Raw genomic sequence first — 106,901 nt, 5'->3', positions numbered from 1 at the left:
CATTTTCCGACTAATGATCCGTAGAAAGGGATTTGCTGGTGGAAACCCCCATTAAGAAGAGCTAGTCCACAGTGCTGAGAAAGCAGGACCACTGTCCACTCTCCATGGTCCTGAACACCACTCTTGGCTACAGGAGGGTGGTTTCTTTCATCCCTGGGACCTTGGTGGATGCCTGTTAACCTCTTCAGCACTTACAGATTTTTAAAATGAAATATTGTCACATCACATAATGGTTATGGGATTTTTTTCTTAAATAACATAAAACTTCAACTCAACTTGCTTAAACAATCAGGAATTTGTAATCTCATATACCAAGAAGCCCGAGGGGAAGATAGATAAGGAGTTGGCTAATTCAGGAAATCACACTAATGTTATTGATCATTCAGATCCTTTCCATCTTTCAGCCTTGCTGTCCTCAGCATTTCAGCCTCATCCTCAAGTTTGATCATCTCAGGTCACACGGTGGCTACCGCAGTTATGGATATTAAATCCTTTGAGCAATGTCCAGAGGAAGAAAAGGGACAGCATTTCCATGTATCTTTCTTATCACTGAGGAAAACTTTTCCTAGGAGCCCCTAGCAGACTTTCCTTCAATCCCACATTAACATTCCATTAAAAATTGCAAACCCGGGCTTCCCTGGTGGTGCAGTGGTTGAGAGTCCGCCTGCCGATGCAGGGGACGCAGGTTCGCGCCCCGGTCCGGGAGGATCCCACATGCCGCGGAGCGGCTGGGCCCGTGAGCCATGGCCACTGAGCCTGCGCGTCTGGAGCCTGTGCTCCGCAACGGGAGAGGCCACAACAGTGAGAGGCCTGCGTACTGCAAAAAAAAAAAAAAAAAAAAAATGCAAACCCCCTAGTGCTCCTGATATCCTAGTGCTCTACTCCCCCCCCGCCATAGCACATATCTCCTTCTAACACACCATAAATGTGCTTACTTTAAAAAAAAATGTATTTATTTGGCTGAGCCAGGTCTTAGTCGCGGCACACGGGGCCTTTGTTGCTGCGTGTGGGATTTAGTTACTTCCCTGACCAGGGATCGACCCCAGGTCCCCTGTATTGGGAGTGTGGAGTCTTAAGCACTGGACCAGCAGGGAAGTCCCAAGAACGTACTTACTTATTGGGACTTCCCTGGCGGTCCAGTGGTTAAGACTTCGCGCTTGCACTGCAGGGGGTGCGGGTTCGATCCTTTGTCTGGGAACTAAGATCCCGCAAGCGGCTCCGCCAAAAAAAAAACACAAAAAAAGAAATGTGGTTACTTATTATGTTGTTGTTTATGACCTGTCGCTCTCTACTAGAATATAAGCTCCACCAGCTCAGAGGTTATTGTCTGTTTTGTTCACCTCTGTCCCCAGCACCCAAAAGAGGCACAGAGTAGGTGCTCAGTAAATACTTATTGAAAGAATGGATGACTGTCACATTGTGTCACATGCCTCAGCCCGAATGATTTGCTGGAAAGGGACATGAGACAACTATAACTGGCTCAGACCAGAGATGGTCTGCTTTGTAGAGTGGGGTTGGGGCCCACTTCTCCTGAAAGCTCAGGTCACAGCAAAGACGGTAGATTTCTGATCAAAATGGGGGTTATTTCAGGCCTCCATAATCTATTACAAGCCTCCAATACTTATTTCATATTTTCTCCCCTCTCCTTAAAACTCCATCTCCTCTCCCCCATCCTCACTCTCACAGATGGCTTTGCTTCTTCCACTGAAAACACGGAAGCAATAGAAGAGACATCCCATATGCTCCCACAACCACATCCACATACCTACCAGCATCAGGGCCTGGATGCTCTGCTATCCTCCTTTCTAAACCCAGCTTCTCCATTTGGACCCTGGATCCTACCTGTTTCTTACTCATAATTCTCCCCTCACCGCTTATCCTGCATCATCAGTTTTCCCCTGTCTATTCCTATCATTTCTATTATTTATTCTATCTTGGGAACTCCCTGGTGGTCCAGTGGTTAGGACTCCACGGACCAGGGGCACAGGTTTGATCCCTGGTCAGGGAACTAAGATCCCACATGCCGCGGTGTGGCCAAAAAAAATACATAAAAATAAAAACATAAAGAAATTCTATCTCAATCCCACACCCCCTCCAGTTACCACCCCATTTCTCTGCCTCCTTGTACTAGTCAGGCTTCTCCAGAGAAACAGAACCAACAGAATACAGATATATATATATATATATATATATATATATATATACACACACATATATATTTATTACGAGGAGTTGGCTCATGCATTATGGAGGCCAAGTCCCAAGATCTTCCGTTGGCAATCTGGAGACCCAGGAGAGGCGATGTGTAGTTCCAGTGTAATTCCAAAGCCCTGAGAACCAGGAAAGCCTATGGTGTAAGTTCCGGTCCAAAATCCAGGATGCTTGAGACCCAGGAAGGGCCAATGTCTCAGCTCGAATCTGAAAGCCAGAAAAGAACACCATCTCAACTCAAAGCAGTCAGGCAGGTGGCACTCTCTCTTACTCAGCCTCTTCCTTCTATTCAGGTCTGTCGTTGATTAGATGAGGTCCACCCACAGTAGGGAAGGCAGTATATTTACTCAGTCTACCAGTTCAAATGTAATCTAATCCAGAAACACCCTCGCAGACACACCCTGAACAATGTTTGACCAAATGTCTGGGCACCCAATGGCCCAATCAAGTTGACACATAAAGTTGGCCATCACACTCCCTTTTCAGCAACTTTTGTCAAAAGAGTTGTCTATGTCATTGTCTCCTCTTCCCCTGTGTCTCCTCTGAGTAAGGCTTTTGCCCCAACCACTCCACATTCAGCTCTTGTTCAGACCACCAATGACCTCCATGTACCAGGGGCTCATCCTGGCCCTTATCTCTCATCTGTCTGTGATGCATGTATCTATTCTCATGGCTTAGAACCCAACCCCACCTCTACAGTCATGGCTCTTGTGGCAGATAGAATTCTTGGTGCAAATTTTCCCCCTCCCTGCATCTATACCCTTCCCATGGCCTCATTGAAGGCAGAGTTTACTTCCCTGCCCCTTGATTTTGGACCTAGCCATGTGACTTTTTTTTTTTTTTTTTGCAGTACACGGGCCTCTCACTGTTGTGGCCTCTCCCGTTGCGGAGCACGGGCTCCGGACGCGCAGGCTCAGCGGTCAAGGCTCACGGGCCCAGCCGCTCCGCGGCATGTGGGATCTTCCCGGACCGGGGCACGAACCCGTGTCCCCTGCATCGGCAGGCGGACTCTCAACCACTGCGCCACCAGGGAAGCCCGCCATGTGACATTTTTTTAGCCAATGGTATGTATGTGCAATGATATACAATAATGTGCCTGTTCTCATTCTAGTCCTCAAGAGGCCTCATGGGTTTCCTGTGTCCTCCTGGGATTTTGTCATGACAATGAGAAGAGCTCCCCTGGCTTGCTGCTTTCCTTCAGCCTGGCCTCAGACCTGAGCCAGCCAGACCCTCAGCTTGAATCAGAACCACCCAGCTGAACCCGACCTGCATCACCCAGCCCCAGAGATCAGCAGAGCCATCCCCAGCTCCTCTGTGGATGGCTGAGCTAAGTAAGTGGTTACTGTGGTTTTGAAATTTTTGTGGTTGTTTGTCAGTCACAGCACACACTGACTGATACACCTCCCAAATTTAGCTCTTCAGACCTCACTCCTGAACTCCAGGCTTATACATCAAACTGACTACTGAACAACTTCATTTGGATGTCTAATGGGCTTCTCAAACTTATCATGCCGGAAAGGCAACTTCTTCCCTTCTCCACCCTAAACCTCTCCTTCTATTATTTTTCTCATCTTAGTAAAGGGCAGCTCCATCTTTCAAGACCCACAGGCCAAAGACTTTGGAATCATCCTCGGCCCCTCTCTTTTTATCATCTCCCACATCCAGTTAGTAAGTCCAGTCGATGCTACTTGAAAGAATATGCTGCATTGGACCATCGCTCACTCCCTCTCTGGCTCCACCCTCTCCCAGCGGGACCATGGCAGCAGCCTCTTGCCTGTGTTCCCCAGTCCTGCTCTGAGCCCACCGTCTGTTCCCCACATGCAGCCAGAGGGACTCTGAACACCTGAGTCAGGTCAGGCCCCTCCCCTGCCCAGAGTGCTCTCCTGGCTCCATCTCACTCACAGTAAGTGTCCGTTGACCAATGAATGAATAAACAAAATAATGATATGTATGTCAAAGAAAAATTGACCAGTCGATCTAAGAAAGAAATGGAATGGATTTGCATGTCCTTAATGATCAGTGAACATATTTTCATATGCTTATTGGTCATTTGCATCAAAATGAGTCTTAGAGGGCTAAAATCAAGGTGTCAGCAGGGCTGATTCCTTAGGGAGGATCCTGGGAAGAATACGATTCCTTGCCTTTTTCAACTTCCAGTGGCCACCTGGATTCCTGGGCTTGTGGCCCCTTCCTCTAGCTTCATAGAACATCACCCCAGTCTCTGCTCCCATCATCACCTCTCCCTCTCATCTGTAGTCACATCTCCCTCTCATAAGGACATCTGTGTCTCCATTTACGGTTCATCCAGATAACCCGGCACAATCTCCCCATCTCAAGAGCCTTAATTCAATTACATCTGCAAAGTTTCTTCTGCCAAAATAAAGGCCACATTCATAGGTTCCAGGATCAGGACCTGGATGTCTTAGGAGGCCATTATCAATCAGCTTACCACAGTCAGCCTTCCCTCTACTGTACCCAGGTTGTGGAAAGACTGAATTCCCTTTATTTTCCCCTGGAGATCTGTGTCCTATCTGACTCTCTGATCATCCCTCAACCTGCCTCTTACGCAAGCTTTGTGATAATACCTTAATATCTATTCTTCCTTTATTAATAGGAAACTTGATCTTTTACCAGGCATATGGCTAACCTGAGTCATGACTCAGCTTCTTATGGCATCATATGCTCACCTGTAGCTAAGTGCTGACAGAAAGAGCTCTTAAAGGGTGCGGCATTCTCTTCTTCTTCCCTCCCTCCTATTCTCCACCTGTTGTCTGGGATACGGATGCAAAGGATGGAGTTCAAGCAATCACCTTGGGCCACGAAGAGGAAGCCACATATTGACGATGGAGCAACAATATAGAGGGAGCTTGGGTTCTCGCACTGTGGAACCCCAGACAGTCTGACACTGGAGCCCCAGACAGCTTGGGTGGCACCTCTCTTCATGAAGGAGAGAAGAATACTCCTAATTTGCAGTAAAAATCAAATACAAATTAGTGATAGGCAGAATAATGCCCCCCCCCAAAGATGCCCCTGTCCTAATCCCCAGTTATGACAAGGAGGAGATAAGGTGGCAGATGGAATAAAAGCTGTTAATCAGCTGACCTCAAAATAAGGAAATTATCCTGCATTATCCGGGTGAGTCCAATGTGACCACAAAGATCCTTTAATATGGAAGAGGGGCAGAAGAGGAGGTCAGAGTCAGAGAGAGATTTGAGGATGTTGTGTTGCTGGCTTTGAAGAAGGAGGGGGCCACAAGCTAAGGAGTGTACGCAGCCTCTAGAAACTAGAAAATGCAAGGAAATGGATTGTCCCCTCGAGCCTCCAGAAGGAAAGCAGCCCTGCCAACACCTTGGTTTTAGCCCAGTGAGATCCACTTTAGACTTCTGACCTCCAGACCTGTCAGATAATGTCTGTGTTGTTTTAAACTACTACGTTTGTAACCATTCGTTATGGCAGCAATAGAAAACTAATATGTAATTGATCCAGGCTTCTTCCCCTGAATCTTTCTGTCTTTAAGGTCCATCACTAATAATAATAATCAAGGGACTTCCCTGGTGGTCCAGTGGTTAAGAATCCACCTTCCAGTGCAGGGGGCGCCAGCTCGATCCCTGGTCGGGGAACTAAGATCCCAAATGCCACGGGGCAACTATGCCTGCCCGTCGCAACTACTGAGCCCGTGTGCCACAACTAGAGAGAAGCCCGTGTGCCACAACGAAGAGCCCGCACGCCTTAATGAACGATCCTGCACGCTGCAGTGAAGATCCTGAGTGTCGCAACTAAGACCTGATGCAGCCAAATAAATCAAAATAAATTTAAAGAAATAATAATCAAAACCAACACCAACATTAATAGTTAACATACTGAGCATTTTCCTGTGCCTGACACAGTCTCAGCACATGACACTTATTATCTCACGTAAGCCTCACAACAATCCTACAAAGGAAGTAGAAAGCCTTAAATACAAATGTGGGAAAAGAAAAATAAGGCTGAAAATTAGCAAGCTAAACATCAATCTCAAATGTTAGGATAAGAACAACACAATAAACTCAAAGAATGAATGAAAACCAAATGCACAATAGAAACTAATGCTGTTTATTATTATTAATGAAATAAGATCAAATGAAAGAAAAAAACCCAAATATGCAATAGAGAGGATCTACAAAGCTAAATGTTGGTTATCACTAGTAATTTGAAAAGACTAATAAAACCCTTGCAATTATATCTCAAAATAGATGAGAAAAAAGATTCAGCCATTAAAAAAAAGAAGGAAATCTTGCAATTTGCGACAGCATGGAGGGCATTATGCTAAGTGAGATAAGTCAGACAGAGAAACAAATACTGTGTCATCTCGCTTATATGTGGAATCTAAAAAAACAAAACCAAAAACAAATGAAAAACTGAACTCACAGAAACAGAGAACAGATTGGTGGATGAATGAAGGTGGTCAAAACGTACACATTTCCAGTTATAAGATAGATAAGTCCTGGGGATGTAATGCACAGCATGGTGACTATAGTTAACAATACTGTATTGTATATTTGAAAGCTGCTAAGAGAGGACATCTTAAAGGTTCTCACCACAGGGGAAAAAATGCAATTATTCGAGGGGATGGATGTTAACTAAACTTACTGTGGTCATCATTTTGCAATATACGCATATATCATTATGTTGTACACCTTAAACATATACAATACTATATGTCAATTATATCTCAATAAAACTGGAAAAGAGAAGGAAAAAGAAAAAAGAGAGATAGAGAATATATCAATGACCAATATAAGCAACAGAAAGGGAAACCTTCCGAAATTTTGCCACTTGCAGCAACATGGGTGGACCTAGGGGGTATTATGCTCAGTGAGGTAAGTCAGACAGAGAAAGACATATACTGTATGGTATCACTTACATGTGGAATCTAAAAAGTACAACAAACTAGTGAGTATAATAAGTAAGAAGCAGGGAATTCCCTGGCGGTCCAGTGGTTAGGATTCAGTGCTTTCCCTGCCGTGGCCCGAGATCGAGTTCAATCCCTGGTCGGGGAGCTAAGATCCCACATGCCTGGGAGCCAAAAAATAAAAAATAAAAATAAAGTAGACATAGATACAGAGAACAAACTAGTGGTTACCAGTGGGGAGGGGCAATATAGAGGTGGGAGAGTGGGAGGTGTAAAGTAAGCTATAAGGATGTATCGTACAACACGGGGAATATTGCCAATATTTTATAGTAACTGTAAAAGGAGTGTAACTTTAAAAAATCGTATAAAAAGTAAAATAAAAGGAAAGGAAACGTTCCTTACAAGTCTCAAAACTAGAAGAGGTAACTAGCTTTTGTGTGTATTGTCTCCACTTCACACACGAGGAAACTGAAGTTCACAGAGGTTGAGTATCTTCCCGAGTTCACGCAGCAGGTAAGTGGCAGCGTCGGGATTTGAACCTGAGGCTCCAGCACTCACCTGCCCGCTACACGAATCTCTGGCTTTGGCGCCACCTCGCGAGAGTGCCCAGCCTCCCCTTCCCGGCCGGCAGCCCGCGAAACTCCGCCCCCTCCCCGGATTGAGTTTAGGGTTTCTACCGCCCACCTGCCGGGAATCTCAGGTCAAAGTTGTTGCAGCCCTTAGGAGGTTCAGACTCCGCTTACTCCACAGGCTTCCTCCTGAAATTTCATTTGATTTTCTCTTTCAGTTTCAATCGCTCCCCTGCAGTGGCCCCCACCCTGCAGCCTTGATCACCTCTGAACTCCTGCCATGCCCTCCTGGTGGCAGGTTGCCTATTTGGAGCTCAATTATTGCTATATCTGTCTCAGCTGGGAGTGTCCGCCTTGCTCAAAGGCCCCCAGCAGCCTGACATCACCTGGGAGCTGGTAGGAAATGCAGAAACGAAATCCTACCCCAGACCTGCTGAATCGGGATCAGTATCTTGACCCCCCCCCCCCACCCCACCTCGACCCCCAAGTAATCTGCGGCACAGTGAAGGCTGAGTAGCTCTGGCCTAGACCACAAGGGGACCGTGGGACCCAGGGAGCCTTCCAGGTAGGCCCCTCACCTGGAGCAGGTGTAGCTGAGAAAATGGTCTTCAGCCACGTCCTGAAGTTAGATGATTTTGTGTCTGAGCTGGAGAAGATTCAAGTGCATTCCAGGCACCTGGGTTCCAGGCACTGTCTTACGAGGCTCCGTCGTGGACCCTAAGAGATGTTCCTTTTTCTATTGCTAATGGAATTTTAATTTGTTTGGAAAATTATATGAAATAAACTTTATAGGAGCTGAGCAAATTGAGGTATCAATACAGAAAATTCTAGATGTGATAAACAGTCAGTGACATATGAAGTCTTAGAAGACCAAAGCCCTAACCCAGTGGTTCTCAAACTCTAGCATCAAGTCACCAGGAGGGCGTTTAAAACTCAGACTCCTGGGCCCCACCCCTAGTTTCTGATTCATAGAACTGGGGTGGGGCTGAGAATCTGCATTTCTCACAAGTTCCCAGGGGATACTGATGATGTTAGTCCAGAGACCATGCTTTGAGAACCACTGTTTCCAAACTACAGAGTCAGGGCTGCTTTGGAGGGTGGTATTAGCCCTTGAGAATTATATAGAAATGATCCCAGTCAGTGACCCGTCATTACAGAAGAGTCATTCATTCCAATGATCCAGTGTAAATTTAAGTACTGATCTGAATATTTTCCTGTATTTATGCACAGATTTAGCATTTTCATTTAAATTATGTGTCACCTATAATGGGATTTATGTTCAGGTTCTACCCTGATTGAGACAGAAACTTTCTTTTTTCTTCTAGTGGCACTTTCAAGTGTATACCCACCTCCTTTTTTTATGGTCTGATGAGAAATGTCAAATCAAGATGTGAGATCTAAAAAGGGGATTTTTTTCCCCACATGGTACGAATCAAAATACATCGGTGGATGGTTTTTTAAAAACCTGCTGTTCTTCCCACTGCATTCCCAGAGTCCTTTGCAACGCACCTGTAATAGCTCTTTTCACATTGTGTTCGAATTATTGATTTACCATCTAACTTTCTGAAGGGCTCATGGGTTTCTCAAGGGCAGGACATTCTTCCATTTGAAGAAAAAAAAATGTGCAATAAGGAGATGTTTATTTTTCTACTATTTGTCCACTCTGTGTTATCAATAGCGAGGAAACTGTTTCTGGGGGAAGATGCCTGATGGGTGCTCACATGGGCATGTTTGATGTGTGCATGGAGTTCTGTGATTTTGAGATTTCATGGGGCGTAGGGTGGGAGCAGTTGAGAACTGGGGTTCTGTTGATGATGGTGGGCGTGTGATTCTGTTGGAAGGATATTGTCTGGGACCGTGTTTCTCTGGCACTGTGGTATCAAGCATGTGTCTACACTTGATGCCTGTAATCCTCTAGGATCCACCAGTGAGAATCAGTGACCATCAGTGGCTGACTGTGTGAAGGGGTACCCCTATCCCCCCGAACCCATGTGTGTGTCTCTGGACTGGGGATGCTGTGCCCATGCACCAGATCTCTGTGGGTTCTCTCTGACGCTGGCTGTGTGCTGTGACTCAGTGGGTCCTGCGTTCCTGTGCCTGGTCTGCCTCCGTGTCAGGGTCACTATTCCATGTTGCTCTCTGTGTCTGAAGCCCATGGCCCTCCTGGGTGGCTGGGGCTCTGGGGGATTGTGTCCATCCCCAAGTCCGGTGGCCCTTGCAGAGCTGGGAGGGTGGGGACTCTGTGTCCCTGAGGTTAAGGAGGCCCGCTGGGAAGTTAGCAGCTGGAGATAAGATTTCACAGTCATGAGCGGAAAGGAGGGAGAAGGATCCAGATTTGGTCTGAGGCAGGGCCAGGCCAGAGTCCAGGGTCTCAGAATCATTATAAGAATAGTTCTAGGGACTTCCCTGGCAGTCAGTCCAGTGGTTAATACTCTGAGCTTCCACTGCAGGGGGTGTGGGTTCGATCCCTGGTTCAAGGAACTAAGATCCCGCATGCCATGCGGTGCGGCCAAAAAAAAAAAAAATGTATAGTTCTAATAGCTCCTGTTAATTGTGCATATACCATGTGCCAGGCACTGTACTTCATGTTTTATAGTTATACTGTTTTTATATTTATACTGTCATTTACAAATATAACTATATTTATATTTATACTGTTGTATTTATTCAATATCACAATTAAGTATTTATACATAATTATATGAATTGTTCCTCATGTTTTTGAATAATAATCTATTATTTATAAATTACATAGTTTTTTTTTTTTTTTTTTTTTCCCGGTACGCGGGCCTCTCACCGTTGTGGCCTCTCCCGTTGTGGAGCACAGGCTCCGGACACGCAGGCTCAGCGGTCATGGCTCACGGGCCCAGCCGCTCCGCGGCATGTGGGATCTTCCCGGACCAGGGCACGAACCCACGTCCCCTGCATCGGCAGGCGGATTCTCAACCACTGTGCCACCAGGGAAGCCCCATAGTAATTTTTAATTATCATTTTCTATTATCCCATTGAAGGTAGGAAGAAAAGTTCAGAGAGGTGAGTTCACTTGCCCGAGGTCATTCAGCAAGGTGACAGAGTCAAAATTTGAACCTAGTTCCAAGTGTTTCCGGCCTTTGGCTCGTGACCATTGCATTACCCTGGTCAAGGCGGAAGACAGCATCTGGGGGACCAGGAGGGAGCAGTGTTAGCTGGGTGACCATGCATAATAGCAGATTGTTGTCGGTGTCGCGTTGTGCTGGTGTGTGTTTATTGAGCCTTTAATGTGTGCCAGGCACCGTGCTAAAGGCTTTCACAATAAGAATATGGCAAGTGCTCATGTGGCATTTAGCAAGGGCCCTACTCTAAGTACTGTTATGTGGATTAATTCATTTACTCCTTATACCAGCGTCCTGAGGTGGATACCGTCCTTGTCTCCATGAGGCCCTGAGGTGGACTCATGTGTGAAAGCTCGTGGAGGAGCTGGGAACTGGCTCCAGGCAGCCTGGCTCCATAAGCTGTTCCTTTAGCCCCCATACTTTCTATTATCCCTTGTAATCTTCACAACAATCCTATAGTGTAGGAAGAAATATCACCCATTTTACAGATGAGGAAACTGAGGCCCAGTCTTGGACTCACCCACAGAGCCACAGACTTGAACCACTGTCTGTCTGATCAGCTCATCCACACACCTGACCCTGTTCCTGTCTGGTGGGAGGCCAGGAACTCCAAAGAGCCTCTGAAGGGCCTTGGCCAGACTCACAGATGCCAGGGGCCCTGTCTCTCCCTGAGGTCCCAGCCTCCCTAACCTTCTTGTGCAGCTCCTTAACTTTGCCTTTGGCTTGTGCCATTTCAGCTTGCTGATTAGTAAGCAGTCATGTTAACAAAAATTGTCTATTTTCCCCCAGATTAGGTTTTTATTTGTTTGTTTGTTGCTCTACAAAAGGTTTAAGTTTTGTACTGTTCAAAAGGTCCTTTGTTTATATTATAGATGCAAGATTTCCAATCTTGGTTAAGAGAATCTCCTAGCTCCTTGGGAGTGGGAATGCCGGGCAGTGGAGTGGGGGGGAGGCAGCCTCTTCTTCCTTCTCTCTCCCCCTCCTTGGCTTGTCCTTCTTCGAGTGGGGACTGGGGGCGGGGTTGTTTGATATCTTCTTGTCAATTTATAAGCCCTCTTTATATATTATAGCTACTAATTCTACGCTGTCCCAAGTGTTGCAGAATTTTCCCCAAGCCTTTTGTACATTGCCTTGCAATGGTTTTTGTTATGCAAATATGTCTAATATCTTAAGATTGGTTAGGAAGATCTCCTGCTCCTGGGGAGGTGGGGGGGGTCCCCCTCCCCATCTCCCCTCTCCCCCCTCTTCCTTCCCCTCCAGGGTCTCTCTCTCCTTATCTCCAGCTGTTCTATTCCCAAGGGCCTGCCTCCCGGGAAGGGGACCTGCCCAGCGTGGAGGCCCAGCTCCCCTCCCCCTCTTTGGGTCTCTTGGTATTTGGAAGGGGGTTGTCCATTCCTTGTCAATTTTTAAGAGCTTCTCCTCCTTATAACTTTTTTTTTTTTTTTTTTTTTTTTTTTTTGCGGTACGCGGACCTCTCACTGCTGTGGCCTCTCCCGTTGCGGAGCACGGCCTCCGGGCGTGCAGGCTTAGCGGCCATGGCTCACGGGCCCAACCGCTCCGCGGCATGTGGGATCTTTCCGGACTGGGGCACGAACCCGTGTCCCCTGCATCGGCAGGCGGACCCTCAACCACTGAGCCACCAGGGAAGCCCCTCCCTATAACTATTAACTCTATGCTACCTTCTGTATTACAAGCCACTGGTCCTGTCATTTGCCACATTAAATCTTAAGCTGCTGAGTTTTATACAAATAAGTCCGTCTTGTATTCATCTGTTGTGGGTTTCCGACCTAGGTTGGGAAGACTCCCCGCTCCTAAGCGCCCTCCTCTTCCCTCCCTAAGTCCTTATCTCGCAGCTTTTCCCTTCCCACGGGTCAGGAGCATAAAAGCGCGGGAGGGCGCTGCCCTGCAGTGTCAACATGTCCCCTCTGTGCTCACTGCTGCTGGCTGTGGCCCTGGCGGCCGTCCCCGGCGTCCGAGGCAACTGCCCGGAGCCCGCCAGCCTCAAGAAACCCGACGGGACGCGCACGTGCGCCAAGCTCTACGAAAAGAGCGACCCCTACTACGAAAACTGCTGCGGCGGCGCCGAGCTGTCGGTGGAGCCGGGCACCGACCTGCCCTACCTGCCCTCTGGCTGGAACAACGCCATCTCGTCCGCCGTGGTGGCCCCGCGCTGCGAGCTCGTCGTGTGGTCCTCTCGCGGCAAGGGCGGCAAGACGCGCAAATTCTCCTCCGGCACCTACCCGCGCCTGGAAGAGTACCGCCTCGGCATCTTCGGGGACTGGTCCAACTCCATCTCCGCGCTCTACTGCAGGTGCCTGCCCGCTGGCCCGCGCGCCTAGGGACTCGGCCCTCCAGTCCGCACATCCACCTGCCTAGCTCCCAACAGAGCACCCGGGCTCCAGCCCCATCATCCAGACCACTGAGCCTCTGACCCAAATTGGGCATCCTTAGAACCAGTCCAGGAGGTCCCCCTTCTCACCCACGCCCCCTCCCCCAAGCCCATGCCCCTTGGATCTCCCTGACCCAACTCTGGGATTCCCAGGCTCAGAAGCTGACCCAGTAATCCAGCCTCCGTTCTGGGAGCACCCTCTCCAACCTCAGATCCCAGAGCTCTCAGACCCAACTCTGGGACTCCCAGATTCTAAACCTGACCCAGACCTCAAGACCCCAGACCTCATTCTAGGATTTACCCTATCTAGCCCTCATGCTCCACCCCCCTAGACCCTCTAGATCAGCCTTGGCCCCAGAAACCAGTTCCAGAGCCCCTGTTAAGGTTCTGAAGCCCCCAGACCCAACTTGGAGGCCCTTGAGCCCACCCTGGACTCACATATCCAAGCTCACAGACCCGGGGGCCCTAAATGTAGCCAGGGCACCCTCTAAAACCACGCCACCTGTCCCTCTACCCCCAAGAACTCCAAGAGCCTCCAGCCCCAAACTTCCAGGCCAGGATGTCTAGCTCCTGAACTTGGAGTCTAGCCCGGGACCCCCACCCCATTTCAGGCTTCTAGAATCCCTCCCACCTGGCACCCCCTGGTAATAATCTTTGATTCTGTGGCAGGTGCTACTGATACCTTAGCAATCCCTCATCTCCATCCCCCGCAAAGTGCTGAGCCCCTCACCTGGCCTTGTCCGTGGGGTCTGCTGAAGTCCGCAAGACCCAGAAGAGAGCTCACCGCCTGCCTCCACCACCCTTCCTTCCCTGTAATACAACTGTTATGAACTTGTCCCTGTCTGCCATCTATTGGTGCCTGGGACCCAAGCCCATGCAGATGCGGGTCAGGATGGAGGAGAGAGCAGGGTGGTCAGGCCTGGGTCAGCCCATACTTGGGACAATGCCGTGGATGGGGACACACCCATAGATTCCGACATGGGTTTAGGTGTGGACACCCCCCACACACACAGGACATCTGGGTGACATGCCATGGTACTGCCGGTTGATTGTTAAACATTGAAATGCTTCCCACACTTTTTTTTTTTTTTTTTTTTTTTTTGCGGTATGCAGGCCTCTCACTGCTGTGGCCTCTCCCATTGCGGAGCACAGGCCCCGGACGTGCAGGCTCAGTGGCCATGGCTCACGGGCCCAGTCACTCCGTGGCATATGGGATCATCCCAGACCGGGGCACGAACCCGTGTCCCCCACATCGGCAGGCGGACTCTCAACCACTGCGCCACCAGGGAAGCCCTTCCCACACTTTTTGATGGCTAGCCCTTCTCTGAATGCCCCCCAGCTGTTCAGGCCTGCCGGGACCTCCAGACTCCCTCAGGATTTATGAATAGGACAGTAGGAGGCCTTCAAGGACTCTGCTCCAGGCTAGGGCCAGGGTCCGTTTTGCAATCTGGTCACAGCCCAGGACTTATGGGTTGTGAAGTGCTTTCAGTGCCCCTCTACCTAACACATGGAGAATACTTTAGTTCTAATTTGTGTATTTTTGAAAATTCGAATTTGCAATTTACTACTCCCAAGGAGCAGGGCCCTTGATGGGTACCTGGGTTTGGGCGCTCTGGAGGAGTGAGGGAAGAGAAATGAGGGGTCTTGGGGGGAGAAGAAGTAGGGGGACAGCTCTGGGGGATGATAACTTGGGATTGGAGGAGGAAGGGAATCTGGGGGGATTCTGAGTTAAGAGACATGGGAGAAGAGGTAAGTGGAGAGGCTACGAGGCCATAAATTGGGGATATGTGAAGAGATCAGAGGTCAACGGAGGTACTGGAGGATCAAGGATTAGAGGATGTGCAAGTTGGAAAGTGGGAAATGAACACAGTGAAGTTTTTTTCTTTTTCTGGCCACCACGCACGGGTATGTGGTATCTTAGTTCCCCTACCAGGGCTCGAACCTGCGCCCCCTGCAGTGGAAGCGCAGAGTCTTAAACACTGGACCGCCAGGGAAGTCCCTTGGTGAAGTTCTAAGGATCAAACACCACGGAAATAATCAGCATCCTTGGGCACATGTATTTATTCATTCAGTCAGCAAAGATTTATTGAGCCCCTACTATCTGTCAAGCACTGACTCAGGAAGAAGTGGCCACTGCCCTCATGGAAAATGCCAGAGAGTCAGACATTCAAAGATGTGTGAAGATGTCAAATGAGAAACCAAGGGTCAGGCAGGATTACGGGGGCATAGGAGGTGGTACGTGATCCAAGAGCAGCTGAGGGGTCGTGAAGGTCTAGAGGGAGCAGGGAGGTGCTCAGGGAACACGGTAAGCTTAAGGGTCAAGGAGGTGCCAAGGGTTAGGGACTTCTAAGGGTCAGGGAGCTGCTACGGGGTCAGAGAGACGCTAAGACGTCAGAAGTGATAAAGGAGCAAGAAGATGCTAAGGGCTCAGGGAGGTGTCAAGGGGTGGATGGATATGACAAGGGGTCAGAATGGGCCCGGAGCCAGCCAATCACTCCCTGAACTGCACAGACACAGAGGAGTCGGTCACCCTCGTCCGCAGCAGCCCACCGCGCTCCATCCGGTTCTTGGTCTTGTGCAGGAAGTGGACAAAGCGGACGCCAGGGCCGTACTGGCGGAATACGTGGGACACCTGGGCAGCACCAGGGTCAGGAAGAAGTTCTTATGAGGGACCCATAAACCCTGCTCTCCTCCCTCTGTGAGGTCTTGGGATGCGAAAGCACGTGTGCGGGTGGCAGACGGGGTAGGGAGTCTCACCTGGACCCAGTGGCCAGGGGGGCCTCTCCCAGAGGTCCGGGGGGCCACGTGGTGCTGGGCGATGACTGTGCGGCGGTCAGCTGCCAGCAGCCAGACGTGCAGCTCATACACACACACGTCCAATCGGCTGTCCTCATACCTGGGGGTGGGGGCCAGGCCTTCAGCTGCCTCCACTGCCCCTACCTCCCAGCCCCAAACCCTGGCTCAGCCGCCTGTCAACACACACTCCCTGGCACCCACTTTGTGCACCGGGGCTGGGTGGTGCTAGCACCACAGCAGTGACCAAGACAACCCCATACCCCACCCTCATGGGATTCATGGTCCGGTGGGGGAGGCGGACATGTCACCAGGCAGTGACAAACAGGAATGGTCAGGCCCGAGATGGGGGAAATCCGGGGCGCTGGAGGATAATGCATCGGACACAACCTGGGGGCGGCCAGGGGAAGGCTTCCTGGTGGAGCCACATGTCCCGACTCCTGAAGGAGACAGGGGACTTCGCCTCCAGAAAAGAGGGTGGCCACATCCAAGGAAGAAGGAACAGCCTCTGGGCTGGCACACTGCAAGAACGGACTCAGAGAGAAGGGGCCACAGAGGTGGGCAGGGCTGGGTCCTGCGGCGGCAGGAGGGTCTCTGGGAGGATGGCGTGAGGCTGGCGCTTCGGGGAGCGCCTGTGTGCGACCTGGCTGGGCAGGCCGGTGGTGCAGAGGCACATACCAGTCCATGACCGTGATGTTTGGCTGCTCAACGTCGAGCAGCTCCTCCCACAAGCCCTCCGCCAGAAGGTCCACACTCTGCTGCTTCACGGTCCAGCTGTGAGAGACAGCACGGGGGAGGCGGGGTCTGCCATCTGCCGGGATTCTCCCAGGCCAGCCTGGCCCCAGCAAGCAGGGCACCCTGATCATTGCACCCTGGAAGTGATGTCAAGGGTACCGGCATAAGGGCACTGAGAGCTCACTCAGCCTACCTCACGGCCTCAGTTCCCATGAACTCCTCTGAAGGTAATGCATCCTGAGCCCCGTGTTGCAGATGGGGAAACCGAGGCTCACAAAGGGAAGTGACGTGTCAAGATCGAGCAGCAAAGAAGTGGCAGAGCTGGGATCCCAACCCAGGTGCCTGTGACTCTGAGCTTCTGAGGTGCACCATCCCACCCACCGTTCAGAAGCAGGGCCTGGTTTAATGGCAGATAGCTGGTGGCCTGGGTGACCCTCCCCCTCCTACGGAAAGAGGCTGAGCATAGGAACAATATTAACTGCTGTTTATTTAACACCTACTATGTGCAGGCTACTCCCAGCGAGCCAGGCGTGTGTTTTATGGGCATGCTCTTATGACTAATCCTGTTTACAGAGCAGAAGACTAGGGCCCAGAAAGGCAGACTGTTTCTCCAGGTCCCACAGCGAGGAAGGCCGGAACAAGGAATCACAGGCAGGCCACCGTGGGTCCCGGCCACTCACCTGAGGCCCTGCTGGAGCTTCTCCGTCTTAATGTGCCAGCCTCGGAAATTGCCTGGCGGGTGGACGAGCAAAGGATTAGAATGTGCCCATTCTCCAGGGCCAGCCCCTCAGCACTGGGCTAGCCACAAAGCGCTTACCCAGAGTCTCCAGGGGTTGCTGTGTGGGACCAGTAGGGGGTGCTGGCTCATAAATGTTGATGCCTGAAATGCGCAGGGAAGCAGAGCCTCAGGCGCGCTGAAGCTGCCCCGCTTCCGAATGCTCCCCACTTTCTAACCCCAGGGCAGGTTGGAAGAGCAGGAATCAGTGCCCTGCCTGCCAGACCAGACCAGCCAGGCAGGGGTGAGTGGTGAGTCATGGCCCTGGGAGAGCCCTGAGAATGTCCTGGGGGCAGAGGGACAATGCTTGGAGAGGGAGGGCGTTGTGGTGAGACAGAGACAGAGGGACAGAGAGAGAGGCACCAAGAAAAAGAGATAAAATATGGGCGGAGGGAGGGAGGGAGAGATACGGGGTGAGACCAAGAGACACAGGGAGAGATAGATGGAGACACATGACGTAGAAAGAAACAGAGACGCAGGTGGGACAAAGAGACACAAGGAGACAGAGAGAGGCACAATGACAAAAAGGGACAGAGAGGGATGTAGAGGAATAAAAAGACAGAGGCACACTAACAGACAACGACGGAGAAACAGAGTAGAGAGACAAGCAAACAGACGGAAAGAAGAGACAGACGGTCTGGGTGAGTGAGCCTGGGGAAAGAAGGCGGAGACGTCTACAGCTCCGCGCGGACTTCTGTCCCGCACCTTCGGGGTTGGGAGAGCGGAGCAGGTTGCGGTAGAGCGGCCGCTGCAGGAAGAGAAGCTTCCAGGTGAGGCGCGGGGGCAGCTCCAGGCTCCCTCCCGGCGGCGCCCATTCCTGTAGCAGCAGCTGCTGTGCATAGCCCTCGGTCGGCTGCTCAGGCACCGGGAGCCCGGGGGTCTCGGGGGCCGCGGGCGACGGCGGCGACGGGGGCGGGGGCGGCGACGGCAGCTCCTGGGTGCTCGAGGGTTCTTCCATCCCGCCACCGAGCGCTGGTCCTTCCCGCACCTCCTCCATCCGTCGGGTCTGGGCGACTGTCCCGGCTCCTCTGCAGGGCTCGGTGTTAACCCAGGGCGGGAGAGGGCGGAGCGCCTCGGCTGGCATTTAAGCGAAGGGTGTGTTGGGGGAAGGCTCTGGGGCCCCAGGCCCGACTCCCTCAGATCCAGCAGTCCAGGTCACAGCGCCTCCTTTTCCCAGACTGTAGAAGTCCGGGTCCCGGCCCTGCTCCGTTTCCCAAGCCTCCTGCCCCAGTTTCCCCAGGGCCAGTTGAGGACCCAGACACCAGCCCTGGGAGAGGGGTGGGACCAAGGCGCTAATGCCAGGGATCCGGGGCACATCCACCTCTTTAAGATCCCACATGGCAGGATTAGAGGTTAATTAATGAAGCCCCCCTCTTCCCACCCCCGTCAGCTAGGCAGTAAGGGGTGGGGGCTGGGAGGGTAGGTCCTCTGCCAGTTCCTCCTCTGCCCTGACATGGGACACAACCTTGGGACCTGACATTTCCTGTTCTGGAAACATAGTGGGGGTGCAGTGGAGGTCAGAGAGAGACCTGGAGCCTGAGATGGGGAGTCACAGAGATGGGGAACATCAGGGAGACACTGAGATAGCACCAGAGAGGGAAGCAGCAACGCCTTCTGGGTATCAGGGTGCCTTGCATCCCTTCCTGGGGCTGGGGCAGGTGGCACAGCTGCCAAAGCTTCCTCCCTCGGAGGTCACAGGGAGTTTGGAGTGAGGGCTGGAGTGATGGTAGGGGTAGGAGGTCGGGGTGCAGAGGAAGTGGGGTGGCAGAGGAACCTGTAGGGCCAGACACCCACAGCCACTTTCTGCCCGTGCCACGTCCCACACCCGGCCCCGGTAAGCACAGGCTCAGAGTCCTACACAGGTTACCAGTAACAAGTGCCACAGTGAGAGATTTCTGCTTGCTAGGTGCTGTCCTAAGCGCTTACAAGTTCATTTCATTCTCTAACGACGTAGGTGCTACTATTTGTGGGCATTTTATAGGTAAAAGAAAGAATAGAGAACGTGTGTGGAGCTGCATGTCGGCCCAAGCGCTCCAGCATCCGCCTGCACACCAACCCTGAGTGGGGAACTGTTGTTATCCCCATTTCACGGATGAGGAAACAGAGTCCCACCTCACAGGCCTGGTCCCATACTGCCCCAGATAACCCCATATGCTTCCATGGGTGCCTCCTGCCTTAGATTCCCACAAGACCCTGAGAGACACATAGTGCAGACATACAGAATTGAGCTCACACCGGAATGATGATGCTTGAGGAAACTGAGACTCAGAGAGGTCTAGTAACTCACCCAAGGTTGCACAGCTGGTGTGTGGCGAGCTGGACACAGAATCTCAGTGAGATACACAGGGATTCAGATTCAAACTGCCCCTAGAGAGAAACACTGGCTCAACACAGAAACAGGAGAAAATGGTTACATTTATTGTCTGTCTTTAACTCATTAAATCTTACAACCCTGGGAGGTGGGAACTGGTAATAGTACCTCCATTGACAGATTGGGGAACTGAGGCAAGAGAGGTGAAGAGGGAAACTTGGGAATTAGCCAGGGCCCTGGGAGGAGGGAGGACCCATGGAAGCGGGCAAACCAACGAATGTGCAATAGCCCCGCTGCACCTGGAAGTCTCCAGGAGATTCCCAGACAAACACTCGCAGAGCCCGCAACACACGCACAACCGGAAATACTCCCTTGGCCCACTACAAGCGCACAAACCCACAGCCTTGTCTGGCTGGCTGCCCACCTGTCTTCATTGGAGGAGGGGGAGGGGGAGGGGAAAAGAGGGGGAGGGGGAGGAGGGGGAGGGGGAGGAGGGGGAGGGGGAGGGGAAAAGGGGGAGGAGGAGGGGGGGGAGGGAGGGGGAAAAGAGGGGAGGGGGAGGAGGAAAGGACAGAGCGAGAAGGAGGAGTGTCTGTCTAGTGGACTCAGAGCTGTCCCCTGGTCAGAATCCAGGGCAGGGAGTGGCTCGGAGCCAGAAACCTAAAAAAAAGCGCAGCAAGTCTATAGAATGGGGATCAACACCCCTCCTCTGTCTGCCCCCCTCCTGCCATGGTGTCCACATTATCTCCCTCCTGGGGTCCTCACCCCCTTCTCTTACACACACACACACACACACACACACACACACACACGCCACAGCCAGAGGGGTCTTATGAAAGCTTAAACCCAAGCAGTCGCTCCCCCACTTAAACCTGCCATGGCTCCCCAGTGCCGGAGAAAAACCCCAGCTCTTTGCCAGCATTAGAGACCCTGGATTTCTGCTCCCTGTTCTCTCCCGTCTTAGGGACTTCGCTCAGAAAGTTCTTTCCTCCCAGAATGCCCTTCCCTCTCACCCATATCCCATACTCAGTGGTTCCCAAGCTTTAGGGCTCATTAGTTTCACCCAGGGAGCTTATTTTATATGTGTATTTTCAAACCCCACTCCCAGGAGTCTAATTCAGTCCCTCTGGACCCCAGAATCTAAAATTTTAGAAGCACCCACCCCATCATTCCATACTGTGAGAAACATTTTTACTTAAATCTGAGGGATCCAGGGACACAACCAGGGCCATACAAAGCCAAGTGTCTTCAACATTAGATCTCAAACGTCTCCTTTCTCCACCTTCTGAGCGGTAAAGGTTCCAGTGTGGGGACTCAAGCTCCGAAAGGCTGTTTTTCAAAAGGGCCAAGGCCTGGATGACCAACACAGCAGGCCTCCCCACAGCCGCCTCTCATGTGTCACGAAACATTAAAAAGTACGAGCGATGGTGTGACCACTTTGGAAAACAAATTGGCAATCTCTCATAAAACCAGATATGCTCCCACCCTACAACCCAGCCATCCCACTCCTGGGGATTTAGCCGTGGCCACCAAAAGACCCACACCCAATGCAGCTTTCCCATGATGACTCCAGGGCAAGCCCACCCAAGTGCCTGTCGACAGGCGAGTGGATAAACCAGCCGTGCTATGTCCACACTGTGGGCTGCTCTCTGTAAGAAAACGGAATGACTAGTCAAACGTGCAGCCACACGGATGAACCTAAAAATCCTCACACAGACTGACAAAAGCCCTGCAGAAATGAGCACGTACTGTGTGATTCCGTTTCTAGAAAATTCTGGACAAGGCAACAGTCATCTAGAATCAGAGAAACAGGTTGGTGGTTTCCTGGGCTGCGGGGCAGGGGCGTGGACTTTCTGGAGTGAGAAAAAAAGCTCTGTCTTTCTTTTGTGTGTATTTATTTTTTTTATTTTTAATTTTTTTTGGTGTCACCTCAGGTCATGAGGGATCTTGGTTCCCCAACCAGGGATCGAACCCATGCCCCCTGCAGTGGAGGCGCAGAGTCGTAACCACTGGACCACCAGGGAAGTTCCCAAAAGTTCTATCTTGATTGTGGTGGTAGTTATATGGGTGTATACATTTGCCAAAACTCATCAAACTGTACCTTTAAAATGGGTGTATTTTCTTGTGTGTAAATTATACCTCAATAAGAAACAAAGCAGAAAGGATATGGTAACTCTCTCCATGTACAAACAAGGAAATAGCAACAAGCCTATTGAGTGAAAAAGGCCAGATCTAGAATAGTGGGCCTCATAGGCTACTATTTGTGTGAACAAAAAATATATATGAAGAAAACAAGGATCCATAACTTCCCATTGCCCTTTCTACCTTTTGTTCTTTTAACAAATACTTATTAAACATCCACAGTGGCCAAGGCCTCTGCATTGCGGATATAATGGTGAAAGAACAGACAGATTCCTGTCCCCGTGGGGCTTCCTCGTGGGAGGAGGGACAGGCTTCAACTGTTCAACAAGTAACTAATTGACAAGCAGCATGAAATGCTTTGATGGTGAAAAAAGGTTGTGATGGCAGGGAAGAGCAGCAGTGGGAAGTCTGTTTTAGCTGAGGTGGTCAGGGTGGGCTTCTCGGAGGAGGTGACATTTGAGCAGAGACCTGAAGAAGAGGGAGCAGCAAGTGCAAAGGCCCTGAGGTGGGACCAGGCATGGTGCATTTGGGGAACAGGAGGGAGGCCAGTGTGGTTGGAATGGAGGGAACGCAGGGGAGATGAGATCAGAGAGAGGATGGGGTGGGCAGCTCTGTAGGATTTATCTAAGTGTAATAAATGCAAAGTGAAACTATGGGGAAGTTTTTGGCTGGCAAGTGATGAATTGATCTCTGGCTGAGTGAGGGCAGGGAGGGGGCAAGGAAACAATGAGGAAGGAGATGGGGGTGGGCAGGACCAGGGTGGGGCCATAGAGTGACTGGTCGAGGACAGGTTTAATATCTTTGTTGATCTGACAAAGAGGGAAGGCTTGATTGGACTTGAGGGTTGAGCAATGGGCAGAAGAAGGTGGCACCATTTGCAGAGAGGGGAAAACGAGGTCAGAACAGATCGAGGGCGAAGAGTGGGCACGAAATCAAGTATTTTATCTCAGGTGTCAGTACTGGACATCTAAAGGGGTGATGGGAATTCCCTGGCGGTCCAGTGGTTAGGACTCCGAGCTCTCACTGCTGAGGGCCAGGGTTTAATCCCTGGTTGGGAAACAAAGATCCCACAAGCCACAAAACAAAACAAACAAACAGTAGCAATAATGGAGCACTTACTGTGTGCCTGGCACTATGTGCTCTATGTCTGTTAACCAAATGCACTCTCTAAGGTAGGTATTATTATTAAACCTATTTCACAGATGAAGAAACTGAGGCACAGAGAGGTGATGTGTCCTGCCCAAGGTCACACAGCCAGAAAGTGGCAGAGCTGGGATTTGAACCCCCGCTGTCTGGCCCCAGAGTCTGCATCCCCAGGGAGGGGAGGGTGGTCCAGGTTAGGGTTCAAGCTCCTCATGCTAGTGTCCAACTCCCAGCATCATGATCCTTTTCACCAGCCATCTGACCATGGCTCTGCTCTCCCTGAAACCCCTCCCGGCTCCTCAGACCCCCCCCCCAGATCAGATTCTAGTTTGCAGCCCCACTTCTAAGTCACCCAGTTGGTCCCAGTGCACCTCAACCCCACCCCTGCCCCTCTCTTTACATCCCAGCAGCTCTGAATTCCACTCATAAGAAGACTCAGAGCTCTCGGGAAAATGACAGGATGAAGCCAGTGCCGGGCACGGTGACAGGGAAGCCTGGGTGGGCTCAGTCTTCTGCCCGAGGTGGGAAGTCAGGCTGGAGTCTGCTGCTCGGTCTGCCCCATCAGACAGTGGATTCATCTCCTAGGGCTGCTGTGACAAATTAGCACATGCTTCGTGGCTTAAACAACAGAAATGTACTCTCTCATGGTTCTAGAAGCCAAAAGTCTGAAATCAAGTTGGCAGGCAGCACTCCAGAGGCTCTAGGAGAGAAGACTTCCTCGCCTCTCCCAGCTCCTGGTGGCAGCCAGCATTCCTTGGTTTGTGGTCGAATCACTCCAGTCTCTGCCTCCGTGGTCACATTGCCTCCTTTGCTCTCAAATTTCCCTCTTTCTCACTCTTATAAGGACACTTATTGAATTTAGGGCTCTTCCGGATAATCCAGGATGATCTCATCTCAAGGTCCCCAAACTAATTATAGCTACAAAGACCCTCTTTCCAAAAAAAGGTGGCACTCACAGGTTCCGGGGATTAGGATGTGAACATATCTTTTGGAGGGACCATCAGTCAACCCACAATGGACAGGGATTCCTCATAGGGCAAGAGCAAAATTGGGGGAGGCAGGAGAGCCTGGTTCAGTGGTTCTCAAGTTCGTGTGTTAGAACAGGAAAAAAAAAAAAAAAAAGATCGTGTGTTGGAATCCTCTGGAGGGCTTGTTAAATGCAGGCTTCTGGGCTCCACACCCTTGTGCCCCCCTGAGTGGTGATGCTGCTGCAGATCTGGGATCTTGGTGGTGAGAAGCAGAAGGCTGCCTGAGCTCAACAGTCCTCACCCTTACTCCGTGTGTCCTTGGGCAAAGGACTTTCCTTCTTTCCAAAGCTTAGTCTATAAAATGGGGCTATCTTCTCCTCCCCACAGTGCTACTTGAGGTGACCCATGCTTTCCTCTTCACCCACTGTGAGTCCCACATTTTTGCTGGGCCTTGACCCTCCAACTTCCTTCCCACCTCAGGACCTTTGCACATGCTGCCCCTTCTGCCTACAAGGGCTTCCACTCCACGCCTCCAGTGGATGCCTTCATCTCCATTCAAATGTCATCTCTTCACAAGGCACACACCCTTCCTGCTTTATTCTACCTAACAATACATCTCGGTGATTGTTCCCTATTGGTTCCTATAAAGCATCTTGGGCCCTCCCCCACCAGGTCAATTTCCCACCCCCTGCCACACCCTGTTCTTTCTTTCTTGAACTGAGTGTTGTTTGTAAATACCTGTGAGTACATGGGTATGTTCACTTGGTCATGAACTGTGTCACCCGGTAAGAATGTCAACCTCACCAGGGCAGGGCCTTGGGTGGGTTTGTTTATTATTTGTCCTCAGCTCAGGGTTGACACTGACTGGTTGCTCTATTTGCTGAGCAGGGAGGGCAAGAAGGCTGGTCCCGAACAGGAGGAAGAGGCTCTGTCCAGCCCAAGAACCACATCCAAGCTGCGCAAGTCTAGCTCCCACGGCTCCTGCTGCAAAACCAGTATCACCCCCAGGTGCATCGGCGCGTCCCAGGGCCCAATCCTGCTGGTGCAGAGAAAGAATGTCCTTGAGGGCGGGCATCAGGGCTTGGAGGAGCAGATGGTGGCTTCTCCACCAGGGCTGCAGGGGATGGGAGAGCCCAGCCAGGTCAGGCGTGGGGTGAGGGTGGGAGAAAGGTGTGCTAGGTTGGGTGCCACGTCCCCCAAATATAAACCCCTGGGCTCTGAGGTGGGGATATGTGTTGAGCCAGCTTCACCCTGTAGGGGGCGACAGAGAGGTGGGGATGAGTTGGGGTAGAAGGAAGGACATGAGAAGGGGTGGGAGGAGGGGAGACGGAGGAGGGACGCTGGTAAGGAGGAAAACAAAGAGACATCCAGACAGAGTGATGAAGATGAAGACAGAAGGAAAGAGAGGTAGAGAGCTCTAGAGAGGCTGAAGCAGACAGACAAAAGGAGAGATGCTTATAGGGACTGGGATGGTGTTGATCAGATCCAGGGAAGGATCCAGAGAGTCAGAGATACCCACAAGGCATTACCTGGGACAGAGGGCAGGTGGGAGTCCAGGGGCAGGCGGGGGAGGCGAGGCGTAAGCACACCAGATAAATTTGCCAAATAGAAAGTCCGTGCAAGGTCTCTCCTGTGGCGTTGTTTAGAAAAGCAAACAGCCGCAGGCTGAACGTCCTGAATGTCCATCAACAGAGGCTGTTTCAGTGAATCAAGGTTCATATGCGTCACGGAATACTACCCAGCCATTAACAGGAGCGAGGCTGCTTTTTATGTACCGACTGGGATCAACCACTAGAATACATTGTTAGGTCACAAAAAAACAAGGTGTAGAAGGATGTGTACAGTATGCTAACATTTGCGCAAAGTGGAACATATATCAGTATATGCATGTAGGTATTTCCTGGTGTATGCATACATTTCTGAAAGCAGATACAAGAAACTTGCATCAGTGGCTGGTCCTGGGGACGGGGACTGAGAGGCTGGGGATGCAGAGGAAGGGAGGTTGACTTTGCAATTTATTCCCTTTGGAATCTTCTATATTTTGTACCATGGGCTTCAGTTACCTGTTCAAACACTAAATAAGATTAAATGATAGAATAAGAAAGACAGAGGGAGACAGAAAGTCGGGGATAAAGCCGTGGGGAAGAGAGGGATGGAGGAAGAAAGGGAGACAGAGTTTAACTCTGTTTAATCCAGTGGTCCCCAAACTTCTGTAGATGCCTTTGGTCATCCGGGGAAAGGCTGTGAGGGGTCCTGACCTCCCCAAATGACAGGCCAGGACCCTATTTGCTGCCCCATTTTGTCCCCCCAGGCCTAATACCTCTCAGTCTTCTCCTGGAGTGGCCATCTTTCTTCCGGAGTCTCCTTTTTTGGGGTCTGGCCTAGTTGAGTTGACCGGCGGCCCTGGAAGACAGAGGTTGACCCTTTCCTGTTGAGACCTGTGGTCCCTCAGGTGCGGTTGGAAAGGGAGGTCCTGCTCAGTCTTCAGGAGGCTGTGGCATGGTGATTGATGGCTTTGAACCCTGCCTCTACCACTTTCTTGCTGTGTGACCTCAGGCTGGTGACTTCGAGTCTCTGTTCCTCAGTCTCCCAGCTATAAAATGGGACAGGAAGGTACTTCCTCGGAGGGCTGCTAGGAGGGTTGTGTTAGTTTCCTGGGGCTGCCATAATGAATTGTCACACGCTGGGTTGCTTAAAACAGCAGAAATGTATTCTCGCACAGTTCTAGAAGCCGACGTCTGAAATCAAGGTGTCAGCAAGGACTTGCTCCGTCTAGAGCTTTAGAGGGAGAAGACTTCTTTGCCTCTTCCTGCTTCTAGGGGCTCCCAGTGCGGTTTTGCTCGTGGCCCCGGGACTCCAATCTCTGCCTGTCGTCACAAGGTCTTCTCTGGGTGTCTCTGCCTCTGCTTTTCTTTTCTAAGGATATTTGTCACTGGGTTTAGGGCCCATCCAGATAAGCCAGGATGACCTCACCTCAAGGTCCTTAATCACATCTGCAAAGACCCTTTTTCCAAATAAGGTCACAGTTACAGGTTCCACGGGGACACGTCTGGTTTTTTTTGGGGGGGGTGGGGAGGGGACACTAACCCACTACAGGATTAAATGAGGTAGAACTAGGAGCTCAGCAAAGCGCTGGACACAGTAAGGTTTTGATGAATGTTAACTATTCCCTTGATTTTGCTTGGCCCACATGATATTGTTAAATGTTTTTCATAAGTTGCCTACCTTTGAGTTCAAAAGCTTTCACATGAAAATGAGGATCTCTTGAGGAAAATCAGAACATTTTGCATCATTGGACCAAACCCCCGCAAGGCCAAGGAGCCCTGAGAAGTGACTGACCTTCGAAGGGGCGTGTGTGTGGCCACTTCCCCTGTCCCCAGTGTCACCTGCCTGGCCCTGGGGCATCAGAGTTGGAGCCTCCTGGACCAGATCTGTCCTGCTCACTGTTGCAGCCCCACCGCCCAGCCTGAGGCCTGGCTCAGAAAGCCAGTGAGGGACCCAGGACTTCAGGCCTGGCCCTCGTAGGATGTATGACCCTGGGCAGGCCCTTCCCCTCCATGGACCTCAGTCTCCACATCTGTGAAATGGGGGAAGGTGTGAGATGATTCCTGGGCCCTTCTCGTTGTGGGGCGTTGGCAGGAGGCAGGCACGAGTTTGAGGTTACCAGTGACTTACTGTGGCAGATAAACTGCCCTTCTCAATCCTGGCTGCCTGGATAATTCTCATTTTATATACCTGTGACCAGACTCCAATCCGCACCAAAGGGGGTTGCCCTTTGCTCACAGAACAGACCTTCAGCATGGCCTTCAAGGCCTTTATTCCTCCCAAGACCACTCTCTCATTCATTCATTCTTTCCCTTTAGCCCACTCCTTCTTCCATTCTCCTCCCTGTGAGCCATTCTGTTCCGTAAATGAGTCTCTTTTTTTGGTCTTGCCAAATGAGGACTATTCTTTTATGTCCACAATTTTTTGATTTACAGACTTGGTTGGCTTGGCTCCCCATTCCCATGGGCACACTTGGTCCCTGGCTCCTGATGGCTTCACAGGAGCCCTTGCCTTGTGCCCTCAGATCCTGCATGAATACTGCATGGTCCTGAGGGAGAATTTCTTTGGGAAGTCACCCAGGAGCGGAATTACTGCAAGATACGTACGTGCAGCACTTCATCTGACTAAGCCAGACTTTCATTTTTACCAGATTCGTACTGTTAATATGACAGCTCATCGCTGAATTTGCTTTTCTCTGATTACTAATTGGTTTGAGCACCTGTGCACATCCCTGTTGGCCTTTTAATTTGGTATAATCAACTTGATTTTTTTCTTCAAAATTTGTTTCTTTGGGGGAGTTTTCAGAAGTCCTTCTCTGCCCCTAGCTCATCAATTATTTTCCTCTATCAACTTTATAGTTTACCTTTCACAGTGTTTTTTTTTTTTTTTTTTAATATTTATTTATTTATTTATTTTGCTGCGTCGGGTCTTAGTTGCGGCACGCGGGATCTTCGTTGCAGCATACGGGATCTTAAGTTGCGGCGTGCAGGCTTAGTTGCCCTGTGGCATGTGGGATCTTAGTTCCCCGACCACGGAACAAACCCACGTCCCCTGCATTGGAAGGCGGATTCTTGACCACTGGACCACCAGGGAAGTCCCCATGGTGATATTTAATCCAGCTAGGGAAAAACACTGTCAAAACAGAACTGAGATAATAGAAGGTTTTCATATTTCTACTGTTTAATCCTCAGCCGCTGGCCAGAAGTAGCAATTGAACGTGTGAAATGTGGCTAGTGCAACTGAGGGACCGAATGCTTAATTTTATTTCATTTAATTTAAAAGTAAATAGGCACATGTGGCTAGTGGCTACTGCCCTGCACAGCACTGATCTCGGGTTCCCTTCTTTCATTGTATTTGGTAGGGATTCAGTTTTCTTTTTCTTAATAAAATGAACCAATTTCTTCAACACTATTATTAAACAATCTATTTCCCCCCTTCAATTTGCTCCTGCGTACACTTGGGCCTGCCTCTGGGTTCTCTGGGGTGAAGCCTGGCGAATGTAGTGACTAGCAGGGATGGCGGATCACGATTCTACAGAAGCGTTTTTTTGTTTTTTTGGCTTTTCCATGCAGCATGTGGGATCTTAGTTCCCCAACCAGGGATCGAACTCGTGTCCCCTGCATTGGGAGCGTGGAGTCTTAACCACTGGACCGCCAGGGAAGTCCCAGTAATAGAAGTTTTAATTAGACACACAGTCATCCAGAATAAAGACTACATTTCCCAACCTCCTTTGCTGCTGGGTGTGGCCACGTGACTAAGCTCAGGCCAAAGAGGCAATGGTGAAAGCTTTGGGGTCACTGCCCTTTAAAAGGAAGGGGTATGCCCTCCTATTCACGTGGGAGAGGTAACAATCCTAGGATGGAGGAGCAGCAAGATGGAAGGAAGCTGGGACCTTGCTGACTGGGCAGGACTGAGTCCCCCACTCCTTGGCCTCTTATTGAGAGCAACTGTAGATCTCAGTGGTTCTCAAACTTGAGGGGGCATCAGAATGAGGCTTCACACTGCGATGGCTTCTCCTGCTGCAGAGCAAGGGCTCTAGAGCGCAGGCTCAGTAGTCGTGGTGCACCGGCTTAGTTGCTCCGCGGCATGTGGGATCTTCCCGGACCAGGGCTCGAACCCGTGTCCCTTGCATCGGCAGGCAGATTCTTAACCACTGTGCCACCAGGGACGTCCTGTACTATGCTTTAAATCTCTGTGTTTATCCATCTAGATCATGTGTGTACTTGGCCAGGCTGACACAGAAACAGTGCCCGGATCCCTGGGGGACTCAGGGCCTGTGGAGAGGGGTGCTGTGGGGTAGGGGCTGACAGTGGGGGCGAGGCAGGACTAGGTCGGATTCTCTGGCTCCTCTCCACACACTTCCAGCCCACAAACCAGACTGAGGTCCCTGGTGCCAGTGACGCCTGGAGGGCTCTGGGAAGGGGGTCCCCTCCTTGGTCTCTCAGTGTCCCCAGGAGGCCGCTGCTGCCCCGACACCTCCCAGGGTGCTGGGAAGGACATACGCCGGGCCCACACTGGCCTGGGGCAGTCACTGCCCAAAACGCAGAAGCAGCGCCGTCTCCTGTTGGCCGGATTCTCTCCTCTCCCTGAGACCCGGCCTCAGCCTGGAGGGCAGGACACGGCCAATGGAATATTTCTGAGGCTGGCAGCTCCTGGTCCATCCGTCTTAGCCGACGCCCCAGCAGCCCATCTGCCTGTTGACCGGTTTCCTAACATCAGCTCACCAAGGATCAGTTCCTACCCACTGAACGCACTCCAGACAACCTTTAAAATAGGTTTCCAGCAAACTGCAGATTTGGCAAACTGGTCATCATGGCACATGGACTGGTAAACTGGCTGCTTCCAGGCCTGGGGGGCATCAATCCAGCCCTGTAACCGGCTGCTTGGACCTGGAACTCCCGCCCACCCACAGACACGGCCCTGGCCCTGAACTGGGCTGGAATCCTGGGGTCAGCCAGGCCTCCCTCCCAACCCTAGAGCCCCTCCCCATCAATTCTCCCCCCAAGACGGCCTGGACGGGGGTGGGGGGGTCTCTATGCACACTGCACACACACAAAACAAGAAACTGGTTTAATTGTAAAACTAAGTTGAGGGAGGGGCGGGCGGGGCTGCGCTGAGGGGGCAGGAACCCGATTCTTCAAGCAGTGGTCCTGTCCCCGGTGCCACCCCGCGGGACAGGGACCATCCGTCCCCAGATGGGGGCTAGAGTGTTATAAAATGACAATATAAATAGACTTCTAGAAAAGAGGAGGCTGTTCCAGGTGCAGTAGTCATGTTCTGCAGAGGCTGGGGGTGGGTGGGAAGCCCTGACCCCTGTCTCCGCATCCAGCCACAGAGAGGGGTGTGGGGCAAAGGGAAAAGGCCACTCTTCAGACATTCATGATCGACCCCCGCAATGGCTCAGGGGGGAGGGGCTGTGGATCAGGCGAGGTCTCAGAGACACGCACTCGCAGGCTGGAGGACAGAGGAGCTGGACCTTCTACATGCACACATGCGTGTACACACACACACACACACACACACACGCGTGCGCACGCACACACACACACACGCACACACACCTCTTTCGTAGTGTTGTCTCCACCCCTGGCGGCCCCCACTGCAGGTTTCCAGTGATGGGAAGGCCGCCCGTCCTTCCTGGAGAGAGGACAACACTGGGGCGGGCCTGTCCCAGAGGGTTGGCGGGTCCTGGGAGCCTCGTGTGCTCCCACAAGTCCCTGCGCTTTTTTAAAAGTCCCAAAATCAAAACGGCAGTTCAGTAGTAGGGTCCCGCACACCCCCCAGCAAGGAGGGCAGAGCCATACAGAGTGTCTCCTGGGCTGGGAGGGGCAGGGGCCGGCCCTCCACTGGCCTCTGGCAGGGCAGGGGTGACCCAAGGGGCTCTTTGGTTCAGGGTCAGGGCGCTGGGCCTCATCTGGTGCGGTTCTGGCGCATGAGGGGCACGATGCTGGCGGGCGGGCCCGCTTTGGCCAGGAATGGGTGCTTGAGCAGCTCAGCCGCCGTGGCCCGCTGTGCCGGGTCACGCACCAGCAGGCGGTCCAGGAAGCCCTTCAGGGATGGCGACACCTGTCAGGAGGCGGGCGAGAGGGTCAGGGGGTCTGAGAGCCAGCTCCACTGCTCACTCGCTGTGGGGCCTCAGTCTCGTCCTCTGTCAAATGGGCTGACAACATCTACTGCCTAGGGAGGGGGCAAAGAGGTCCCAGGAGCTTGGCCCGAGGGGCTCATTCCCTCCCCATTTCCAAGGTTCGGCAGGACCCTGGCAGCAGCTGGGCCCTGGAGGCACCCCTTTCTCACCAGGCAATTCCTTCACCACGAAGGCCCCTCTCCTGGACCTGGCTATGCTGTGTGCGTCTAGCCAGGCCAGCCTAAGCACAGCTTCTGGGATGTGGGGTGGTGAGGGCACAGAGTTTACACAGACACTCGAGGCCTGGGGGACACGGGGGTGACCCAGCGCACAGTAAGCGCCACCTCGGGAGGGAGCCATCCATACCCCAGTGCTGCCCGCACCCAGCGCTCTGCTTGGGTTCGGGGCTGGGTGGAGCCCTGTCCCCCCACCCCCACCTGCCTGCCGCCTGCGGGAGGGGCCCACCTTGTGCAGGTTCTTCAGTCGGGGTGGCAGGTTGTCCCGAATCATCTTCATGGCTTTGAGGGGTGGCTCATTGAAGTAGGGGGGCTCCCCATCCACCATCTCGATCACCATCACCCCCAGAGACCAGATGTCCACCTACGGTGGGGACGGGGCAGCAGGGCTGAGCTGTGCAGGCATGGCCAGTGCTCGAGGGACACCCACAGAGGGATGGCCCTGGTTCTGTCTTTGCCTCTTCGCTCCTCGAATCCTTGGGCCCTGAACACCCTCGCTGATACCTAGCCTGCCGGACCCTATGCACTCCTCACCCAGGGAGCCCTCTGAAGGGTTCTGCCCACCCAGCATCTATCCCCTTCTTTTTTGCTAACCCCCCTCCTTCCCCTGGGTTCCTCTGGAGAACTCCCTCTCCCCTACTTCAGTCCATGGAGCATGACCAGGTAGCCTAATCGGCAAGAGTCCGGACACAGTAATTGGTTCAGGAACGGGCACAGGACCCAAGCTGAGCCAGTCACAGTCAACCCTGAGACTTCAACCAAAATATTCAGGAAAACAGTAGGGCTCATGTGATGTGTTCTGGAGTTGCCAGGGTCATGTCTGTGCTGACCAGGGGAGCACCTGCCTGAGTGAAGACTACAGGGGGGAAATTCTAGGGACCCACAGCTTTCCATTTTGCTAAATCCGTTTGAGATAGTTTTGTCACTCACAGGCAGTCCTGATTGAGATGGTCCCTCAGAATCTCCTCCCAGCCTCCCCTCCCAGTGTGATCCCACTCCTGCCTGAGGTTCCCCCAAGATATGCTTCCAAGGGCACCTTGGCCAGGCCCTGGGTCAAGCCTTGTTGACTGGAGGAATCCTCAGGGCCACAGGCCACAGCTCAAAGACCAGGCAGGTAACGGCAGGGAGTGAAGCAGGTCAGTGCAGGCAATAGAGCTGGGTGGGGACTACGGCCAAGACGAAGGCGCCCCTGCACTTGCTAACGTGGAGCAGCCCCTCAGCGCCTGCTGACTGTTGCTGTGCGGGAATTTGGCCTCCACATGGCCAGAGCTCTTGGTTTTCTGACAGAGGATAAAATGCAGACTTTCACGTGAGAGCTCTTTTTAAAATGCTCGCAAGAGCATCTTCAGAGCACGTCAGCCAGTTTGTGGCCTCTGCCCCAGGCTGACAGGCAGGGCCAGGGCCAGGGCCACTTCTGCTCAGCATTCTGTTCCCAGCTAAGCACTGGCCTGGCTCCAAACTAGAGCCCAGTCAGCAATGAGTGCACGCAGCCATGCCTACTTCTCCCCCAGACTGTCCCCAGGGACTGAGCCCCCTCACCCCCAGCACTCTGGCTGTTCCGGACTGTCACAGCGTAAACCAGTGCCGAGCGGCACGGCCGGCCACCTCTGGCTCACCTCTGGCCCGTAGGGGAGGCGGGAGATGAGCTCCGGGGCCATCCAGTAGGGCGTGCCGACCAGGGACTTCCTCCGGGGCACCTCCTTGCTCACCTGGGCACAGAACCCAAAGTCCGACAGCTTCACCTGCAGCAGGACGTAGGCAGTAGGGTCAGAGGTGCTGGTGGGGCAGGGTGAGCAGAGGCATCTACCTAATTGATTCCTTGGCCTCGGACGCGCTGGGTCTCCACGATGCTGCCCAGAGGTCAGAGCCTCTGGGGAGCTCTGCCGTCTCCTGGCTGGGGCCCTCAGCCGTGTCACCTGCCCAAGATCGCACCATCTGCCTCCGTGACAGGGTCTGCGCTGGGGCTCTCGGGGGAAGTGGCCCGAGTCCCAGGGGTACCAAAGACTGGGCGGGGACTCAGACTGGGGCTGGCTCCCAATGCTGTGCCCTGGGCCCCTGCTTCCCGGCAGGAAGCACACCTTCAGCTGGCAGGTGTCCAAGGGGGGTACAAGGGGACACAGCCTGCCTCTGCAACAGCTACGTCCCCAGACCAAGGATTTATACCTTTGCTGGAACTGTGGGCCCTATCTGGACTCTCGAGGATGTCTGTGGACCCTCCCACCCCCAGAGAGCATGCTGACACATGTCCCCCAGACACATCTGCAGACACCTTTAGGTGTTCGTGGACCCCAGCTGAGACTCCCGGTGACACTGAGCCTTCCCCCCACCCCCCGCCTCTGCTGATTGGCGTAACGTTCCTGGGGGAGGGCGGGCAAATCACCAACAAGAATTTGGTGAAAGTCAAGGGCCCCCTCCCACTGAAAATCATGTTCACTCTTGGAATATAAATGCAGGTTCTGGTCACTGTGGACCACCCATGGACCTCAGACTCAGAACTTCAGTCCAGAAGATGGGAGACGGGACTGGAGTCCACAGCCCACGCCTGGATGCCAGGCTAGGAGCAGGTTCTCACGTGGCCGAGAGGCTGGCCACCCAAATGGAGTCTCCCCTCTCTGGGCCCAGGGCTAGCCTACAGTTCCCAACGGCCCGTGCTGACGGCAGAGCCCCACCAGCCTGAGCCCCTGACCGCAGGGGCAGAGGCCGCACTCACGTGGACCCCTGACTCTGGACTGCTGCCCAAGGAACGAAGGAACTTACTGCTCCTCACGTGACTGCACTCGGGGGTCAGAGCACACCCTACCAGCAGAGGGAGAGCTGGGCAGAGGTGGGGGAAGGCCAAGCCACCCCGTTCCTCACCCTGCCATCGTGGGTCAGCAAGATGGAGTCGCTCTTGATGTCCCGGTGGATGACCCCCTGGGCGTGGAGCACGGACAAGGCCTGCAGCACGGCCAGGCACACGGCGGCGATCTGCTCCTCGTTCATCCTGCGGGGGAGGGTGGGTGAATGACGGGGACAGACAGGGCCCCGCCCTGGGGTTTAAGGGGGACACAACACTACCCTGGGCTTTGAGGGGGACATGGCCCCACCCCAAGGGGTCTGGAGGGGGCCAGTCCTATCGTGGGAGAGGTCTGAGGGGGCCCAGGTCCACCCTGGGGAGCCGGGGGAGACAGCAGGCTGGCTGTCACAGGGCCCAGCTGTCCAGCAGTACCTGGTGTGGGTGACGATGTCGGTGAGGGCGCCTCCCTCCAGGAACTCCATCACCACCCAGAGCTCGTCCCCGACCAGGTAGCTGTTGTACATCTCCACCACGTTCTCATGCTGGTAGTCCCTCATGATCACCACCTGGGCATGGGAGGCCGGGTTGGCGCAGCGGAGGGAGGACGGCCAGCCCCTGCCGCCGGAGCCCTCCCCCCTCCCTCTCAGCCTGGGTGTGGACCCTGCCACACTGCGGGTCTGCTTCCACCCGTCACTCCTGCTCATCGGGGTCCCCCTGGGCTGTCCTCCCACGGCCAAAGTCAAGAGACCTCAAAGGCAGCGTGGGCCTGACGTCTGCACTCTATTCCAGGGGTGCTCCCGCCCCGCACACACCCCACACTTCTGACGCTGGTCTCTGACCAGCCCTGAGCTGGGCTGCGAGTGGCTCTGATGGCCAGGCTGGTGTCGGGAGAGGGAGCTGGAACGAGGGCGTCTAAGCACAGGGCTGAGACCAGAAGGCCAAGCAGGTACTAGGCAGGTCAGATAAAAGGCAGTGGGGGGTGGGGGGGTGGGGGAAGAGATTTCAGGGGCAGGAAGGCCTAGCAAGGCAAAGCCTCACGGAGCTGGGGGAACACGATGCTCACAGGGGCCACATTACACGGGGCAAAGCTGAGGAGTGTGGAGAGGTCAGGAGGCAAGAGCTAGAGTCGGACGACCCTGGACCTGACGTCCTCCTGGGATTCCTGCATCAGAGGCCGGGGGCTGCTCCCAACACAGATTCCTCTCGGGAAGGAGCCAGGGGTCTGCCTTTGCAACATGCTCACTGGTAGTGAGCCCCCCAAGGGCCAAAGCCTGAGGTCAGACAGAAGCGAGGCCTAGATGGGGGCGGATCTCAGATGCGCGGCCAAGAGGCCAGGCCTTTGCCCTGTGGGCACCAGGGGGCGCTGCAAGGGGCAGTAAAGGGGTGTGTGGCAGCCCTTTGGCTGTGGTGTGCGGAATGCCCAGGGGGCAGGGCCGAGCAGCAAATGGGCTACGTGGGGACAGGAACGGGGATGGGGGAAGGAGTGACAGGCTCAGGACTGACAAGCCAGGGTGGGGGCCAGGGAGGTCCAGAGCTCCGGCCTGCGGACAGGAGTGGCGGGGCCTCTCTGAGACAGGGAACCAGGAGAGGCAGGTTTGGAGTACACGCTTCGGGGCCAGCATGGGACTTGGTGGGTATGAGGGGCCTGGAAGGCACGCAGAGGGTGGGGCTCAGGGGGATTAAGGGAGCCTGGAGCTGGGGCTCGGGGCCTGGCCAGGAACAGGACAGCCGTGGCCATGGGTATCGTGGGGACAGAGGAGACAGCCTGGGGAGGTGTGACGAGTGAGGACAGGAGCCGGGCCCAGGACCCAGCCCTGGGGAACCCCATCCCCGAAGGCCCTTTCCCCTCCTCACCCCTATGTGCCCTCAAAAGCCACGGGGCGGAGGAGCCCCAGGAGGCGAGGTGAAGGCGGGGGCGGGGCAGCGGCCCACCTCATTGAAGAGCAGCTCGCGCCTCTGCTGCTTGCGCAGGTCCATCTTCTTGACGGCCACCAGCCGGCCCGAGCTGCGCACGGTGGCGATGCACACGATGCCCGTGGAGCCCTCGCCGATCTTGATGAAGTTGTCCAGGTAGGAGCGAGGGTCGCCGGGGTCCACCACCAGTTGCAGGGCAGCCCGGAACTGCTCGTGGGACACTCGCTGGGGTTCCCGCTGTGGCGAGCGGGGTCCGGGGGGTCCGGGGGCGGGGGGCGCAGCGGGGGCGGCGAGGGTGCGGGCTGGAGGGGCCAGCTGGGGCTCGGAGGCGTGGGGGCCCAGCACTCCAGGGCTGGGGGGGCCGTGGGCTCGAGCGGGGGGCCGGGAGGCAGAGGAGGACTGGGGGACGGCCAGGCCCCCCACCGATGGCCCATTGGGGGCCACGTTGTGAGGCTCCCCCTGCAACAGAAAAGAGAGGCGGCTGTCAGTGGAGGGGCCAGAGGGACGGGGACCCCGGCTGTGGGACAGACACATGGTGGTCAGGATGCAGATGGACGGTGGGCTGGGCACAGGTTGGAGTCGGTGGGTGGCAACGGGGAAGCTCCGGGCAAGGGGACAGTGGGGCGGTCCTGGGGCAGGGGGAGCAGTTACCTGGGCGCCCCGGGATGGGTGGTCCGTGTCGGCCCGCGGGTACGTGTTAAAGGGCCGGCCAGCTGCCACTTTCGCCCCGCTGGCCAGACCGGCAGGCTGGTGGGGGGTGCCGACGTCAGGCCCAGAGAGGGGCCGCTTGTCCCGGGAGGACTCCTGGGGCCCCCCTGAGCCCTCCCTGGAAGACTTGGGCCTCTTGTCCGGCCCCACCCGCCGCCTGTCTCCACTGCTGCCACCCGCCTCGCTGCGACCGGCAACCCGGCCTTGACCGCCCGCCTTCTCTGGGCCCCCTCTGGCCGTGGTGGCCTGCTCCACGGGCATCCCGTTTTCCTGGCGGGCACGGGCGGGTGGCGGCGGGCTGTCTCTCCGCAGGGAGTTGGAGCGCGTCACCGACATGTTCTCAAACTCGTCGAGCAGCAGCGTGAGGGCCCCATCCTTGGCGCCTTTGCTGCCCCGCACGATGGTCTGGGGTCCGGGGCAATGGCGGGGTGGGGGCCGGGCAAGGAGGAGGGGGACACAGGACGTGTATCCGACACACGAGGACAGGACAACACAACACACACACAGAGACAAGACAGAGACGGAATGAAGAAATGCCATGGGTGATGACAGGGCGGGGCGGCAGGGGGGGCGGGCAGGAGCAGGGAGGCCCCTGCTGCCCCTCCCCCAGCACCTAGCCTTGGGTGGCAGGAGGGGAGCGGGAGGAAAGCCTGCCCATCCGACAGGCTGTCGCCCCCCCCCCGTGGGCTGCACCCGTCTTTTTCTTGCTCTCCGGACTGGGGGGCGGTCCCCGCCCTGTGGGGTGCAGGGGAAGAAGGGCAGAGACTATGCCACCCCATAATCAGCCCTGGAGAGCTGCAAATTACAGGATGCTGGGGCCGGGGCCCAGCCTGGCAGTTCCTCCCCTGCAGCCTGCCAGGGCTCTTAACTCCAAACCACGCTCTCTGTTCCTCTGGAGGCTGAGGGTGGGTTAACGGGAGAGTCAGAAAGGTTTGGGCCCGAAGCAGAGGTGCAGGAGTGCCCCAGGAGCAAGGCTGGCAAATGCAAATGCCTGTGTAAAGCCTGTCCTGAACCCACCCTCACCCGCCATGGCCACCATCCTGATCCAGGTCACAGCCTCCAGGGTTCCCCCTGCCCCCGACTCAGCTCCAGGCACATGGGCTTCCTAACTGCTCCTAAAACACACCGGACACACTCCAACCTCAGGCACTGGCTGTTCACACTGCCTGGAACGTCTTCCCCCAAGTTTGCCCTGAGCTCCCCTCCCCAACACACCCCCCTTTCAGGTCTTTGCTGGAGGCTTTCGCTGACCGCCCGTGGTCTGAAATGCCAGCCCCTAACACTCCCTATCCCCCTCCCCTGCTTTCCTGTTCTCTAGAGTACTTAAAACCAGCTGACGTAAAGCATGCGTACAGCTGTCCATGGCCTGCTCCCCCAGTGCAATGATCGTGAGGGAGGCCATGGCTTCCTCCTGTCTGTTTCTGTTCTGGCTGGTATGCAGAAGGTGCTCAATAAGTATTTGCTGAACCCGTGAGTGAGTGAGTAAGGCAGGCAGGCTGGGAGGAGGCTGAGGGGAGCAGAGCCCATGCCCCTCAGCCCTGTGCCGTCAATCACTGGCAGGCAGGGACACAGGCTGCCAGACATCCTAAAGCCAGAACCACTTCAAATGTGCAGAAAACACAGATCCCACAAAACCCTCCTACAGGCCGCCGTACCCCTGTGGGGCCAGCCCCTGCCCCCGGCCTCTCCTGGGCTTGGCTGCCAGCCTAGAGGCCTGGCCTTGCCCAGGGGCCCAGCGAAGCAAGGGAGACACCTGGTCAGGCTTTGGTGCTGGAATAAGAGGTCGAGAAGTCCCTGGGGGTTGGGGGAGGGTCTGGGAGGACTAGGGAGTTTCTCAGCCGAGGGCAGCAAACACAAGCGCCCACAGGGGCCCCAGGAGAGTGCCAGCCCGTGTGGCACCTTTGTGTGGCTTAAGGTGCCCCTTCCTCCTGGCAGACACAGTCCCAGGTAGGGCTCGTGGCTGGCAGGCCAAGCAGGGGCTAGATTTTAGGAAGCGCCCTAGTGCGGGCATAACCAGCAGACAAGCAGCCACAGGGCCGGGTAGGGGATGGAACTGAGGTGGGCTGGGTGGGGCCTGTGGGCCCAGAAGAGCTGGCACCCCGCCTGCGGTGGCAGCTGCCCCTCCAGTGGCCCCAGCCGATCTGTCAGGAGAAGCCAGAAATAGAGATTTGGATGTGAAGCCTCTTGCTTTTTTAGGCAGTGGCAGAGAATTCAAAGTATCCAAAAGCCCCCTGCCTGGGGCACATGAACGCCTCAGTGGGCTGCCAGCTGGAGACCCTGGGGGAGAGCTTCCGCGCCCCGCTGGCCCGGGGCGGGGCAGGATGAGTCAGCCCTGGGCCTGCCCCCTGGCGCTGAGCCTGCTGACCAGCCGGCCCATCTCCACCCCTCCGAACAACCCGGGTTGCGTTCCCTGGCCCACGGCCCTTCCTGGTTCCCACTGCCCTTCAGATAAAGTCCGTGCTCCGAGGCCGGCTTCGCAGGCTGCGGGGTGCCGCAGCCCCTGCCCCCAGACCAGCCTCACCATAGGCCACGCCCGGCACTGGGATCACGGAGACAGGAAAGGAGTTAAGAACATGGGCCTTGGAAACGGACCTTGATTCAAATCCCAACTCTGCCCTTTTGCTCAGATGGCAGGGAAAAAACCCAAACCAAAAACCCCCAATGCTTCATGTGGGCCGTTTCCTCTACTAAAAGCCCTGCCTCTCCACCATTTGCCCCAATGACTCCTCCTCGTCCTCGGCCCTCAGGGCTCAGCTCCGGTGTCACCAACTCCAAGAAGCTGGCCTGGACCCTGGGGCTGGTCAGGAGCCCCCTCTGGGCTCCCCCAGCCCAGCCCTGAGCACTTGGGGCAGTCGCCATGAGGGAACGAGTCTGTCCCTCGTCCTGAGATGAGGGCCCGGTGAAGGCCCAGGACAAGTCTGTGGTGCTGGGGACCGGAGCACAGAGCTCAGGGCGTGAGCCTCCAAGGACAGGAGCACGACTTGGGGCTGGTGTGGGGGACTGTCGGAGGGTCAAGGTCAGTGTAGAGTTCTCAGCAAGGTAAGGGGGGCATCAGCGTTGAGGCCAAGTGAGGGATCAGTGGGTGGAGGGGTGAGTGAAAGGTGAGGACTGGGGCGTGTCTGTGTGGAGCTCAGCAAGGGAGGGGGAGGTGTTGGCCTTAGGGTCAAGTGTGGGGTTGAGGGCTGGGGTCACCCCAAGGGGGTTGGCGTGGGTCAGGAGAGGCGGTGGTGGGCACCAGCATACCTTGGGGGCCCCAGGCTGGATGGAGGTGATGCAGGCGGGGTCGATGAGGGGCTTGGGCCGGCGAGCTGACTCCTCGATCAGGCTCTGCCACTGGCGGGGCAGCCCCGTGAACTTCTGCTCGTGCTGGTCGAAGCCCGTGTGCACGCGGTGCTCGAAGTTAGACGGTGCCGAGATCTCAACCCGCTTCTTCTTCTTCCCAAACATGGCGCCAGGCTCTCAGCGTGGTGAGGGTGCAGAGTTGGGCTCCTGCCGGCAGGCCTGTGGGAGGGGACGGCTCGCCAGAACGTGCTATTCTCCTCGATCCTCTGGCCCCGCCCTGGTCCCATCCATCCTCCTCTCCTCCCTGGTCTCCCCACTCCCCCCCGCCCCCTTCCCAGTCTGTCCCCCACATGCAGCCCAAGGGACCCTGTGAACACCCGAGTCAGGCCCCTTGCTCAGAGCCCTCCTGTGGCTCCACCTCACTCAGGGGAGAAGCTCAGTCTTCCCGTGGCCCGCCCCACACGACCTGCCCCATCACTTCTCTGCTCTCATCTCTCCCTCTCACTCACACTGGCTTCCAAACCTCAGGGACTTGCACTGGCTGTTCCCTCTGTGGGGAATACTCTTCCCCAGTATCCACACACATGGTCCCCTCCCTCCCTTCCTTCACAGTCATTGGTGACTCCTTTCCTGAACACCCCAAGAAAAGGAGTCCCCATTCCCCACTGTCCTTCCATCACATTTCATAGCATGTTTAACTTCTGGAAATTCTGCTGCTCAGTCTTGTGTTTACTAGTTCAGTGTTTAAAACCCCCATCACTAGACTTTCATGCCCCAGGCCAGGTCTCACCTGCCCAGTTTCCTGGCATCCCACTCCCTTGTCTCGGCCACGCCCAGCACACAGTATCTGCTCAGTGACTGGTTCCTGAAGGCCAGCTGACACTATCCCTGCTTTTCCAGCCTGCACTCTGGGCTGGAAGCACCACATACCTTTGGTTACTTGTTCAACAAATGGTTACCAAGCCCCTGTCCTATGCGTGACCCCTAGGCAGCCTTACTGCTATATGCCCACTTTACAGATGAGGAGACTGAGGCTCAGAGGAGGGAAGTTCCTCACCAAGATCAGAGCGGGGAAAGAGCCACTTCATAACAGATACTAACAGACCAAACAGTCCCTGTCTTTAGGGCCTGTGGTCTCCAGTCCTGTACTCAGAACAGCACCGGCACAGAGTAAATGCTCAATGAGAGCTGATTTAAAAACCAAAGGGGCCGAAGAGGACATGTGTGATGGTGGTGTCCCATAGGGGGACCAGAGAAATGATGGGCAGGGGAGCCAGATGGCCAGAGTGCAAATCTCTCTCTGTCGCCTACTACGTGTGACCTTGGGCAAGTGACCTAACCTGTCTGTGCGCTGGATCAGCCCCCACAGGGCTGCCGAGAGGATTAATGAGTTAATACGAGCAGAGCTGGGTGCAGGGCTGGGACACGGAGGGAGGGCCCCATCGGCATTTGCTCTTCTGATGATTAGGATGACTCCTAGCCACGTCTGGGGAAGGGGGCCCAGGTGTTGCCCCCCAACCCACACATGGGCCCTGAGTCCCACAGACCTGGTTTGATGCTGGCTGTGCTAGAAGTGCCCTTGGGCACGAGATGTCTCCTCTTGGGGCTTCGGGTTACTCATCTGTAAAGTGGGAAGAAAACATCATTTGTCCATTATTCGTTCGTTCATTCATTCAGCAACAACTCACTCCTTTGTGTCCAGCCTTGCGCTGGTTGGTGCTAGGGATACTGCGGTGACTGAGACAGCCCCTGACAGCCCAGAGTGGTCAGCGCTGGGGTCACAGAGTGCCAGACCCAGCCTGGAGGGATGGCAGGGCTGGGGATAAGGGAGGTTTCCCAGAAGAGGGCCCGTGTGAACGAAGACCCAAAGAACTAGGGGAAATGCACTGGGTGGGGATTTCTGTCTGGTTCATGGCTGGCTCCCCAGAGCCTGGCACAGTGCCCAGCACAGGGTCGGCCCCAAGCTCAGTGAGTCTCGTGACCTAGCAAGGATGCTTGCGTGTGTCTGGGATGCGGCCCCTGCAGCCCCTGGTTCCACTCCCGGCTCCTTTCGCGGAGCAGCTCTGTGAGGTAAGGACGAAGAGGCTGCCATCCCCAGGCCAGAGGTAGGGCCATCAGTGGGCAGTGATCCAGGGGAACCGGTTTGGCAGCAGGAGCCGCCCAGTGGGAGGCGGGTGGGGACCCAGCAGCCAACCTGCCTCAACTGGCCTGGGCCTCCCGGCCAGCAGGTGACCAGAGCCAGGGCTCCCCCAGGGGTCCAGTTTCCCTGCCTGCTCTGGGGTGGAACAGGCCTGGCCAGGGTGAGGGGCCCTCTGCCCCAGCCCGTTCTCTACCCTGCAAGCCAGGAGCCCCTTCAGCAGCGGTCCCGCATTCCAGCCCCCGGAACGCTGCCTATCCCGCCCGCCCAGGCTTGCATTCCTGGCCCACCTGCCAGAGGCCCTGACCTACCCTGTCCTCTCTCCAGGCCTCTCTGCCCTCGACTCTCTCCCAGTTCCAGCTCCTAGCCTCATCCCTACACGCTGACCTTCCCCCATCTTCCCCACTCCATCCCTCCAGATGTGTACACCATGTCCCACCACCTCCTCACTGCCTTCCCAGATTTGCCCCCATTTGGCCCTGGGCCCAGCCTCACTCCTCACCTTGGCCTCTCTCACTCTGCCTGCCCATCCTCCGCCCCCCAGCCCAGGACCTGCGGGCCCCAAGTCAGCTCCAAGCCCTCTGCACGAATAGGGTTAGCCACAGGACCCCTCACTAAACCCAGGAGAGGGAGGGGCTCAGGATCCAGACGGGGTGGGCAGGAGGCAGCCTGGAAGACAGGGCAGCCGACCCAGAAGCCCTGCCGTAAACCCCCGAGCCACCTATGCACACCGCCCCCAGCCCCGCCCCCAGCTGCCTGTGTGACCCGAAGGGGAAGGGGACAGAGGGGCACACCTCCGGATATTTGCCCGGGGCCAGCCCTTCCCTCTGGGTGCTGCATGGAGGGCAGGACAAACAGAGGAACCAACCGTGTTTATAATGATCAGGTGGGAGCCCCACCCTGGGGCAGCTCCAAGCACTGCCGGCTCCCCCGACCAGAAACCCCCCTTCCCACCAAGTCCCCAAGCTCCTGACTTTATGGGGGCCACGGAAGGGAGAGGAGCTGCTACATATAAAGGGGCCTGTGCCAGCAGCAGAGGAGCCGGGCAAAGAGTAGGTGCTGGGGTTCCCAGGCAAGCCCAGAATTTAGGGGTCAGACAGCCCAGGGCCAAGAGCCCAGCTCTCTGCCTGTGAAGTGTGGGTGAGCTGACCCACCGTGGGAGCTCACTGCATGGCCCTGGGCTAGCAGCTCAGCTGCTCTGTGCCTCAGTCTCCTCTTCTGTTAAAAGAGGACCATGACAGTACCTGCTTCCTGGAGTTCTTATAAGGAGTCACAGAGAACCCAGGCACTGATGGCCTGGCCCCAAGGCCAAGCGCACACAGCAAGGAAGCACGCGGTAAATGTCGGTCACTATCCCAGCAGCAGCCAACACTTAGGGAGCACCTACCGTGCCGGCCCCTCTCCTAAGCACTTGACCCGGAGTCCCTCATTTAATCTGCACGCCCGACCCCAGACTAAGGGGCCGTTTTGGGCTTTGTGTTACAGACAAGGAAGACAAGGCACAGAGAGGGCACCCCACTTGCCCAGGTCACACAGCTTGGGAAGCAGAGTGGACACAAGACTCCAGCCCTGTCTAACACAGAGCCCGGGCCCCGCCAGTTCTCAGAATTACGGCAGGTGCGTCCTTGGAGACTCGTGTGTGCCCGGGTCTGCTTGGTGTTCTGTGTCTAATCGCATTCCATCCTCACCGCTAACCTGTGAGACAGACACGCTCATCATCCCCAGTTCACGGGTGGGGAGACTGAGGCTCAGAGAGGGGAAATCCTTTATTCAGGGCACCTAGAATTTGAACCCAGGCAGTCGGGGACCGAAGTCCAGGCTCTTACCCACCTGTCCTGCGGTGGTGCTTCTGTTTTTGTCATGACCATCATGGTCCTGGCCTCCAACCCTTCCTCCCTCCTTCTCCACCCTCTCTATCCACACCCAGACCTTGCTCTTCCTCTCCTGTCCTGACCCCACCTGGGGGTGAGGGTCCCCAGCTCCTCCAACCTGCCCAGGCCCCCAGCGGTAGTGTGGGAGGCAGCACAAAGTGGGGCTCCAACCACCGCCACCCCCCACCCAGGAATAAGGAATTACTCGCCCTTTCCACGGGCCTTTGGCCTGTCGGTCTGCAGCAGAAAAGCTGTCCAAGCACCAGTCCCCACCACCAAATGTGGTTTACTGAGGCTAGCCCCAGTACTCACACCCCTACCACCACCACCAGCACCACCACCACGGGGGGCCCACGACCCTGCGCAGATGCCAATGCTGAGCTCACCGACTCCCCGGCACTTAGGTGGAGTGGCTATTTCACTCCCATTTTGCAGATGTGGAAACTGAGGCTCACAAAGGTGAAATCTCTCGCTCAGGTCACCAAGCAGAGGTGGGCCTGGAAGACAGTCTGATCCACTACAGAGTCAACATCCTTAAACTCCTCCCCGTGGCCCACGAGGTCCTGAGAGATCTGCCCATCAGCTCTCCTCCCACACGGCCCCTCGCTCACTCTGCCCCAGCCACTCTGGCCTCTTCACTGTTCTTCAAACGTCAGACATGCCCCCACCTCAGGGCCTTTGCACTGGCAGCTTACAACCCCCCCCACCCCACCCCGTGCTGGAACTCTCTTCTCAGTGATCTCCATATGGCTCCCTCCCTCCTTCCCTCCACCCACGTCTGCACACAAATGTCCCTGTTCCTGTCCTACCACTCTCTATGCCCCTTTCCTTGCTTTATGTTTCCTCACTGCGTTCACCATATACTGTGTGTGTATGTGTTTGCGTGCGTGAGCTTCTTCAGTGTCTGCTTCTTCCAACAGAATGTCAGCTCCACCAGGGCAGGGCCTGTCCTCTGTCTTGCTCCCCACTGTACCCCAATGCCTACAACACTGCGTGGCAGGCACTCAAGGAACACCTGGTGAACGAACACATTCGCCTGTACCCGCTATGCTACACCCCTGCTCAGACACCTCAGACTCTGCCCAGGCAGTACCTGTGAAACTCTGGCAGAGAAACCCCTGGAACTCAGAGGCAGAGGGTGAAGCAGTGACCCCAGCGACACGGCACAAAGGAGGACAGGGTGCAGCCTGCAGCCCCCAGCCGGGGCATAGGTGCCTCCGAAGCCCAGTGCTTGATCCCTCAAATGCAGGCACATTTCCATCCTACTCTAAAATGTTTATTTCAATTAAAAAAAAAAGTCTTTTGAATTATTTCACATGCGGGACGGGCAGTTTCCGACCTGTCCTAGCAAAAGCTTCCCATTTCCCAGTCACCCCCACGCTCACGTGTTCCACCATCAGACCTTTCATGACACGAAAATGGCACCGCCCTCCCCACCAAGGAAATCAGCGCACGTGGAAGAGCCAGATCTGCTAGTGTGACAACACGGTCAAGGGAGTGTGTGTGCGTGTGCGTGTAGAGGGCTCCTTCCCTCCTGCCCTCCACCTGCTCCAGCAGCCCTGAATAAAGCTGCCTCCCCATCACCCCGGCAGTGGAGGGAGCTGACTCAGCCAGGGCCCCAGGGCGCAGGGGCAGAGCAGAGGATGAGGCAGGGGCCACAGCCACCCCTTCCTAGTCACCAAAATGAAACTAAAGCAGGAAGGGGGCAATGAGGAAGGGCTCACTGGTCCCAGCCTGCGCTCAGCGCTTCCACCGCTGGTTCCCGCCCACCCTTCTGCCGTGATCTCCACCCACCAGCTCCAGAAGCCCCCTCCCTGCCTCAGTTTACCGCCTACCTCCCTGGGCGGTGCTCTGATGATGGAGGGGGAGTCTTAACGTGGCAGCCCATGGAAGGCTCTCGCTGCCCCCTGAAACCCCACACCGTCCCTCCTTCACACCTTTGCTCAGCTCTTGCTGCCCACCTGCGTGTCCCCCACCCCCACCCCCCATTCTCCTCCTGCCCTGAGCCTAGTTCCACCAAGGAACCCTCTGGCACCTTGTCCCCAGACCCTGCCTCACGCTTTGGGACTGACATGTGCTCAAGCCCCTCCTTGGCAAACACCTACTCTACCCACAAATGATCCATCACACTCAGCCCCCCACCCCTCCATCCAATCATCAATGTCCACCGAGGATTGATCTCTGCCAGGCCTGGGGCAGGGGCGCCAGGAGCGTCAGGAATATCCCTGCCCTTGCAGAGCTCACATCCTAGGGGAAAGGAGACAGTCAATAAATGAGATAAATCAGAAAAATAGCTAGTAAGTCAGGTGGTAAGTGCTGAGGAGAGAAATACAGCAGGGATCAGGAGGGTGTGGAGGGTGAGGGGAGGTGGGAATTTTCAGTGAAGTGGTCAGGGAGGGCCTTGCTGAGGAGGTGACGCTTGAGCAGGGACCCGAGTGGAGAGAGGAGAGGGAGCCCTGTGGGTAGCTGGAGGAGGAGCACCCAGGCAGTGGGAACAGCCAGTGCAAATGTCCTGAGGCAGGAACGTGCTTGATGTGGCCAAAGAGCAGAGAGGAGGCCGAGTGGCTGGGGCCGGGTGAGTGAGGTGAGAGAGAAGGGCAGATTGTGTAGGCACTTGTGGGCCGTGGGTAGGACTCTGGCTTTTTTAAAATTTTTTTATGTGGACCATTTTTTTTTTTTTTGCGGTACACGGGCCTCTCACTATTGGGGCCTCTCCCGTCACGGAGCATAGGCTCCGGACGCGCAGGCTCAGCGGCCATGGCTCAGCGGCCATGGCTCATGGGCCCAGCCGCTCCGCGGCATGTGGGACCTTCCTGGACCGGGGCACAAACCCGTGTCCCCTGCATTGGCAGGCGGACTCTCAACCACTGAGCCACCAGGGAAGCCCTATGTGGACCATTTTTAAAGTCTTTATTGAATTTGTTACAATATTCCTTCTGTTTTACGTTTTGGTTTTTTGGCTGTGAGCCATGTGAGATCTTAGCTCCCCGACCAGGGATCGACCAGGGATCAAACCTGCACCCTCTGCATTGGAAGGCAAAGTCTTAACCACTGGATCACCATGGAAATCCCCAGGACTCTGGCTTTTACCTGAGTGAGACGGAGCAACAGGAAGGTTCTGAGCAGGGGAGGGATGTGGCCAGACTCAGGTGTTCACAGGCTCCCGGTGGCTGCGTGTGGGGGCAGGGCAGGAGCAGGGACACCTGGGAGGAGGAGGAGGCGACAGTCCAGCAGGAGAAGAGGGTGGACGGGACCACGTGGAGCCTGTGGAGGCGGAAGGAATAGGCAGGTTCTGGGCACCCTGTAGAGGCTGAGACGGCAGGATTGCTGAGGACTGACACCACCTTTTGCAACAGCTGGAGCGTGAGCTCCACGGGGGCAGGGGCTTGGTCTGGTCTTGCCCGTCGCCGCATCCCCCAGAGCCTGGCATCCTGGCATCCAGTCCATTCTCTCCCAGCCCTTAGCATCACCTAACATGTTATATGGTTATGACTGTGTCTGCTGTCTCCCTGCTAAGTCGGTGGCTCGGCGCAGGCAGGAGCAATGCTCTGGTTGGTTACAGGCTGGATCCCAGGTCTCCCCTCAGTGGCTGCTGGGTGGCTGGAGGGGACACACGTGTTTCAGCGCTGACTCTGGCCTATGCCTGCACCAGGCATGCAGACGAGGCCACAGTGAACCCTCCCAGTTGTTGTTGGGTGTGTGGGTGGAGAGTCCTCTTCCCTCCTGTTTCCCAAACTAGGAAACTGAGGCCCAGAGAGGAGAAGTCACTGCCCAGGGCTGCCCAGCGCCAGGGCACAACAGCGTCGACTGACCCACGGAGAAGGCCTGTCACTGCCCCCTTAAGCCTCCCGCTTCCCAGCAGCCCTGGCTCCAGCCAAAGCTTCTACTCCAGACAAAGGACCTCAGAGGTTTATGGGACAGGAACATGAACAGAGACAACTCTGCTTCCGATGACCAAAACCAAGATCAGAAAGGCTGCTGTGGTCAGCAGGGAATCTGAAGAAATGTTAAACAAAACTCTGCAGGGCTTCCCACCTGGATGAAACTCCCCACTGTGACTTAGCAAGGCCCTGCCCAGTTGGGCCCTGCCACCAAGGGACCCCATCTCCTCCCTGCACTTCACCCCAGCCACGCTGGCCTCCTCCTTTTCAGTCTTGGACACATCAAGCTTGTTCCAGCCTCAGGGCCTTTGCACCCATTGTTCCCTCTGCCCAGAGCTGCATGGCTCCCCTTTCTTGACCTTCAGGTCTCAGTGCAAAGAAAACCTCCTCTGGGAGGCCTTCCCTGACCCCCTGACAAAATTTGCACCCCTGCTTTATACTTCTCCGTGGCATTTATTATCATCTGGCATTATATACCTGTTGACTGTTGGTCCCCCCTCCTTCCCCATCCCCCAGCAGAGTATGGGCTCCCCAGGAACAGGGGCCTTTGTCTGTCTCATTCTTGTCGTACCCCTGGCAGCTAGAGCAGGGCCTGGCACACAGCAGGTACCTGGTAAATATCTGTGCAACGAATGAGTGATGTCATCGCCAAAGCGATGAGGCTGGACTCTGAGGAGGTGCAGGGAAGGGTGGCGGGGCAGAGGGCGGCCAGGAGCCCCCAAGGCCTGTCCACAGTGCCTGGAAGTCTGACCTTGATGTCTGTGAAGGAACTGAGCCTCTTTAGAGGCTGAATCCAGCTATTCAGTGAATAACCTGGTGTGTGTTCCAAACACAAGGAGCGCCCGGCTGTGAGCCCACTTCCCCAGGCCCTCCCCACCACACGGCCTAGGCTGGGAACTGGAGGAAGTGGTGCTACATTTTGGCCAGAAGCAAGAAGAACATCATACAGGGGGTGTGCCGCCAGAGATCCGCGCTCCCCACGGTGGGTGAAAGCCCATAAAAAGACACAGATCGAGGGCCACCTGAGCCTTGGGGAGCAGGGCCTGGAGTCGCATGTGGGAAGTGACGAGCAGCCTGCTCTCCGTGTTCTGGCCACGTAAGCGCCATCCTCCCCTCAGCAGGCCTCTGCCCTGAGTGCCGGACAAGGACTCGGAAGGCAGCCGACGAGTAAGAGCGGACGGCCCAGGCTCGTGCCCGCTCCACCACTGCCAAGCTGTGTGCCCGTGAGCAAGTGACTCTGGGCCTCCGTGTCCTCACCTGCAAACTGGGGGTAACGATGGTCCCTATCTCCTGGGAGTGTTTGGACGAGCGAACCAGATGACCCATGCAAAGCGCTCAGAACAGCGCCTGCCGCCGAGTGGGCCCTCACTGCTACAGCCTAGCTGCTGTTATCATTACTGGCACTGCTGCTGCTGCTGCTGAACGAATAAAGGAAGGAACAAATAAAGGACAGAGGATGCTGAGCACGGTCTCCCAGAGCAAATGTGCCAGTCTGACTACCTCTGTTTAAGACCGTCCTTCTCCAGGGCTGGGATGGGGGAGCATAATGGGCCCCCATCATGCTCTGATGACCCCTGCCCTCCCAAAGGACAGGGCCTGGGGCCCTCTCAGCCACCCTGTGTCCCCGGCCCTGCCCAGCACAGGGCGAGGCACAGCTCAGAGAGTGGCTGAATGCACAGATGGCGCTTCCTTTACCCCGAGGTGCTCTAAGCCCCCAGGGAGGCCAGGCGGCTCCTGTGGCAGCCCCAGGCTCGGGTGCCCCTTCCCCGCCTGGCCAGGCTCAATAGAGCACAGACACAAAGGGCACTGCTGGTGTCCCTCACCCCCCAGAGGTGCCCAGGGTGGGGATGGATGCCACAACAAACCTGAGAGTGTGGGCGAGCCCCCAGGGACGGGGGAAATCAGATTCGACTTCATTCATTCCTCCCCTGAGGTGGGGCAGGAAGGAGGGAGGGGGCAACAGGTAGAAAAGAGGCTCCAGTGGCCTCCCAGGCCCCTCCAACCTAAGTCCTTCCCCGCCATACACATACACACACACACACACACACACACACACACACACACACCCCCAAGACACAGAAGCAAATGAAGTCGCTCCACAGTGCACAGCTGTCCTCAGAGACTGACACAGACATGCGACACAGACATCCAGCCACACAACCACAGAAACACGAGAACACACACACTGGTTGCACGGAAAAGTCCCCAAGCAGCCCGAGACGGAGCAGCCGCTTGCCCCACACTAGCCGGGTACCCTGCTGGCGGCTGTACAGGGGCCTGGGCGCAGGAGGGAACATCCCACCCCGAGCCTCAGCAAGTGGGCCGGAGGCAACTGTGAGGTGTCATGGGAGAAGGTGGGGAAAGCAGTCTTAAGAGGGGCCTGGCTCAGAGGAAGTTCTCAGAACGAAAGGGCTGCAACACTGGGGACCCACGGCTGGGACCCCAAGAAGTCAAGGATCTGGGAGCCCCTCCACAAACAACGTAAAGACCCATTCACCCCTGAGATGGAGGGACTCCAGAGAGACCCAGAGACACATACAAGGATCCTGGGGGAGCCAAATAACATAATGATACGGACTTCAGCCACCACCTAGAAACACAGCCACATGCTCACACACACACAATCCCACAGATGCTCCGTATGGCTGGACTCACTAGGAAGGCAGACCCCAGGACCCTCCACACACCCAGGAGCGCTCCTGAGACAGAGTTACACCATGAGACCCGCACACAGACCCAGGCATGCCCACAGCCAGCCCCAGGGTCACCAGTGGCCCAGGGAGGCACAACCCCTTGGCAACACCTCCATGCAGACAAGACCCCAGGAATGCGCTCCCACAGAGATGCTCAGGGGGACCCGCGCCGAGGTGTGGGCTAAGCCCCAGCAGATGGACGCCTGCCACCGCCCACACGGGCACACACACAGCCACCCCGCCCCTGGCCCCAAGACAGGTGTGGCCCCTGGCGCACGTGCTTACGCTGGCTCAGGTGGCCCTGTGTCCGGACTGCCCTCCCGCACACCCAGGCAGCCCTCCCCCTCCTCCGCTCCTCCCCAAGGCCTGGGCCAGCTCACCTCCACCATCCTCTTCCCTCTGTCCTGGGCCACCCGCAGTGGGGCAGGCCGGCAGACAGAGGCTTCCAGCTGAAAGATCAGGGAGCTGGGATCAAGGGGTTCCCCTGCCCACGGAGGTGAGCTGGCTGGGCTCTGCGCCCTGGCCTCCCTGGCAGCGGCTGGTGACGCGGCCCTGCCCTGGCAGGAGTTGAGCTTGGCTGTGGCTCCAGCCCATGGGAGGGGGAGGGGAAGGGTGGAGGGTGAAGGGAGGGCCGGAGGGAGGCGGGGCTGAGCCTGGAAAGCCTGAGCCATGGGGCCCACAACTGTCCCAGCGGAGGGAGGGCTGGGCAGGGACACAGGAGCAGGGGACCCAACCACAGCCCCTGCTTCGGCAGGGTCAGTCTCCCACCTCACACGCACACCCCCATCTCACTCCCTATGCCAGGCCAGGTGCCAGGGGCCAGAAACAGTGGCTCAGCATGGGGCTGAGTGCCTGAGAGTGGCTGGCAGGGCAGCCAGGTGTGAAACACTGGCTGGGGCTGTGGTGCAGGACACAGAGATGGGGGATGAGTGGCCTCTGACGGGGAGGGTGGCTGGAGATCCGGGGCTTGCTGTGTCCCCCTCTCCCTGCACACCCAGGCTGCGATGCCAGCAAGAGCCCCAGAGGGTGCAACGAAGGGGGGCCCTGCTGCTCTGCCCCACTCACCCATCAGGATGAACCCGAGACTTGCGGCCTTACCAGGGGAGATCACGGTAAACAGCCGCCACCGCCATGCCACGGAAATACCTAGGCGTGAGAGTGGGGCTGGATGGCGGGAATGTGGAGAGGGAAAGGTGGGGACGGCTGCGACTCCTGTGTCGCTATGCTGGCTGTCTTGCTATGCTGGCTGTCTTGCCAGGATGTAACTAACCTTTCTGAAAATAAGTGGCCCAACTTTCCAGAGAACTTCCTCTGGGCCAGGTCCTCCTCTCAGCATCGACACACATTAAGTCATTTTAGCTCACCACTGCCCTAAATGGGCAGGTACTTTATCAGGCCCATTTTACAACAGAGGAAACTGAAGCCTGGAGAGGCCGAGTGACTTGCCCAAGTGGGCCGTCTGTCCCAGTGCCTGTGTCCTAGACCAGCCACTCTGAGCAGGAGGCTAGGGGGCCCAGAACCCCTATCGCAGAACAGGAGAAAAGGACGCTCAGAGAAAGGGAATCTAGAAGGGGTCGTGCAGGCCCACCCCACCTCTGCCTCACACCTTCTCCCCGCTTCAGATCTCACTTTCTCTGAGAAGCCTTCCTTGGCCCGGGGCACAGCTCCTGGCACGAAATCTGTTTCTTTCTCTCTCCCCTGTTGGGGGCAGGGGCCGGGGCTGCCCAGTTCATCCCTTTACTGCAGCCCCTCCTGCAGGAAGCCTTCCCTGACACCCCGGGCTCCATCCCCGTGCTGACCCTCAGGCTGTCACCGTCCCTGACCTGTCTCCCCCATTGGTTCACACATTTGCCCCACTCCTGGCACATACCAGGCAAGCCTGTCGGAGGCCCTGGCAATTCAGCAGTGAACAAACCCGACCAAACTGCCTGCCCTGGGGGCGGACAGAAGAGTAGGACTGCCCCCTGACTTGGGTGGGGGTGGGGGGTCGTGTGAGCGGCAGCAATGATCAGATTCAAGCAGGGTCCTGGGCCCTGGGTGGGTACTCGGCTGACGGGCAGCCCAGGGAGAACAGTGAGCGAGCAGGTGGCCCGGGCGGCAGGTGGACAGAGGTGCCTGGGTCCTTCCCACTCCCCTGCTCCGGCACCCTACCACGGCTTCTGCCACAGACCGACTCCTCCAGGACTTTACCACGGGGACCAGGAGGACTGACTGGCTCCAAGGGCCTGGAAATCCCATCTACCCCCTTCTGTCTACCACCTGCTCACTAAGCCAGCTCCTGCTCACTAAGCCAGGGGCTCCCGGCCTGGGGCCACGGCAGGGCAGGTCTGGCCCCTCCCACTCCCCCCCCACGCCCCAGATCCCAGGCCGCCCCCTCCCCCATCAGGGTGGAGCACCTGTCAGGCAGCCACCCAGAGGAGAGCCAAATGGGGCGGGCTCCCCAAACCGGACCGGCTGGTTTGGGCTCTGGTGAAGGAGGCGGTCAGGACTGGGCAGTTCTGACCAGCCAGGGAAACTAGGTCCCAAGGGAAGGGACCGGGGAGGGGGGAGGAAGGAGGGAGCAACCCTCCTCCAGAAGGAAGTCTCACTGGAAACAAGGGATCCTCCTGGGACAGGCCTCAGGGGCAAGGAGAGGTCGGTTCAAGAGCCTCTCACACCGGAACAGATCTTCATTACCAAACTTTATAAACACACCCCAAGCTAGAGACTAAACCAATGAACCCCCATAAAATCCATCGTTGGGATTCTCAACTATTAACATTCTGCCACATTTAGGCTTCATCTATCCCCTCCCTTTCCTTTCCTTCTCTCCGTCTCAGTCTCTGTCCCTTTATAATATGGAACATAGTTCAAAAGCCAATGGCACCAAAGGGAAAACAGGGTCAGGACGATGCCCTCCTGCCCTGCCCCACCCCAGCTCAGCCCTGGAGCCACCTCTACTGGAGTTTCTTTGTTTTCTTTCTGAGAGAGCTTATGCACATGTGTGTGCGCACACGCGCGCACACAGAGATGCTTACGCACTTTTAAAACAGCCAGAAATGGCAGCGCACCACACGTACGATGCTTTTGCCAACAGCATTCCTCGGCCACTCTGCGCCGTTGGCACCAGGAGGAATTTGGCAGTATCCAGTCGAGGTGAAGACACACTGGGGACCTGGCAAGTGCTCTCCCACGTCTACACCCAGGGACACACATGAGAAGGTTCACACAGCACAGTCTGAATCGGCGAGGGACTGGAAACAACACAAACGCTCGTCTACAGGAGATGGATGATGAACTGTGATCTACTAGCTCCGTGGAATAGTACACAACAGTGAGAATGAATGACCCACAGCTACGTTGGATGGACATCAAAAACAATATTAAACAGAAGAAGCAAAACAAAACCCGATACATCCTAGGACTTTGTTCAGAAATAGTTTAAAACCAGACAAAATGAAATATGCTCTTTAGGGAAGCATACAGAGGTAGCAAAACCAAAGAGAAAAGCAAGGCAGCGACTGCCTCAAAAATCAGGGGAGAAGCTGCCTCCGGGGTGCAAGAGGGCTTGGGACGGGCTTCTGGGGGGCTGGAACCATCTGTGTCTTCAAATGGAGGCGGGGGTTACGTGGGTTTTCCCTTTAAAGTAACTGATCATACTATACATTTATGCCTTAGGTAGGCTAATAATTTAAAATTAGGATTTTAAATAAAAAAAATATATATGTCTAGTGATCTTTCCATGCTTCCATCTCTGCAAAGCACAGCCTTGTTGCTTTAGCAGCTGTGTGGAAGGGCCACGATGTCTTGAGCCAGTCCCCACGGGGCCAGGTCAGTGGTTTCCAGGCATTTGCTCTTACAAACGGTGCAGCAACGATAACCGTGTGCAGATGTCATTTCACAGGTGTGCCAGCATGTCTGTGGGCCAAATGCCTACAAGTGGGATTGCCGGGCAAAGCTCAGCACTGCCAAGTCGCCCGTTCTCAGCCCCTCCCTCGGCCTCATGCCCAGGGTGTTGTCAAACTCTCCCATCTTCCTCAGTCAGACAGGTGAAGTCTGGCCCCTCTCGGCCTAGTTTTCATTTGTGTTTTTGTACTTAGTAATTGTGCATCCTTTCATATTTATAAAAGCACCACAATTCCTTTTCTGCTAAGTGTCTCTTCAAAGCCTTTGCCTCCTGCATGCTGCGCGGCGTGGCCAAAAAAAAAAAAAGTTTTATTTTGGAACTTTCTGGGTCCGTGCTTCCAGTGCATGGGGCGTGGGTCTGATCCCTGGTTGGGGAGATCGCACATGCCACGTGGTATGGCCGGAAAAAAAAAAAAAGCCTTTGCCTGTTTTTCTGCAAGGGTCAGGGAGACCTCTGCAAACCCACCCCAGCTATCCCCACGTCTCCAGCCTCATCTCCCCACCACCACCCCCAACCATGGGCTCCTTCCCACATTCATGGAGTTTGTCAATAGAAATCCAATGTGCATGCACCAAGTCCAGTCCCAGCCGGTGTGACGGTGCAGCATGGCCCCTGCCCGCTGGGGCCTGCAGTCCAGCATCGCCTGATGAAGTGTGAAATTCCAGCGGAGACGGGTGGCTGGAGGGCTGAGAGTGTGGGGGAGCCAGGCTGGAGCAGGGCAGGAGCCAGGCCACCAGGGAGGCGGGGGAGCAGAGGCAGGCGCTGAGGACGGGCTGGTATTTGCGAGATGTAACTCTGGCTGCCTTGTCTGTGGAGGATGGGATCAAGGGGGCCTGAGAGGGTGTGCGGACAAGTGATGAGACGGAAGCAGTGTTCCAGGAGACTGATGAAAGCAGCCAGTATGGCTGGACACGGAGAGAGGGGCACAGACCAGAGCTATGTCTGCCCCCAAAAAAGCAATGCTTGTTGATGAGTCAGATACGGGGGGCTGAGGGCAAGGCAGGTGTCAAGGGTGACTTTGAAAGTAGGTAAGTCCTGGTGCCATCTTCTACAAAAGGGAGTGCGAGAGGGGCTCCAAAAATGCCAGGCCCAGGCCCTAGAAGAACTCAGTTGTGAAAAAGGTGAACAAAACGGGAAGACCACTTTCCCCAGTAGTTTCCCCGATAGTTTAAGACCAGCTGTACAGACACAGCAATCAAGACAGTGGGGATAAACACAGTAATCAAGACAGTGGGGATAAACACAGAGCCCGGTGAACGGAATAGAGAACCCAGAGACAGACCCTTACAAATATACCCAACTGGTTTTTTTTTTTTTTTGTGGTACGTGGGCCTCTCACTGCTGTGGCCTCTCCGGACGCGCAGGCCCAGCGGCCATGGCCCACGGGCCCAGCCGCTCCATGGCATGTGGGATCTTCCCGGACCGGGGCACGAACCCGTGTCCCCTGCATCGGCAGGCGGACCCTCAACCACTGCGCCACCAGGGGAGCCCCCAACTGGTTTTTAAAACATTGATTTTTTTTCACTGTGGTAAAATATACATAATATTTATCTTTTAACCATTTGTAAAGTGTACACTTCAGTGGCATTAAATACATTCACAATGTTGTGGAACCACCTTCAAGGCCTATGCCTCAAACTTTTTCATTATCCCCAAAAAAGATCCTGTACCCATTAAACAATAGCTCCCCACTCCCTCCTTCCCCCTAGTCTCAGGTAACCTCTATTCTACTTTCCTTCTCTATGAATCTGCCTACGCTAGGTGGAATACGTAAGTGGAATCTCACAATATTTCTCCTATGTCTGGCTTAGTTCACTAAGCATGTTTCCAAGTCCACCCAGCTTGTAGCATAAATTAAAACTTCATTCCTTTTAATGGCTGAATAATATTCCCTTGTGTGTATGCACCAAATTTTGTTTATTCATTCATCTGTTGATAGACACTTGGATCGTTTCCACTTTTTAGGTATTGTTAATAATGCATCTATGAACATTAAAGTATACAAATATCTGTTCAAGTCTCTGCTTTCAATTCTTTTGGATGTGTACCTAGCAGTCGAATTGCTGGGTCATATGGTAGTTCTATATTTAACCTTTTGAGAAACCACCAAACTGTTTCCCACGGCAGCCGCACCATTTTACATCCCCACCAGCAATCCATAAGGGCTCCAATTTCTCTGCATCCTCACCAATACATGTTATTTTCCTTTCTTCTTTTGATAATAGCCATCCTGGTAGGTGTGAAGTGGTATCTCACTGTGGTAACTTATTTTTGACAAAGAAGCATAAGCAATTCAACGGAGGAAAGACAGCATTTTCAACAAATGGTACAGGAACAATCAGACATCCCTATGCTAAAAAATGAACCTTCATCTAAACCTCACACTTGCACAAACCTTCATTCATAATGGATCACAGGCTTAAATATAAAATGTGAAACTATAAAACTTTTAGAAAACAAACAAATCGTCAGGATCTAGGGCTAAGCACAGAGTCCTCAGACTTGATACCAAAAGCATGACCCGTAAAAGGAAAAATTAATAAAGCAGACCTCATCAAAATTAAAAACTTCTGCTCTGCAAAAGTCCACGTGAAGAGGATAAAAAGCCACAGATTGGGAGAAAATATTTGCAAGCCACATATCTGACAAGTGATTAATATCTAGAAGTGATAAAGAACTCTCAATACTCAACAGTAAAAAAACCCCAAACAATCCAATTAGAAAATGGGCAGGAGACATGAGACATTTCACCAAAGGGGATACACAGATGGCAGATAAGCTCATGAAAGGATGTTCAACATCATTAGCCATTAGAGAAATGCAAATGAAAGCCACAATGAGTTATCATTACATGCCTATTAGAACAGCCAAAATAAAAAATAGTGATAACCCAAATGCTGGTGAGAACACAGAAAAACTGATCACTCATACACTGCTGGTGGGAATGCAGAATGGAACAGTCATTCTGGAAAACAGTCTGGCAGTTTCTTTAAACATGCATCTACCTTACTTTCCAGCAATTGCACTTATGGGTATTTGTCCCAGAAAACCGAAAATTTACATTCACACAAAAACCTGTATGAGACTGTTTATAGCAGCTTTATTTCTAATAGCCCCAAACTGGAAACAACCCAGATGCCCCTCAATGGGTGAATGGTTCAATAAACTATGGCACATCCACTGCTGAGCAAGAAAAAGGAATGAACTATTGACACAGGCAACAACCTGGATGAATCTCCAGAGAACTATGCTGAGTGAAAAAAAGCCAACACCAAAAGGTGACGTACAGTATGATCCCATTTACATAACGCTGAAATGACAGAATAATAAAAATGGGGAACAGATAGATGAGAGGTTGCCAGGAGTTAGGGACAGGCCAGGGAGGGGATGTGGCTATAAAAAGGCATCAGGGGGGATCCTTGTGATGGAATGTTCTATATCTTGACTGTATCTGTGTCAATATCCTGGTTGCGGTCTTGTACTAACCATAATTTTGCAAGATGTTATTATTGGGGGAACTGGGTAAAGGGTACAGGGGCTCTCTCTGTGTTATTTCTTACACGTCCAAGTTAATCTACAATGATCTCACAATAAAAAGCTTAATTAAAAATATTAATAATTAAAAAAATATATTAATAATTTACTGAAAATGCCAGACCCTTTCCCACCTTAGAAGATGCTATTCATTCTCCTTGGAATGCACAGCTTTCCACACACTAACTCCTACTCCTTTTACAGCCCTCAGCGCAGATGTCTCCTCCTCCAGGAAGCCTTCCCTGATTTCCTAGGGTGGAGCCAGGGCTTGCTTCAAGTTCTCGGGGCCTCCTCCACCAAAGCCATGACCCTCGGGCCTGTGCTTTCCTCAGGGTCACTCTGGGCTGTCACTGCTTAGTGCTGTGTCTGTCTCCCATCACTGGACATGAGGGCAGGGCCTTGGGCAGACAGGTCACCATCCTGCCCCAGGCATCAGCCAGCACAGGGCTGGACTCAGAGGAGGCACACAGTGAAAGAGTGAGGGACAATAATGACAATAATACTCTCAGCTAACACTTGTTAAGAGGTTTCTATGTGCTAGCTCTCTTTTGAGTGCTTTACATGGATAAAATAACCTTTATAACAATCTCATTTTACAAATGGGGAAACTGAGGCCGAGGGGGGCTGGAGGGGAGCCATAAGCCCAAGGTCACCCAGCTAGTAGGTGGCGGAGCTGGGTAGCAAACCCAGGCCTTCAGATCCAGAGCCTTTGATAGTCATCTCCACCCCACAGGGCTTCTCCATGAAAGGCTGGATGAGACTGGCTAACAGGGGAAGCAGAGGGGCAGAGGAGGCAGGGGAAGAGAAGAGACCCTCCCTGCACCCAGCCCCCAATCCATTCCCATGTGTGTGTGGGGGTCTCACCCTTCTCCAGGGAAGGCCCCTCCGTGGAAGTGACAGATCTGGGATGGTACCAGAACCCCCTTCACACCTTACAAGTGTCAGGGAAGGCCCCTTACAGGTCATGGGCCTACAGCTGAATCCCAACTGTCAACCTGGGAAGCTGGCAGTGCCCTCTCCGGACAGGGACTACCCACCTTCATTTGAGGCAGAGCCTCCACCCAGCTGGAGCAGGGGGTGGCAAGCCGAGAGGAGCCCCAGAGCGCCCTCCTGCGGCTCCACCGGGGCAGGGATGCTTTCCTCTGGCTATGGGGAGAGGCTTCCATCTGACCCATGCTGGGGAGCATGCGACTTCACTTATCCACCCTATCGAGAGCAAGCTGCAGCTGAGTGCTGGCGGTCTGGAACCATTTACATACAGTGTTAAAACCTGCAGAACAATATGGGATACTATTTATGGAAGCAACAAGGAAGCACAGTGAGTACCTGCGGGAGGGGACCCAGGGGACTTTAACCATGGCAAGCGTTTTTTCTCTCTTAGCTGGGCAACAGGCCCAAGGGAGTCCATCAGGTGATTGTCTGATCTCTTGAGGGCAACTGTAATCTTTCATGATTCACAAACGAACAGGCAACAATTAAAAGGAAGAAAAGAGGGCTTCCCTGGTGGCGCAGTGGTTGAGAGTCCGCCTGCCGATGCAGGGGACGCGGGTTCGTGCCCCGGTCCAGGAAGATCCCACGTGCCGCGGAGCAGCTGGGCCCGTGAGCCATGGCCGCTGAGCCTGCGCGTCCGGAGCCTGTGCTCCGCAACGGGAGAGGCCACAACAGTGAGAGGCCCGCGTACAGCAAAAAAAAAAAAAAAAAGGAAGAAAAGAGGGCTGAATTTATTTGATAAACCTGGAAAGAGCACACGAAGGAGGGGGCTTCTAGGGTGCTGGCAACGCTTGTCTTCTTGATCTGGTGGTCATTAGACGGGCGTGTGCTTTATGATTATTCACTAGACTGGACAGGGAGGTCTCACGCAGTTTTCTGTACACGTGTCATGTTTTACACTCTGGTGCAGGAAACACCAGGGGTAGCAATTCTGACAGCTGGAAGCTTCCTCCATACCTGCAGGTGTCCGCAGACAGTCTCTTTCGCTCTCTGTCCATCTCTCTCTCTCTCTCACACTCACACACTCCTGCAAAGGAGACAAAGGCCTGGAAGCAGCCAGACTCAGCCTCAGCCCCAACACCCAGGTCTCTGCGCATGCCCAGCACTCTGGTGTCCTGCGTGGATCACACTCCCTGTGGAGCCTTTCTGGCCACGGGGAAGTATCTATCCACGGCGTCCCTACCCTGGGGTGCCACAGCCAGTCACCCAGAGTGGAAGGAGTTAGTTAAGATTTGGTAGGGTCCCCATGGTGGGGACAGCCCTAGGTGGCTCACCTGTGCCCTGCGCTGGAGACAGAGGACACCAGCGAGGCCAGCTACAGAGCCTTACGTGCGCGCACCACACTAGTGCAAGACAAGGCAGTGAGCAGGGTGCTGTGAATGCCTCCATGTTGCAGAGGAGGAAAGCGGGGCTCAGAGAGGGGAGGTGCTGGCCCAAGGTCACACAGCATGTATTAGAGCCAGGATTCCATGGCAGGTGTGACCCAGGCCAGAGTCCACTCACTTAACCACGTTCAGGCTCTTATTTGTCCCGTTCAAGGCTCTTATTCAGTCCCGCACTCAACAATTCTTTATTATGCACTCAGTATGTGCCAGGCATTGTTTTAAGCACTGGGGATACAGCAGTGAGTAAGAAAGTCCCTCCTTCCCAGAGATGACATCCTAGTGAGTGAGACGGAGTTAAGACAACACACAAGTAAACAAAAAAGTCCGTAACAAGTGGGAGAGGGGACAGTGGGGGGAGGGGTGTCTCTGAGGGGGCGGCATTTGGGCAACAGGGGAGTGAGGGAGCCACGTGCGGATCCAGGGAAGAGTTTTCAGGGTGGAAGGAACCACAACTGCAAAGGCCCGAGGACTGAAGCCTGCCTGGCACATTCCAGAATGCCGGAGGAGGCTGGCCAAGGAGGCTGGCGTGGCAGGAAGGGAGGAAGGGTGGAAGGGGAGAGTGAGGTCAAAGAGAGTCTACACTAAATGCAGAAGAACAGCAGCTCCCGGCGCCCAGGCCTCTTGACCACAGCCCTCCAAGGGAGGTGTGGTCCCCCTACCAGCATCATGTTACGGAGGAGGAAGCCCGTGGGGGATGGGAAAGCTTCCCAGGGTGGCCCTGCTGGCCAAGGGCAGAACTGGGGCAGGAGTCCCTAAAGCTTAACCGCCAGGCCAGGCTGAAGGATGGGGGTGGGGCTGGGGGTCAGGGACGGCTCTCAGCTGGGCGCCTCTGGTCCCAGCAAAGCAGGAGCCCAAAGCTGTGCACTTATGACAATGGTTCACTGGAAGCCAGGGGCTCACACACAGCCCTTTGCTCCCAGGCCCCGGCCATTCTGCAAGTCAGGCCTTTGGCTTCCTCCCGCTCCACTCTGCTGTAGCTGGGTACCAGCCTTACTAGGAGTGACTTAAGAACTTTTTTTTCAATCCACTCACTTAAAAAAAAAACTTAATTAAATTTATTTTAAAATAGTCACTCAGACACAAATGTTGGCCTGATGTTCCCACAGAGCACCGCCTATGAAATAAGGGAACCTGAATCCAGTAGCGCCTCTAGGCCTAAGGCCCAATATACAGGAAGTACAGGGGACAGAGGAACATGTGAAATGACACCACAAAGATGCATCAGTGAGATCCAGAGTGTGGAAACTTCCAGAGGAGAGAGGACCAGGGTTTTTGACGGATCAATGACCCAATAAGCAAGCACAGGAAAGAGCCGCCAGGGGAAACCCTATGGACTACAGAAGCCTTCAGGGGCCTATCAACTGAACGCAAAGCAGACCCTGTCTGGATGCCAAGTCAAACAAACACATGAAAAAGGATGATAAGACAGCTGGGGAAATGTGAGGATATTAAGGAAGTGCTGGTTCTTTTTCTCCTGTGACAATGGTATTGTGTGTGTGTGTATGTGTGTGCCTGTGTGTTTTAAGGATTCCTTATCTCTCATAGGCAAAAAAAATCTGAGATACTTATGGCTGAAGTCTATGATGTTTGAGAAGTGAGGTGGGGATGGGGTACAGATGAAAAAGCCTGGTGGTGACTGATAACTGCCGAAGCTGGGGACGGGGACGTGGGGAGGGCATCAGACCATTCTTCAGAGCATGTGTGGACACTTCCATTATACAAAGGTTTTAAATGTTTTGCGAAAGGAAATGTGACCTAGTCATAACAGGGAAGAATTATGGATCGCTCACCCCGTGAACCTTAATTACTAAATCCAAACACATATCCTGCCTCTAATAACTGTAACAGTAATCACGGCAACAGTAACCAGAATGACATAATGATGACAGCCCTGTGCTGAGTGTTACACACACGCTGACTCAATTCTCCCAGCTACCCTGGGAGGCAACAAGAATCCTTCTCCTCCAAATCCTTCTGGCTCCAAATGGGAACCAGTGCAGAGATACCCAGGGCTCAGGGCCTGGCCTCAGGTCACAGAGGAAGCTCTGTTGGGGGTGGGTGAGGCTGGCGGGGGAGCTGCATGCCCAGCCCTTGCTGGGATGGGGTCGGGGAGAGGAGGCCAGAGAGCCCTTGGTGAGTGGGGACACACAGGGGCACTGGACTCTTGGTCCCCCTTGTTCCCATCAAACAATAACGGCTCCTGCAATGCAATATTCACATATTAGCACAAACCTTTCCTGAAATTAAACCAGGAGCCACCCCACGGGAGCCTGAAATGGTAACCAGCAACAGATGACAACACCAGATCTGGGGCCCACGGGACTTGTTAGGCTCCACCCTCTGGATGGTCCTCCCTGCAAGGTTGCAGAGCCAGCCCCAGTACCCCCGGCCCCTGACCATCAGTGGGATGGGTGCCCTGCCTCCCACCCTCTCCCACGCCAGGTGCCAGGAGGAGCAAGGGAGGCTGGAGTGTGTGTGGCAGGGGGAGCCTGTGGAAGGAGGGAAGCCCTCCTTCCTGTTCCTGTCCTGGGCCTGTAGAAACCATCTCCCCTCTGTGGCTTCAGCAGGATCCTGGCTCTAAACAGGGAAGCTAAGGAAGCCTCTTCAGGGGAGGAGGGAAGCAGAAATTGAGGGAAAGAGGGAGAGAGATAGGAGGCAGAGACACAGGTAGAGAAAGACAGGAGCGGGGCGGGGACAGAGAGATAGCTGCTCAGACAGAGGTCTGGAGGGCCCAGGGATGGGAAGACAGGACAGCAACAGAGGCTGCACCACCAGGCACGGACGCCTTCTTTGGGCCTCAGCTCCCTTGACAGTAACATGGGAATAATAATTATATCTTCCTACAGTGTGCTTATGGAGGTGACATGACTTAATCACGCCATGTCAGAAACCCAGGAAAGTGCCCACACCCAGGAAATCGCAAAAGCTAATATATGTTTCCTATCATTCTGTAAGCCAGTGGCTCTCATCTCGGTTCAGAATTGCACTAGAGTCACCCAGGGAGCTTGAAAAAACCTCACAAAACCCAATGCTCAGGCCTCACAGCCAGAGATTCGGATTCAAATGGTCTGACCTTGGACCCCCGCATGGATGCCTGCACCAGGTAACCCTAATGTGTGGCCAGAGGTGAGCACGGGATTAGGGGTGGGGGGCCTGGACACACAGTCCCAGGCCTGCATCCTTGAGGGGTGGTGTAAAGTGAGACAGACTGATGGGGGTGTAGGCCTTAGGGGCTGAAAGGGAAAGGGCGGGGCAGGGTGAGTGTCCAGGAGGCCCCCCTCTCTGCCTGCCCACCCTCCCCCACCGTAGCCACCGGGAGTCTGGGGCCTGCTGAAGAATGCAAGGAATGAAGCCAGGCCTGGCACGGCCATCTCCAGGTCCCCGCCCCTTTTACAAACTCCCAACAGCCCTTCCCTGGTCAGGTCACTGGCCAGATTGCCAACCACCGCCCCCGGGAAGGCCTCAGCAATCACTCAGTCCTCCGGGCCTGAAGCCCGCGCCCAGCCCTCTCCTCAGAGCGCCCATCCTGAACCCCTTCTCCTCTTGGGTCCTCCGCAACCCCAATGCTGGACCACAGGGCGCAGCCCAGGGGTGAAGCGCTTATCAGTGGTGGAGGGAGTGACACTGACAGCCAGCCTGTGGCTGGCAGAGTTTATCACCTGCTCTGGAGGCAGGAGTGGCCTGAGAAGGCTTCCCAGAGGTGGTGACCTTTAGGCCAGGACCCGAAGAATAAATGAGGTGAGAGCACTAAAAAAAGGCCAGCGAGGCTGAAGTGCAGCTGGCAAGGGAGGGGGGCAGGGCCTTGCTGACCAGAGGCGGGACTAGGTCCCCCACCACCCCAGCAGTGGGAACCATAGAAGGATTTTAAGCAGGGCAGGGACCCACTCTGACCTCACCGGCATCTGCTGCCCTCCACCCCGTTCTCTCCCAGGGACGGAGAACCGCAGCTGGCCTCCTGGGGGTGCCGGGGTATCCCCAGATCCTGCCATGGCTACGGGGTAAGGGCTGGACCCTGGCTCCTTCCCGCCACGCTGTAAGGAGACCCCAGCACTGCTGCTTCCTGCATCCCTGAGTCTGTTTCCCGATAATTAAACTGTAAGCTGATTAGTCAAGGAAAACCTTTAATTAGCCCTTGAAATCATTCAGGAAAATTACAACCTCCTCTCTGGCACCCTGCCTGCCCTCTGCCAGGGCCCAGGGGCGGTGCCAGGGAGAAAGCAGGGAATGGGGGAGGTGGGCTCCTGCCTCTGCTGTGAGAGCCTCACCCAGCAGAGCCAAGCCCAGTGAACAAGGCGCCTCGTGGGAGAGGAGGCCACAGGCTCCCCCTGCCACAGCACAAAGCGCCTTGGAATAAATCCAGCAAGCGGCGGGCAAGGCCCAGGCTGGGAACGTGCGATACTTTGCTGAAAGACACCAGAGAAGACATACATAAACGGAGAGACGGACCACGTTCATGGACTGGGAGACTCCATGTCACGTCTGTGTGTGTGGCAAGATGCTTGTCTCATCTCTAAATGGAACTATGAAAAGTCAAATAGCCGAGACACTCGGGAAGAAGGACATGTGGAAGGGCTTGCTCTCCACACCAGCGAGACTTATTATCAACTACAGAAATTAGGACAGTGGGGTACTGACACAGGAATAGGCAAACCAAGCATAAGAAAGGAAGAAAGTACCCAGAAACAGGCCCGCTTATACAGAGAGAGAATTTATGACACAGGTGGCAGGGGAGAAACGCTGGTTTGTAATAAATGGTACACGGATGACTGAGGATCAGATGGACAACGTGAAACTGGGTGCCTATCTCACACCACACATACACACTCCAATTCTAGCACAAAGGAAAACTAAACGTGAAAAGCAGAACTATAAAACTATAAAGGAAATGGGTGATAACTGACTGCATTAAAATTAAAGGCTTCTGTTCATCAAAAGACACAATAAAAAAAGTGAATGGACTTCCCTGGTGGTCCAGTGGTTAAGAATCTGCCTTCCAATGCAGGGGACGTGGGTTCGATCCCTGGTCAGGGAACTAAGATCCCACACACCGCAGGACAACTAAGCCACAACTACTGAGCCCGTGGCCTCAACTAGAGAGCCCATGCGCCACAACTAGAGAGAAGCCTGAGTGCTGCAATGAAGAGCCCGTGTGCTGCAAGTAAGATCTGATGCAGCCAGATGAATAAATAAATAAATAATTTTTTAAAAAAAAGTGAAAAGACAGGCCATGGACTGAGAGAAGGCAGGAGTACCATCTAGGAAACACATGTTCTTGACCAGAATCTAGAATTTAACTCACAGAAATTCAAAATAAAAATGCAGACAGGGAATTCCCTGGCGGTCTAGTGGTTAAAAAAAGTACAGACAGCCAGAGGAAACAGAGGCAAGTGACCCGAGTGGGCCATTCATAGGAGGGGCGCTCCAGATGTCTGAGGAGCACGTGAAAAGCTGCTCCAACACCCCGAGGAGATACCACCACATCAGGTTACTCACTACTGGTGCCACCCTCACCGCCCTCATCTCTGAAATGGGTTGAATCCTTCCAGGAAGGACTGAGTAGAAACAGCGTGGGAGTTGTGTGCGGGCACTGGGCCTGGCACGTGCAAACCCGCGATTAGTTCTCCCTGTTAATCAGCCTCAGGAATGAGGACTCCCCAGGTCCAAGGTCTTTTCAGGCCTTCTCCTGCCTCTGACCTGGGAGGTCGGGGGTGTGGCTAGAAGGCTAAGAGTCCAAGAGATAGGCTCCATCTGGGTAGCAACTGGGTCTGTTTATCTACCACAGTGTCCCCGGAGGCCACAAAGGGCCAGGCGCTCCAGAGTATTTGCTGGAAAAACGGGTAATAAACCAATCACATTCACATTTCTATGCCAGGCACTAGGATACGTATGTTAGGAGCAGAACTTTACACAAGCCCCAGGACACGCAGAGGAACCTCAGTTCTAGAGGAAGAAGCTGAGACACGAAGAGGCCCGAGTGGCTGCCGAGATTCGAATCCAGAGCCGTGGGAGAATGCCAGTCTTCCTTCAGCTCCTGGAAGGCTCCCCGCGCTCTCCCGCCTGGAACCTCTGCACAGGCAGCTCCCTCAGCCTCGACAGTCACCCTCCTCCTCCCTGAGCTCATCCTTCAAGCAGCAATTCCTCCTTAGGAAAGCCTGCCCTGTAATTCTCACATTGGGGGTGGGGCGGGCGGGTGGGGGAAGGACACCCCCCACATCATACACGCTGGCAATGATACTCTCCGCTTATTATGGCTTGTTCGTTCATTCGGCCCACCAGTGTTTACTGAGCGACTACTACAAGTCAAGCCCTGAGATACAACAAGGGACGCAAGAATCCCCCCCCACCGCCTTGAAGCTAAGTCATTCGGGGCGGGGCGGGGGGGTGGGGCGGGCCGAGAGGACACTAACCCACACGCCCACAGTCATAACTAAGGATCAGTAGTGACGGTGAGTGGACCAGGAGAACCAAGCAGGGGAAGGTGGGGAGAGAGAGTGACGGCACTACTGTAGACAGGAGTCAGGGAGATCTTCCTGGATGCAGGGATGCGAGGTACTGCAAACACAAGGGAGCAGCATGAACAGAGGGCCTGAGGCAGGACCAGCCTGGAATGTTCCAGGAATAGGGCGGCAGGAGAGGAGTGAAGGCGAGCAGGGAACCTGGGCCAGGATCTTGTGGGGCCTTGGAGGCGTTCCCAAAAGAGATGAAGCCACGGGAGGGCGCCCAGCAGGGCAGGGAACCCCTGGCTGGGCACGGGGACAAACTGTGGGGGCAGCGGGGGAGTGAGGAGGCGGCCACATGGCCCAGGCAGGAGTGGAGGGCGGCTGGAACGGCGGAGACAACAAGGAGTGGGAGGCGCTGGGGTCTAATCTGAGGCAGAACAGCCGGCTTTTTTTTTCAGTACGCGGGCCTCTCACTGCTGTGGCCTCTCCCATTGCAGAGCACAGGTTCCGGACGCGCAGGCCCAGCGGCCATGGTTCACAGGGCCAGCCGCGGCATGTGGGATCTTCCCGGACCGGGGCACGAACCCGCGTCCCCTGCATCGGCAGGCGGACTCTCAACCACTGCACCACCAGGGAAGCGCCAGCCGGCTTTCTTGACATCGTGGATGTGGAGGATGAGGACAAGAGGAGCCAGGATGACGCCAGATTCCCGGTCCCATGGAGAGGACAGATGGGGTGCCCGTGAACGAGGCAGGGTTGCTGGGAGGAGATGGGGCTTGGGAGTCTGGTCTATTTTACCTGTCTCCACATCACTCTTTGGTCAAGGTCTGGGTCGCCTGCCAGACTGAGCCCAGCGAGGGAGCCTGCTGTGTTCACCTCCGGGTCCTGGCACCCGGGGCCCCAGCACAGGGCTTATCAAGGAGTAAGCATGGGACTCCCATAGGTGGGATGGGTAAGAGCTGGCCTGGATAGGAGCCCGGGGAGGAGAAAAGGACAAGAGGACTCATCTCAGCGATAAGAAGCACACATGTTACTTCTGTAGGAGAAGAGAATATAAAGTGTTCCAAGGTCAGTTACAAAGTCTGAGAGACCCAGTGCAGGGAGGACGAGCAGCACTGCTGGGTGGGCGCGCAGTTACGGCCACTCTGGACAGCTGCGTGGCGGGCTCTGCTAAGGGGGTGAGACTCGACCCTCTGAGCTGAGCACCGCAGCCCGGATGTGATCCCTGGAGAAGTGCATGCACACAGGTCCCAGCAGATGTGTTGAAAGAGCACAGTCACCCCCGCGCAGCAGGGGCGGAGAAGTAAGTTATGATTAGCAGGCTGCCCAGCAACGAGGGCGAATGAACCACTCACACCCACAACCACATGGCTGTGCCTCACAGACCAAGGATGAGGGAGGGCAGACCCAGACGAGGATGTGCTGCAGGAGTCCCTTTATGTGAAGTCCCCAGGCAGGCGAGGTGGCAGGCTATAACTCAGGATGCACACCTAGTAAAACCTCTGGAAAAGCGGGGGCCTGGTGACCCCCAAGGTCAGGGAGGTGGCCTCTACTGGGGTTGTGGTCAAGAGGGCATGGGAGGCTCCTGGGGTGCTGTGTTCGCAGTCTTCGCCTAGGTGTGGTGAAAATGCTGCTCACCTTATAATTACCTGTTAAACTGACATGGGCACTGATGCACCTTTCTATAGGCATGTTACCCTTCACCACTGTGGAAGGTTTAAAGAGGTGGAATCAGCAAGGTACATAAATACACAAATAATCTGGGGCCAGATTTGGAGGAAGGGAGCTGGGGAAGTGGCTGCAGGCAGCAGAGGAGGGGTCCCTAGGGAGAAAGAAAGCGAGAGAAAGAGAGCGTGTACCTGCGCACAGGACTTGGGGGGTTGTCCTCACCTGGGGGACAGTAGGAGCCCAGCCCTCCCGCAATGCCCTACTTCCTCCCCATTCCCAGCACTCGCGTGCAGGGCTGGCAGGAGGGGCGGGGGAGGGGGAGGAGGCTCAGGCGGCTTCCCCATGTGTGGGAGTGGCTGAAAGCCGCCAGGGGAAGCAAGCCCGAAACTGCCACACAATGCCGCTTTATCAGAGTTTCCAGGGCCGGGCTAGAGCGCTGGAGTGGGAGCAGAGGGCCCAGGAGGGAGGCTCTCTATGTGGGGCCCCTGCCCGGCGTCCCCACCTGCCAAGGTGTGCCCTCCAGAGCTCCCCTGCAGCCGGCTGGGAAGGCAGGAGCCTTCTAATCCCTCCGCTCAGTTAGCGGGTGGCAGGGGGAGCCTGGGGCCCTGCTGGCTCTGACACCAGGCTGGTCTCCCAGGTTCTCCATTTCCTCCCCTTAAAAGTGGGATAATAAGAACATCTACATCTAGGACTTCGCTGGTGGTCCAGTGGGTAAGACTCTGGGCTTCTACTGCAGGGGGCCCGGGAACTAAGATCCCACATGCCGCTAACAAAAAACCACCACCACCAAAAAAACAAGAACGTCTACATCTTGGGGTTGCTAGGAGGATGTGACAAGTTCGTTCACTCAAAGCACACAAAACAGTGCCTGCTAATACTAATAATATAGAGTAATACTGTGAGTACTAATACTGGCAGCTATCCGTCTTTGAACACTTACTATGCATTTTGTCTGATGAGTATGCATTTATATCCTCAAAACAACCCTGTAAAGGAGGTATCATTACCATCCCCATTTTATAGATGAGGACGCGGAGGCACAGAGGGGTGAACTGACTTGTCTGGGATCACACAGCTAAGCGTGGCGAAGTTGGCTCCAGAGTCTATGCCCTCAATCTCCACTGCACCCGACAGGTCAAGAGCTCCAGGCTGGAGCGAGGCAGGCCTGGATTTGAGTCCCAAACCTGCCACTCACTCACTGTGGGGTTTCCAGCCTATGCCTCAGTTTCCTCTTTTTAGGGAAAGCAAAAATATCACAAATAGACAGGAAAGGAAGTCCAGAGGGCTTTCAACAAACACAAAGATGCTCCCTTTTACTCATATTAAAATCAGGAGACTTCCCAGGTGGTCCAGTGATTAAGACTCTGTGCTTCCCCGGCAGGGGGCATGGTTGGGGAACTGAGATTCCACATGGTACGGCCAAAATTAAAATAAAATAAATAACAAGAATAATTTTTAAAAATCAGAACCACAATAAGGACCACTTACTGTGGCACCGGCCTGACTGGCAGAGGTCAAAGTATCAGATAACACCCATCCACATGGCGAGAACGTGAGGAGACCACGGCGCCACCGGACACTGGGAGTGGGGTGCAAACAGGAGCGTGCTCTCAGGCAGACTGGGACACTGCCAGCAGAGCTCCCGGGGCACGCATCTCAGACCCCCGAGCACCTCCAGAGGTGTGCCCACAGCTCACACGCGTGTGGGGGGACACCATGCCGTGGAGCCTCACACAGCCACAGAAAGCACGAGGAAGCCCTCCACATCCCGACACAGAACTTAAGAGTGAAAAATGCAAGGGCAGGACAGAATACAAACATGGGAAGTCGGCTCCACGTGAGCAAAAACAAAAGCGGGGGAGAACACGTGCAGGAACAAACACCCAAGCAAGAAAAGAAACCAGGAACAATGCTGTCTCTGGGAAGGGGCCCGAAGACAGAGACGGGGTGGGAAACAGACCTTATCGCTGTATATACCCTTCTGCGCTGTGCGTGGTTTCTCAACTGCAAATAGGCAATACATGCAGACAGGGCAAAAATGGGCCTCTTAAAATTAAAATGCAGGAAAAGAGAAATGAGGTTAATAACACCTCCTCCTCAGGGCTCCGGGCCGCGCCACGGCGGGATGCTCAAAGAGCACACATCTGGCGCCTGGCACTCAGGGACCTGGCGGCTAGCACGGTGTCACGAGGGGCTGGGAGCAGGCGAAGAGGAGGCTGCAGCCCAGAGGGGCACACGTACCATGAGCTTACTATGTACCAGGTAATGTGCTAAGCACTCGACAGCACGGTCTCCTCCAATCCCCCCAACAGCCCATTTAACAGGTGAGGAAGGTGAGGCCCGGGGGTGCTCTGGCTCTTCCAGTAGAGGGTCGGGCTGAGGGACGTGTGAAAGGAATGCGTGGCCCTGGCAGGGAAGGTGCCATTGGGCAGGACCAGAGGGCCCCGTGAGACAGGCTGCAGTGAGTGGTGGCTTCTGACACATCTGCTGTAGCTGGCTCCCCTGGGACCTGGGAAAGCTCCCCTTCTGACCCTCCCTGCCCACCTCCACCAGCGTTCCTGTGGGCCAAGGCAGCTGGCAGACAATAAGCCCCAGCCCCGGATGGGTGGCTGGGCCGGGAAGGGTCCCATTTCCCTGGCTGTGACTTGGAAGGAGGCTGCTTCCTGCTGGCAGCATCTGTGGCCGCCCGGCTTGGGTGATGGGAGAAACAGCTGCTGGGGACACCCCGACCGGCGTCTGGCCAGGAAGTCTGGCTCACTGTGAGCCAGCAGGACAAGGAGGGGTGAGGCAGTAGACACGAAAGGGAAGGGGGCTGTGGGAGGTTGTGAGGGAAGTAGGGACCCAGTGCCCAGAAACCACCCAAGCTGAACAGGCCCCCGAAGAGTTTCTATCTAAACAGGAGCCTGGAAGAACAGGAAGTAGCCTTGTCTTACCAAGACCACTTCCAAAACACTGCAGGGCACTGGAGCCTGAAGGCCTGGAGTTCAAGTCCTGCCTCTGCCACGTGCCTGCTGTGTGACCCTAGGCAGGTCACGTATCTCTCTGGGTCTCAATTCCCTCATCTCTAAAAAGGAGTTGATACCAGTACCTACCTCATAGGTTGTTGTGAAGATCAAATGAGTCCATACAGCTAAAGGACTCACAATCTTGGCCAGCACACGGGACCCTCCAACACCGCCACCCTCATGCTACCCACTCTCTTCTGCTTGGACTATCCTGGCAGCCTCCCCTCAGGTCTCCCGGCCCCCACCCTCCCTGATCTGTTCCCCACATGGCAGCCTGAGCAATCTTTATAAAAGGCAAAGCAGATGTTGCTTAAAGCCCTCCGATGACTCCCATTACACACAGAATGAAGTCCACACTCCTCACCCCAGCCTGTCACCCCCTGCTGTATCTGCCACACCTCCCCACCTCCTTGACCTCACTGCCAGCTCTTCCACACTGGCTTCCTTGGTGGGAACTGAACATCCCAAGCTCCTCTGGACCTCAGGGCCTTTGCACTTTCCATACCACCTACCTGTTCTGTTCTTTCCAACTCTTCCCAGGCCTGGCTCCCTCTCATCAATCAGATGCCTCCTTCTCCAGAAAGCCCTTGTGGTGGCTCCCCAGGCTGGGTCAGATGCCTCCTCCGGATTCCTACAGTCCCTGTGCGTCCCCCATCCCAGCCCTAACCATTCTGCTTGTGCATCCCTATCCCAGACCAACCACTGTGGGCTGTCACCGTCTGGGGACAGGTCTATCTCCTTCACTGTCCTGTAACCCATGAGGGCGGGGCTTGGACTGTGTTGGTCACCACTGGGACCAATGATCTGACACACACCAGTGTATCAAGGCTTTGCCCATCCCTTTCCGAGCTGCACCTCCTTCCTCTTTGCCTTCCTCCTGAGGAGGTTTAAGTCAGTACCGTTTCCCTTCCCAAATGTCAGCCCTGGGAGATGATCCCCAAGGAGAGTTGGGTCAAAGTTTCAGCCACTGTCCTGGATACCCTAGAGGGCGAAGGTCAAAGCCCAGCCTGCCTTCTCCTCTGGGTGTGAGGGCTCAGCAGGTGTCAGGCCCCAGGTAAGCCCGTCACATGAACCATGCCCCTGTTTCCAGCCTGGGGTGAGGGGGGCAGGCAGGTGGCGTGAAACCTACCACCTCATGGCTGAGTAAATTGTTTCAGCAAGGGCCGCAGACTTGCCCGAAGCAGACACGGAGGCAAGGGAACCCTCAAGCACTGCTGGGAAGCACATTGGTACAAATGCTTAGGGAAGCAATTTGGAAGGTCCAGCATTTCCACTGTGAGACATATACCTGAGAGAGACTCTGGCCGTGGTACACAAGGAAACATGTCTAGAATGTTCATTGCAGTGTTGTTTGTTACAGTCCCAGTGGGAACCACCTAAATGGCCACCGAAAGGTGAATGGGTAACTCCTGTGTGTCACTAATACAAAAAGAAAACGCAGAAAGGGAAAACGAATGACCTGCTCTAGACCGACACACGTCCACATGGAGAAAAAGCCAAACTAACGCAGAGCAGAAGCAGCAGGCTGTTTACTGTGGTACGCTTTATATGATCTGTAAAACTGTAAAACACTGGGCAACCCTGGCTGGCCATCAGAACCACGTGCCGATGCTGGCCCCACGCCACACCAAGGGACTCCAAGCCAGAATTTCTAGGGTGGGCCTGGGCAGCAGTATTTTTGAAAGCTCTCCAGGTGACTGCAGTATGTAGCCAGGGTTGAGAGCTATTACTCTATTGTTTGTGAATCCATCCGAGGGCAGGAACAGTAGGCAAACCTGCAGAGGAAGGCTGGACACCAAATCCAGCCCAGCGGCTACCACTGGGAGGGAGGACAGGCAGGGAGGGCGGGGCAGAGAAGAGGGGCCTTTAACTGTATCCACTGTGTGCTCTGTCCCAGGCTGGACACTGGAAGCGTAGGTGTTTTGCTACATTGAGAGCTCTACTTTTTTCCCTAGTCTAAAAATGTATCACAGGAACAAAACTGGCAAATAAGAAATCACTTGCTCAAGGTCCCATGGCTGGTAAGTGATGGGGCAGGAGGCCGAATGTCTAGTGCCAAAGCCCTATAATTCCCCCATTATCTGTGCTAAGCCCTGAGATGCTGAGTGAGTTGCCGCCGTGAGGGCCCGAGGCTGGCTGGCCTCATAGGGCTGCCTGGCCCTGTACCCACCCAGTGACCCTGCCAGAGCCAGGTGCGGGAGGGGCAGCTCCCAGAGTAAGCCAGGAGGCAGGTGGAGAGAGGCCCGGCCACCACCTCTGAGGCCCTCCTCAGGTAGCGGTAGCAGCAGCGGCCTCAAGACCAGAGCTTACACAGCACCTACTGTGGGCTAGGCCTTGGGCCAAGCGCTTTATGCTCTGCATCCTCACAGCCGTTCTATGAAGTAGTCATTATCGTTGTGCCCATTTTGCAGAGGAGGAAACTGAGGCCCAGAAAAGTTCAGCGACTTGCCCACGGTCACACAGCCTGTGAGTGATGAATGTGAGCCAGGCATCCTTGCACCAGCGTCCTTTCTCTGAACCACTCCCCAGTACTGCCTCGGAGCTCCACACACACAGGGCAGCTACTCATCTGCCCCTGCTCCACTGCCCACCCTCCTCCAAGGCCAGGAACCCTAGGGGTCTCACACAGGCTACATGCTGCCGACAAGTCCCCAACTCTGCATCCCTGACCTCCACTCACGCCTTTTCTTCTGCCTGGCGCACCCTTTCCCATTCCTCCTACTCATCCTTCAGAGATTACCCAGGGGACTTTCCAAGGGACAGAGTACCAGGCCCAGGGTCTGGGCACTCTCCTGGTCCTCTGACCATGTCCTCGCAGGCCACGTCACTGCTGGTAGAGATGTAGCCATGTATCACTGGCTAGGGGTCTGGTTCCAGTCCGCTCCCACCAAGGGACACTGAGGGCCCTCAGGGGCCAGGGGCCCGTGTGTCTTGTCCGCTGCTGCAGACTCAGCACCTAGCACCACGCCCGACATTCAACCACCACCAACCCAGCACCCTCCATGAACCAGGCAGTGATTCAAGTGGGGATTCAGGGAAAGAACAACATGGAGAAATTCCTGCCCGTGAGGGGCCCACATTCTAGTGGGAGGCAGACAAGAAACTGCGTGTTGATAAATAAGTTAAAGACCGAGTGAAGGGCTGGGAGAGAACAATAGTGAGATAAAGAGTGTGTGTGGAGGGCGGTTGGGAGTTCCCTGGTGGCCTAGTGGTTAGGATTCAGTGCTTTCACTGCAGAGGTCTGGGTTCGATCCCTGGTCCGGGAACCATCCCACATGCCACACAGCACGGCCAAAATACCACAAAACAGTGTCTGGGGGCAGGGTGGTCCTGGTCAGGCTGTGAGTGAGTGGCTCGTGAGTGAGAGGGTGCAAAGTGGGGAAGGGATTCCAAGCAGAGGGAACACGAAGGTCAAAGACCTGGAGGCAGGCATAAGCCTACAGAGTTGAAGAACAGCAAACAGGCCAGTGTGGTTGGACCTCGGGGAGGGACGTGAGAGAGCAGGAGGAAAAGAGGTGGCAGTGACTGAAGATCGTGAGGAGAGGTTGGGGTTTTAAGGACAAAGAACACCCAACTTTGTACAGGGTACCACCCAACAACACCCTCCCCAGACAGGAGCCTGCCAGACTCACTTGGACTCCGGGCCACCCACAAACACCATCCCATCGGCCCAGGGGACCCTCTCCTCCCAGATCACACCCTTCCACCAAGGCCAAACAGACAATCTGTTCCTGCCCAGGGAGCGGCCCAGCCTTGCCCAGCCCCCTGCTTCCACGAACAGACCTCTGGCAATCTACAGTGTGGCGACCAGGGGCAGGAGCTCTGGAATCATTCAGATCCAGCCTGGAATCTGCCTCCATCACTTACCAGAAGCTCTTTGAGCCTCACTTTTTGTGGCTGTAAAGTGGGTGTATCTAGATTGTAGTACAATAAGACCAGGCGCTGAGCACAGTGTCAGCCCTCATTAAGTATTAACTAACATTATGAGTATTTGAGAGGCAGCAGAGCATAGAACTCTGGGCCCAGAACTCCAGAGTTCCAATCTCAGCTGCAAAACGTACTCATGAGGTGGCCCTGGGCAAATCACTTGGCCTCTTAATAATGGCACCAAGCCCATAAGGTTGTGGTCAGGATTAAATACGTGTAAAGAGTTTAGAACAGGGTCTGACACATAGTGCTTTATGAGTGCTTGGAATTCTTTTCATTATCTGCGGGAGGGGGGCTTCCTTCTCCCCCACCAGAAAGCACCTTTGATTTCTTTCTTGAATGTCCTACCCCTCCTCTCCAGCAATATGTCCCACTTGGGTTTTAACTTTTGACCCTTGGGAACATCATCTGTCGGGCCATCAGATTCTGATTTTTGCTCGCTTTGGTCACGCCCCACCTTTGATCTCATAAAGATGCCCCCCAACCTAAGTCTCCTACATTTGCTCCACTGGCTGCTGCCTTAACTCCAACCGCCGCCCCCACGGTGGTGACCTCTGACCCTCGTAGGCACATCCTCCCATCAAATTATTAATTTGACCCCCCTTTTTTTGACATCCACCCCGTGCCCCTCCAACGAAATCCCACTTCAAATTTCGAATTTTGCGCCCCCCTTCGCCACGCCCCCTTCGTTAGTTTGACCTCTGACCTCCTATACACCTCCCTCCCTCCCTCTCAGCGTAGACCCACGACCCCCCCGGACGCGACCCTTCCCTCCACAAGTGAACTTTGACCCCAGCGGCCCCGCCCCCTACTCGCCTAAACGCTCTACAACCGCCCGGCGCACCCCAATCCCGTGGCCAGACCACTTATCCTACCGGCTCGGCACCGCAGTCGCTCGCGGCCTAGCTGCTCGGCCCGGAAATCGGCTCCCTCACGCCGCCCTCAGCTCTCTCGCGCCGCCGCCACCACGGCCACTGCCGCCGCCATGTTGAATCCCCAACGAACATCCGGGGCTTTCCCCCCTCGCCGTCCACCAGTCCCCATAGCAACGGGGCTGACTGGGCCGGGGGCAGGGCCCGCTCAGGGGCGGAGCTGAGCTCCGGGCAGCGCCGCTCCAGCCTCTGATTGGTGCTGATAGTCCAATAGGAGACCTTCGGGCGGAAAATGCCAAGCAGGGATTGGAAAATTTGGAAAGGGTGCGGAGAGGCTGGCTCCCAGCCCACTTGGATTCTTAAAGGGGAAAATGGCTATCCTCTGGTAACAGAACTTCCCACCTTCCCTCAAAAGGAGTTAGTTGGTGGAAGGCAGTAATGGTAATAATGGCCAGAAACAGTTCGTAAGCATTTACTATGTGTCAGACACCCCGCCAAGTGAAATTTCTCGCTGAATACTCACAACAGCCGTATTGTATGTTAATACCCATTTTACAGATGAAACTGAGGTTTAGAGGGGCGAACGAGCTGGTTCGGGATCACAGGAAGTAAATAATGAGTTTTGGACGACGTCTGTCAGTCTGTCTGAGTCCGGGAACTTGGCCCGGAATCAAGGCACAGTTTGATTTAATCTTTTTATAAGGTTTTTTTGTGTGTTTTTGTTTTGTTGTTTATAGTATTTATTTGTAAAAAATTTTTTTGAAAAAAAAACCCCGTAATCTAAACTCGGACATCTTTTTCTGTGATTGCACTCATTGAGCTCCAGCCAGTTTGCTCTTCCAAAAAAAAAAAAAAAAAAAAATCAGGTGCTCTCCCACTTCAAGGTCATTGCATTGCCTTTTCCTTCTGTCTGGAATAGACTCTTCCCCCAGGTATCGTCATGGCTACCTCCTTTCTGTCCTTCAGGGTTTTACTCAAATGTCATCTTATCAGTGGGACTGTTCCTGCCCATGCTGACTAATGCAGCAAACATCCCTCTCACATGCTACTAAACCCCTTACCTTGTCTGCTTTTTCTTATTTTCTGTTGCTCAAATCATCTTCTAACATACTAGATCATTAGATAATCATAGTTACTGTTTTTTGGCTCTCTCCGCTGCTGTCGTGTCAGCACCATGAGAGCATTGATTTTTGTCTGTTTTGTTCACTGTACTTGCCCATTTGTTGAATAAACATTTGTTGAATGGATGGTTGGATAAGTTGTAAATCCACCTCCGCAGAGGTACTTTTAAATATTTAGTGCATCTCCCTTGCCCCAGCACAGTGTCTAGCACATAGTAGGCATTTAATTAATACCTGCAGAAGCAATGAATGAGTGATTGCATAATGTCTTTTTTCTGTGCATTTACCTACCTTTTATTTATTTTTAAAATAAATTTATTTTATTTATTTTTAATTTTGGCTGTGTTGTGTCTTCGTTGCTGCGCTCAGGCTTTCTCTAGTTGCGGCGAGCAGGGGCTACTCTTCGTTGCGGTGCGCGGGCTTCTCATTGCCGTGGCTTCTGTTGTTGCAGAGCACGGACTCTAGGCGCGTGGGCTTCAGTAGTTGTGGCTTGCAGGCTCTAGAGCACAGGCTCAGCAGTTGTGGCGCCTGGGCCTAGCTGCTCCGCGGCATGTGGTATCTTCCTGGACCAGTGCTCGAACCTGTGTCCCCTGCATTGGCAGGTGGATTCTTAAGCACTGCGCCACCAGGGAAGCCCCCTACCTACCTTTTAAAACAGAATTGGAAACACATTTATAAAGAATTTTGTATCTTTTTAAAACAAGACTATAAATATCACCAGTAACTTTCCAGGTCATTAAATATTCTTCAAGAACATTTGTTTTAATGGCTGCATAAGATGCCATTCTATCAATGAATGCTAATTTGTCAGAACCACTCTTTCTTGTTGAACATCTAAACTGTGATAAATATTTTGCTATTATAAATAATTTATCCCACCCCCAAAATCCAAGCAGTTAAATATTTGTGCACATCTTTAATTATTTCCTTTGAAAAGATTACCACAGATGGAACTGCTGGGTCAAAGGAAACGTACATCTTTAAGATTTAATAATAGTAACAGTTCCCATGCTTCAAACATTTCTGTGCACCATACATGGTGCTAAGTTGCATAATTTAATCAGCAGGGGCTGTGATTATCCCTGCTTCACAGAGGAGGAAACTGAGGCTTAGAGAAGTAACTTCATTTGCTCGAAACCCCACACTGGGCTCATCCCTAGCTTTGATGCCCAAACAAGGCTCTCGCTAACTTCCCTCTGCTGCCTCCCCACGGCCTGGGACACACATTGCCAAGTTGTGCTGCAGGGATCCAATTCACACACCCGCCAGTGTTCGGAGAGAATATGCCCTTTAAACTACCCTTGCCAACATTAAACATTCTTGTTCTTGTGCTCTTTTGAAGTCTTTCTGCCTTACTGAGTCTCCGTTTTTAAAAAAAAAACAAGTCTTGGGACTTCCCTGGTGGTCCAGAGGTTAGGACTCTGCCCTTCCACTTCAGGGGACACAGGTTCAATCCCTGGTCCCTGGGCGGGGAACTAAGACTCTGCAACCCCACCTCACCCCCATACACACAAAAAAACAAGCAAGTCTAGTAGCTGAGACGATGGCACTTTATCCAAGTCCCAGTGATGGGAGGATGGCCGGGTACAGCCTTTGTCTCTCTCTTTTTTATTTTATCTTGGACTATAGTTGATTTACAGTGTTGTGTTAGTTTCAGGTGTACAGCAAAGTGATTCACTTACACATATACATATATCTAGTCTTTGCCTCTTTAATACCCTGCACACAGTGCAGGGCATCAGGCTCTAGAACCCATGTTTGGGGAAGCCCTCCTGTCACTTAGTTGGGGATCTCAGTCAGAGATCAGAGCCCTGGAACAAGCCCAGTGGTAGATCTGCTCCAAGGGTTTCCTCAGGATGGGCAATCGGGCCCTTCTACTTCAGGGCCCTGGGAGAGGAAATCGGGCCCAAAGAGCCTCCTATAGCAGGCTTCCTGGAGGGGTTGGTGAGGAGGTGACCCCCAATAGATGGAAAAGGTGAGGAGAGTGAAGAGGATTTGGCCTCATAAAAATGATAAATTTCGGGCTTCCCTGGTGGTGCAGTCGTTGGGAGTCCGCCTGCCAATGCAGGGGACATGGGTTCGAGCCCTGGTCCGGGGAGCAGCTAAGCCTGTGCGCCACAACTGCTGAGCCTGCACTCCAGAGCCCATGAGCCACAACTCCTAAAGCCCGGGCGCCTAGAGCCTGTGCTCTGCAACAAGAAAAGCCATTGCAGGGCGAAGCCCGCGCAACGCAACGAAGAGGAGCCCCTGCTCGCCGCAACTAGAGAAAAGCCCGCGCGCAGCAACGAAGACCCAACACAGCCAAAAATAAATAAATTTTTTAAAAAATGATAAATTTCAATACATCATGGGAAAAGATCAGTGGCAATATATAGATGGCAAGCAAATCTTCCTGTCCTTTATATGTAAAGAGCATTTACAAATTTGTGGTCCAGTGGTTAAGACTCCACACTCCCAATGCAGGGGGCCCAGGTTCAATCCCTGGTCAGGGAACTAGATCCCACATGCCACAGATAAGCGTTCACATGCCACAACTAAGAAGCCGGTGAGCCGCAACTAAGGAAACTGCCTGCTGCAACTAAGGAACCCAACTGCTGCAACTAAGACCTGGCACAACCAAGTAAATAAAAAAAGAAAGAAGAAACTGCAAGGAGCCTTAGGCCTAGTGGAGCCTGGGGGGGAATAAGATGTGAGGAGGCTGAAACTGCATGGCGCAATGGAGGAATACATGTGCCATCAGCCAGAGCTAGGGGCTCACAGGCTTCTCTCAGGGGAGCCCTCAGCCCTGGGGCCAGAGCCCAGCCTTTGCCTAGGACTTCTGGAGTCAGATCCTGTCCATCCCCAGCTCAGAGCCCTCCCTTGGTTCCATGTCACTCAGGATAAAGGACAGAGTCCTCCCTGTGACCCACAAGGCCCCACGCGATCTGCCCCAGTCACCTCCCTGCCCTCATCCCCACTCTGCCTCTCACTCCCTCTGCCCTCTGACAGGATGGGCGTGCTTCTGTCTCAGGGCCTGTGCATTAGGTGTTCCTCTGCTTGAACTGCTCTGCTCACAAGGCTTCCCCTTCAGATTCCTTCAGATCTAAACATCACCCTCTCAGTGAGGTCTCCCTGACCACCCTCGTGAAAACTGCCACTGCCCCCCACTACTCTCTATCCCCCTTTCTGCTTTTTCTGTGCATTTATCACTATTTACCATTACATGTTTTACTTATTTATTGTGTTTGCTGTCCGACACCCTGGATAGAATGTCGGCTCCATGAGGGCAGACATCTCTGTGTTGTTCACAGCATGGAGAACAGGTCCTGGCACATGACAGGTGCTCAATAAATACCGATTGAATACAGGAAAGGAAGAAGGGAAACAGGGGGAGGGGGAAAAATTTAAAAAGGGAGGAAAATGGCAGCTCCGTGAGCTCCTAAGTTTGTCAGCTGCCCCAGTTGGAAGTTAGGAGTGTTAACACTTCCCGTCTTCCAGGATAAGTCAGTGCCAGGCTGGGAAACTGAGGCACGAAGGACACTGGTTACTGCTCCTTGGGCCGTTGGAGACAGGCCTCTGATTGGCACTAAGGGCCGGCCTGGAGGAGAAAGTCACCATCGCCACCTGCTGGACAATGGTGTCATGACAGCCATGCCCACCCTGCTGACTTGGGGCTGGTGATGGCCCTTGCTCCGTGGTCAGGAGAGGAGTCGGGCCAGTGGGGCATCCCCAGCAAAAGTTCAGAGTCCACGGAGACACAGCCATAAGCCTCTTTACTCCTGAGGCCCTGTGGACACTCTGCCCAGTCAGTGCTATGCAGGAGGGCAGGGTTGTGCCACCCAAGACCTGTCTTGCTTCACTTTGTCCGTACAGCTGCTCTCCCAACACAGCAGGTTGGGACCCCCACCTCTCGGGGAGGAGAGAGCTGCTCCAGCTCCCTCAGGGCCGCATCCACCCCACATGGGACCTAGGAAGGTAGAGGAGTCGAGGACCTCCCTGACACCCTCCCGGGCCTGGGTACCCCAGCCTAGGTAGCAAGGCCCAGGGTTCCTGATGAGAGCTGTCTCCATCCCCAGAGGTACATCATCTGGCCAAGCAGAGGTCTCACCACCCAGACATGGTCCACAATCTTCCCATCATGCAAGGGACAGAAAAAAATAAAATAAAATAAAAGGAGGTAATGAAGGCTGAAAGCCCAGATTCTGGGGCCAAGTGGCCTGAATTCAAATCCCAGCTCTGCCTCTGATAGGCTGTGTGACCTTGGGTGAGCTATTAGACCTCTCTCGGTGTCAGTTTTCCTCTACTGGAAAGTGAGGATGATAGTAATAGTACCTACATCATAGCTATCATGAGAATTAAGTGAGATATTTGGAAAAGGCTGGAAAGGGAACCTGGCACAAGGCAAGGACTGGGTAAGTGTGGGCTATTATTATTAGAGCACAAACCCTGGAGTCAGACAAAACTCACTTTATATCCCAGCAAAGCCGCTCCCCATGTGGCCTTCAGCACATGCCCCTACTCTGAGCCTCACTTCCATATTCCATAAAATGGGGAGAACTGAATAGATAACATACACAAGAGCCTGCCTGTGGTGTATGGGCTACACAGTAAATAGTAGTTATTTATCATAAAAAGAATATGGTCTTTGCGGTCAGATCTTAGTTCTGCACCCTCTGGCTGTGTGACCCTGGGAAAATTACCTCCCCTTTCTGAGCTGTAAAATGAAAAGAAAATTTGTCGCATGGTATTGTTGTGGTGATAAAAGGGACTAACTATAAGGCATCCAGTTCAGAGTCTGGAACACAACAGGTGTTCAATCAATCAGTTATTAGCACCTTTATAAAACTACAATGGCAGAAATAAAGAAAGGTGAGCCATGATTATTTGGGTCCGTCTAACCTTAAGCCATCCCTACCACACACACACCTCATATTGCTTTCCCTCTACCTGTCTCCCACAACCTACCTTTTTCTTCCCCTGCTTCATGTGATAAATACCTATAGAATCGACTGTGTTTTAGAAACTGTTCTAAGCCCTTTATATATAATAAGTCATTCAACCCCCATTCAACCCTGTGAGGTAGAAACTATTAATATCCCCATTTTTCAGATGGGAAAACTATGGCTCAAAGTTGCTTGAGGTCATCCAGCTGGTAAATAGCAGAGGCAGGATTTGAACCCAGGATTTCCAGCTCTCACGTCCACTTCTGAAACCACTTGGCTCCAGAGCATGCTAGGCCTGGTTACTCAGGCAGGTGATTGGGCCACTGCTCACTGACCTGGTCATCAGACACCTGCTGGATGTGGACACGGGTCTCATTGAGGTTGTGTAGCCGTGTGTACCCGTTCTCTTTGATGCGCACGGTGCTCCAGGGCTGCGGGAAGAGGGTTAAGGAGGTCAGCCGCTCCTCACAACCCTGCCGGAGAGAATCATTTAGACCCAGGGCTGGCGCAGGTGGAGTACCCACTGGGGAGCAGAAAAGACCTGCCAGGCTGGGACCCTGCCACCCCCAAGGAAGACAAAGCCAGTTAAGACTTGATCTTGATAATGCTCACAGCTGAGTGTTTTGACCCAACCAGGCTTCCTGGTTCTCTGACTTCTAGAACAGTGCCTGGCTGTACAAGACTGTCCACTGCAGCATTTTCTCGAAAAGCCCTGAGCTGGAAGCCAGCCAAACGGCCATCAGTGGGGGTCAGTTAAATAAATTATAGGGTAGCCATCACAAAGTGGGGCGGTAGAGAAAAATGGCCAAGACGTATGGTTAAGGGGAAAATGCAATTCACAGAATAGAAGAAATTGGTGGCTCTCAACCCTCGCTGCACAGTAGACCCTCCAAGAAAGCTATTAAAATCGTCATTGCCTGGGGGAGAGGAAGTGCTTATCCTTGCAGTAGAAACCCAGGTAATGTGAGCAGAAAGGATGAGGGAGCATCAGCCTCAAAAACAAAAAAAAAATCACCATTTTGCAGCCATCATCATAGTAACTGATTGAAGCCAGAACCATCAATGGATGGTCAAAGTAGCGGCGAAAATTTGAGGAATATCAGGATATTTGTGGAGTCTCAAAGTTTCTCCAGGAGACCCTTGTTAATTTTAAAGGGGAAAACCGAGACTATGGTGGAGAAGATGTGTAAACTGAGACTTAAAGGGGCTAAAGAGATACCACGCACCTCCTCATAGGGTGCACTGAAAAGAACACAATATCGCTTTTGTATTCTTACCAAAAATGTGTAACTTCAATCTAATCACCAGCAAACATCAGACAAATCCGAACTGAGGGATAGTCTATGAAACAACTTTGCTATGCTCTTCAAATTTTTCAAAGTCATGAAGAATGAAGAAAGAGTGGGGAAATGTTTCTGATTAAAGGAAGGGAGAGGGGGCTTCCCTGGTGGCGCAGTGGTTGAGAGTCCGCCTGCCGATGCAGGGGGCGCGGGTTCGTGCCCCGGTCCGGGAGGGTCCCGCGTGCCGCGGAGTGGCTGGGCCCGTGAGCCATGGCCGCTGGGCCTGCATGTCCTGAGGCTGTGCTCCGTAGCGGGAGAGGCCGCAGCGGTGAGAGGCCAGCGTATCGCAAAAAAAAAAAGGAAGGGGAGAGATAAGACACGGAAGTAGAATGTGTGATCTTAGACTAGATTCTGGACCAGAAAAAAAAAATTCTTTAATTTAAAGGACATGAATAGGACAATTGGCTAAATTTGAATGAGATTAGGTAATGGTATATTATCAATGTTAACTACTTGAATCTGATTATTATACTGTACTGATGTAAGAGAATGTCCTCGTTTTCTTAGGACATGCAGATGGAAAGATAAAGGGGCATCATTTCTGCAATGTACTCTTCATCGGATCTGAAAATAATAGTAAAATGTATACACACACACACACACACTTAGACAGACAGACAGACAAAAACAGAGATTGAAACAAGCGTGGTTAAATGTTCACATTTGGGAAATCTTGGGAAAGGGGATATGGAACATCTTTGTATTATTTTTGCTACTTTTCTGTAAGTCTAAAATAATATCAAAATTTAAAATGAAAGAAAAAAGCGAATCTGCACTGATTAAGGTCAGAATAGTGATCACCTACACCTATGAGGAGCCACCTGCACTGATAACATTCTATTTCCTGCTGCAGGTGGTGGCCGCACAGGGGTGGCAATGCCAGGGCCGAGCCCTCGGAGATTCTGGTGTTTGTTCTGGGGTTGGGCCCAGGCACTGGAGTTTTAAAACCTCCCCAGGTAATTCTAACGTGCACCAAGGCTGAGAACTGCTAGGGTATGAAGCATGATCCAAGCTGTTTTTAAAAAGTGGGTGATGCCGTAACACATCTCCATTGAGACAATGACTCATTTGCATACATGGAAAATATTCTCAAATGCCACCCGAGATGTAACCATTGAGAGTGGGACTAAGAAGGGTGCGGAGAGTTTTACCTCCTGCCCTCTGTTCTGTTTGAATTTTTATCATGAGAGGTTCTTACTTTGATCTCACTAATTTGTAAGAAACAGCTTAAAAAATAAGCCCTTGCTTCTTGTGGAAGTGACTGATTCCAAGGCTCGGCGGGTGGGGGTAGGGGGACAGAAGATGATCCTGGAGCACCCTGTAGTGCCAAAAAGTAAGAGAGACGCCACAAAACGACAGGGACACATCGAAAGGACACAGGGCCTGATCTGAAGAGTTCCCAGTGGCCAAAGTTAGAGCGATCTAGGCAGCAGCATAAACGGCAGGAGTATTGGGTTAGAGCCCACGGGAGAAGATAATTACCCATGAGCCCATGCTAGTATAAATCCATAACTAACTAACCAAATAAATGGGGCAGAAGGGACAACTCTTCCCCATAGGAGGATGCTAACTAATAAATCGAGGAGGAATGAGGGAAATAGAAGATCCCCAGTGGAACATCCCAGTGATCACTGTAACAGACAAGACCCACTGATGGGTTCAAAAATTAGCAGGTGAAAGCTGGAGGAGAAACAGGACATTTGCAGGGTCTAAAAGCATCTCCCCCAAGATGTTTATCAACTAAAAAGGGAAATACAACAACTTTACAGAGCAAGAACCCAGCAGACACTTCCTTAAACAGGTGATTCAGAGAAATCCCTCCAGGAATGAGACACAGTGAGGACAGGGACCCCCCCCCCCCCCCGGTATGGCCCGCTGAGAAGGACAGACCATCATTTGTGACTGTGTGGCCCCAAATGCATAACCCGAATCTTGGCAGGAGAAAATATCAGACAAACCCAGATCCAGGGGCATTCTGAAAAAACAACTGACCTGAATGAAAGACAAGGGAAGAGGGAGGAACCATCACAGTTTGGAGGAGACTAAGGAGACACAATAACTAAATACAGTGTGGGATCCTGAAACAGAAAAAGGTCATTGGTGGGAAAGCTGGTGCAATGTGAATAAAGTCTGGAGTCCAGTTACAATGCTAATGATAAGCCCTCTGCCCTGGATCCATCCAGTAGACCTGGGCAAGCACCCCCTGCCCCCCGCCACTTATTGATCCTGTGATTCTGAAGGAGTATTTTACTGTCTGAGCCTCTGTTTCCACATCTGTGCAATGGGCATGCTATTGATACTAGGTGCATCTAACCACCTAAGAGATAGCAGCTGTATAAAGGATGAGGCACCCAGGCTGGTACAAGTGCAGCCCTCAATAGATCAGAGGCCAAAGCAGCACCCCCCCTCCCCCCACCCTGCTCGCGGCAGATCCGGTGATGATGTGGACGGGGACACAAGGGTGGGTGTTGGGCATCTCTCGGCTGCCATTAAATACCTGGAGAAGGGACAAAGGGGAGGGGTCTGTCATACCCAGCCAGGCCCCGCGGTTCTGACCTTGAGGGGGCGGTCCACTGACACCAGCCACATGGGTCTCAGTCCACCCCAGGCCTCACATGGTAGTTGTAAATTGGCCACAGGCATTCACAGGAGCGTTCGTGAGCCCACAGCTGCAGGTCCACCCCTGATACAAAGCAAGAGGGGGGTCAGGTCCCTGAATCCAGGAGAGATGGGGGGTGGGGTCTGGGGCTGGGGAGTCCCCTGGGTCACTCACCGTATTTATAGAAAAGATCCTCCAACTCATAGAACTTGCCAAGGAGGCCTCTGCAAACCTGGGACGGATGAGCAAGGAGGTGAGGGGTGACTCGGGCCAACCCCCCAACCTGGATTTCAGCACCTTTTCCCCAGGGAGGGGGTCCTCACCTTGCTTTCATGCCAGGTGCAGTCATCCCAATCAGCACTGGAACAGTACATGGGCCGGTGACCCGTGGTAATGACCCACGGTGGGGCTGCTGGGTTCTTATTGGTTTTCTGCAGAGAAGGGCGCAGTGTGAGGGGCAGGGGTTGCAGGAGGGGGAGGCGAGGCAGGTCCAAGGGGGACATTCACAGGTTACCTGGAGGTCGCTCTCCAGCCAGCGAAACTGTCTCTCTACCAGGTGGCGCCGTAATGGAGAAAGAAATATACCTCGGTGGAGAAGGAAATGATGTGTATCGGGCCCAGATCCCAGCTGGAAGGGTCAAAGGGCAGGGGTCAAATATGGGGTCTCTCCTGCATCTCCCATCCTTCAGGGGAGGGAGGCCAGTCCCCCAGCTTCCCTCAGGTTACCGGTACCACAGGCCTTCACTGTCCCCTGGCATGATGAAGCGAGCTTTGTAGTTGGAGAAGTTGCTGGATAAAAGGAAGTAAAACGGTGGGGGGAGGGTCTGGGTGCCCCCGCCCACCCCCACCTCCCACTGTCAGGCCAGGCCTGGCTCCCATCCCAGCCCTCATCTCCTTTCCTCTCACTTCCACAAATGAGCTGCTGCAGTACGAGAGACTAAGGTGAGACACTAGGAAGGACTTTTCTTTGGCCAGGCCCTTGCCCACCCTGAAGCCCTCAGGCCTCACTAGCGGTCTTTGTGATTCCCAGGACACGCATGTATGGCAGGCTGGCGGCCACAGGTTCAATGAGATTCATGAACTTGTCCCTGACGTGAGCGTTGTCCTGATCCATGTTGTAGAAAAAGTCTCCTGGGGGGTGGAGGAGAGAATGAGGACCCAGACCTGGCTCTGCTTTCTCCAGATTTGAGAGACCTGGTTGGTCACGTGCGGGCTGTGCAAGTCCTGGTCGCCCCCACTGTGAGGCGTCCTGGTTCTCCGATCCCTACCTCACACCCACCCGCATGTGCGCTTGGAACCATTTCCTGAGCCTCTGGTCCCCGAGGGCCCCTGCAGGACCTTGCCGGTCTCCTGTGCTCTGAGCACACCAGCCGCCATCTCATCCCTTCTCAGAGTAATAACAACGTTAAGACTGACATAGTCTGGGAAATTCCCTGGTGATCCAGTGGTTTAAGACTCGGTGCTTCCACTGCAGGGGGCACAAGTTCAATACCTGGTCAGGGAACTAAGATCCTGCATGCCCCTCGGAGGGGCCAAAATAAACAAATAAAAAAATATATAAGGGTGAATTAAAAAAAAAAAGACTGACATTAGTCAGGTACTGGTTTTGTACCAGGCACATTTTCAGATGCTTTACATGCTCGATCACCTGAATCTTCAAAACACCCTCTGAGGTGGATGTTATTATCATCCCCATTTCAGATGGGGAAACTGAGGCCCGGAGGGGTTAAGTGCTCGTTTAAGGTCACAGAGCTGGTTAGTGAGGATCCAGGAATCGAACCCTGGGAGCCTGATTCCAGAGTCTACTATGGCTTTGAACTATATCGGCCCCAATCTCCATCTCCCATCTGGTTCCCGTCCTCTCAAATCACAACAGAAATGATCATGACAACAAACACTTGTGTAGCACTTACAACAGGACAGGCAATATCGACTTATTTAGTCATCACAAGAGCCCTGTGAATTCTAACCTAGTCTTAGCCCTTATAACAATAATACAGAGGAGAAAACCAACGCACATAGCTCGAAGCGTCAAGACTGATTTTAACCTGGGCAGCCTGGTTGACCACAGCACCGTCTCTGTGGCCAGTCTCATCCCCCAGCCTGCAGAGCCACGCTAGCCCCGGCCCAGGTCCCCTCCGCGGTCCTGGCGTTGCCTCCCACCAAAGCTTCCCCTCCCCGACCCCAAACCTCCAGGCGCACCCTGGCTGATGCCTCACCCACATGAAGAACAGCGTCGTACCTGCCCTGCTGGGTGTCACTGCACAGTCAGGGTAGGGCCCTAGGATTGTCAGTCCCTATGTCCCCAAACACAGCCAGACAGGGGCTCCAGTGGGGCCCAGTCTTCAGGGCCCTGAAGAGGAACCGACGGCTCCAGCCCTGAGTACTGCCACAGCAGTAAACTGAGGGGAAAGGAAAAGGTCACAGTTGGCTGGGGAGCGGGGTGGGGGGCACCCCAGGATGTCTCCTTCACCCCCATCCGTCTTCAACTGGTGTGGGGATTGAATGGGTCTGCCCTATGGCCCTTCTGTCCACCTCACCCCAGGTCCCCAGCCTTCCATTTTCATCCCAGGGTCTTATACAATAGGCTTGCAGGTAAGCAGAAGGGGTACCAGCCCACCTGAGCCACCCGCCAATAGCAGCTTCTAGCCCACATCCCACTCCTCTTCCCATTCCCCCCTCAACACCTGGGCCCAGGGCCCCTCTCACCATACTGGACCCTGGGCAGCAGCCCCTGCAGTGTGATTCGGTCGGTGTATGTAGAGCTTCCGCCAGAGAATGCCCCCATCCATAGAGGGGCTGAAGGTGCCCTGAGCCCGGAGGGGCAGGGGCCCCCCCTAGCTGCAGCCCGAACAACTGCACTTCCGAGGGGGTTGGGACCCATGTGGTCCAAGTTACAGTCATGCAGCCTGTCTCACCTGGAGAGAAAGGAAATGGGGGTCGGGCAGTGAGGCCTGGGCAGGGGTGGGGAGGGATGTGAGGAGAGTGAGGGGCAATAACGAGAGACTGAGGGGCTCTTGAACATTTAGTAGTTAAGATCACAGGTTCTGCAGCTTTCCAAGTTCAATCCCCGCTCCACCATTTCCAAGCTGTGCTTTCCTTGGGCAAGTCACTTCACCTCTCTGAGCCTCAGTTTCCTTCTCAATAAAATGGAATAATAATAGTATCTTCCCTATAGGGTTCTGTGAGGCTTAGATGAATAAGTAAAAGTAAAGTAATATGTATAGCTGATTCACTTTGTTATAAAGCAGAAACTAACACACTATTGTAAAGCAATTATACTCCAATAAAGATGTAAAAAAATAAAAGTAAAGTACTTGAAACAGTGCCTAGTACAGTCAGGGTTACATGAGTGAATGAATATTATTATTAATATCGTTACTGGGTGCAGGCCTGTTCCGCGTATTTTACACATGACATAGTTTAGGGGTTGTCAACTCAGATGTCTAGAGGCCAGCTAGGTAATACACATGGGGACAAGGGCCAGCTGTAAGGAGTAAGGCAGCAGGGAGACGTGGAGTATGTTGCAAAGCGTAGAGCCTGCCCTGCCTCAGAGAGGAGCCATCGTTCAGCTCTGGTACCACTCAATCTGTCAACTTCTAGAGCAAATCTTTATACGGTGTTTTTTTTTTTTTTTTGCGGTACGTGGGCCTCTCACTGTTGTGGCCTCTCCCGTTGCGGAGCACAGGCTCCGGACACGCAGGCTCAGCGGCCATGGCTCACGCGCCCAGCCGTTCCGCGGCACGTGGGATCCTCCCGGACCGGGGCACGAACCCACGTCCCCTGCATCGGCAGGCGGACTCTCAACCACTGCGCCACCAGGGAAGCCATATACGGTGGTTTTTATAGCCCAAAAGCATGTAAGAGTAGATATACAAACTTTTAAGTGATAGCTCCTAATTCTTAAGTGATAGCTCCTAATTCTTAAACGTCAGCAAATCAAGGTTTTAAAAATACCATGTGGTATAGGATGACGTTAAGAGCATGAGCGGGCTTCATATTTATACATTCATATATATATAGAAATATAGGTGTGTACATATGCATATCAACATATCCGCATGTATTGTCAAGCCCTGTTTGTGAGAGGGCCTAGGAGCAGCGACGCCTCAGTAGCAGTGAGCACACCTAGTGCTCAGATCTTAGTTTCTAAATACCCATTCTCCAATCAAAGGAACCAGGGCTCCTTGGAGAAGTAGTTGATTCCAGAGATGGGGTAGGAAATATACAAGATGAGTCTGGGATAATTGGTGGTGCCAGAAGGTGAGGCAGTGCTCAGGACACGATGGGAGTGGGGTTGTGGAAAGAACACAGAAGCCAAGCTGGAGGAGTTCTAAAAGACCAAGTCAGAGACAATTTGAGCCACAAAATAAATAGCAATAGTACTGAGTTTAATTCATGGGATAAAATAAATATCCGAGAGTCCATACCAAATAAATAAATAACCAAAACAAACAAACAAATAAATAGAGGGGGCGGGGAGGGATAGCCCTTCCTTACAGTAAAATTTCAATTAGACAGAGAGAGGGAATTAGAAAGTTACAAAATCACAATTAGGCACACCCCATGCTAATAATTGTGGCAGACAAGATTTACCAATGAATGCTAAAATTAGTGCACAAAAGTTTCAGGAGAAAGCTGATTTCCAGCCTTAATCTTCCCCTCGATATTCATTACAAGGATATTTATACAAAGGAAAGAATAAAAGCTTTACAGTGGAGAAACCCAGCAGGCACCATTTTAACCAAGCAATGAAGGTTCACATTACCAGTGACAGCAATAAGACATGTCAGTGTCAAGAACACTCTGATACCATGCACTGAGAAGGGCACTACATCCCACTAGGACAGTCTTGCCAGAAAAATACGTAATTCAATACGTATTCCAATCGTGAGAAAATAGTAGATAACCCCCAAGTGAGGACTGTCCTATAAAAACCAAACAAAATCAGAAAGACAACAGCTCAGTACTCCAAAATGTCAAGGTGTTCACGTTAGGAGAAACTGGGTGAGGGGGATATAAGAACTCTGTAATATTTTTTGCAAAATTTCTGTTAAATCTAAAATTAGTACAAAATTTACAGTTTTAAAAACAAATATGACAGGCTTTTGAGCCAGCCTGCCTGGGTTCAAATTCCAGGCTATGTGACCTGCGGTCAGACTCTTCACGTCTTTGAGCCTCAGTTTACTCTTTTGTAAAATGGGAGGAACAATAGTACTTACAGCTTAAGGTCCAATAAGAGGTTAAATGAGTCTTCCATCTGAATCGCTTGTAAGAGTATATTTGTTATTATTATCATTATTGTGTAGGCCCAACAAAGGCCAGCTGTGATCTCACTGGGTTTTCACAGTGAAATGGGTTTTATTTTTGTTCCATTTTACAGAGACCTCCAGGCAAAGTGCCTTGTCCAAGGTCACTTAGCCAGCAAATGCCAAAGCCAGTTCATTCATGTGGTTTCAGATTCTCATTGCAACTAACCCTTAAGAAACTACCTTAAAAGTGTCAAGGACACACAAAAAAATAAGGAAAGACTGAGGAATTGTCACAGATAGGAGGAGTAATTAAGGAGACTTAAAAAGATATAAACCAATGCCTCTCCTCACTATATTCCCTTTCTTTTTTAAAGTGTAGTTATTTTTCATGAAAAATGTCATCTACCTTACTAATGAATGGGTTTATTATTGCTCATTTTTAATGATTGAATCAATAGTTTTAAATGCCTCCATTTTAGTTTCTGTTATGGCAACTATCATGGACGTAACTCACATAAACTGAAGCTCTCTAGGGTTCTTATAATTTTTTTAGCTGTGCCAAAGCGTCCTGAGACAAAAACGTGTGAGAAGCACCGCCACACGCCAAGTTCCCTTTTGCTGCTTCACAGCTGATATTTCACTTACTCGTCACTCTGAGGTCACACTAATATTACCCCATTGTCCAGATGAGGAGACTGAGGCCAGAGAGGTTAAGTCACTTGCCCAAGTTTACACGGCAGGTAAGCAGCAAAGCTGGGGTTAAAACCCAGGAAGTCTGGGTGCAGAGGGTCCAGAGTCCAAGGTCCTACTACCTCCTTGCACCTCCACCAGAAGATCAAGGACCAGGAGGGAGCTTTGTGGGAACACCGCAATGAGCGAGGACGACAGCAGCCCCCTTAGGAGAGCGCTTACTATAGGCTGGGCTCCAGAGGCATGTCCCACACAGCCAGATGCGCCGCTGCTTATAATCTCCATTTAACGGAGGTGGACACATGAGGCTCAGAGAGAACGACCAGCCTAGAAATCAGTGTGGGATTCCTGATTCTCACTGGGAAATGCCCAGGGAGAGGTCGCAGACACTCACCTGGGTAGGACAGGTGGGCTTGCTCAGGGGCAGCGCTGGGAGCCTTTGGGGACCCCTGGACTCCCAGGGAGAAACAGAGGAGCAGACAGCAGCAGGACCAGCAGGGACGAGGGGAGCACACGGTAGAGGGAAGGGGGGAAGCAGAAAGGGGAAGGGCAAGGGTCTAAAGTGTATGAGATCCCTTCAGAACAGCAGGGGCGGCTGGGGAGGATGGGGAAAGAAGGGGGATCAGGCAAAATCCCACGGAGGGAGGGAGGACGGCAGGGAGGTCTTCACAGGGACGGTTATCCAGATGCTGGAGAAAAAACAAAAACGGTCATCACTACTGAGAGGCAAATGCCCTCTGAGCCTCGCTGGCTGCTAAGCATTTTACATAGATTAGCTCCTGGGAGCCTGACGACATTCCTCTGTGTGGTGGCCACGGATCATCAGCCCCATATCACAGATGACGGAGCTCATCAACGGAGTGACTCAGTTGCATGGCTCAGGTGTGATGGGGCGGGGATTGGAACCCAGGGGTCCTGGCTCCAGAGCCCTTGCTCTTATCCACCGCTCACTCTCAATGCAAGAGGATTGGGAGTGGGGCTGGGGGGGGGGGTCTCAGTGTAGGAAGTTGCCTTTGGCAACCCCATCCCCAGCATTCCACCCTGCCCTCAGAGACCTCATCACCCTCTACTCCATCCTCCAACCTTCCATTTCCATCATAGTAACCTCAATCCCCCCACTCCATCCCCAGACCGCCCAAGAATTCCGTCCCACCTGGAGCAGCCCCGTCCTCCTTGCCCCTTACCCAGCATCCCATTCTGCCTTTAGTGACCCCAATTCCTCCCCATCTCCACCTGTCTCCTCTGACCCTGCACCTGCATACCCACCCTCCTCCTCCCCAGCCCTTCCCTTCCCGCTCCAGTTCGGTCTCCAGCCCATCGAGGACCTGCCTGCCTGCCTGCCTGCCGGGGCAGAGCCAGGCCGGGACCGTCAATCTGGGGGCCGGGAGCTGGGGCTGGAGGTTCCCCCCAGGTCCCTGGCTCACCCGCTGGGGCTCCAACTCCCAGCATGCGCGTCTCGGGGCACCAGTGGGACAGCGGTATTTTATGAGTTTGTAGGCGCTGAGACATCCCGCCGCCCACAGCTATCCCAGCCCCGGAAGAGCCTGCCTTCTCCAGGTGACGGCCTCCCCAGACAGCTGGCGCCCCGGGTTCCACAGGTCCGTTTGGTCTTGGGCGGCCTATGCCCACGCGCCCACCTCCCCCCGCCCCCGCCTCCCCGGGCTGGGCGGGGGACCTAGGTAAATTTGATAAGCTGCTGCCGCCACCTCCAAGCCGGCCTCCAGGTGAGCACCCGGACAGGAGGTCTATGCTCGTCCCCCAGGAGCCCCATCCCGCAGCTACGGAGCCCCCAGGGCACTGACACCGGTCCCCAGCTCTGGCCCTGCCGGATCCTGAGGTACCCAGGTGTGCTGGCACCTGCGCCTGCGACCGAGGTGGGTGTGGGGAGATTCTCCCATCCCTTCCCGCGGCGCCGGCTTTGTATTCTTGGCAGTTCCTTCCGCCTTCCTCACTCTGCAAGCTTAGTCCACGCCGGTTCCTCCTCAGGCCCCCGGGGCATGCTGAAAACAGAAAATCAAAGTCCACCGAATGACTGTGCTGCTTCTGAGTCGTGCGCCCGAGGCCGGTTACTCGACCCCGCTGGGCCTCGGTTTCTTCACCTGTGAAATGAGGGTGATAACAGTATGGACACTATGGGCTACTGTGAGGATTAAACCAGTTGACACATGAAATTTCACGCTGAGAACAGGGACTGGCCCAGAGTAAGGGCTGGATAAGAATCAGCTGTTATTTTTATTATTATTAATGCATGAGTTCCAGAAATTGCCCTGGGGTCTAGGTGGGAGCAATGAGTATTTTCTCTGTAAACCTTTGTGAGCTGTTTGAAGGTTGTGAGTGGCTTGCTGCAAAATACCCTTGGGTATTTTCCCAGAGCAGCAGGAAAAGTCAGAGGGTCCAGGTTTTAGTTGTTTCGTCTTCCTGTCTGCAGATCAAATGACTCCACAATTTGGCTTTGTCAAGTCAGGTATAGCAGTGTCTGCTGATTGGGAACACTGATTCCATAGACTGACACTGAGGGTGTAGGGGTGGTTCAAGATGGGCTTTTGCACTGTTTGGACTTTTCCCCCCCACCTTCTGGAGTCTCCATTACAGCTTAAAATGTAATAAAAAGCAACTCTCTTGGCCATATTCAAATACCCTCAAGACCCTGCTCACCCTCAGCAATTTTAACTTCCCCTTAGTTCTAGTTTTTCTGGTGGTCTTCCAGGAGCTGTGGTTACGAACGTTGTTTTTGTTAAAGTCACCTGTGGCGGGCTGGTGAAGCCCTTCTCCAAATCATGTTTTAACATGTATTAAAAAGAAAAAAAAAACAAAACACAGGATACAAAAGAAACTGAATTACAGATACATGATTTTTTTTGGATATGTAATACAGTAATATATGTACTTCTTTATCAGTGCATTAAACTTCAAGATCTAGGGACAGGTCCAAAATTATAGTAATTTAGAAACTTTGTTGAGTGTATAGACGATGTTTGAGAGTCTTGCGACGACTACAGTGGGGTTGGAAAACAACTGTTAATTTCTTCTCATGACAAAGCCAGAAATCTGCTAACTGTCCTGTGGTTGGCCCTTCCAACACTCGCCCCCACCCCCATGGCAGAAGGACCTGGTAAATTTCAATTACAGCAACAGTTTATAAACATTACCCTCTTAAAAATTTTTGAGGACCCCAAAGAGCTTTGATATGTGTGGGTTATATCTTTTAATACTTACCATGTAAGAAAATAAAACTGGGAAGTGTTTTTTTCTTTTTTCTTTTTTTTTTGGCTGTGCTGCGCGGCTTGTGGAATCGTAGTTCCCCGACCAGGGATTGAACCTGGGCCCTCGGCAGTGAAAGCACTGAGTCCTAATCACTGGACCACCAGGGAATTCCCAAAATTAGGAAGGTAGGCCTTGTTACCATCCCAGTTTAAAAAATGAGAAAAAAAGCTTGGGGAGGGCAGCAGCCTGCCCAAAGTCACACAGCTGAACCCTGGTCCACAGGGAGGAGGCTCCTGAGCCCGTCTCTAACCTGCTGTGCGGGGCATCTGAGCAGGGCAGTGACGGGAGGGAACCAGTCTCAGCCAGGAGCTGGCTCTTGGGGGGCAGGTGGAGGCAGGTGCCCTGAGCCCCAGGTCCTTCTCCACCAGCAGTCCCTGAACTTGGCATGGAGCCTAGGGGAACCGTTGGCATCAGTTCTGAAGCCGAGACTGCCAGGTCTCAAACTTTAGCTGGGACAAACCAAACACTCCATACCTGCCCCCTCCCTCCAATGCCACTCCCCACCCCCAGCCACCGTCCTGGGAGGCACACACTTTGGGTTACGTTCTCCTTTTTCTCCATATGTTTGGCCCACAATTATTATTTTTTTTAATCTTTTTAAAAAATTAATTATTTATTTTTGGCTGCGTTGGGTCTTCGTTGCTGCACGCGGGCTTTCTCTAGTTGAGGTGAGAGGGGGTTACTCTTCGTTGCGGTGCACGGGCTTCTCATTGCGGTGGCTTCTCTTGTTGCCGAGCACGGGCTCTAGAGCGCAGGCTCGGTAGTTGTGGCACATGGGCTTAGTTGCTCCGCCGCATGTGGGATCTTCCTGGATCAGGGCTCGAATCCATGTCCCCTGCATTGGGAGGTGGATTCCTAACCACTGTGCCACCAAGGAAGTACCTGGCCCGCAATTATTATATAGCATTTTTTAAATGTGTTTTTAAGTTTTATGGAAATGATATATTGTAGTCACCAACCCACAGCTTCATGTTTGCCCTGAGGATGTGCTTTTGGATTAGTCCATATTGTTACCTGGAGATCTTGTCCTCTTGTGTGTCAATACTTAACTCTTCTTTAATGTCCTTCAATAAAGTTTTATAAATTTTTCATAAAATATTGCATATCTTTTGCTGAATTTATTCTGAGCCACCTTAAGATTTTGTAAATCGAATTAAAAAATTTTTTTAATAAAAAATATACTCGAATAGTCAAATTTCACCATCTTAACCATCTTTGAGTTTAATAATGTTAAGTACATTCACATTGTTGTGTAACCCAGCTCCAGAACTCTTTTCAACTTGTACAATTGAAACTCTGGACCCATTAATCCGTCTCCCCACTGCAACCCCCAGCAACCACCATTCTACTTGGCCTCTATGTGTTTCCCTACTCTAAGAACCTTATATAAGTGGAATCATACGGTTTTTGTCTCTTTGTGCCTGGCTTATTTCTCTTAGAGTAATGTCCTCAAGGTCCATGTTGCAGCATGTAGCGGAATTTCTTTCCTTTTTAAGGCTGAATAATATTCCACTGTGTGTAAACACCACATTCTGTTTATCCAGTCATCTGTGGAGGGACACGTGGGTTACTTCTGCCTTCTGGCCGTTGTGAATAATTCTATGAACATGAGTGTACAACTATCTCTTCAAGACCTTGCTTTCAGTTCTCTTGGGTATATACTCAGAAGTGGAATTGCTGCATCATATATGGAATTTAATTTTTTTAAACCTTGAACTTTAACACACACACACACAAGGAGAGAAAATGGCATAATCAAATCTCATGTCCTCATCGCCCAGATTCAAAAATTACCAGCTTGGGGCCAATCTCATTTTTTGTTTGTATATTTGTTTTACCTGTTTATTGAAGTATAATGTACACACAGAGAGTGTAACCCGACTCCGTCTATAACCAGCCACAGACTGAGAAAAGGCATTTGCTCCTTTTCATCTGGTGTATTTCCCTTATCCATAGCCTTCTAAAGTCCATCCATGTTGTTGCACATGGCTGTAGCTTACTCTACAGGAGCCCTCCAGAAGAGAGCCTTTTCTGAAATAACCATCACACAAGGTGGAAGTCCCTTTGCTACTGAGTCTAATTGAGTTTTGAAGCATAAAAGCAAGTCATCTGGGAATTTCCTGGCAGTCCAGTGGTTAGGACTTGGCGCTTTCACTGCGGGGGCCCGGGTTTGATCCCTGGTCAGGGAAGATCCTGAAAGCCGCACTGCATGGCCAAATAAATAAATAAATAAATAAAGCAAAAACCTTAAAAAAAAAAAAAAGCGAGTCATCTACCAGCATTTTTGTAAAAGCATCAGTGTAAGACAATAATTGTCTATATAGGCAAAAGACTGAAGAAGAAATTTGTTGTGACATACAACTTTTTAAGATAACAGCTAAAACGATGACTGACATCATACCAGGACACTTCAAATTTTAAGAACTTCATGTAATTTCTAGAACATTTATATTAATAATATTTACCTTTACAATGTAACTTAAGATTTATTATTACTCATTTGGCATTGTTTCCCAGGTCATTTAATATACCAAATATACCTAACTAGTTTAATACCTCTCTTTGGGATGTTCAGGGGCCCTCACTGAAGCATCCCAGAGTTAGCTGGAGGTCAAAAGAACTTCATTTAGAATTTGATTTGAGAAAGTTTGTCAAAGACATCAAAATGTTTTAAATTTGGTCAAATAGAATCAGAAGTCACTGTGAGGCAATACTGATACATATAACCAAAATGACGATAAAAGATCTCGAAGGCAAGTGCAGGAAGTCACTGGTAAAGAAACTCTACAATCTCTTATCAAAAGCAGAACCATATTTCAAGAAAACTTTGTCCTCTCAACAGAGAAAAAACCAAATTCTAGTTTTACATCATTTTACCTTTAATATTAAAATTCATTTATTTAATTAAATTAAATCGAAACTTAGTCTTGATCATGCATAAAACTCTCTTCTCAGTATTCCCTTTTAAAAATTAATTTCTAGAAATATATGCCATTTCATAGTACAATCTTTCAATAAAGCACAAAATATATCTATTAATAGTTTCATACATATTTAGTCTCTCTGTAATAAGAGGTCAAGAGTAGGTAAACAGAGGCCTCTTTAGCAATTAATGTTTTAGTATTTTATCTTATTAAAAATGATCTAGACATTCAATGAATTTCCAACATTTGATTTGAGTTAGCAGAACTCTAAAGTTTCAAGCTGCCAAAAATCTGGAGAAACTGTTTGCAGGTAGACATACAATAAAACATATTATTCTTAAAGCATCACCCAAAAACTTTTATCCCATTTATCTCTATTTTATTACTTGTGAAAATATCATCATACCATTAATTATCTTGTTGACAAATTTTATAACATAAATAACACGAGCTTATTGACTTTCAGTAACCCTAGGTACAATAAAAGTATTATACTTAATTAATGTTGATGACTCTAAAGACATGTCTATATTAATTAAACCATCACTTTAAACTTGTTTTTGGTCATTAAATTAATTCTAGATCACGTGATCCTTTAAAAATTTGGGTTAGTTTTTTTTTTTTTTTTTTTTGCGGTACACGGGCCTCTCACTGTTGGGGCCTCTCCCGTTGCAGAGCACAGGCTCCGGACGCGCAGGCTCAGCGGCCATGGCTCACGGGCCCAGCCGCTCCGCAGCATGTGGGATCTTCCCGGACCGGGGCACGAACCCATGTCCCCTGCATCGGCAGGCGGACTCCCAACCACTGCGCCACCAGGGAAGCCCAGCACTTGCTTTTAAGTCCGTTAAACAGAGCTCTTTTACAAATTAATTTTGATAACACCGTCTGGAGGTAGGGACATAGCATATTTACAACATACACACAGACACGGATACATCCAGACACAGAGACCTCATAATTTTCCTGCTTGAACTTAAAAAGCCTCTTTCCCTTCTTTTCCTTCCTTTCAGTTTTACGTTCTACTAACTGAGCTAAGGCTGTATTCTCAGATGATGTGGGCTGTGTTTACATTTCAAGGATGTAATAAACGTTATAACTTCAAGCTTTCTCCTAGGAATACTTTTTTTCTTTAACTGGCTCCACCTCACAGCATGTAGGATCTTTGAACCTATGCCCCCAAGCAGTGGGAGCGTGGAGTCTTAACCACTGGACCAACAGGGAAGTCCCTCCTAGGAATACTTTTATTCTCTTGGGGTCAGAACTTTGAAAAGGTGTTTTTTCAAGCTGACTTTCTCTAAAATGTGAAAAGAGCTCCCTCCTGGCCATTTAAGAGTTAAGATAAGTGCATTGGCTTTGTTCCAATTGTACATGAAACCAGGCAGAGTTCCCGCGAGTGGCTGCCCATCCAGGAGCTATTTGGCCTTTGAGGCATGGTTTCCCATTACTAATTTGGCAGCCTAATTCAGATATGATCTGAACAACTTTCTGAAGGCAGTTGTGATGGAGTGAATGCGTGCTGCTTCTGAGTCTAGTTCACCAAGGGAGTTCTATCCTTGGGTTGGTTTGACTCTCTTACGTGTCTCAGTTTCTCCCTCCAGTGGTCTAAAACTGCCAGGGGTTCTCGGGGCACTACATGATCAGCCTTTATTATGCCCCGATGACAAGCAGAATTTACTTACTGATTGTAGTGGGATCCTCTGTGGGACTGCTACAGGTCACGAGGATTGATCCTCAGACACTTCCCCTAGGTTCTCAGTCACCTCAGACCACCTTGTGGCCAGAAGGAGCAGTTGTCCCTTTTCCTTCAGAGCTGTGCAGGCTCAGTCTCTCATTTCACTAGCAGACAGTTTGTTCAGACCATATACACATAATCTTCCCAATTTAAGCCAAATTTCAAAAAAGGACAAGACAACCCAATTCGCTCCAGATTTCCCCCTAGGTCCTTGCCTAGGAAATGTACCTGAACCCCTTCAGGACTCCAAGTCCCAAGAAAAAGAGATAAATTTCAGGAGTAAAATTCAGGACAGCATTTAAGCAATGATGTCCGGATATCAGGAGAACTTGGAGAAGCACCTGAGGAATACCAAGAAGCTGGTGGGGCTCAAAGTTTCAGGGTGGGGGGCTCCTGGTGTCCTTTGGTGGGTGTCTCCGATATCCTGCAGACTATGCCAAGAAAATGTCGATGAAAATTCAATAAACTCTCAAGTTAAAAAAGAAAAAAAAAAGGGAATTTTCTTCAAGCCAAACAGGGTTATAATGCTGGAAGCAGATTCTCAGAAAGCTCTGAGAACTATTCTGCCTGTTAGAAGTCGAAGGTACAGTCATATACATTTTCTCGACAAAGGATTGTACAACAAAATGACATATTTTACATCAAGTTCACCAAGGATACCTAGCCCAGGTAAGAATATACAAAATGAGTAGCAAGTCACCATGACCCCCACAGAGCTGGGAAAGAATTCTATTCTTCAGGAAGGTACATTGTGAACCTTCAGAAGAAAGGGGGAAAAATGATCTTTACAATTGAGCAGGCACTGCCGTCTTTGAGGAGCTCTGGGTGATTGCATAATGCAGACACACGTTGCATTAGGGAGGGACAGAGGAGGCCCAAAAAAGCACATGGAGAGAATTTTATTTTTAATTTCTCTTGTCCTGCCTCAGAATATACATTTTATTTCATCACACCACGATCTCACTAACACGGATCTATTGTGATTGTTACTCGTTTCTTCTTGGGGTTTTATTGTTTGTTCGTTTAGCCATATGGCTTATCACAGGACACTAAGTACAGTTCTCTGGGCTATACAGTAGGACTTTGTTGTTTACCCATTCTAGATAAAATAGTTTGCATTTGCTAATCCCAAACTCCCAATCCTTCCCTCCCCCAGCCCCCTCTCCCTTGGCAACCACAAGTCTGTTCCCTATATCTGTGAGTCTGTTTCTACTTCACAGATAAGTTCATTTGTGTCATATTTTAGATTCCACATATAACTGATGTCATATGGTATTTATCTTTCTCTTTCTGACTTACTTCACTTAGTATGATAATCTCTAGGTCCATCCATGTTGCTGTAAATGGCATTATTTCATTCTTTTTTATGGCTGAGTAGTATTCCATTGTATATACGTACCACATCTTTATCCTTCATCTGTCCATCTGTGGACGGACATTTAGGTTGGTTCCATGTCTTGGCTATTGTAAATAGTGCTGCAATGAACATTGGGGTGTATGTATCTTTTGGAACTATAGTCTTCTCTGGATATATGCCCAGGAGTGGGATTGCAGGATCATATGGCCACTCTATTTTTAGTTTTTGAGGAAACTTCATAATGTTTTCCATATTGGCTGCACCAATTTACATTCTGCAGCATGGCCAAAAAAAAAGTACTGCTATGGGCAGCAGGGTGTGGTTTCTAAGATATGCTTCAAATTGCCTGGAGGAGCAAGTGGGTGGGAGTAGAGATGAAACCAGATTGGTCAGGAGTTAACTGCTGGAGCTCCTTACACTATTGCACTTTGGAATATGTTGGAAAACCTCAATAGTACTAATTTTATTGACAGTGCATGTAACGAAAAGAAATTTGGCCCATGTAATAGTCAATCCATCTCTCAGAATTCAGGATCTCCCCACCCAGATTGCTTATGGCCCTTTCCCCCTTGCCAGCTCTGTTTCCCAGAGCACTGATCACCTACACTACACACTACACAATTTCCATGTCACGTCCACTGCTCATCATGGCCCATGTGAATTACAGTCTGATTTAATGTTTATTCCATAATAAAACTCTGAATCTTTTCTACAATTGTGAAGAGGATGTTGGGGGTTGACAGATTTTATTTTTAATGATTTCCCCAACAGTATATAACTTGCTTATTCTGTCTCCTGTTTACCACCTCTCTCCCCCTTGAAGGTAAGTTCCATGGGGGCAAAAAACCATGTCTGGTTTTACTTGCTGATACTGAAAAATTATATGTGTAGCACACATTTTATTTTTATTGGGTAGAGTTGGTATACAGATTAAAAGCAAGGATTCTAGATGCAGCCTGGTTAGGTTCAAATCCCAGCTCTGTCACCTACTAGCTGTGTGAGCTTGGGCAGGTCACTTGGCCTCAGTTTTCTCACCTGGGAAGTGGGGACATAGCCATACGTATCTCAGGGGGTTGCTACCCTGACTGGTAGTAAGAGGCTCCATGAAGTTTGGCTGGGGTTATTACTGGTTACAGCACTCATTTAGGGAGTCAGATCGAAATGCATTTAGCTCCTGCTGGAGCCTGCTTTCTCCTGTGCAATGATCTCTGAGTTAGTGATGCTGGATCCTTAAATGTGATAGGAATTTTTACAGGAACTAAGGAATATTGTTGCAGCAAAAATAGAAATGAAGTTTTCCCTCCCCTGAGAACAAGGAAAATAAAGGCAACAGTGAACAGGCTAGAGAAGAAACATAACCTGGCCTGAAAGAGTTAGTCATGTTGCAGTGTAAATAGAAGTGAGAGTTTTCTTTCTTCTTCTCCCGAGACCAGGGAAGACAAAGGGAACAGCGAACAGGCTAGAGAAGAAACAAAACCTGGCCGGGGAGAGTTCATCATTCCTTGTTTTACTTCAACTGTCACTAATTTGTAGTAACTAGATTTGTACCTTACAAAGCGAACCTCACACCCTGACACTATGTAATTTACATTCGGCACCTATCACCCCTAACGCTGTGTGAGTTACATCCCGCGCCCCTCACTCCCTAACCTTATTATGTCGCGGCACTTATATTCTATACGCCCCTTGTAACATATCACCTCTTAGAGTTTTTGCAATTCAGAGACAAGGTCAGCAGCCGATAAACGGGAGGCAAACGGACGCAATTACCAGGCTGCCGGACCCCAATTATCGCGCGGCCTGACGCCAGCTCTGACTGTTTTGAAATAATGCAAAGGAAAGGAGGAACGCAAGACCTTCACTACTTTGATCCTTATCACATACCCCGGACTTCGAGCCCCACATATAAAATCTTCTCCGATTCCCAAGGATTCCCACAGTTCTTGAGGCGCTAGCCTGCTGTGTCTTCCCTTCTGCCCGGCCGAAAAATAAAGCTATCCCTCTCTTCCTAAAATCCCTGTCTCCGTATTTCTGTTCGGCCTCGGTGCACAGGCAAGCCGATATTTCGGCAACAATATGAGGTCTCCCGTCCGGAGGCCTGACTGGATAGCAGCAGTTTTTCAGCACCAAGGGCTTTACAGCCTGGTTAGGGACACTCCAAGGGGCCACTGGGGCGGACGAAGAGCGAGAGACTCTGCATCCTGGCGTTCCTACTCCCTCCCTCTTCTGCGGATTCTGTGTGGTAGTTTCCTCGGGATTTGAATACAGCCCAAACGAGAGGGTGTCTGGAGATTACTGGAGGCGGGGACGGGAGGTGCTGGCCTGTAAATTGGCGCGAAGCAGAGGGAGGAGGGTGCAGGTCAGTGAGAAGGGAGTGGCTCTCAGAGACTGGCAGAGGGAGGATGGGGCCGCAGGGTGGTGCCGGCTGTTAAGAAGGGAGGGGCGGGTGAATTAAAAGGGGGGAGGAAGAGATTAGGGCACGTGAAGTAAGGTGATGGCCCACCCAGGAGGAGCGCTGGCTGAGATGCAGGGTGGGACTCAGGGCTCCGCGCGGCCCCAGAGCCGGTTGGCTGTCCAGGGCTGTGTTTGGGGCGCATGGTGGAGAGGGGAGGGGATGGGATCCCGGCAAGGATAGGTTGGGAATCTGGGGACTTGAGGACAAGACTGGGGGTGGTGAAGATGGGGAGGCGGCTGACGGGGTTTGGGGGCTGACAGTCTTGGGGTGTGGCTGGCAGGGGCGGGGCTGACGGAGGCTGCAGGTCTCTGACATCTTGGCCCTGGTTGTCCCGCAGTCGCAGCGGAGCCTGGCGAGAAGACCTCCTCCAGGGGCCAGCCTGTCGGGATCCCCTTGCTAGAGCAGGAACCTGAGGAGCCGCTGGGTCTGGGCCAGCTGCCCACGGAGCTGCTCGAGATGGTGCTGAGCCACGTGCCCCCTCACGTGCTGCTCGGGCGCTGCCGCCGGGTGTGCCGGCGCTGGCGCGACCTGGTCGACTGCCAGGCCCTGTGGCTGAGCATCCTGGCCCGGAAACACGCCTCCCTGTGGCCCATCGTCAGCACCTGCCTGCCGGCCGCCGACGACCCCAGGCCCTGCGTCCTGGGCCGCTTCTGCGAGCGCAGACCCATAGGACGCAACCTCCTCCGGAACCCCAGGGGCCTAGGTGGGGAGCCCAGGAAAGGGGTCCTCCTGGGAGCCGGTGCGAGGGTGCGGAGGCCTGCGACCGACCTCTAGGGTTTGGAGGGTGGGGCGGCGATGGACCACAGGGGAAACCCCTGGGCACAAAACTTTTTAACTTAATAGATGGCTCCCAGAAACAGCCTATGCTGAGCGGTGGGGACGGCTGGACAAAGGAGGGAAAATGTAAGGGCATGCCTGCCCCTCCTTGTGATGTCCACTTCCTACCTGCCTACTACCTACCTGGTTACAGGTAAATGTCCCTCCCCATTCCCCAAGGGCCAGGGCTGTGGGGGTGAGTACTTGGCCTGCTCTCTTGACCTTTCTCTTTCTTAGGTGGTTTCAAAAGAAGGAAGTGTTGGACCTGGAGGAAGAGGGTTTCTGGCCAGAACTCCTGGACAGTGGAAAGATTGAGATCTGTGTCTCTGCCTGGTGAGTGTGATGATCAAAACTGCCCTTCTGCTGAGCGCTGACTGACGGCAAGCACGAAGCCAGTGCTCTGAAGTTTGAGCTGTTTCAGCACCCTTCGTGATCCTTGATCCTGTGGGAAAGTGTATTTTAAGACCTCAAATTGCGAAGTTCAGAAAGGGAGGTGACTTCCCCTGGGGGCACAGCCAGGGCTTGGCAGGACCTGGCAGGAGGCTCGTACTTGTCTGACTCTTGTGCACTGTATGATGGTCTTGAAACTGAGGTCCATGAAGACTTTCCAAGGGATGCATGACCCAGATAATTTTAAGGGAGGCAAATTACAAATTCTCTACACTTTTATGTTCCCTGTTTTCAAATTCATCAGCTGCAGATCACATCTATGGTGGGAGCATCATTTGTTATGCCTTCCCAATTCCTATCTCTCATCCCTCCAGTTTTACAGAAAAAAAAAAAAAAAAGCCCCTCACTAAGATGTATGGTCCACAGATGTAAAGACCTCTGGGGAGACAGGCAAAGTGACCATTTTGAAATTTCAGCCTTACCACATTCAGTTTCAATCAAGACATCTTGAACTCCCCCCGCCCACCCCACCCCGAAAACCCACCTCATTAGGAGATATATTTACAGTAAGCTTCTGTTTTTCACTTAATCATTTGTAAGTTATTGAAGCACATTTGTGTTGCTTAGAGCAACGGTGTAGCTTTTCATTGTAATAATCCGTGATTCCCAATTTTGCCATACATCACCCAGGAACACTGAAAACTCTTGATGCCTGGGTCACACATCATATTCATTAAATTGGAGTGTCTGGGGTGAGGGAGTCAGGCATCAATATCTTTGAGAAATTTAGAGCCAACTGCAAGGTTAGAGGGCACAATTCCAAAACCACCCTCAGACTCAGTAATTGACTAGAAAGACATAGAACTGAATGAAAACTCTTATCACAGGGAACAGATACAGACTAAAATTAGCCGTGGGAAGATCACAGGGCAGCATCCAGGGGAAATATCCAACACCAGACTTCCATTGCCCTCTCTCTCCCTGTGGAGTCAGGACACCTGACTCTGCTGGCCTCCGATGGTGACAGTACGCATGGAATATTGCCAACCAGGGAAGCTCGCCTGAGTTTATAGGGGCTTTATCATGTGTATCATCTCGGCCTCCAGGTCAACCGGTACTGCGTGATTCATCCTAAGTCATATTGTT

At 52.9% G+C, this 106,901-nt stretch overlaps 6 protein-coding genes across 11 annotated transcripts; 3 read left to right on the top strand and 3 right to left on the bottom strand.

Moving 5' to 3' along the window:
* Positions 1 to 12,679: 12,679 nt before the first annotated feature.
* Positions 12,680 to 13,102, top strand: SYCN (syncollin). The gene has a single exon (XM_004271380.2). The coding sequence runs from the start codon at positions 12,680 to 12,682 to the stop codon at positions 13,100 to 13,102; it is 423 nt and encodes a 140-aa protein (XP_004271428.1).
* Positions 13,103 to 15,206: 2,104 nt separating this feature from the next.
* Positions 15,207 to 18,498, bottom strand: NCCRP1 (NCCRP1, F-box associated domain containing). Of its 3 annotated transcripts, XM_004271310.3 has the most exons (6): positions 18,161 to 18,493; positions 17,498 to 17,560; positions 17,361 to 17,412; positions 16,624 to 16,719; positions 15,910 to 16,048; positions 15,207 to 15,784 (listed from the first exon to the last, which is right to left on the bottom strand). In XM_004271310.3, the coding sequence occupies exons 1-6, from the start codon at positions 18,450 to 18,452 to the stop codon at positions 15,644 to 15,646; spliced, it is 783 nt and encodes a 260-aa protein (XP_004271358.1). In that variant the 5' UTR covers positions 18,453 to 18,493; the 3' UTR covers positions 15,207 to 15,643. The 3 variants fall into 3 exon arrangements, with proteins under 3 accessions (XP_004271358.1, XP_033286925.2, XP_033286924.2); XM_033431034.2 differs by having other exon boundaries at positions 15,207 to 16,048; positions 18,161 to 18,498; XM_033431033.2 differs by lacking the exon at positions 15,207 to 15,784 and having other exon boundaries at positions 15,908 to 16,719; positions 18,161 to 18,498.
* A 12,117-nt stretch (positions 18,499 to 30,615) lies between these two features.
* On the bottom strand, positions 30,616 to 77,069 carry PAK4 (p21 (RAC1) activated kinase 4). 4 transcript variants are annotated; one of them, XM_033430989.2, is made up of 11 exons: positions 51,567 to 51,703; positions 49,751 to 49,911; positions 42,152 to 42,225; positions 40,566 to 40,823; positions 37,266 to 37,727; positions 36,633 to 37,073; positions 35,133 to 35,266; positions 34,781 to 34,907; positions 33,541 to 33,666; positions 32,154 to 32,288; positions 30,616 to 31,630 (listed from the first exon to the last, which is right to left on the bottom strand). In XM_033430989.2, exons 4-11 carry the CDS (start codon positions 40,767 to 40,769, stop codon positions 31,475 to 31,477), a joined length of 1,785 nt encoding a protein of 594 aa, XP_033286880.1. In that variant the 5' UTR covers positions 40,770 to 40,823; positions 42,152 to 42,225; positions 49,751 to 49,911; positions 51,567 to 51,703; the 3' UTR covers positions 30,616 to 31,474. The 4 variants fall into 4 exon arrangements, with proteins under 4 accessions (XP_033286880.1, XP_033286879.1, XP_004271359.1 ...); XM_033430988.2 differs by lacking the exon at positions 49,751 to 49,911 and adding an exon at positions 47,703 to 47,876; XM_004271311.4 differs by lacking the exons at positions 49,751 to 49,911; positions 51,567 to 51,703 and adding an exon at positions 76,897 to 77,069.
* On the top strand, positions 51,236 to 54,896 carry LOC117201816 (uncharacterized). The gene is made up of 3 exons (XM_049702754.1): positions 51,236 to 51,682; positions 52,185 to 52,298; positions 54,263 to 54,896. Exons 1-3 carry the CDS (start codon positions 51,236 to 51,238, stop codon positions 54,323 to 54,325), a joined length of 624 nt encoding a protein of 207 aa, XP_049558711.1. The 3' UTR covers positions 54,326 to 54,896.
* Positions 77,070 to 80,370: 3,301 nt separating the features above from the next.
* On the bottom strand, positions 80,371 to 94,326 carry ACP7 (acid phosphatase 7, tartrate resistant (putative)). Its single transcript, XM_004271381.3, is given in 17 exon segments — positions 80,371 to 82,131; positions 83,272 to 83,409; positions 86,702 to 86,773; positions 86,892 to 86,959; positions 87,050 to 87,107; positions 87,199 to 87,306; positions 87,390 to 87,436; positions 87,439 to 87,503; positions 87,602 to 87,664; positions 87,884 to 87,911; positions 87,914 to 88,006; positions 89,095 to 89,277; positions 89,585 to 89,627; positions 89,629 to 89,712; positions 89,714 to 89,793; positions 93,212 to 93,374; positions 94,159 to 94,326. Coding segments are annotated over 17 exon segments (1,572 nt in total). The 3' UTR covers positions 80,371 to 82,020.
* Positions 94,327 to 94,438: 112 nt separating this feature from the next.
* Positions 94,439 to 106,289, top strand: LOC101280901 (F-box only protein 27-like). Its single transcript, XM_049702753.1, has 5 exons — positions 94,439 to 94,541; positions 94,632 to 94,691; positions 104,887 to 105,252; positions 105,393 to 105,519; positions 105,603 to 106,289. The coding sequence occupies exons 1-5, from the start codon at positions 94,439 to 94,441 to the stop codon at positions 105,700 to 105,702; spliced, it is 756 nt and encodes a 251-aa protein (XP_049558710.1). The 3' UTR covers positions 105,703 to 106,289.
* The last annotated feature ends 612 nt before the right edge of the window (positions 106,290 to 106,901 follow it).

This window comes from Orcinus orca, chromosome 20 (assembly GCF_937001465.1).
Source record: "Orcinus orca chromosome 20, mOrcOrc1.1, whole genome shotgun sequence".
In the NCBI taxonomy this organism is placed as follows: Eukaryota; Metazoa; Chordata; class Mammalia; order Artiodactyla; family Delphinidae; genus Orcinus; species Orcinus orca.
This window is presented reverse-complemented; position numbering and strand designations above follow the sequence as displayed.

Bases quoted from the DNA above. Each gene is read 5' to 3' on its own strand.
- SYCN (XM_004271380.2), top strand. From the start codon at position 12,680: ATGTCCCCTCTGTGCTCACTGCTGCTGGCTGTGGCCCTGGCGGCCGTC.
- NCCRP1 (XM_033431033.2), bottom strand. From the start codon at position 18,452: ATGGAGGAGGTGCGGGAAGGACCAGCGCTCGGTGGCGGGATGGAAGAA. The intron at 17,561-18,160 runs GTGCGGGACAGA...TGCGCATTTCAG, and splicing joins CCGCTCTCCCAACCCCGAAG to GCATCAACATTTATGAGCCA. The intron at 17,413-17,497 runs GTAAGCGCTTTG...TCCACCCGCCAG, and splicing joins GCAACCCCTGGAGACTCTGG to GCAATTTCCGAGGCTGGCAC.
- PAK4 (XM_004271311.4), bottom strand. From the start codon at position 40,769: ATGTTTGGGAAGAAGAAGAAGCGGGTTGAGATCTCGGCACCGTCTAAC. The intron at 35,267-36,632 runs GTGGGCCGCTGC...TCCCATGCCCAG, and splicing joins GCGAGCTGCTCTTCAATGAG to GTGGTGATCATGAGGGACTA. The intron at 31,631-32,153 runs GTGGGCCCCTCC...GCCTCCTGACAG, and splicing joins GACTGAAGAACCTGCACAAG to GTGTCGCCATCCCTGAAGGG.
- LOC117201816 (XM_049702754.1), top strand. From the start codon at position 51,236: ATGCCCACAGCCAGCCCCAGGGTCACCAGTGGCCCAGGGAGGCACAAC. The intron at 51,683-52,184 runs GTGAGCTGGCTG...CTGCACACCCAG, and splicing joins GGGTTCCCCTGCCCACGGAG to GCTGCGATGCCAGCAAGAGC. The intron at 52,299-54,262 runs GTAAACAGCCGC...TTTTGCCAACAG, and splicing joins CCTTACCAGGGGAGATCACG to CATTCCTCGGCCACTCTGCG.
- LOC101280901 (XM_049702753.1), top strand. From the start codon at position 94,439: ATGCCCACGCGCCCACCTCCCCCCGCCCCCGCCTCCCCGGGCTGGGCG. The intron at 94,692-104,886 runs GTGGGTGTGGGG...GTTGTCCCGCAG, and splicing joins CACCTGCGCCTGCGACCGAG to TCGCAGCGGAGCCTGGCGAG. The intron at 105,253-105,392 runs GTGGGGAGCCCA...TTAACTTAATAG, and splicing joins CCGGAACCCCAGGGGCCTAG to ATGGCTCCCAGAAACAGCCT.